General features: G+C 45.9%; 2 protein-coding genes and 2 non-coding genes across 11 annotated transcripts; 2 read left to right on the forward strand and 2 right to left on the reverse strand.

Moving 5' to 3' along the window:
• Positions 1 to 3,291: 3,291 nt before the first annotated feature.
• On the reverse strand, positions 3,292 to 61,940 carry GPD2 (glycerol-3-phosphate dehydrogenase 2). 2 transcript variants are annotated; one of them, XM_054829728.1, is made up of 17 exons: positions 61,601 to 61,940; positions 47,647 to 47,754; positions 39,222 to 39,393; positions 35,702 to 35,826; positions 34,612 to 34,709; positions 33,957 to 34,120; positions 19,473 to 19,637; positions 18,679 to 18,823; positions 14,488 to 14,681; positions 11,976 to 12,110; positions 11,565 to 11,740; positions 10,919 to 11,050; positions 10,306 to 10,464; positions 8,155 to 8,267; positions 7,982 to 8,060; positions 7,764 to 7,862; positions 3,292 to 4,306 (listed from the first exon to the last, which is right to left on the reverse strand). In XM_054829728.1, exons 2-17 carry the CDS (start codon positions 47,746 to 47,748, stop codon positions 4,181 to 4,183), a joined length of 2,184 nt encoding a protein of 727 aa, XP_054685703.1. In that variant the 5' UTR covers positions 47,749 to 47,754; positions 61,601 to 61,940; the 3' UTR covers positions 3,292 to 4,180. The 2 variants fall into 2 exon arrangements, with proteins under 2 accessions (XP_054685703.1, XP_054685704.1); XM_054829729.1 differs by lacking the exon at positions 61,601 to 61,940 and adding an exon at positions 48,289 to 48,307.
• Positions 61,941 to 70,346: 8,406 nt separating this feature from the next.
• TRNAG-GCC (transfer RNA glycine (anticodon GCC)) lies at positions 70,347 to 70,417 on the forward strand. Its single transcript has one exon. It is a non-coding gene; the product is annotated as a tRNA-Gly (tRNA).
• Positions 70,418 to 70,679: 262 nt separating this feature from the next.
• On the reverse strand, positions 70,680 to 70,751 carry TRNAA-CGC (transfer RNA alanine (anticodon CGC)). Its single transcript has one exon. It is a non-coding gene; the product is annotated as a tRNA-Ala (tRNA).
• Positions 70,752 to 89,300: 18,549 nt separating this feature from the next.
• On the forward strand, positions 89,301 to 95,566 carry NR4A2 (nuclear receptor subfamily 4 group A member 2). 7 transcript variants are annotated; one of them, XR_008577714.1, is made up of 8 exons: positions 89,302 to 89,469; positions 90,630 to 91,495; positions 92,027 to 92,156; positions 92,304 to 92,467; positions 92,926 to 93,128; positions 93,543 to 93,721; positions 93,837 to 94,292; positions 95,418 to 95,566. XR_008577714.1 is itself a non-coding variant. In XM_054830552.1 (8 exons), the coding sequence occupies exons 3-8, from the start codon at positions 90,632 to 90,634 to the stop codon at positions 94,091 to 94,093; spliced, it is 1,797 nt and encodes a 598-aa protein (XP_054686527.1). In that variant the 5' UTR covers positions 89,308 to 89,469; positions 90,273 to 90,395; positions 90,630 to 90,631; the 3' UTR covers positions 94,094 to 95,377. The 7 variants fall into 7 exon arrangements, 5 of the variants coding, with proteins under 5 accessions (XP_054686528.1, XP_054686526.1, XP_054686529.1 ...); XR_008577715.1 differs by lacking the exon at positions 95,418 to 95,566 and adding an exon at positions 95,249 to 95,377; XM_054830552.1 differs by lacking the exon at positions 95,418 to 95,566 and adding an exon at positions 90,273 to 90,395 and having other exon boundaries at positions 89,308 to 89,469; positions 93,837 to 95,377.
• Positions 95,567 to 143,880: the final 48,314 nt, after the last annotated feature.

Below are 143,880 nucleotides of genomic sequence, written 5' to 3' on the forward strand. Positions count from 1 at the left end.
GCAGAACACACCTCCAAATGTGAAACCCCCTCTTTTTCAGAGAGGAGAAACAACACTTACTTAGCAGCAGAGTCATCCCCACTGAAGATGGTTTTTTCTTCTCAACAGATGCAATCAGTTCATATCTGACACGGGAAACACCCAGCTCAGGCATCAACGTTTAAATATTAATGTTGCTATGATATTCCGTATCATATTTCTGAAACAGGCTGCAGAGCGCAAGTGAACATAAGTTGCAATAAATCTGAATTTTTGAACATTCAGTGGAGAAATCACGCAAAGCAAGGGAACCCAGCCCCAAAACGCCGTTCTAGAAAAACTCCTATTCATTTCAGTTCTGCGTTGAGCAGCAAATTCAGGATCACGACCCAAGGCAATTTCAGTGCTGCAGAATATTTGGGACGAAGATGATCGTAGCAAATGTTTTCTGACATATTACTTACACACCACAGATTAGATGAAATTCATAATCTCCATAATTACACTCTGGAGGTAGCAGTCCTGTTTATTTCTGGGGGGGACGCGCGGAGGGGAGCTGTTCTGGCTGCACGTACACAACCCCTGTATTCAGCACAGCTGCATCACAGTTGTGGAATACCCCTATTACAAGTGTAAATTAAAACCTATAAAATAATATGGAGATTATAAAAATTGCATTAAAACTGATAACAGCTTTACTGATTTACTGACAATGAAAATATATAGCATTTTTTCTGTCAGAACATTTATCAACACATGGCAACCCTGGACTAACTTGACATGTAAAATGATCAAAATGGATTATGAAATCTCTTCCATTCATTTCTATTGATTTTAGTTATGATAAAATTCATCAGTGTGCAAAGGAACACTCGCGACTGGCATTTCCCCCCCCAAACTGCAGGCCAGTTGCCTGGCTGTAATTTTAGTATGAGATGGCAGCGCAGAACGCCTTACGCCGCGTGTCACCGGCGACCGCACACAGCTCCTACGGCCCAGGAATGCTAAGTGCTGTATTAACTCCTAATTTTCACTTTTAAACTATGAAGCGCTAAATTCTGAGCTAAAATGGGAAAGCATGGACAAAATTACATCATGTTTACTAAGCAGCATCCATCTGAACATTTTTCCTTTCAAAATAAACTTTTTCAAGGCTAATCAAAGTTATTTTTGTAACTGCCATAACAAACTGCCAGTGAAGGGACCATTTTTAATCAGTTTTATTGATTCATGCTTTCAGTTCTTACTCAGTTAAAAACAAGGCACATTAAATACATCCTCTTATTGCTCTATAAATGCATGCGGCTCATTCTGTATATCAAAAGTAATAAATAATGGCAGTAAAACACCAAGACAGTTATAAAAGTGACAACCCAGCCTCAAACACAGTATTTAACAGTTCAGCCTAGAACAGAACCTAACAAAATACTCAAGTGCCACACGTAAACCATGCAGCGTGTACGTGTGGGTACGTACATAGATACGTATTTATACACACACGCGAACACGCTGCACGTACACGTGCACGTCCCTCCCCGAGCGTGCAGTTTATTTAACACACAAAATACACACCACCACCACCACCCCCACCCCCCCAAAATCCAACTCCTACCTCAAAGAAGAAAAAAGAAAAGAAGAAAAATAATCACATTACTGTTTTTCCACCTCGGATCAGAACAAAGCAAGACAGTGACATTTTACAACTCTTTCTACAGTGCATTCACTTGAAAAAAAAAAACCCAAACCAAACAAACCAACAAAGCCAACATTCCTGAAAACAAATGTGAGGCGATAAATAAATACTTCTAGATTTTTTCCATGTATAGATTTAGCTGTTTTAAGTAACACATGCAATCTTCCCTTGTTACACAAGGCAGTCATACAAGATCCTGCTGTGCCACACAGAAGAGCAGAGAAGCATGACAGTAAAGTGCCTAAGATGCAAAGCAAATTCATATCGGAGGACACACACAGCCAAGAAAATCCCAAAGTCACAGTCCGGCTGCAGTACTACTGAACCAAGAGAACAAAGAGTATACTTTGGGTACGAAGCAGAAAATCCTGGCTTTACAGGTAAACTTGTATTATTAATTCTTAACAGTGCCATTTATAGAGGAGTGGAGGAGAATTTTTCTTTAAACCATACAAAAGATGTTAAATATTGTAAATATTTTTCTTTATGTGGCCTGGAAAAGGTCTTATTACTTTTTTTTTTTCTTCTTTTCCCTAAATTATTGTTAATAGTAGAATCTTAAACCCCTTCCCTTCTTACTTTGCTCACTGAACCAAACTAACCTGGGTATTGTACATTCATTTCCCTCCAATTCTGCAGGATCTGTAAAACCTGTTAATGTGTTCTTATTTGAAAAGGGTTGTGGAAATGCAAAGCTCTGTCAAACATTTAAATACTTTATCTGAATATACTGGAACACGTTTCAAAAAGAAAAGTTTGCAGGACCACAGAAACAAGCCCCTTTGTTCATGAAAACACTCTTCCGTTGCCAAACGTGCAAACTCCTCGTTCCCAGAGGCCTGGGAGCGAAAGAGCCGTAACCCCTTCACAACAGCCGCGGTTTGGTACAAGGCAGCGTCAGAACAAAATTTAACATGCAAAAACCATCTGAAAGGCTTTTTACTCGAGACTGACTCCTTCCCTCCAGATTTTACCAGTTGGTTGGACTGACACAAATACAACCGCTTACTGAATTTTAAATGAGGCTTGCCTTTTTTTTTTTTTTTCCCTATCTACTATTTTTAAAACACCAGAATTTTTAATATTTTTTTTAAAGGACACAGCCTCCCCAGCCAAACACAACATCTGTACTTACTGGGCTACATCTTAATGCTCCTCAGCATCTCCATTGTGCGTATGTAATCATTTTCCCTTTTAAAATACGAAAGTAATCTTTGCTGTTCGTTACCGTACTGTTATTTTCCATTAGTGGAAGTGGTGACATCGGTTAAAATATATCAGATTTTACACAAGTAGGAAGTCTGACACCTTGGAACTGAAGCTTGTTTTGAGTTGTAAATTGGTATTTATACTCAAAGAATATAACAGAATGACAAATACATCACTAAAGCGTTCTTATGTTTTTCCCTTCCTTGTTCTGCATTAGGCAGAAATCTTCCATCCGCTCTCGAGCCTAGTGCATCTAACAACCGAAAGGCAAATAGCCACATACGACATTCTTGAAAACAGCTCAAGTGAGTGGTCCGAATTTTTTTTTCTTTTCACTAATCTGCGCAAAAATAGCCCTTTCACTTTTATAGAAAAGTTAGTGGAATGCAAAACAAATTTCATTGTTTCACTTTGTGTTTGAGAATTTTTTAATAAACAATTAAGACTTACGCTATCAAAATTTGCCATATTCTACATGTCATCAGTGTTTGTCCAAAACTGGAAGCAGTATGAAACACCTCACAGCATAAAACAGCACCTGCTCGACAACGCTATTTATTAAAGGAAGCTTGTTTTTATTAATGTGGGAGAAAGGAAAGCTGTCCCCTAGCTTTTAACTGAATTATTAGCTTGGGTGATTAATCAAGATGTCTTGTAGTTTTCCAGCATCATACTGCTGATATTTTTGTCTGGCCAAGTGCTGGTATCACTGAAAGAACGGAGCAAACCCAAGCACCCACGGAAGGCTGATGGCAGTTCGCCGCCGCAATCCCTGCCTCCGGAAGCGTCGGGTTTGTTCCTTTTGCGATACCATCTCCAGTCCAGGACATCGGCTTTCCCTCTCTGGTGAGGGGAACAGAGCAGCAGCTTTCAAACTCTAAATGCGTATTTGCAAAACTCAAAGCAATGCATTTAAAGGCAGGATTCACTTTCTGAGCATTGTTTTCTTTAAAGGTAAAGGTGATATAAAAGTTAAGGAACAAGGCAGTGTGTGCACATGTGCTTGTGCATGCACCCAAATCTTTCCAGACTGTATTCCTGAATCTTGTTAGTAAGCTCCTGTGTCTAAAGAATACCCAATCCAAAAGGCCACATACCGGAGCATTCAGAGCCGTACAGAAAACCATTAACAATGAAAACAAACGCACCGATGTGTTTTTGTAAGGACTACACCGATGGACGGATGCCGGTCATCTTGAACAAGCAAGGACAATCAGCAGCACTGGAATGTTTTTCAGCAGAGAGGCGCAGCTCCGCGTCTCCGTTAGCTGTGGCTGCGAGCAGGCGTTGTGTTTGGACTCACAGCCCGCCACCGCTCCGGTCCACCGGAATCACCACCCTCTGACGCAGGTTCTCCTCGGCAGTCTTCATGAGCACAGCCAGCCGGCTTCCAGACACATGGCCCTTCTGAATGGCACTCATCAGCTGAGGACACAACAGGGACAGCATCCCATTACCTCGTTTGCAAGACAAAGAACGAAGGTGGAGGGTACAGCCCCCCGGGAAAGCCCTCAGCAAGCAGGCAGAGGGACAGCCGGTAACTGTGGTGACAGTCCCTGCGAGACACCACGATGGCCGAGTTAACACTTGCTGCTGGCTCTTGGACAACATAATTAACGAATACACAGAACTGGTTTTTCCATATGTAAAGCAAAACCGCTGCATGGTTTCAAAGACTTCACCTCAAAGCTCATCTACATTTTCCAGAAATATCAGGGAAGGCTTTGGCAAGGCATGGGTGGCAGGAAGAGGAGCACCACCAAATACAATCCGTTTGGCAATAATGGTGCAGGCACCATCCACGCCAGGGGTTTCAGTGACATTTAAGTATGCAGAACTCATCTATTTCACAAGTGCCTTTTTTTTTTTTTAAATATCTGAGAGATGGAACTACTGGAAGAACACCATCCCTGATGTACCGCTGACCCCTGACCACAGCCTTTTTCATTCACGTGCCCTTCTTTGTAGAGAGAGTGTACTTGACTTCCACAATTCTTTCAAATCCAAATTCCTTTATAGACTTTTAAAACTAATTTGCCTTTAAGTCCTTGAAACTGGACTCAGCTCTATCTTAACGAACACACACTAGTGCTAAGATTTTAGTTAATTCTTTTTTATCCCATGGATAAAGTGAGCATTAGACTTGAAATTACATGCAGTCAGCTTGTCAAAGACTACTATGGAAAGCAATCGGCACTTACAAAATGCAATTTCTTACTCTCATGGAGCGCTAAGAATCCTTGCGATTTCTTCCCTTCCATAGGAAAATCTATTAATTACATCTGCAGCTGGACCTATGCAAATGTGGTACCAGGCCCGTCAAAGCTGGAAGGACAGAAGGGAACCCCGTGCTGCACGCAGCTGGAAAATCCTCCCCGCGTTCTGAAGGCATTTTGACAGCCCTGGGGCGAGGCAGATGACGGAGGGGGAAGGTGAGGACCAGCAGCAGTGAGAGCAGTAGCTACGGCCAGCAAGGGAAGCCCACCATCGCTCGGGCTTGTTGCTGTCCCTCCCTGCTCCCTGGGCGATCCCTACGCACAGGCAGGGAGGCCCCAAGAGGAGAGGCATCGCCCGCGCACCCCACCACCGCGCTTGGCCATACTCTCCACCACCGGTCCTGTGTCTGTCTGCACGCTCTTTGGGGAAGCGACCACAAAAAAGACGGCTGATCCTGTGGCACCGCCGCGAGAACGAGAGTTTCTGGTTCGTGGGTCTGTCAGGAGCCCAAAGGAAATCTGCTGTTGGGAAAAAAGCTTCCTCCTGATTTAACACGGGGGTTTTTTTGCCTTTAGATACCAAAGCCAGTTCTCAAGGTCCCCCTCCTTTCTTGAGCGTGACAGCAGCACTAGGCTTCTGCCTTCAGAAGAACGGCCACACTGTAAGACAGCTTCGGTGTGCCGACAGGCTGCCACGGCTCTGCCGCGCTGCAGCGACCTGTTCGCGCTGAGCCCGATCGGCGCGGTGCGCTCCCCGTCGTGGAACACCCGTAAGCACGGGGTCTGCCGGGACCAGCTCTCACAGGCTGTTGTTTGAGCTACTTTGGCAATCTGCAGTTGGCCAAACGAAAGCACTTGGCGTTGCTCTGCTCCCCACCTGGAGAGCTACGCACACCCTGGTACAGCGTGTTCCTATATTCTAATATAAACGTCCACAAATATTTGCACATGGCTTTCCAGAAGCATTCTGCGGTAAAATGCAATTACTTGAAAGTTTTCAGAAAGCAAACACAAAAGTATTGGGAACTGACTTAACAGATCCATTAAAAAAATTAAACAAACATTTAATGTATTTTGTTCCTTCCATGGAAACCTCCTGTTAATTTTATTACCACACTTCCTACTTCGCACTTGGCTACGCAGCAGCTCCCTGTGCTGCTCCCTGCCTCTGCAGAGGGAGGTGCACCGGCACAAGCGATGGCTGCTGCGGTGCCAGTCCCCGGTGTGAAGCGTTTGCATTGCATTCTGAAACCTATACGAGAAGCCAGCAGCCACAGCATTACCCAATTTTACAAGAGTAACTGTGAAACCACACCACAGCAGTGACTTGCCTTTTATATTTCACAGATACTATGGCTTAGGGCAGGCAACCCCTAATGAGGGTATTCAGCACAGGAAGGCAAAAACCCCAGAAAGCCACCAAAAAATCCACAGAAGAGGTAATTACTAGTTGTTTCACCTTCTTAACCACAATGTATCCAAACTAACCAAGTTATAGTTTAACACAGCCCTTACAGTAAATGGTGGGTTCTCCTCCAATTAAAAGTTTTCACATCCAAAGGGATGTAAGAGGGACACCCTCTTCAACAGCCAGAAAAGCAGCGGTGATTTTCTCTTACATTTGAATACATAAGCATAAACTCCCAAAGTCACTGTTTCTTCTTTCCCCTCATGGTTTGTTTGGGGTGTATTTTCCCCTTCCCCCAAGTGCATTTCAGTTACTCGGCTAAATTGCTGCATTCTAGGCAAATAAATAGTCCTTTTTTCTAATGCTGGACACAACCTGTGAAAATTTCCTGCATTTAGATTCAACAATGCTGCTCTTATCTACAGCTCATCTCGAGAGAGACAATTACCATTTCCTTTGCCTTGATCTTGTTTGTTTAACTTGACACAGTGAAGAAAGGGCTGACATTGACCAAAATCCCCAGCATTAATTTATCTCATGTTCGGCATTCATCATTGCCACCATGCAGGAAAGACATGGCAGTCACTTGAAATACCACACCAAGAAAGACTCTACGAAAACAAAGCTGCCTGGCAAACTGCATATGCAAGAGAGGCTGGGCAAACAAACCTTTCAGCAGCAGCCGCCTTTTTATTTTAAAGCCCTGTAAAAAGCAGATGTATGGGCTGTCGATATAACTTCTTTTGTACAAACTGAGACAATGTTAGCCAGTCCAGGAGTTCAAATGGGATTATATGGACTGGATGTGCTTTAACCACAAGCTCATTCTTTAAACTACTCAAAATAGTTTAGAAACTACTAATCACTTAACAGACCCAGATAAATGTCCGTGCGTGTAACCATGCCATATACCTTCCAATGGACAACTGTATCATTTCGAATACATTCAAACAGCATTTCTGTCTTAAAAAAGCCAAATTCAGGTCTGTATTGTGGTATACTTCGTAAATTAGACCTGTTCTTTGGGTCTGTTTCTGCACAAGAAAAAAATCCTCAAATTTCAAAGTTGCTTGAGGATGGCTCTTTGTGCCGCTTATCTTGTGATCTGGCAACAGCATCGACACTGCAGTGTTTACCCAAGTAACGCTCACCTACTATCTGAGCCAGCCCTTCAGCAAAGGAGGGGGGGGGATGAAACACCTATATAGGCCTTTGTTCATTAAAGTTACAGCTTCTCTTGTAACAGAGACACACCTACCTGCAAAAACTCATTCAGCTCAACCTGTCCATTTTTGTTCAGATCCACTTCATTCAGAATTTCGTGAAGTGTATTTTCAGCAATTTGCACACTGATGCTCTAGACAAAAGAGAGCACAGAAGTATGTCAACCGGATTGTTCAGCGCTATTTGTGCCACACTCTGAAATTTAGATAAGAGGCTTAGGAAGGAAACTAGAAGAACACAAGAAAACGTTACCTCCAAGACACGCTGCACATCCAGTATAGTAATAAACCCTTTCTTGTCCTTGTCAAACATGTGGAATCGCTTCTTGTACCTGCAAGATAAGGATTATCAGTGGGGAAAACCGCACTCAGAAGAATGACAGGTATTAATTCCTAGCAGCACAGGAACTCTTTTACTTTACTTACCTTTCAATATCTGAAGGCACTAGACTGATTTCAGAGCTGTCTGTTAATTGATCTGATTTTACTTTGTAGCCCATTTCATAATAGAGAAATTTTTTAGCAGCTTCAAATTCTTCCTACAAGAAAACAAGGGAAAAACCGCATACCTGAGGAACAGCAAGTTCTTATGCAATTATTTCTAATGTAGTATTTATTAACTTCTTCCCCTTTACTAGAATTTACCAAAGGTCCAAAAATTAAGCAGATGGTAGCTGAAAAGTATTTAAAAACACAAGTTAAGCTTAGGCACTTTCTAGTCTTGAAAAGAGACATGAAGTGTGTAAATGCTGTCAGGACTGTAGCACGCCTTCGGTCAGACACACGGTATCTACCTACTCACGAAGAGCGGCGCTGGCAGGTCAGGCCTACGAAATGCCATTTAACTCACAGCTGATATCTTAGCGCAATGTTTCACCTGACTGTCTAAAATCTGCAAAAAAATCAGGAGGCTCGACACCAGGCAGGTTCTTTATGTTTTAAATTTGCTTTCTTGATGGTAGTAAAATTAATTTATTACCTGAAAATTCAGCACAAGGTCTTCCATAGGCCAGTTTTTTCATAAGTGACAAACGCCTGCCATACCTAAAGTACTGCAGAACAGTTCTTTCTACAGCGATGGGTACACCACACACGGTCTGAGAGCGAAACAAGCATCTGCCACACGGGCACCGATACGAAATAGTCTGCGCTGCAAGTTAACGAACAAGAGTAAGCATGCTACGTAACGGCTGCGGCAGCAGCAGCAGATTCCTGGGCACGCACATACAAGCCGCTTCATCTGGCGGAGACTTGTTCGTGAAGGCGTATTAGGAGACCAACTGAACTACACCAGGCTACTCTTGCATACTTCAATATAAGCACACAAGTTCGCCTTAAAGGCCCAAACAAAAAAAGACTTACTTAATGGTCTTACTATGACATCTAAATTAAAGAACGCTCTTCTGGATAGGCGTTGAATTGCCTCGTCCGTCAGGCTGAAACACAGCACACGCAAGGATGCTGTAAAGACATAGCGCTTCAAAACGGCCCAAGCCTGGTTACAGAGGAGATGCTCCATAACTCAGGGGGGTTCAGCCTCGTGTGAAAGGAAAGGAAACTTTTCCAAAGGAGACCCCGGTGATTCAGATGAGCTCCTTCCAGAATTTTAACCAACCTTCTAACTGGCTGAAAGGTTTCGTGAACAGTCCAGGGGAAACTGCCCATCCCCTTTGGAGTGGAGGAGCTAGGTGAGCATTCGCAGGCTCTGGGTGCTTCAGGGCGAAGGAAGTCCCAAACGTGTGTCCCATCAGGGTACAGCACGCCCTGCGCTGCCTTTCCTCCACCGTACTCTGGACAGCATTACGAGCACAGCCTCAGCATTCTGGGCATTTATCTTTTCATGGCAAGAGAACGACGCGATCACTGGTAACCGACAGGATGGGATAGTTCCGAAGGGGCGGGATTCACGTCAGTAAGCAAGCTAGTTATCCAAGGTACTCCCGACAGTTTGTGGAGATCTAAACAGGGCTGTAGGGTGCAATTCGGCGCATGCACAGCAGATGCCTTCATCAGGGTACGTCATCTGACCGCAGTTTGCTTACTACAGAGCGGGCACACAGAGCCCAGCTTGGAGAGAGAAGCCTGATAGCAACACCGCAAGTAAAGCACGGCGGGTCCCGCACTGGATGTCCGAGCACAGACCCACGGGGGGAAAGGAACCCAACAGAACACCAGTTTAGGCCAGAGAATGGTGCAAACCCGGTATCACCACTTTTCAAAAGATACAGTGGACAAAAAGGAGTGTCACAGATTACAAGATCCTCCTTTTCTGAGGCCGATCTGTTGAAAAGTATCAGCAAACAAAACATTTGAACAGGAATAGGATAGTAATGCCATTCATTTTTAAAGTAGGGGAACAACAGGATACAAAACTTCACTTTCCCCTCCACGCCCCGGCCAACGCCAACTCATTTCACAGCTATTTTGATAAAGTCTCTATAATGAAATACGCCAAGTGAATCATTCTCTCAGGAAGCAAGCATCACTTGAAGTTTTCTATTCAACTAGTTTAGATCATTAACATGGAAACTATTTAAGAAAAGCAGAACAGTTTCCGAAGAAAAAGGCCCTTTGTACCTTTTTTTTCTGCTCACTCCAGTTAAGTTCTTTCCCCATTATATCTACGATTCTCGGCAGGGCTTCCTCTGCAGCCTGCACGTTCAGAAAGGCCAAGCGAGTACGTCGGGAAATCATATCCACCGCCGTGCGGGCGTACTCCTTCACACCATAGACAACCTAGAACAGTAAGACCAGAGGAAGAAATGCAGATGAGAAAGTAGACAGGCATCGTTGGAAATTACGTTTAGCACCACAAACCACGCTGCTGGGCTGGCTATACAAAATGAACTTTCTCTAACTAGCTCCCAACCAAGAGAAGGGTCTGAAAAGCTCCCTTTCCCTTGGAATATTTTCTAAAATGCATCTGGGATCAAACGTGTATATATGAAATAAAAAACCAGACATTATATAATTATAAATATTTAATTAAACACAAATTTATTAATATGTTCTATATAAACATAAAATTAAGCATGCTCCGGGGAAAGGGAAAAACAAGAACAGAAAAAGATCTGGACCTCACCAAAGGAAGGGGCTTATGGAGATGTTTTACAGAGCGAGACACACCTGCTCTAGAACCTGCTTATCCCAAGGAGAGAATCAAAGAACATTATGCAGTTTTTCCACATACCTCAGCTTCAATATAAGGAAATTCAGATACAAGACGTTTTCCAACGATAGGCCACCTCTTTCCTGTAACTTGGGCTATTTTGGCCACCTCAAAAGCCTTGTCACCATATGTTGAAGCTAGATGCTGAGCCACCTACGGAGTGGAAAACAAATTGGATAGGCTTCTGAAAGCACATCAAATATACACACATTTTTCTTGTCAATTCTCTTATCACCAATAACAGATAGGCTGAAGAGGGCATTAGATTTTGATTGCGTGGGAGGAAGCTACTTGTGCTGTGAATGGGTTAGACCAGCACTGACACCACCGCGTCCGCATCAGTGTAACTGTGACTAACGACGCTCCGACTCCTCTGCTACACTGTGATCACATCTGAAGTGCATTTTGTTGGGCTCAAAAGAAGACAGACCCCAGCATGTCATAACATTTTAAAGTGGAAAACAGTCGGGATTAGGAGGAAGGGAAAAGGGAAGAAACCAACAATTACTAGAATTTATTTTTGTTAAAACTCTCTTTGCCCTGGCCAGATAACAAGCTCTTATCAGGCTCAACAGACCTCTGTACAAGTTACGCTGGCACTAGATTTAGTGGGAAAACAAAGCCCTCCAACAGAAACGTCAGAGCATCAACAGAAACCATGACTCACCTCACTTTCAAGTCCATAGTCTTGGACCAACCTAATGTAGAGAGTGGGACTCCAGTCCTCAGCCCCCTGCAGCTGCAGGCCAATGGTCTTACTGGAACCTGCCTTCAGATCATGCGCCTGAATAGCTGCGTCAATGGTGTCCTGCGCCATGGCACGGTAGGTTGTCCACTTCCCACCTGTAACCACACGTTTACCTCTTTATGTGGGGAAGGGAAGCGGAACACAAAGTTGGTACGTACTATGTTTTTTATCACACATTATATTATTGCTCCAACAAGCCAGTCATGCTACCACTGACAGATCATTATCTGGTTATAGGAACACGAAGGATTATCCTGTAACAGGAAAAGTTTTTAATAAAATACACTGGGGAAGCCCAACAAAGCTATACTTTAAGAGAACTTCCAGTACCTGCTATCGTGACAAGGCCACTATCGCTAACGGTAACGACGTGATTCCGGGATATCGACTGCGTGTCTTTGGAGTTGGGGTCTGTGACCAGAGGACGAATGCCACTCCACGCTGCCAACACGTCTCCTCTTCTCACTGTGTGGAACCAAAGATCAGCCAGAGTCAGGCAGGAACTGATGGGTACTTACCTCATATCCCTCCCGCGGTCTTTGTGGCACCGCCTCCGAGTAGACACGCGCTGTGAAACAAGGGCTGCACCACACCATGCTTGTTAGCTGAGCAACTCAAAAAGCTGGAGAAGATTCTCCAAAGCAATGGAATAAGGTGGGCTACAGAATTAAAAACAGCACTGCCCTGATCGGTATCAAGAATATTCTCTAGCCCAGAAAATAAAAGTCTGTTTTTCACACTGGTTAAAAATCCAGCAGAACAGAGATATCCTGGGAACTGATCAACCAAGAGAGATTAAGCAGTCATCGAGCTCACTGATCAGCTCAAAAAACTCCAAACCCAAAAAACAAACCCTACCAAAACCAAAACATGCCCCTCCCCAGCACCAAGTCTTCTCCTTGTTTGCTTGTGCTGACAGGACAGCCCTTACACTATGTTTTAGAAACCAAAACAAAGTTTGTTCCACATGAGCGTAACATTTGCTTTTAGGATTTCAAAGCTTTCTCTCTAGCTTGTGGGTTATTTTTCCGAGTCTTCCTCTTGACCAGCGATCTTTATCCTCAGCCTTTCTCAGAAGTGCAGTTACACGTACGCACAAGGAGAAAATTTCTTGCCAATGTTGTGGTCGTGCAGCATGTCCCCAAAGCTTGTGCCCCCGGCCAGCGCCTGTTACTGCACAGCAACCCGAGGGCCACCTTGTCAAAAGCCACCCAGGAGAAGTCCACATCCCTTACACCACCCACCGCCTCTTCCAGCCCTGCCTTCTCCTCTTCCTCACTGCTCCCGAAACGCTGTCCCACTCCACAAGCACCCCGACTAAATGGCCATTTACTTCATCCCCCCCGCTACTCCTCTGGCTCCAGTTACAGGTGTATGCCTAAAGCCAACCCCGACTTCTCCGTAAACTTGGAGGAAGAAAACCTGAAGGCATCAAGTAGTCACAAAAGCCCTTAACAGCTGTAGGAAAATACCCCAGCCTCGACAGTCACTTCTGTAATATATAAAACATGGGGCCAAAAGAGAATTTAATGAAATTAATTTTGTTGCTTATTAAATTTGCAATAGAAAAATTGACTGATTTGCTTTATGCTGAAGTTGTTGGAACATTTTTTTTTTAATACAACTTTCAAATAAATGATAATTGAAAATCAGTAACAGGGTGTAAAAATATCCCCAAAGAACACAAAATAGATTTCAGAAATCAATGGTGCTCTGCCAGCATGTTTAACCTGCCAAAATGAAGTGTTAATCACAGAAATAAGATACCATATTACGTTTATAAACTAATGAAACTAGAAAAAGCAGCATGCGTGACACTATAATTAAACAGTTGGAACACATCCAAGCCTGTGTAAGTTGATAACCCTGGCACTGTCTCTGGCAGCAAAAAGGCAGGTCTGCAGTGAGTTGATATGGCCAGCACAGTTGTTAATTCAATAACAAGCAATCTATAAACACTGCTAATTGCATATGTGAAAAGCAGCGTGCACCTAGGTAGGTTTCATTCAGAAGAATTAAACCCTTCATAATGTACTTCTGTAAAATACCTCGCAAAACCTCTGTCTTATTCACAGGCTTAACTCTACCGGGTACCTGTCTGGCCTTCCGCACTTATTTATATCGACTTCTGCTCAAGCAACTTAAAGGTACGTTTCCCAGAGACTTTTCCTGAGCTTTATACAATACAGGGCTGGTAATTATCCACTTCAGGAAACAAGTCATCTAGCACTTCCAATCTCCGGACAGCAAGTTTTCCTAAATCAAAGGATGTCGCAATGTTCCTGACCGAGTGCTTCTCAGATTTATTTTAATGCTGCTACTATAACAGAAATACAAATGCTTTCACAGAATGATTTAAAACAAAACAAAACAACCCCCAAAAAACAAACCCTCCCTGTGAAGGAGAGAAGCCTGTCTCCTGCAAACCAGCACTGAGTCAACGCAGGCCAGCATCTTACAACAAATGTGTTCTCAGCTCAGCTACTGAAGGGAACAACTGTCACCAGGTAATTTTTATAAATTCCCCTTTTTGCCCATTATACTTTCCTCTCCCACTGAAAACTGACACCATTAGATATTTATCATGTCAAGAAAAGTAAATTCTAAGAATAAAGTGCCTAAAAAAGTGGAGATAAAAACAAAGACACAGGAAAAGTCAGAACAGCTCTTCCTTCAAGAAGAGAAGGTGAATTCTTTGATGTACTTGTGTTGAAGTACAACCGAACCGTCGCAGTTCTGCGAAACCTCGCTTCTGTCACCCAGAGACAGACAGACAGCAGTTACTGAAACACCTCAGAGCCATCAGTACCCTCCCAGGGAAACAGAGCTGACAAGGGGTTACCTTCAACATCCACGCTAAGGTAGTTGCGTACTTCATTCAAAATGAAGTTTATGTCTTCTTCTGTCGGTATCGGATGGGAAGTAACATCAGTCGGGCTGTCCGTGGTCCCTGCGATAGTCATCTTCTCCCACGGCAGGAAGAAAATCACCCTACCGTCGCTGGTGGCTGGGTCAAGCAGACCCATGTTATCAGGGCTGAAATAAAGAGGGGACATGGTTCAAAACTGGTCAGGCTTCACCAGGGATTCTGTTCTTGCACATCTGGTACCCCAGATAAAGTCTTTGAAAATTACCTTAGTTCTTAGGTCAAATAATTAAAAATAAATAAATAATCGGATTCCACACGTGGCCATCACCTGACTTTAAAAGGTAGTCCCAGAAGTTTTGAGCAATAAGGCCCTTGAACGTGATGCTCAGGTATTACTAGAGTTTGATTTCTATGTGAGTTAGCAGACCACAACCTTAAATCGAGCCATCGGGCCTTTTGGCATCTCACATTTCCATCTCACATCTCCGTTCACTCTTGAAAATCTTGCTCATTGGAATTTCATATACAAACATTTGGAAATTTTAAAACAGCAATTACCTGCAACTCATTATGGAATGAACAACTGCTTTTAATCAAAAAATGGACAATAACATATTATGCCACAAAGGAAAGGGAAGGCTGAAACAGAACGCACATTAACATTGACTAAAGAACAGAACCCTAGTTCTGTTTTGATGAATCTAAGTATGTAACAAGAAAACTTAAATACAAAATACTATTGACCCAAGTCAGCAATTATCTGCTAAACAGAGGACAAGAGTAAAGACAGATGAAGTCCCAATGACTTCTACAACCTGCACTCACAGGAGGGGGCGAGGGTTAGTAGCAGAAAGAAAAAGTAGAAAACCCAGAACAGCAACACTGAAACCCCAAGTCCCGTGGGAGCCTTGAGACAGCAAACGCCCGGTGACACTGCACCCGCCACTGAGCGGGAACAAACACCCAAAGGATTCGGACCAAGAAGTATATCCCAAATGCTCCCACTACAGCGGTCCTGACCAGGGAACTGTGTTTTGAGGGAAAACCAGGCAAAAGATAGCACCTCCACAGTGAGTAACAGCCACTAACTGGATGCTAGTATCCAGAGATTTTTTTTTTTATTATTATTATTAATTTATGCCAGTCCTACAGCGTGATATAGTAAAATGAAGAAAACCACTAGTTCTTCGTAAAGGAAATTTTAACTTATGTCTAAATATTTCCTGGTATAATGTGGAAAAAAAAATTTTGAAAAATCCACATGTACAAACCCAGTTATTCTTACTACTTAAATAGCTCTGCTTATATTTCAGAAAACAAAAGGCTTCTACGAACATTTCAAAGTAAACAGCTTTTATATAGGAAAACATTTAAGCCGCCCCTTTTCTCCTTCGTTTTTATTATAAGGAAAGATGCTGACTTTTGTTTCAGGTGCTGGAAGTCCTTGTAAAAGCATCCGCAGTCAGTTTAGCAGTCCTCAGGTTTTGTACCTGGTCCTGAGCTCGGGAGGAGGAGACGGGAAGCCCACGGCGGGGGACAGGCGGGATGCCTTTAGGCGGCGGTAGGGACCACCGGAGGGGACTCGCTCAGGAACTCTAACAACCGCTAACGCAAGCGGCTGGATGTAGACAAAGACCTGCTTGGATGCGAGCTGCCTACTGAAGAGAGCCGCAGCTGAATCACTGAATATTTCATTTTTAGGAAGTCTAAACTGATTACTGAAGGTAAGTTTTCAATATCTGGAAAGGCTAGAAGAGAAGCTGAAAATTTCATATATAGCATGTATATTAGAACATTTTTTAGATGATATTTATAGACAGCTTAAGCATACAGTTGGAGAAGTACAATTTAATAGGGGAAGCCAACACAGGTTTGTGAAAGGTAAATCACGTCAGACAAATGATTACTTTTTAAAATGAAAAAGCTATTGATTTAGAGACAGAGGAAACTAGAGATTTAATATATGGTATCAGAATATCCAGAAAACTTTAGACATTTTCTCAAAAGTATGGATTTTTTAAAAATGTGATTTCATAAAAGCTGTTAAAAATAAGGAAGAGAAACAAGTAAAGACTTAAAACTAAGTTTCACCACAACACCTATGGACTGAAATGTTTTCAATCAGATTGCGCAGCAAATGATGAGAAAGGATGAAACAGTTCGCCATATGCCAATTAATTTACTGAATTAATGACAACCGGCTATCCTGGGAAGCGCACTCTCAATCCCCTATTGCTGTTTGTTCCATCTTTTATGGATAACTGAAGAGCCACCACCACAGGTCTAAAATAAGGCGTTTCCCATCAAAAACAAGTGTCCTCTCTCATTTTAGCAGGTAATATATTTACACAATAGGGAGGAAAGAGACTCACTGCAGCTACTAGAATAGATATGCGTATACTAAAAATAGAACTAATGAGAGGAGGAATAACGGGACTATTAATGAAGAACATAAATGAGTAAGAAACCCATGGGAAATGCATGCGTTGGGTTAACATTCCTTTTACAAAATCTTAACTATGTTTATATCTAAAAACCTCTACTTGTTATAAAATTTTCATTTGTGAGAGTCTGGGCCAAAAATCTATAAAACATCTACCACAAGGCAAGCGGATGCAGTGAAATGACAATCTTTGCTTCCTGAGGATTATTCCTTGGCACTGGGATACAGCTAAGATTAAATACCACGAGTATTTTCCATTTAGCAGCCAGTTCCTTGGTTTAAGCTATCCCACTTCAAGGAAATTCAGTCCTGTTTTATCTAATCAGCTGTACTGTGGAGGCAGCGCGTGGGTCGATACTATTTTACAAGGAAAGTAATGCCCACATGCTGACATACACAGGGGAACACGGAGAACAAGAATTCTCTACGTTTCCAATTAAAATTATTAGGGTTATTACACAATAAATAAATTAGAGCCCTCATACATGTCAAGCCATCTTCTACTTTGAATTTACAAAGTGATTCAAAGGTTTCAAACTTCACATGTCTTTGCTGTAGGGCCATGAAGTCAATCACACACGTGCTTCTCACAGTATACGAGGGACCTAGGATTACAGCCCGTTTCTCCACATTGCTGGTGCTTTAAAGCAGCTATCAGGTCATTTTCCCATTTTTCATGCGGAAAGATGCCAAAAAAAGAACAGAATGCAAGAGTCATTTTACACTTTTCCAAAAATGCCTCAATTTTACAGTCTACGGTCATGTCCTGTTGGGACAGCTCTGGCAAAACCAACATGTTGTGCACTGGAAATCTAAATTTACATTCACAGAGGAGTGCAATGAGGATATGGAAGGCATTAATCTAAGTGCACTGTATCAACAGAATTGGGGCAAGTCTATAAATGTGAATTTCCATTAGGATGCTAATGACTTCAGAAACCAAAAGGTAATATTTGAGCTTCCACTGACAAGGCTTACTCGGTAGAAGGGGATTTGGTTTTGCAGCAGCAAATAAGTGAAGAAGCAGGATTCTGCAGAGCGCGCTGGCAGACTGCACGGGGACCTCTTCTGCAACAGGGTCAGAGGGAGGCACGTCCCTTCCACCACCACCACCACCGGAGGGTGGGCTTGTGTTCGCAGCAGTGTCCGAATTTAATCGTCTTATCTTCAACTACTTTTTACATTGCCTCCACGCTGCGTTCGTGTTTACTAAGAGCGGAGTCGTGACGTGGCAGAGGACAGTGGCAGAGTGTCATTGCGTAGAGAGTTTGAGATTTAACAGGACAAGAGTTTTTGTATGAAGGTGGCAACCTCTCTGGGAGGTTTTATACACATCTTGTTTTCTCAAGGGAGGTGAACGAGCAGTCGGTGCACTCAACTCAAACTCATTATTAAAAAAAGGCGCCTTTCACAAGTTTCTTGTAGATGCTCTGCCTAAACGCGCTTCTGCGTCAGCGGGAGTTCTGCCTTGGTGAGTTTTAACTAAGAGCTACAAGACTTCAGTCTTTTCTCAATATATGAGATTGTTGTTCTAATCGGCACAGTGCCAGAATCCTCTTTAAAAACAAAATAGAACACACACACAAAAAAACCCCCCAAACAAACCCCAAATCGTGCATTCAAAACTACCATAAAACCCACAAATGTGTCTCTGCAAGCTTATTTATCACAGGCACCAGCAGAGATTGTTAACAAATGGTGTAGGCTTTGAGTATCGTTACCTGTAATAACCAGGCATCACAATATGCACGCCTGCACTTGGCTGACAGATGTTTGGTACTTCCTGATCATCCATTTTGCGCACAGAGTCTGTGAAAGGTCCCGTAGCATTGATAACACATTTGGCTTTGACATCAAATTCCTGCCCTGTGAAAGAAAACAGTATCAATCACATACACCATTTGTTTTCCTGCTCACTCACTGACACTCTCTATTATTAATCTATCTATGAACTTAACTCACTGTAAAGAACATCGCGCTTGTCTGAACAGAACAGCTAGAATGGGTTTTAAAAAATTAACAGAAGTTTTCCTGTAACACCAGATCTGAAAGAAAATGTTTTACGGTAAAATTCCACCTTCTGTGCAGGGGCAGAAGAAGGTAGAGCGGGTAGAAGTTCAGCTGAAATCTGCCTCTCAGAGGAGAGATTTCAGTCTCGACCCGCAGACTTGGTAAACGGGATCATTGCTGTACAGCACGTAGCATTTTACAGCGTCATCTTTGCCTGACAGAAGGGTTTGGATGTAAAGCTTAGTCTCCCCTGCCAAAACACTAGGATTTGAGTGCAAAACCTGACAGAAGTTAAAGATGACTGACGGTAATGGTATGCCGCCGCTCCCTGGGAAGATGGCTCCTTTGTCGGTCCATTGATATTTGCAAACAGCAGTGTCCCCGCTCCTCCCTCCTCTCACCATTTCTGCGGTCCTTTAAGGAAGGGCGCACGCTCTCCCGCGGCGCGGTGCTTTCTGTCCGGCTGCGGAAAGCCGTCCCTCGCGCCCGAGCAGGGTGCACACACCTGTTAGGACGTCCCTGCAGCGCACGCCGCACACGCGCTCCTTCCCGCTGGCCGCGTCTGTCGTCTTGAGCAAGCGCAGCACTTCAGCGTAATTGGCCGTGGCAGCGCCGTACCTGGCAGCAGTGAGGGCGATGGCGAGGTTCATCCGTGCGTCGTTGTGCTGTCCTGCAGCGGGGACGGGACCGGAGGAAGGACACCAGTCACCTCCAGCCACGGACTTGTGGTATGGAAGTGTGTCAGAACCGATCTGTCACATCTGTCCCTGTCACATTCGATAGGCGTGATGGTTGCTCGCGTCTAACGAGAATTAAAGATACATCCCCTCTGCTGCGCCGGAGCGGCCGACAGCGGCGTGCAGAGCCGTGCCCCCCACGTGCCTCTAGCAGCCGGGCACACAACGTGCCACGGCCCCTGCACACCACGGAACCCAGAATTACTGCTCGTTCACCTCCAGTTTAGGAGCAGACAAGTCACCTTTTTCTTTACCTTCTCCCGTGCAACTGTATCTAAGTATTCCTCCGACAGTCGGACCGGTGTTAACCGACAATTCCTGTTAGCAAACGTACCCCACGACAGTCAACATCCAAGAAACAACCTTTCAGAGACTCTGCCAAATTATCACCTTTCTATAACTGTTTTTTCTTTTATATGCATTTTAACTTCCCACCATACAACATAAAAGCATCAAAAAAGAGAAATAAGCAGACAAGAATTAATGCAGGATTCTTAACATATATCATTAAAGATTTATTACTGAAATTCCCTCGTTAAAGAAAACCAAGAGAGAGGTGGAGGGACCACGAGGGGAAGATGATTAATTACTTTGAAATACCGCCTTCACCTGAGACTTTTCCTATTTATTATTGCCACTGAAGTTAAAGTCCTGGATGCTGGCTAGAAAGAATTACTATACATTGAAGGGGCCAGGCTCTGTGTGTCCTGAATAATTAATTTACAAGAGGGCTAAACTTCCCGAGGTACGGTTCACTTCCCCGTGTGTTCAGACCACTTCTATCAAAGATAATACTGATAAAGTGATAAATTTGTAATAGATATTGTTGTTGATTTATGTCGCCAGCATTCCCAACGTTTAGTATAAATGGTTTATGCAAAGTTTGGTCCTTCTGATTCTGCCTGTGCCACCTCGAACCACGGCGCAAGTAATCTGTTCCTAGCTAAAAGGGCAAAGTTATAAAGATGGGATCAATGGCCTCGCAGGCGCCGCCCTCCCCCCCAAACTTCTCATTCGAACACAGCCAAGACGATACACTGCAATCAGTCTTCAACCGCAAGAAAAAAAAAAAAAAGTTATGCGAAGCGTACAGAAACAGTAACATGATAAAGCACCGATGAAGAAACAAACAGTAACTCCAATTCAACTAAGCAAACAATGCAGAATAAACTGCAGAAAAGAACAGCAAAACAACTGAGCAAGATGTCAGAAAAAGTTGGGGATGCTCCATCACACAGGATGCATACGACTAAACAACCATCTGTCAGAAGCGGCAGGCAAATCATTAAATAAACGCATCAACACTTCTGCGGCAGCAGTGTCAGGGAACGGATAAAATGACCTTCCCAGGTTTACCTCAAACCTTAACATTTCAACGCAGGGTTGAGAGAATGTACACCTCGTATACAGGGGGAGCGCTAGCCAGACACCAGCCACAGAACAGCGACGAGCTGCGTTACGGTACCTGCTCCTACGTAAAGCAGAGGACAGCACCTCCCCCAAAGTAACGCAGGAGGTGCTCCTGCAGCCCAGCCGAGGGCTCGCGGGCACCAGTGCCCCGGAGACATCCCGCTTCTGCTGGCACCTGACCACACGATACCGCCAGCCTTGGCTCCAAGAAACCCAGCCCAAACCAGAAACGCCACCCCAAACCAGTGCCGCCTACGCACGAACGAGACCCTGCAGGACCCGTTTCTGTGCGGCAGGATTTAGTCTCTCGCTGTAGCAGGACCCCAGGGCCAAGAAGGTTTCCTTAGTTACTTCCATTTTTCCTCGCCACCAGCGCGTAAGGCGGTACCCGATACAAACGGGTTTTCTCTGTCTGACACAGGGCGCGGATCCATCACACGGCGGCAGCACAATTTACGGCGTCAGCCAGCATCAGCTTGGTCTATGGGAAGTCTTCTTACCGGTGAAGTTTTGCAAGGTAGCCTCTTCCCAGTTTTGTGACTTACTTGTCCAGACCAAAAGCAATCTGGAGAAGCCAATCAGCAGAAAATAATGTGGAAACAGGTGTAATTTCTCAAAAGAACAAAGACCTAAGTAACAAGTGTTCGTTAAGCCCAAAACCCAAGAGCTGCTCAGCATTTTGTTGAGGCTCCTAATGCTCGTAACGTTGGAGTGAGCTAGGGATGTGCTTGGACTGCTGCGTTCAAGACAACATTTTCACGCTTTCTCTGAAACTCTCATCCATTTTCCCCTCATCATTATTCTGATGTGAAAAACCCCTTGCTATTACTCAATTCTCAGCTGTCCAAAAGGAACTCCGAGTGCCTATGTAATGTATTTGCAGGAAGAGGACTGGGAAATAACCAGTTCCTGATTAACTACACATCTAGAAAAACCCACTGGCTGCAGATTGATGTGATCTACAGCGTGGAGTCCTAGAGCCTTTCAGAGCATAAACAGCAGAGATCTGTAGAGGTCTAGATTTGAAAGAAATGAAGAGTGACTTACTGGCTCAGAAATTCATCATCTGTGGAGAATAATACTGCAACAGTTTGGTAGAGATGAGGTCACAGTACAGCAGTTTTTATACTAAAGAACAGCTTTTTTTTTTTTTTTTTTTTAAAGCCCTCCAACTCACATATGCACATTTTCCCCCCAGACAATTACATTAAAATCCTGCACTTTATATGCAGTTAACTTTTCTCCCTGGTGTCTGAAGAAGCGGTTGCCGTCCCTCTATGCACACTTCCCATTATAAAGGCACCATAGCCAGATCAGTTCTTACTACAGCAGCATTCAGAGTTGGCAAAGCATATTTTCTGCTGATTAAAGTAAAACTAGCTATTTACACGTGTGCCAGTTTGGAATCGGGAATGATTATTATTTCAAAGAGATTGGTATGTGCCCTGGGACTCTGATGATCCCTGCCACTCTAGAGAGAACTAGAAGGATAGCAGAGCGGAGATTCTGCATCTCAACCTTTCTGACACTCCAGTTAAACACCATTCTCCCCAGGTAAGATTCAGAGATCTTCCAAACCCAAGATAAAAGCTTCTGAGCTTAACGTCCTCCAGAACAGACGTGCAAAGCTTCCTCGACACTAGCACTATTCCCATGTTCAGAAGACACCGGGAAACCCAAGGTACGGTGGTGTGATAAACAGCACGGTGACCAAAGGCTTCTGTGGGAGCTCCTGGATCACCTGCTGGAGACAGCTCTGCATCCACTGATCTTTGCAGCGGCCACTCATGCTCCAAAGCAAAACAGAGACAACAAGTACTCCTCCCCTTGCTAGCAGAAGTAAGCCTGCTATGATACCGTGGCTTTTTTATAAATGTCATAAGCCAAAAAGTTATTTTATAACAACAGAATGGCTGAGCCCAATTAATTTTGCAGCCTTTTCCATGAACGAGTAAGCTCCTGAAGATCCCAGAACTAACCTGTAGCAACACGGTGAAATTCTGACATTCACCAACACCAGATGGTCCCAAACACCCTGCCCGGAGAGGTCGCTGCTGCTCAGGGCTAGTTTTGAGAGCGGTCGATGGCTGCCTGCACGCCAGCTGAGGCATCTCAAGGGTGGTGTGAAAGGCCACCAGACCCCAGCGTCTTTGCAAGAGGCCTCCAAGAGCCAACTGAGGGAACATGCTGGGTTTTCCTTGCAACTCCCTTCCATGATACCGCTCGAAAATAAGAGGGTGTTTAAATCCTTTTTCTAGCAAGAAAAACTGAAAGAAACATCCATCTCATTATTCACTATTGTCATCTGCTTATAATAGAGTAACAAGGGAGCGATAATTTAACTTTTATTAAGGGTAGTCAACCTTGCTTCTAACAAAACACTGGCCTAAGTGCTTTCATTAAATTAACATCAAATCCTCTAAAAAACCCCTTATTCTTAGGGGGCATACTGCTGAGGACGTTCAGTGCGCAAAGACATTTTGTGTAAGCGTGTCCTACATCACATTAAGACCAACAGTGATGCCATTTGGTTTATAACTTCTCTTTTTGTGTAATTTAGGAAAATTCTATTTTCATTCCTTAGTAGCAAATGTTGTATTTCTTCAAAGACGAACAGACAATGCTTCCGTTGGCACCAAAAGAATCCTCCCACAAAGCGCACATAGTGTACATTCAATTTTATTTTTATCAATGCTGAACCACAGCCAATAGTGGTAACAAAGCCCACAGACTGTAGAAATTTGTTTGTGACCAATTCAGTAGAGTTGTGCGAATACCGTGGTGTTAATACGGCACTCTGGTGGTTCTGGTATATTCTGTCCTGTGTCACGCTCTGACACCTCTCGCTTTTACACCAATTCCTGCTCTCTCCTCTGCAACTCTATTCAGCTGAAGATAAACAGCACGCAGCAGCCAGTAACTGCTTTTTTTTAAGAAGCTAGACGCTCTTTTAATCCTAAGAGGATAACTTTTGTTCATGTTAACCTTCTTATGCTAAAAGCTAACACTTCGTTACTGAGTATACCTGTTGCATGACAGCCACGTAACAGCGCACGCAAGCATTGCGGCAATTGCCCCAAATACACCGTGCTCATACTACAACAGCACAGCTGTAATCTGTGGGTTTGCAAACTTCTTGCTTTAAGGCACAGGTTGGTCCTGCAACAGACACGAAAGCCTCCTCACCTTTTCTCAGTTTACAGTCTTTTCTGATTAGGCATATCTAATTACTGCTGTGGAGGTCAAGTTTAATGGAGAGTTGGAAATTAGCCATGCAAGAAACTATACGACAGTCTTAATGAACTTTCTCAAGAGGGTAAATCTTTCCAGAGAACCACCTACCAGGCTTCTTTTGAAAGGAAAAATACATTACAAGAAATGAGAAAACGAGGCCCACAGTATGGTCACAGTTTTACATCCCTATGTAACGCAGCCATACAATTAAGTGGGGTTTTGGGGCTTTTTATTGTTTTGTTTTAAAAAGCTGAGGGGATAAAGGCAAACAAGTACTTGCAAATTAATCTCTTGCTTCTATGTTACTCCTTCACTGATACCAGTGAGCTCCAGTTATTGAACCGCAACGCAGGAGGCAGTCCCCTGGATTGGGAACACGTCCCGAGCCCGATCCCCCAGCATCCAGCCAGGGATATTACTGGATCACCACAACACCAACGCCTGTTGTCCTCCCCAAAAGCATTGGTATCCTAAAAGTTATTTTGAAAGTATATTTCTGTACCTACATGTTAGAATATAACAAGAGCCTTGCACTAGATAATCGCAGGCACATAGTAAAGAAAAGCAATGCATGAAATCAAACAATGTTACGCGCATGAAAGTTTTCTTGTTGTGTATACACAGACCTTACCAAAACCTTACCAAATCTAAGGCTGAGGAGTGACAATTACACATCACTATACATAACTAAGATACCACGACTGCCCGCACCCTCTAATTTTTAAATAAGTGCTTAATTGCATGAACAGTTTTATTACAAGCATTAAAACAGGAACTCAACATCTGTTGTACATACGGAAATCAGTTGTATCCAAGTTTAGGCATTATGAATCAGCTGGAAGAGTGACTCAAAATTGTTCCAGACTTCTCTGAGAAAGAACTCGGTAAGTTCTTTTCCCCAAACATAAGTAGCATAAGTTCAGAGGTCAACATCAAATTTGACTTGTGAGTCACAAGTGATTAGAAATGCCCTCAGACCTGAACTATTTCTTGCTCTCTGAATCACATGAAACTTAAGTCAAAAATCAGCTGAAAACTAACAGACTTTCTAGGATACGTAGCATGGACGCATTTGTTCTTGGACTGCTTCAGAGGGAAGAGCGTTCTGACTCAGTTAAATCAGTTCCATCACACCCACATAGAACAACGGCGCAGCATCACACCAGACTGTTAGTACAGCCCATACAAATCACGTACCGTTTGAATTCTGCTTTCCACCGCGTTATCTGCGCTGCTGGAATGGGGCCCAGCCAGGTGGGAAGAATGATACGCATCTAAATATGCACTTTGCACCGGAAAAAAAACCACACACCACATTATTTTAGTTCCTTAAGATCTACCCTACGACGCAGGTATTTTCAGCCCCCGCTCTGCCGGGGCTTTAATGGAAAGGAAAGCCTTGAGTTTGGCCTTCCCCAGGTAAATTTACTCTAACAGATTCAAACTCAGGTTTGACACATCAAGTTTAAATAATCCGGTAGCAGTCGTTTTAAATAAGGTTCTTCCTTCCTCCATTCAGCACCAGCTTGGACCACGAGAAATAAACTTCTCTATTCCCCCGAGCGACGGAGGTGAAGAGGTAACCATCAGCATCCGACTTCCCAGTTCTGCTCCTCAAGGCTCTGAAAGAGCTAATGCCCATTTACCAGTAACGGCTACATTTATCAAACCTGAACACACAGCTCGAGGAGCGCTGCAGAGACCACCCCGGATGCGACGCAACCGCTATGTTACAAGGCAAGCTTAGGGACCTGCAGAAATTCAAGATTATTTTCATAAGGCAAGATTAAAGGAACAACCTGTGACCAAACAAACTGCATGTATGGATTAAAACAAAGATCCCAATGAACATTAGGAAATGGAAGTACAATACATTCCAACTTACATACAGAGTTATAAACAAGCAAATAACATAAGCAAGAGACAGGAAGCCCATAAAAGCTTTTAAAAAAAAATAATTAAAGAAAGATCACAATAGCCTGAGAATGTCTGTCTTATCAACTCTACTGCCAAGTTAGAGTACAGAAGCTAAAACTCGTCGTGAAACTGAGATACCAGAATACAAACCTAAGCCGCAATATCCAGGCACATCAAGTGAGAGACAAAATTTGGAATTATTGTTCTGTGCTACTGCTTTATAATTATGTTGTTTCCCACTTCTTTTGTATCAGCCTTCAACTTGTCACTACAATCATATTGCAATGTCAGTGTAAGTAAAAGCACAGTGTTAAAATGAAACTAAACATTGTCACTGTCAGTTTATGGAAACCGCGCTAAAATGTCACCGTGAACAACTGTCACGGCAGGTCTGCTGCGGCTGTGCCACCGCGCCAGGAAGAACGTGATGATGTCAACACAGCTTATTGCGTACCCGTGTGGCATGAGGGCTGACTAGCGCTCCCAATGCTCACGCTAACAGCTTCGATTTGGGGCAAACTTAACTTTGAGGCAAATTTTGCGTTGCACACCAGAGTAGCTATTTTTTAAGCCTAAATGAAGCGGGGACCGACCTGCCAGCTATTGCACGTTGCGCTCAGCGGGCGGGACGCCGACCTCCGCTGCACGACAGCGGGGACCAGCCGGGGCCGGAGGGAGCAGCCGGGGAACAAGAAGTGCTGCGGAACTGTGCCGCGCCAGAGCCGGAGAGAGGCAGCGCCGCTCCCAAGGACGGGACGCGGCACGCTGCGAGTCACCGGGACCGGCGGTGGGTGCCAGCTGGCGGGGACGACCGGACCGAGCAGTGCCAGGCAGCGAGCAGGCAGGGCTGCTGCTGAGGGAGGGATCCACCCCATCCGACGGAGAAGTCAAGCAGCAGCATTTTACCTGATAATTCTCCCCGAACCCAGAGAAACCCAGCGCACGAATGGGTATAGACACAGGGCAGGGGCTGCCGAGCGAGGTGAAGTCTGCTGATGGGAGAGGAGGAGCGCAGCGAGGAAGATGAGCAACGTGCACCTCCCAGGAAGATGATGACAACGTGCACACCCCCAGCCCTTCCCGAGGATCGGGGCTGCTCCGGCCCCGTATGCTGGATGGCAGCAAGATGCACAGGCATCCCATAATCCCTTTTCCCTCAACATACATATAACCATACCTACAATATGGAACAGTGTACATATTAACTAATGACCGACTATTAAGTTCACATAAAATGCACACATATAAATTACAGCAGAGTTACATGCTTCGATGGAGTCTTTCCCCTAAAAGCCACGACACACTGGGGAACGCTCAGATGTTTGTGGCACAATGTGCAAATAATGTCGTTTTGCTCAGGAATAATCTTAAATCTTTTAGGTAACATGATCTGAAGAATTATTCCCCGTTCACTTCTTAAGGGACACAAAACCCATCCTTTGCTTATACGAGCATTAAAAAAAGAAAAGAGAGGCGCGCAGAATTCACTAGAATATTCATCATTTCCAACCTTAAACCCACAGCGTACAAACAGACGAATCCAGCAAGTCAGAGAGCAAAGCCAATTTAATCTGTGGCTCCCCTGAGGTAAATGTAGTTCACAGTCCTGCCCCCACCCCAACCTCAGCCATAATCCCTGCTTCCTGGAGGTAAGAAAGCACTGGAGTGAGGAAAATTCTGCAGCAGGATATAATGATCCAAAATGACAGGGACAATAATGACAATGAATTTCATGTCTCCCAGTCATGAGCCGGGGATGCTTGACTGGGCTGACTTACACAATTAAATTGTTACAGGTACAGCAGGAGATGCAGTTATCATCGGCATGCTTTTGGGAAGGACGCCTCCAGCAAAGGGAGGACGAGCGCTGCGGATGCACGGTCCCTTTTGTTAGGAGCAAGCGGCCGCTCCTGCAGGGACGCTTCCACGGCTGCACCCTTTGACAGAGGCAAAACTGGGTTAAAGATGCAAGCCATTTTAGGCTATTGATTTTATCCCTTTTGAAAACGATCACAAAGCTCTGACGGATAAAGCACGGCGTGGCTCGAGCCACCGTGCGCTGAGAAGCCCTACGAGCAAACAGAGACCCAACGGATTTCATCAGGGAACTGGGAAGTGCTGTTTCCAACGGATCGCGGTTCCTCTGTCCTCCCCACTGGTGTCTGTATTAACGCTGGCAAGGAAAAACACCATCGCTCCTCTGGGTTCAGCCGGAGACCGGCATTTCCCTGTAGCGGCGTTCCACTAGAGGCAGCCCGCATTACCTCTACAAGCCCTCTCGTCGCAGGCTGCCGGTTTTCGTCAGGATTTCGCACACGACTCTATTATATAGAACATGGGACAAAATGTATTTGAAAGGAACCGGATACGGAGCACACGCGTAGTATTTTCCAGGTTATACCTGCAGTTAGTGTGCCTGCAAGGCTTCTCTCATTCATCTAGCTTCAATTTTGAAATACCAAGAAATATGGTTAGCCGTGTGTTTCACCTCTGGAAAGTCTTTTTAGTGACAAACTGTCAGCGAGTTTTTATATCCAGGGAAGGAAAAAAAGTCATACAGTTGTCTGCATCTGTAACAGGGTAATACCCCTATTACAGCTCAACATTCTCAAAATATTAATTTGTCAAATATGAATTATAAAGCTATAACATTTCATAATTCAGGACACACTCAAATACTAGGAAAAATAGCTACAAGAGCCTAAATAAAAAAAAAGCATTTATTCCATTTTTGACAGCTTAACGAATGCCCTACTCTTTTGCATTGATTTTTGTGTGTATGCGTGTCTGTGTGTGTGCACGCGTGCCTGGGAAGGATTTCTCATGGGGTTTGCTGTAAACAAGGAAAGCTAAGTCCTCTGCCAAAGCTCCTTTCACTACCTTTATATAACCTCCACATTAAAATGTTTTAGGAGAGAATATATACAAATATACTGGGAATGCAAAAAATAAAGACCAATTACTTACATCCCAGCAAGAATACTGGAAATTTGTAGGACGAGACATTAAACAATCAAATACCCTGATGTGGCAAAACAGTCACAGAAGTAGCGTACTGCTTTCAGAAAATAGCAGTAAATTCAAAGAGCAGGGTCAACAAAGCCCTAAAATCTTAAATTCATGACCCATTCCAGAACACAAATTTTCCTTACACAACCAAAGGCTCATCTTGCAAGGCAAAATATGCTAACAAAGAAGTCTGCAAGCACCTAGAGATAGAAAAATAATGCATCTTAAAGAGAATTGTGCCACTTAGAATTTCTAAACACTTTAAATTGAAATACTCTGGCCAGTTGGATCTCTGCTTTAATGGTGTTCCTAGCTCCTAACAGAATGAAGTCTGTATAATTTAAATGGAGATTAATTCTTCCATTTAAAGTGCTTTAAAATAATTCTGCCTATGATCTTGAGATCTCAGCCCAGCTTCTCCACAGTGCCTCTTCTCCAGTTTTCCTTGAGCTACATAAGCAGAACTGACAGATCACTGCTCAGATAGCAGCCACGTTCTTCCCCCAAAATGTTGCCTTTTTGCTATTCAGGAGTATCCTAATACCAACAAATGCTAAATGAAGTCTGACATGTACCCCTAAGAAACAAACTTGTAAGTTGTGGCTTCAAAGAAAACCTTGAATAAATAGGACACATTGTGTACACCCAGGCTAACATCCAACATATGCTTTAGTTTCCCGATGCTGAGACAGAGCAAGAATAGCCTCTGGTAAAGTCTGTGATTTGCTGTTGCTGGTACTTCCAACATTTATAAATATACCATATTTTTTTTTCTTTTGCCTGTATAAACACTTTAAAAAAATGTAATTAAGATGACCACAGCAACATTTCAGAACACAGCATATTAATGAATAATGGATTATTTGACATGCCACTAGTTTGATCAACAATTAGAAAACAAAGAGCTTTCCTGATTTTTCCTCTGCAAAAGAGCATTGCCACCAAGAAGCCGTAACTGGACAGGGGGGTTATCAAATAAAACGTAACCTGCATAATGAATGTTTTTAATTCTTCCCTTTGGTGGTGGTGATGATCAACATGCCAAACAGCAAGATGCTGCTTGTGGGTGCTATTAACGATGGCAGACACGAAGAACGTGCGATAGAGATGGGAACAGAGAAAAGCAAGAAAACAAGATAAAACTACATTTAACTGCACATATAGAATCAGTTAAGACGCCTTGTTCTTAAAAGGCCAATTTATTTATTCATTATTTAGGGAAGACAGAGAAGGGATGGACCGAGAAGATAAACATATGACTTAAAGACTCAAATATATATATTTTTTCTGTTATTTAATGCTCTAATTTATGACTAATCGTTCTGAAAGAACTAAAAGGAGTTGAATTCAATCTTGTTATCCCCTTCTCTACTGAAACTGCAGTTCCCTTTCCCTTTTGTGCTCCATTCCTCCAGATTTAGGGCATGAAAGTATATCATTACAATTCAAATGTAATAATTTACAAGATCTAAAGTGTGCTTGCTGAAACATTATGACTTAAAACAAGTTTACTGTGGACAGAACACAGGTTAATTGATCAGGATAAAATAATTAATGTGTTACAACACAGCCTGAGCCTACCTTGGGCCGTAGGCTGACCTACAGAGGAGTCACTGCAGACCAACTTCGTTTTGGAAACGGGGCACGTCAAGAATTGATTTAACACTGTAGATTTCTTCTGGATTAGGCGCAGCCTAACGAACTCACAAATGTGATACTTTAGTCCTTCAGAACTACTTCATTCTCTAGGAAATTGAGGTTTGGTGGAGCTTTGAGAACTGCTTCAATTTTTTCACTGCAAAACACTATTTATTTAAATTCTGCATAAAAAATGTGGATAACTAAGCTGTAGTCTTATAAGTAAAGCGAAATAAGGCCAGATACACTAGGACGAACAAGTAGCTTCACTGGCAGCAAAACTTTGAGTCTATTTTTGATGTCTCTCACCAAATGAGTCCCCCAGAGCACTGCTGGCGCTGCAGCTGTTCCTCTGGAGCAGAATGGTACGAGTCTCTGCCAGCTACCTGATCTTAGGAACCTCGTACGAACAACGGAGTGATTACACAAACCTCTCTCTCCACGAAACTGCTCTTCAGCATTTCACATGTTTCCTTTCTTTTTTCCGTTTGACACTTCTTTGTTTCCGACGTGCAGAGCGTGGGGTTGTTTGCTATTGCTCGGGAAGGGAACAAAGCCATCAGAGACACCTCTGTCAGTCGGGGTTCTGCACCGTACTGCTGCAGAGATGTTTTCCACTAAAAACCCACGTGGTATCTTGGTGCTGAGTTCTTGTTTATTGCAACACTGTTTAAAACAATTATTCAGCCTTAAAATTAGTCTTCAAGTTTCTGCGATATCTTGTAAATGTGTATCTTTAGAATACTGGAGTGCTAAATAGCTGTGATACATCCAAACTATGTATTTAATCAGAAAAAAACTTCAATAGATTATAAATAGATTTCAAGTTATAGTGCTCTTATGAGAAGTGTAATTACAGTTAAGAGAACCACTTCGTTCTTCTTGCGTGCTCCTGGGATCCCTTAAAACAGTCTAAGGGATAGCTTATGATAATGAAAACATAAATCTGAATTACTTCTATGTATGCTGTATGTAGCAGCTCTTGTTACAGCATACAAAAAATACCACATAATCCCATCACAAATTTTGCTTATAAATAACCTCTTATTTCCTCTAGACCTTAAAAATAAGATAGAGATGATGCAGTCTCCATCAGAGATAAAGGATGGACTTATTTTTACTTAAATCTCACCCTACTCCTAAATAAGGACCTACACATATATATTCCTGCACAAATATATAAATTTGGTTTTTTAGATTCTGCTGGGCTCTGTATGAGACAACTTGCAATTATCAACATGCGCTTTTGCCAGAAGCCTCATAAACACTACCCGAGTCCGGTGCGTTTCGAGCGTCCCTCCTACTTCTCCCCAGCACAAAAGCCCCTATTGATAACCTGATGAATAGTGTAAATGCAGTTCTAAAAAGGGAAAAGAACTACCTTTATAATCAATTTGGTGTGAAGACCTTTCTGGCTGCCAAAAGGTCAGAAACTACATCTTCAGGTAAAAGCTAACTAGAACTGTACTAGTACTGAAGTAAATTAGTATTTAAGCTATTTATTCTTTGGAGGGCTCCTCCAAGCCTGCAACGAATCTATGGCTTTTTGACCTACCCTGAATGCGTTTGACATTTTGATATTACCTAGCAGGCCCCATTACCAAGAAAGTTTTACCAAAACTTCATGTCTTGAAGGGAAGTGGAAGAGGACTGGAGAAGGAGGAATACCAGTCTCACTAAAAACACATCGTGAAACAGCATAGAAGTGTGATGCAAAGAAAAGATACTCCATCTTCTCGATATGCCAACATAACCAAGCGCATCAGAAAAGCGGTTACAACAGTACATCCTGGTACTCAAACTTCAGCTCTGAACTTCCCAGCATTTCAAATTTATACAAGTTCAGTATTAAATACTGAAGTTCTGACAGTTTGGGGACGTAACCTGCATGACGTTGAAAAGCATTGGGATATAGCAGCTTGGATAAAGCTCAAGACACGTGTGCATCAACACAAACGTTAATATTCCAGACAAGCAAAGTTTCTAGGTAGTCACTTGTCAGGTAAGCCAACTAAGCCTTCCCCATTTTGTTTCAGGTTGCCATGTGTATCTGTAGAGTCTGACGGGACAGAGACAGAGTTAAACTCTTTGCTTACAAGACCCACGGCGGGACCTGTTGCTATACAGCTGTGCTAGGGACTTATTGCTAGACTTATTTCACAAAACAAGGCAAAAAGGCTTATCCACTCTTACACTAGAACAGGAGTGAAGCTCCTTCCAAACACGGGTACGCACGAACACTTCCGACTGCAACACGTTCTATTAAATCATCATTCTATTTTGAATGAACATAGAAAGATTTGCAGAAAGCATCTTTGTTTTCTCCCACTCAGACACCGATTTTGTGTAAGTGTTATACACAAACATGCCTAAAACTAGCTGCTACAACAGATTAAATAACTCAAGCTGGAGGCATTTTTCCTCTCATGAATTTATAACCCTTTATTTAAAGGGGTTTTAACAGAAACCATGTCTTATAGCAATCCCTGGTATTTGATTATCATTACAACAAATGCTGTCTTTGCAGAGCAACCAATTTTATCGGTGATACAAAAAGTAATTGATCCAAGCCTCATCCAAGCCAGAGCAAGAACCACAACCAGCAGCCAGGTCCTCTAGACAGGTTTGAAGTTATTTGCACCCTGAAAGTGCTATAGCAAATCACTTAACATTCCCAGAATGATCACACTTTCTTGACTTATGGTACCCCAGAAGAAGCGTTCAGTCTGAGAAGTGTACAGCAAAATCACGCGCAGCTGGAAAGTTGTAGGGAATCACCCAAACACTAGAATGCTTTCACGTAACACTACACCTACTAGCCAGGAAAGCTACATGTTCTCTCCTACATCCAGTAAATGAAAAAACACAATTTCTCTACCAAACTAATGTTTCAGATGCAAGTTGAATCCTTCAAGTTGTTGTTCTTCCCTTCAGAAAGTCAATGATCTACAACAGATGTACACGACCTACAGTTTCATACTGGTGTTTCTCCCTCCTCAGAACACAGCATGATGTAATAATGAGAGCACAGAAAGGTAACGTACCATCATAGTAGACAATAGCTCCAACAAGCTCGTCTTTGCGTAGCATTGGAAAGAGCTCCAAGGCTCTTGACTTGCTGAGGACATAACTACTTTTCAGACATTGACTTCCGGCCACGATGTCGTATAGTTTTATTCCAAACCAGTAGTATGGCAACTGCCACCATCTGCAGGAAAAAGAATAATTCCCCATGAAATGAAATTAAAAGACCAAACGTAAAAGCATACGCAGAAAGTGCTACTGGGATACAGAACACATTAAGTAACTTGGCAGTGCTAGGTTAATGGTTGGACTTGATCTTAAAGGTCTTTTCCAACCTAAACGATTCTATGATTCTACGTACTGGAAAGAACAACAAGTAACAGCCTGGGAACAAGAGTTCATTCCAGCTGCAAACTCCGCTCCTCCCCGCTCTGGGGTGGCAGAAACACAGGGAACAGCGGAGGTCCAAGACGTGCTCCTAGGCAGCAGTGATAGCTCGTTGGCGCCCCAAGAGAATTTCCTGTTTCTACGGTATGGCAACACCTCACCTCCTGAGGACAATGCTTGTGTCGGGTTTGAAGACATGCTTGGAAAGAGGCACCGGGAAACTTCCCCAGGGAAATAGCTTGCTTGCCAAAAGCAAGGGTAGAGGAGAGATATTATAGCAGAGCTTACTTGTAAACAGGCAGCATTATCGGCAAAGGAGCTGACAGGTGAGGAGCAATCTCAAGCAGATTTGCACGCTCCTCAAGTGCTTCTTTCACCATCTTGTACTGAAAAATAGAAGTGTACATGTGAATCCCATGTTACTCAACTTTGTCTCCATGTGCAACATTTAATAAGAAACTATCAAAGCAAATACCTCACATAATTTTTATTGTTCTTTCAAAAACACACTGAGATTTGCTGAAAGATTCAAAAGTTAAGGAAAATGTTTCCTGAGAAAATTAAGTTTCGCTAGTTTCATTTTGGTGTCTTGACAGATCAGCTGAATAGGTTTTCATTTGAACGTAAAGCGGAATAAGCCATGTTACTCCTAACTACGAGCAGGAGGCACTTAGTGAGGGTTAGAACCCACCCCATGGTATAGCTTCTGTGCGATTCCCACAGTTAAATCCTATACTAACTCTGAATTGCAAGTGCAGAAGTGCTCTTCTCCAAATCAATCAATACGACGTCGTTCTTTGGCAAAAAAGAAGGTTGATTTCTATAGCTGGATAACTGCATGTTTTATACATTTTTTCCCTGAGAAGTCACCATTTGTGTAGCAGTATTATAACCATTAAAATATACTTCAAGTTAGAGAGGTTTCAATGAGAAGACAAATCAATTTCTCAAAACAAGAATATCAGGCTTCCACCAAAACAAGAATACATAAAAACATTTATATATGATCACTCGTTTACGGTATTTTCTTTCCCCATTCCAAAACAAACAGGACAACCACTCACCCCCCAGATTCTGATTGCAGCAGGCAGGAACCTCTCTGTATTCTGAGGTCAGTCCCGTGTCTGCCTTCCTTCCCCAAAAGATACACAGGCTACAACGTATGGCAATCAGATTGCCCATAAATGAATTTAGCAAAAGGCAGCAGCCCTGACTTCCCTAGTCTGGAAAGCTCAACTGGAGGAGACACTTTCTATGTACAGCGGCTGTGGAATACAACAGTCAAGTACTGAAAAAATAAAAAGGAGTCTTGGATATAATTGGGATAGGGGAAGTGTCTACTAGCAATTTTTGCTTAACAACCAGCATAAACAATTACCTGCTCAAAATCCAACTTCATGATGGCCTTCTGAAGATACCTCACTCCACCATGGATCAATTTAGTACTCCTGCTGCTGGTCCCTGATGAGAAATCATCTCTTTCTAGAAGGGCTGTTTTTAGTCCTGTGTTACCAGAAAACCAAATTAACTTCTTAAATTACACAATTTGTATGTAATTCATTAAAGACACTTCTCTAGGGTAGAGACAATCACAAGAAAAATTACTCTGTACATGGATAAATTTGTATTCAAAGTGTAGTGCACTGTCTATATTGTAATGAAAAATTTTAGCCTCCTTCCTAAGGGAAAAGTCAAAACAGAACTTAAACAGAAGCACATTAAAACCTGGATATTTCACAATAGAAAGGCATTACAGTACATTATAGGGGCCATGCTCCCTCAAGCAAATTATAGTTCGTATTCACGGCAGGAACAGAATATTTTCATGAATACTTTTAACTCTTTGCAGCAGAGCTCTAAACCTATCACACTAATGATTTAAACAGCAGACAACTGGCATCTTTGCTTACTTACAGCCTGCGTAAGAGGTGCCCAAAGCCAGAGGAGAGCCAGCCATGGGCATGCTCGCTGCTTGGGGAGAGCCCAGAGAACATGATGCACACAGCCATAGAATTCTGCATATACATTAAACTGTTTGATAATTGAGGCTTAATACAAAATATAGTAGCTTACCTAGGAAGCGTAGCAAAGTGAAAAAGTAAGTTCATCTACAGTTTACTATGCAGACGCTACAGTGCTCATACAGCACAGAGGCATCCTCCTTTTACACTTTTACACATTACACATGCAAAGAGCATGCACACACAAAACATTAGTTCGGAGATAGTACCAAGAATTTCAGATAAACGTTGACTCAAAGACACACATGCATGTTCCCTGACACGGGCGGGCACTGGCCGTTTGACCGGCACAGGGAGGGATAACCACCCGGCTCACGGATGGGCACGCAAATCCAGAACAAAGCACTTTATAATCAAGCGATAGAATGCTTGTTCTAACAAACACTTGGAACGGCCTGGCGCGTTGTTGCACAAGTTGTGTTCCCAGTTTCCCTGAAGGCCAGGAGAAAGCTCTCCATGGGCGGAGGCACACTGCTTCATACGGAAGTCGCTATGAAGCCACAGACCCCAACACTGTCTACACTACATCCCTTGTACAAGGGAAGTGCCGGCATCTTCTTTGTGAAGGAGACTGACACTGGGTTACGTCATGGAAGTGACGTGAAAGGAAGAGTTGCAGGAAACAGATGATTAACAGATGCCTTTTAATGATAAGATACGGGCAACAGCCTGGCCACATCCTTCGGCACATACGTACAAGCCGGCCACCACTGACTTCCAACATCCAGCATTAGTAAACCCAACCAAGATAAGCACCGTAGGACCAGTACATGGCAATCTTTCACTTAAAACATACAGGGAAGGACAAGCTGCATCACAGAAATTAGCGTAACAGACCCCCTCCATCACTGGCAGAATTTTAAAGTTAGGCAGGCAAGGCAAAAAGTCAATTAAATTCAATGACATTGCTACCAAAACCACCAGCAACAACATGGTGATGCATACCCAAGGAGAAGAGCACCACCTGCACTAGAAGTTATCCCCTGGGTCTCTTCGCCCTTTGAGGGGTGCTTTATGTTACTGGGCAGTGAACAGACATTTCAACATCTATTGGTCTCCCAAAACTTTTATGTCCTTAAAAAAATCTAATTATTACTGGTAACTTCCAAAGATCAGAGTAATTTATTTTTGTCAAATGTGACTGAAGATTAATGGATACAATCAGAAATAATTTGGTGAAGATATATCAAACACATGAAAAGCAAAATTTGTTGTTAAGCGAAGCAAACATAATAAAAGAGCAAGTTCCATGAATGAACAGCAACAATACACAATTCATTAACCAAATGCCTAGGAATATTTCACACTTCAGAAATCTACTGATATAATCAGAATATCTAGTAAAAGGATAAACATAGATTACCTATAACTTCTGTATGCTTTACAACTGCATTTTCTACCACAATCTAGCAGAGGCAGAAGTGAAAAGATCCCAAGTTATCTTTAATAATACATGGAAAAAATTAATAACCAGATTTGAGTTTGTATGTATCTACCAACGGTGCAGACCTTACTGCTCTATCTATTTCAAAATTATCACACCTTCTAGACAAGTATTTTCCAAATCAAGCTACAAAACACTCCTGGAGTCAGGTTTTGCCTCTTATTTCTGAGGTACATCTACAGGTTAAAGAATCTGAAGAACTTTATGGCTATCTACTATGTTTTACACTAATTTTTTTTTTCCATTTTAGTTCCAAAACCAGAAACAAGGTCTACAAACGCAGAAACTAAGGAAGGTTGGTTCTCTCTCTCGTTGGCTGATTGTACTGAAAATAACAACTGAGAGAATACATTCCAAGACAAGCTTTTCTCACAAAACTTTTACATAGCTTTTTGGATAAAAATATGATGTTCTGGGGGAATATAGCATTTTGATAGAACAGGAGTTGTTACTACAGCCTCTCCCGCAGAAACAGTACCCATCCATCCCCACCTCTGTGTCTGAAGATCTATTTTCATTAAACTTGTAAAATTACTTACTCTCTTTGAGAGCCGTCAGATGTGATTTAACCTGCTGGCCCTTTTCAAAGTTACTGTGTGAGGTGGGCACTGGGGTCCTGCTTTTTCAGCCCTGAACAGAGCTTCTCGTGCCCGACCGACTACACGAGCTATTGGGCAACACCTGCACATCCGCTGGGCAACACCTGACTGTCACCATACATTCTCATCCTCCTGCAGAGGATTAAACTCATTTTACCTTGAGTTCTCTGTAAGTTAAGGCTATGCATAAAGTTAACATCAATTCTGCTGCTTCGTAAACCAGTGACACAGCTAATCCCCACGGGAGGGCAATTGGAGCACAGATCCCCTATACATACCCTCCACCTGGACGGTGCTTGTACCTTCCATTGACAATCCCAACAGACTTCTCCAAACCTGCGACGTGCCAAGTAGCTACAACGCATTAGCAGCAGTCACAGACATCTCATATTATAAGAAACATGAGCTGGAGAGGCACTGTGCCTCAGCCAAAATCCATGCTTGGCCCTTTCTAAACAGTTGCTAAAAGCAGGGTGCAAGGCTTGTCTTCTCTCTGTTGCAGATACTCTCCTGCACAAAGAAGTGAGAGGTGACTACGGATAACCCACTAGGTCAGGAGCAACAGCGAGTGAGAAGCCCATCCAAGAGGATCCACGAACAGGTTGTTTAGACAGCTGCATACAAGCACCCAGACAATAAAGACTGCTGAAACAACAAAGTGCAGGGACGTCTTTTCTTCCAGTTCATTTTAGCTTCTGAGAACATAAGTTTTATAACCAGGCATTCAGAATACACCTTCTCTATCTTCAAGTACTTTTGAACAGCCAATCTGATAAATTTATTATAGACCATGTAATCCAAGAATAAGAATGCAATTAAATTTTCAAGCCTTACCTCTAGTGACTGCATCTAAAGCACAGCCACATCCCGTTGCTCCTCCACCTATAACGAGGACATCAAATTCACTTGTGGTTTGCAGTGTCAAAATTTGTTCTTCTCTTGTGGGGAAATGGTTCTTTATTGGAACGGTTACAGCCTCCGCAGCTTGAACATGCACAAAGGTACCCTACAAAGATTGAAAACAACACGAGGATCTGTATTTGTGTATACACACACGTATGTGCACACATACACACAACCAAATCACAGCATTTGCTGTAGCCATAAAGGTAAACTCAAATATTCCCCGTCCCTATACCTATATTTAATAATAATATTGTATTAAAACATTATGGAGCAACAAACAGTACTAAAACCATAAAGGGTTAGCACACACTTACTTCACCTTGCCTACTTCTGTATAATGCTGTTTCAAGTGCTACTACCTATAGTAATTATTTCTAGGAATAGTCATCTGCTATGTCAAATGCTACAGAATGCTTGGGAAGTATTTTAATAGTCAGGCTCTCAACTGTCTACCAAAAAAAAATCCACCAAAGCAAAGGACTTAAAGATGAATGTACATTTTTGTATTTTAAAATTGATTACTTGTACAGTGGCATTAATCTAAGCTCAAATTAGATGAGGTTCGTGAGACAATGTGGTTTACTATCAAATACAGTATACTAAACCACCAAAGAACCATGATTTCCATATCCTTTTTGAAAATCTTCTAAGCAAAGCAATTGATATCCTACAGCATGCTACAATACAACTTTTCTTTAAAGTGACAGAACTTAATGACATAGCAGTTTCCAGACAAGTTTAGATTTTACTGGACTGGCTTTGAGAATCCCTCCTGTCCTCTGCCCGACGTTCCACCAGCCACTGCTGCTCTCCATTTAGCGACTGTGGTGAAACAAGGCTGATGTGCTCGCTCAGGCAACTAGTATGGACCATGGTTTACATTTTAAGGTTTTAACCAGTTTCTGAAGGTTCTCTTCTATTAACATTAATTTAAACTGAATTCCGAAAACCTTTACAGTCACAGGAACCCCCAAACCCTATTACTGGCCATATACTTTATGATTTATGTTACGTGCACCATCGCTGTGCGTTCATATTCATCACACTAGTTTTAGATACAACGGGCTGTAGGCAGATATCCTAGTTATTCAGACAGTTAAATAGGGTGCAAGACCACAAAAGTCATGCTTGCTTTCTCTTTGCTTTCAGCTCTAGCTTTGCTTTTTGCTCCAGCTCTTTTCCTCCCAAATTTTCCATTCGCCATTGTGCCTCACTCTGCACAAAACTAGACAGTGAGCTGCTCTCGCCACTATTTTTTAAGACCCAAAGGACCCACAACAGAGTAATCACCTGTACATAAGACAAAGCACCTGCATTTACAATATGAGAAGGGAAGTTGAGGTACTGGCTGCTGAGCCAGAACCCCCACAGCACATCCCACTCGGCAGCAGAATCCCCACGACCTCGAGACCAGCGCTTGAGCCAGCCCTTTCAGAAATAACCAATTCAGGTGCTCTGACTTGTGTTTGATTGAGAGGAGTGCTTTTATTAGTACCTAGCACTGCCAAGGGAACCATTTTAACCACTCCTGACTTGAAATACATACGTGAAAATAAATGCCTACACTACCCAGACCAGGACAGAAGAACTAACGGACCGATTCAGAATGGATCAAAATAAATAAGCAGGAAATCAAGAATTAACATTTTCAGTTTCCTGAAAATTACGAACACTTTCAACACAAGAAAAGTCTGTTTAAACCCTACAGTCTAAGGTCTGAGCGTCATCCAGTATTTACTCCAAACGGCAGACTTAACTGATGTAGAACAGCTTGTATCCAGATCTCCTAGACAGGAAAGAGTAAACTAATAGAAATTGAGTGACAAAATACAAAATACTACTTTTTTACTATTATCTAAAACCATCTGTCTAATCTCTTTCCATCCACCGCTTACAATGTGCAAGGAAGCTCTCTCAAATATTCCTTGAATAAACTGAACTAGGCAAGTTGTTCAGTTATAGAACTAACTTTATCACTTATTGCACTGTTCAAAATTATTTGCTCATTTTTCACCAGTATTATGATTGAAATGCATTATTTCTCAGTGTTCCTATCACTACCATAAAACAAAATAAAATCTAATAACTAGTAGCCACATCTAAAGGAAGTGCATAGTCAAAAGATAATTAATCATCAAGTTCATCCTGTAATCACGGACTATTTTGCCTATACTGCAAGCAGCTCACACAAGTTACTGAGGATGGCAGCAACCACTTCCATTGCACGTGTGTTACAATTCAATCAATAAGGAAAGTTGGACTAGAGAAAGAGTGCGTCACTTGATATAAAGGATGCATATCTTCCTAGAAATGAAGTGAAAATTAAGATTTAAACTAATCAAAATTTGGTGAATTATGTCTCAGGCTATAGCATCACAGACTTTTCCCAGGCACAGTGCTTGTGGTTTCCGCTGGGGTCACCCCCAGCCCAGCCAGCGCTGGGCTCGGGCTCCCGTCCAGGCGCGTGAGCAGCTGCATTAAGCACTCGGCCAACTGTGGCCCAGGCTTACGCACCGACTGCAAATGCACGGTAACGAAAGGTCTCCTAATTAGAGGCTTTTTAAACCCACCACAGCCCTCAAACAGAGACATACACGCCACCAGCCCCAGGAGTTCAAGGAGTTCCAACACACACAGACAGCGGCGAGGCTGAGTCAAAGCGAAGCAGAGAGGTGAATCTCGATGAGCCTCCCAATTCCAGCTTCCCCTCGCTCTCACCTGTTTGCGAACCAACGTGTGGGAGCTGGTGAGGATCACCAGATGAGGTTCAAACTTTCAGCACTTCAAAGAAATTCACCTTCCACATTATTTTTCTGACTAACGAATTCTGTACATTCCCACCTGCTTTTGCCTCTCACCCCAGTCTCTCCCCAGCCTGCTCATCTCTAGCAGCGCTAAAAACTTCTACATCCCCCAAAGCATGGTAGAAACTTTTACATCCCTGAAGTATGGTAGACCGATGCGGTTCCAGAATGTGTTTTTCCAGGGAGTGATGAACACAAGAGGGGAAACCCCAAGAGGATCCAGCCGTTCCTGCCTTTGCTCCTTGCTCCGTGACCGGACACAACCCTGCTGCCCTGCGCAGCTTCGGTGCGAGCCCTCCGACCGTCCCGGCAGCGGCTCTGCGCAGTTCCCCTCCCAGAAGGGACAAGCAAGCAGCGCAGGGAAGCCGTTCCCCTTCAATACCTGAAATCTGCGAGAAGGCTGCAGCTTTCTGGGCTGCGCAGCAAGCGTTACTGGCTGGCTCCCCATACGGCCTCTGGTCTCTCCTCGGGAAGCTCTTGCATTAAGCACGCGGTTTAGTGCCGAATCATTAGGGAGCACAGGCAGACGGCTGATGCCAGCTTCCCGAAATACCACTCTGTGACTTGGAGACAACAGTGACAAGAAGGAAATGGTGAAGAACGAAACCACCCGTGGATTAGTCTTGCATGTGTTTTGGTTGATCAAGTTCAGCTACGCATGCTCATCTTTCTTAAACTTTAAAAAAGTGAAAATCCGCATCTCAAAATTAGTGTTTCCAGACATGCCTTCTCCAGCAAAACAAGTGACTATTTTCAAAGCGTACAACTTAACTTCAGGAAAATAAGAGGATACGAGAAAACCAAAATTCAGAGTTTGAGAAGTACTAGCATCGTTTGGTTCTGACCATATTTTTGTTTTTAAACACGTTATGTACAACAAATGGCTTATAGTAAACACAGACCAGAGTCCCAAGCAGATAGCCACCGCATAGCAAGAGCTGAGAGATTAGCGCTGAAATATAAGGAAAGCGATTAGCGCACGAGGAATTGATATAGATATGATTCATCTTGCTGTCAATTAAATGAGAGAGTGAAGAAAAGCTGCATACAGGGATTCCATCTGCAATAACGTGATTAGTTTGGCAGTGAACAAGTATGTTTACTGAAATAAGCAATTGCTGTTTATATCTACAATTTCTCAGGCAAGAGTTCCTTGAATGGTTTTGATTACGCTCTTAGTGAGAAGAAATTTAGTTTGGCAGTTTGAATTCAATCATGAAGTTATAAAGTGATCTAGTAATCCATAAGCAAGCATTCTTGTTAATTTGCTAATGTAAATCTCCAGGTAGGTTTGCAGAGTCAAATTCATCATCCTTATTCATTAAATAAAAAAAAAAAAGGAAGTAATTAAAAAACCCTGAAGCAGGCCTCAATGCATTATCACATTATCACACTCTATTGGATTCACCTTGATGAGCGATTCCTACTGACCAACAACGTACTTACACACCAAAAGAGAGAGGGATTGCCTGGTGGGCTTAGTTAGGAAAAGACAGCAATCCTTTACAACTCCAGAACAAAGCAGTGCTTTTTCCCTAAATGATTACAGGGCTGGGGGGGTGGGGAGAAGAAAAAAAAAAAAAAAATCACCAGTGGTCTCCAATTCAAACCTGGCACATCAAAGAATACTCACATCGCATCTAGCGCTAGCCCACGTGGCTCGATGCATTAAACTAAAGGTACAGAAAGCAAGAATGCAGCAATGCAGTCAGCATCTCCAGGAAGCAAGAGGAACCGGGACTTCCATTTCTCTATCACCACTAGCGTTACAAACGCCGGCGAAACAGCTAGCAAAGGCTGTATCACCTTTGCCATGCAGGAATCCGAATATTTGAGGCCAAATCAATCAATGATGTACATAGCCTGTGTATTTTATGTCTCAGAGGGGTGCAACCTCATCTCAGATGCAATTTTTCTTCTCAGGAGCTCGTGATTGGTAGTCAATATAGCATACATGGATTTGAGAGTTCCTGTATTGTTCAAGATGAAATTCATTTCCAGTGGTAGCACCGAAAAAAATGAAGAGTCTCTGCACACTTCTGCTTTACTCAAAAACAGTTCAAGAGGGACCAGTTTCTTTAGACCTCTGCACTACTTGCTGTGAGGAGTTCCCCAACTGTCTCCTTTTCTCTGCAGAAGGGTTTTTCTTGTTAATCTAACCAAAAGCCTCCTTGTCAGACAACGCATTTGCCCTCAACAGCCTAAGCCGGGAAGGCTGCACTGAAAGCCTGACCAGCTTCCTGACGGGTAACAGTTACTCAGTATGAAAGAACCAGTCCTGTGCATTTACTGAAAGAGGTTTTGCTTAAATTAGTGTCATTCCTACTTATTCTCTTACACACAGCATTAGGGCAACCCATCTGGCTAACGCAGTAAACATCCCAGTGATCAGGTTACTGCAAAAGACACAGAAGCGCAATTGTCTATCAGCTTGTAAGTGAAATTCAACAACTCTGTTATGTCACCACAGGTCCCCATCCTCCCTTTGCTCAGCAGGAACTCTGTGATGTCGAACCCCCAATTTCCTAAACTGCCTGTATGCCTGCACATGCCTTACCATGATATACAGTCTCAGGTGATAGTGCCTCAATTGCTGTTGCAGAAACGTGCTCCAAAATGTCAGCACACGTGTGTGTGTATAGAAAAATACGTTGAGATAAAAATCTCAGAAACCAGGACAGATCTGAATCAAGGAGTGGTTCATTCCCAAGGTGTAAACACTTCACGGCTGTTTGCACGCAGACAAGGTTAACCGTGCTAACTGTGCCATCCTCCTCACAGCCAGGCTTGGACTCTCAAACCTAGCAAGGGCAATTTAAATTTCAACGTCGGAAATTGCCAATCCACATCACTTTTAATAGACAAGCTGCTCACTAGTATGCTTGACTAACAAATCTAAACTACCTCCCACCCAAGGGCCAGAACTTTACCCCCTTCAGCTTCTCCCCCAGAATTACCTGGGACAGCCAAGTTTCAGAGAAACATGGAACACCAGCTGAGAGAACATGGAAAACAAAGACAGACAGATCAACTAGGCTGCGTGCTCAGGATTATCAGCCAGCCGGGGTCTTTATTCTGTAACCGGGTGCCCCTAATTCCAGGAGGCTAGCCACAGCACGGACTTCCAGTCTCTGAGTGAAGCAATACAAACATGGGTAAAAAACTTGAGCGTTTCATTTCTGTCTTATTATGTGATGGATTCTGTTCTTGAAATAACAACAGATTTCCTACAATGTGTAGCCAATTAGTGCACATCTTGGGGCGATATCCTTCCCTGGCAAAGGAAGACAAGATCTTTGCCCTAGCACATATTTGATTGGCAGGCATTATTAAAAAGAGGACACTTAGGCTGGGGGACATGCCCACAGCTTAGATATGTCAACACGACAAATGGACTGTCCTCCTTCGTGTCAATCCCTCCAGTTATGTTCCACCTGCTGCCCTATATTAGGTGTTTAAGGCAGCAGCTTTAAGGGACATCACGTGGGAAATGTGCAAGTTAGCACAACATGAAAACAACATGCTGTTCACTTGACAGATCCATTTGCTTACACATATGCTGGAAACTTGCAGATCCTTTGTAGGCTCATGCTACACAATAGGTTTAAAAATTAAGGGACACGTGGTTATTTCATTTTGACACCATGATCACCTTCTGTAAAACTCTGGGTTTTAATCTATCTCTGGAAATTCATAGTGGCCATCCAATGACCATCCATTCCCAGAAAAATGGGGATTCCCTGAATTCTGGTATACTGTACATACAACAAGTGAGCTATCCTGATCACTTTTCCCTTCCAACTCCTTCTCTTATTTAACAGTCCTAAATTTTGAAGCTGCCATTTCTGACAGTAATGAAGCCAGATTGTAAAATCCTGTGATAAAGACTCCAGAGAGAGTTAGAAACAGTATCACCAGCTAGGTGCAAGACAGGCAGCCCAATGGGAAGCTCACTTTAAATGCTGGGTTATATTTTCTGCAACATTTTTTTCTGAAGCCATAAGGATCCTATCCACTTTCCAGCTAGGTTCCCCAGAAATGACTCATCTCGTTTGCTTTACCAAGACCTCAGCTGCTACTCCTCCTCCTCATAGAAACAGCCAGAAGATCCAGATTATCATTTATTCAGATGAAATACACACCTTCCTGGAGCTAAGTGAAGACTGTCTCCCATCACCCACTGTTTTACCTTCAACTAGACCATTAAGATCCACTTCTGTTCCTATTTTCAGTTTGCCCAATTTGAATGGCAACTTATAGTAAATGTGTGGTAACTAAAGCAGTTCACGGAGTAACAGCTTGTCTAGATAACGAGCTGACTGACTACATTTCTAAGGTGAGAAGCAGAAAAGACGACGTGAAAGGAGCACCTGCTCACCTAGCTGCTCAGACTGATACCATCTCAAAGGGAGGAGGTGGTGGTTCCTGGGGCATGAGCTGTTTCCAAACTCAGACTGATGCAGGTCAGGCCACAGCTCTGACTACATCTACTTCAACCATTGTATGGAACACTGATTGCAAGTATTTTTGGCCAAATGTGAGGTGCCAGCCTCACAGCCCACAGTTAACACAAGATCAGAAGACATTTTCCCTTGTACACATCTACTAAGCCCAGATGCAGCTATTTTATACAACTCTAAAGCACAGCACAACTGCATTAAAATAATGGGCACTTAGGTGCTTTAAGACAAAGAGCGGTTGTCGATCCATGCCAGCTTTGCCTAAAACCAGTCCATAATTCGTGTTCCTTTTACAGATTTCTCCTTGGCTTCTGCATCGAGAAGCATGTTAAAGAGCACAGCCACTCCGACTCTACTGGGAGGAGCAGATATGCCAATGAGATCCATTTCCTACAACAGCAAGAATCAATCCACAAAGTGACACTGGAATCTACTGCATCTCTTTCTGCTACCACTACTTTATTTTACAGTAAGTCTCCAACATCACCCTTCACTGCTTGGGGAATTTATTCCATCCATGTGCCTTGGTTGCCTGGAAGACAGCACTGAACTGTGCCTCGAGCTTACCGGAGTCTACATCGTGCCCACCTGGATAGAGGCCAATGCCCACCAGAAGCAACGGGAGCCTCACCATTGCCTTCTTTGGCACAGATCCTATCCTCCAACAGTTCTCAGCTTTTTGAGCTGAAGGAGAGCTGCCACCGTGACCGATTTGAAGCTGAGATTTTCAGAGGTAGTGCTACTGGTTTCACTTCAATCTTCTAAGTTTGAAAATATTGTCCAAACTCTGCTTAGTCTTATACTTCAATCAGTACTTTTCCACTCCTGCCACTAAGTAAAATCCCTCGTAGTACACAAAGGTCATTTTTTAAACATGAAAAATTATTTACAAGAATCACACTTCCCCACTGGTTGAAGACCTACAGTAGTGAAACATCGTTTAATGCCATCCTCCAGATTAGCACCTACCAAATCAAGCTGAGAGGCTCTTGGCATTCCTTCCCAAACAAAACTATTCGTATAAGCCTAACATACGCTCAAACAGATTTTAAGTTTCATATTTTATCAGAAATCATAATTAATACTTACGTGTTTGTTTCTATACTGAGAAAATTGAGAGAGGCCAAAAACTGTTGCTATGGCACCTCCTCCAATGAGAGCAGTTCCTTTCACTGCCTTCTGAAATGCCATTTTTTACTGTAAGAAAAGAAGATAAAAATTAATAGGCAGTTTTACCATGTTAGAATCTAGGCTACACAGATTAGACCATTTGTAGAAGCTAATGACAATGGTGTGACACGTTGAAACTTAGGGTAGCAATATATTAATTAGCGATTTTCATTGCAATATTAATAATTTCTAAACAAAGTCTAGACAGAGGCAAGCCAGAGTGCTCTGGTATTTGCTGTGAAAGCCGAACGACAAAAGAGTATTTAGATACACAAGTAGATATGTACGCATTCCCCCCATTTAAACTCTAAGTACTTGTCTATGTGACGAGTGCTCACAATACTGTGGCAAAAGCAGAAGAACACCCTGTCGTCAGCCAGATGGCCACCAAATCCTTATCACAACAGAACAGCTGATCTGCTTGACAAGATCACCTTTAGCTACCCTCCCGTCCCATCAAACTACTTCGACAAGCCCATTTGCCTAACAGCACTCCATCCTGCCTTCCAGCCAGGAATTGCAATCCCTGTATTCACCGTGTACCAGCAAAGCTTGTCCTACCCGGGAATGGCGGAGAAGCGATGCACTGATAGTCAGGAAGCAGGTCCTTCAATGAGAAGCAGCAGCAGAGACAGCCGACAAGATTAAGTGGCTTGAAATAAGCTCAGAACTTTATCATCTAGCTACAGAGGGTTTAAAACTAGCCCTATGTGGGTCAGGCAAATTCTTAAAAGACCCAGTGTTCGGATACTGAATGAAAAATTTGCATAGAACTGACCTGAATCTTAAGCAGGCACAACCTAATCCATCTTCCCAGGACCGCGGCAGCTCGTCGCATTCCAAACAACGTACATCAAGTTTGAAGGACTGCCGTCAGCGCTCCAAGCCCTCCAGTTACGAAGACACCTTTGTCCAAGGCCCAGATTCACCCAGCAGTCTCCACACAAGAGATTTAGCCTTTAGTTAAGGCTTAAAGCAGATGACGTGCACAGCCCCAGGCCAACGCCGGAACTCCAGCAGGCGCAGGAGCAGCCCTAGCCAAGAGCGGCAGCCCCCTCCCCAGGTGCCTCACCACAGCCTGGCTGGGGGGCGGCTCAGCCCTTGCCCTGGCGAGACCCCTGGGCTGTCCCCGCTGCCGTGGCACAGCTCCGGCATGGCACCGGGCCTCACCGTGCGCCTGCCGATGCAGAGGTGGGCAGCTCTCCCTCGTGGCTGCTGCCCATCTTGCGCCAGACACGCCGGGCCGGGTACAAACCATTGCTTTTGGCAGTGCACAGCTTTCTTGTAAAGATTTCCAGCAGACTACTTACAGCCGAAGAGTTATTTCTTTGGCATTATAAATACACTCAAACATGAAACACTGTATGTTACTATACAACTGTACACATTTCATCTTTTATCTCGTATTAGTTCTTCCAGCTACCGTAATTGTTCTTTTTTTCTTAAAAAATACACTAAACCTGTCTAAGACACAAGCCAAACAAGGAAACTTCATTTTTAAGATGATATAGATCTTAACGTCATTCCCTGTGCAGTCTGCTTGCAGCACACCCAGCGTGGGGGGAATTCCACACACAATTACCGTATGCAAACATTTGCTGTACAGATGTTGTACGTACATACTACATGCAAGTGAATATTGTACAGAAGGTCAAGAATTGCAGCTTCCCACAAGTTCTTCTGACGAGCAGCATGCATGCTCTTGAAGATTCCCACCATAACAACCTTGCTTGGTATGTATGTAGAGTATCACATTTTCCATTGACTTCATACTTCAGTCTCAAAAAAGACCAACTTCCTCTTTCCTTTATACCATGACACGGAGGAGTAAAAGGGAAAGGTGACAGACAAATGACCCATAGCAAGGGAAGTTTCTCAAAGGAAAGTTACTGCAGAGGCTTGGCCTCAAAAGCTACAGCACCTCCACGGAAACAGGGAGCCAGCATGGAGTCAGAGGCAAGCAGCCATGCCAGCACCGGTCCAGAGCTACAGAAGCAGTGCACCTCGGCGGGGTGCTAGCTATCCCAGGCTGCCACAGACGTCCCTGCACCCCGCTTACCATCCCCCTTGGCAGCCGGCCACTGGCCAGCAGCACTGCAGGCAGGCTACCCCGGCAAGCAGACAGCGAGCACCAAGCAGAGGAGGGCTGCCCATGGGGCACCCACTGGAGCCACGCGTGGGACAGCCACGCGCGCTGGGACGCAGGCCTGTCACCTGCGGAGTCCCTCTCCCCTCGGTCTGGCACAAGTCTTACACGACAGGATTTGAGCGATCTGAGAAACGCCCTGTCACAGGAGCGGAGGTGCCTCAGGATCAGACCCTACCCTGTAGGCTTATCCCCCCCGCCAAATTAAAAAGTAAAACCTAACCATCAGCTAAACCCTACCACCTCGAATCTGTCCAGACAGCCTTTGGTAGTATCACTTCTACGTACCTGAAAATGCCTACGGATACTCATGAAGTCATAGCACAATATGGAATTCAGTACTGCACAAGAATTAAAATGTGCAGCTGGAAAACTTGCACTGCCATCGCTGCACTCATCATCTCCCGCAAAATAAAAGAACTGAGACAATCAACATCAGTTCCCATACCATCTATAGCCGCACAAAGCATATGGTGATGGCGAATACATACACATCATCCAAGCACTCTGTGTACTACACACTTCTACCATAAGGTTTCGTCAAGTTGCTAGAATAACAACTCGTCTTTCAGATTGCAAACTGGTGGCGGTCCTGAAGTAGTTTCACATACCTTACGCATCAGCAAAGGAGTCACTTCAAATAAGAGGATGAAACCCTTGCAAGTGCCTGTTCTGGGAACACAATATGCTCTAGAATCCAAGGGAGTTTAAAAAGAACAAATTAGCATCTTCCAACAAGCCGGCTTATGCGTCTGCAGAGATACTGGCTTTCAAGAAAACAAACGGAAGCGTATTTGTTCAATGTTTTACCCGGTTCAGTACGAAAAGGTTAACTGCCGAAGCACAAATCTCTACTTATCCTGGTTCCACTAAACTCTTCAAAAGTTCATTAACTATGAGCAAAGCTACTGAGAGCCCAGCTCAGGCTCCAGAGCAGCCCAACAGGCTCCCGGCCAAGTGCCGCACACCCACACCTTCCACCGCACAACCCTCCGGCCGAGGTCAAACCAGGCCTGCGGAGGGGCAGCTGCAGAACCGGGGCAGCCGAAGCACAGCCGGCACCGACCCTCGCTTCCCGGCCCCCTCAGCCTTTGCTGCAACACCGCTTTGAAGTCCAGGTACGTACCTACCAGAGTTAACCCACTACAGTCTCACTGAGGAGGACTGACTGCGAGCAGCGCAAGGTAGACACGCCACTGACTAAAAGCCCCAGTGATCATTGCCTGCACCGGTACTTTAAAAATGCAGTACAGCTTTGCAAGTCATGTATTTTTGTTCTTAAACCAGGAAATCATGATCTTGGGACTGTATGTTCTACTGGGCCTTTTTAACATCCATTTTATCAATACTTCTAAAAAATAAAAAACCCCACAAGTTTTTAAAACTGAAGAAATAATGTAGCTGTTTGACCTTTACATCTTTAGTTATGGGTTAAGAAACCCTTACTGCATCACGCAAAATCTAAAGTTTCCTTGTGAATCACACTAGCAATATCATTGCATAAATTCCCCCAAAGATGCATAGTAGATTTCTAAGTTGTTTGTACGACAATGCTGCACAAACTTCTGAAAGTAATCAGGAAAAGTAAACTCAACACTCGCCACAACTCTGAGTTACATAGATAGCCTATTTTTCAGTAGTTTGAAGTATCTAGTCTTCTGATAACTTTTTTGTTAGAAAAGCCCTCCAACAGAATATGCTCATGTACTGAATAAAAGCTGTACTGGGCCAGTGCTGGGAAATAAGATAATGACTAATATTACCCCTGCTTGTCATGTTCGGAGAGCTGCATCTCCTGCGCTCCCGTCCGTCAACGGGCTCTGCAAACAGCACGCACGGACCCAAGGCCTCCGCTCCCCGTGCCATCTCCCCCAGCGGTACCAGCAGCCTGCCACACTAACACACCTTTCACAACCCCCAGCCCACCGTCCTACTTGCACATGCTGACAGGCAACGTTTCGTTAGGGGTGCCGTAGGTTCTCCTTCATTAACTAGAACACTAGTTCTTCCAGATAAAAGAATTTGTTTAAACAAACAACCAAAACAAAAGCCCCCATGCCCCCACAATGCTTACTTTGATCCCGAAAGCTTTGAAGCATCTGTCACCAGCTCTAACACAGTACTACGGGAGGCAAGCAAACAGCTTTTATTTTACAGTTTCCTATGCAAAATCTCTACTAGGAACCCAACAAACTCCACTGCCAATTGCATGCAATAAATCTTCATCCATACGTATAAATAAAGGACAGTATAAAAGTCAGTCTTCAGAAGTTGTGATTATCAAAATCAAATGAAAGTTCAACTGAAAACTGGTTTCTTGAAAACTGTGGATGAGAGACACTATTCTAAAGATTTTGTATTTGGCATAGTCTTTTTGCATACTAACCTTTTCCACCTTCAAATTTCCACCAGGGAAACTTTTTACCCTACAGAATCCCGTGCAAGCAACACAGCAGACGCGGGAGTCTGCGGAGCTCCACCGGCACCTGCAAGTGCTGACGCCCAACCATGGGCAGCCCGATCTGCCAGAGCTGCTGCCAGCCCTTCCAGCACCTCCCAGAGCTGGCCTCCTCACACAAGCCATGCACAAACCCATGCTGATAACGGGGGGGAAAGATCTGAGCGTACCTATATACAGCACAGAACTGGCTTCCAAATCAGCACAGGCAGTAGGCTCGAAGGAGGACCAGGCTGGACAGCCCAGTGGCACTCCCCTGTTGTCCAGTTTCATACCTTACCATACAAACGTGGTTGCCCGCACACAACTTGATCGGACTGCCCCATAGCTTCCTCCCACAAACGAGCACCGTTTTCTCACCGCACGTATAACAACACACAGAGAGCTGTGACAAGCCTTTCTACTAACACAACCTGCTTACGGCAACTCCGCTGACACCAACAGTGAGCTCAGTGTGCTCCCACAGCGGGCACCAAGGTACAGGCACACAGGGAACAGGGTCAGGATCATTCCTGCAGCAGGACCTTACACCAGTCTCACTGTGGATACAGCTGTCCCAACCGCACTAACGTGACATTAGATATGCCACAGAGAACGATTTTACCACTTTCCTTATGCAAGATAACATATTTAACATAAAGAAGCCGGCAGGCTCAGTGCCCTCTATACAGGAGGGCTTTCCAGCCTCAGCCATCGGCTGTCAGCAAGGGGCTACCCTCTGCTTGCCCGACAGCCGGGTACGTGTGCCATTAGCTCTACTCAGAGCTCAGAGCCAGATTATATGCAATTCTCTGGAGAAAGGAACGCTCCCAGGAGACCAGCTGCTCAAATTGCCACATAAATCTTGCTCGCCATCGGTAAGAGAAGCTTATTCAGGGACAGAAAGGAAAATATGGCTTAACATAAGCCACTCCAACACAAAGCTAGACAGACATTCAAACCCACAGACAGTGCTTTTACACCTAGAACATCTCCATTTTATCCCAGGAACCCGCAAGCCCATATTTGCGAGGTATGAGCAGATGTATTTGGATTAGGCTGAATCGAGCTCGGGGCATTAGCAGGTACCTCAGGCAGGCAGAGCCCCAGCCAGCCAGCCAGCCAGCGCAGACACAAACTATACGTGCCAGGCTGCTGTGTGCCATGCTCTTGCCCAGACTCTTCCGTGGGCTCTGCTAGGGCATACCGCATTTTCTCCCTGCCCAAACGCTCTGGCTTCTTTCTGACAGCAACGGCATTGCGTGTGGGAAATGGCAGGCAACAAGGCCTCCTCTAGGCAGGAGGATGGTGTAAACATTGCCTCAGTGTATACACAACCAAAGAGAAATTAGAGGCTCTCTAAACATACACTTGTGGGGTTTTTCTTCAAGCTCTGTCCCAGAGCAGCTGCTAAAGACGGCTGTCAGCACCAAGCAGGATAAACCAGAGTGCAGAAGATGAAAGGGGAAAGAATGCAGTCCACATAGTTACACAAAGGGTGCTCAGAGTGCTGTGTACATGAAGAGCCTACACTTAAAACCCCCTGATCTTTTGCAAGTAAGTAATAAAACTTGACTCTCTTCCAAGCTGAGATCAATAGCTTGTGATGGAAACTGAATTTTATTTCAATGAAAATTATAATAGCAAACAGCACGAGAAGCGATGCAGCCAGACATACATCATCTTTCCACAACACAAATATTTTGAGTCACCTCTAAAAAATGACTCAAACAGTATACAGTGCTTTAATGCTGTAAGTGCCATCTGACACTGTAAATCCACATGTTAAGCCTTACCCTTAGGTTCGATATTGGTCATAAATGGCACCCTTTGGACCCACGCCCTTGATTCCAGGGTGGGCTGAAGTCCCGACAGGCTCTGAAACAAGGGAGCCCTGGACTGGCATGGGAGCGGCGTGCCACGAGGAGCATTGCGTACAGTGTGACCTGTCCAAAGAGTTAAATAACCCACGAGAACACTTCGCAGTGAACCCGCTGAGTATCAGTAAGGATTCACAGGGACATTAGCTCAAACTTCTAGTTATTAAAGGATTCCCGATAAGAAGAAATAGGCTTTAAACTTGAAAGGAAACACAAAGCAGAGGGGGTGGGGGGGAAGAGCTAGTTACATGACATGGAAACTACACAAAACATTTATCAGGACAAGCTCATGCTTTCAGTTTCCAAAAGTTAAAAAAGATAATACAAACTGTCATCACAGTGGGAACCACCCCCTCCTGCAGTGCATTTCTTAACCAGCGATCCAGAGTCACACTTACTTTGATGCAAAGAAGCGTGCAGCAGGCACCTCCATAGGGAGCTCCAGAGTCCAGGCTGGTGACTGGCAACATCCCCAGGTGAACCTCATGAGCTAACAGACCCGAGACCTCCTGCATCACGGGCTAGGGCTCTGCTTCCTCAATTAATACACTTCATAGAATCCCAGATTCGTTTGGGTTGGAAGGGACCTCACAGCCCACCCAGTGCCACCCCTGCCACGGGCAGGGACACCCTCCACCAGCCCAGCTTGCCCAAAGCCCCATCCAACCTGGCCTTCAACACTGCCAGGGAGCCAGGGGCAGCCACAGCTTCTCTGGACACCCTGTGCCAGGGCCTCAGCACCCTCACAGGGAAGGATTTCTGCCTCACATCCCATCTCCATCTCCCCTCCTGCAGCTTCAGGCCATTCCCCTTGTCCTGTCACTCCCTGCCCTTGTCACCAGCCCCTCTCCAGCTTTCCTGCAGCCCCTTCAGGGACTGGAAGGGGCTCTAAGGTCTCCCTGGAGCCTTCTCGTCTCCAGGCTGAACAACCCCAACTCTCTCAGCCTGTCTCCACAGCAGAGGTGCTCCAGCCCTCAGATCATCTTCGTGGCCCTCCTTCCTCCAGTTCTTAAAGGCAGGATTCTTCTGCTTCCCTTTCACCCCCCCATTTCAAAACCAGAAAGCATACAAAGCACAACTTACATCCTGTCTTTTAAAGAAGTTATTTCAACACCCATCTTCAGTGGATGCTTCTGAATAGCGTGCCCCACGCGACAAACATCTGCAGCTCGCAGTTCTCATTAGCCTGATATGAATCGTAGGAATGACTTGCCTTCCTTATTTCCCGTAATGCCCAGCCCAGGTAGCTGTAAGACTGTTGGCTGGATCTTATTTTGAGTTGTGTAACCCACTCCCACCTGAGGAGGGCAGGTGGCTGGAAATACAGGGCTGCAATAACCAGCACCACTGTACTCAACCACTTTCTAATTGTTAAGATACTGGGCTGGATCTAAGCAGCACACAGCCAAAGTAGGGGGAAAGAATGAGAGGAATGAAGGAAGAGGAAGGGAAGAGGAATGGTGGAAAATTCAGATGCAGAGTTGCGAGTTAGAGATCAAAGAAAGATGACTACTTTAGCAAAAGTGAAGAGACAGATGGATACAAACTGTGGAGCTTAGCAATAGGAGTGTGTAACGCCCTGTATGTGCCATCAGACATGGTGTATGAGACGCAAAACCTGTTAAATTAGGAGAAGAAATCCAATCTGTTATGTTGTATATCTGAGTGCTTTATGAGGCCATTACCATGGAATCTGGGTGCTTTACATTCCATTTTAAACGAACACATCTAATAAAGTGAGTCACTCAATGGAAGACTTAAAAATAGAAAACTTATAATCATCACCACTACAGTTTGCATAACTTGCCATTGGCACAGTAGCATTGTCTAATTCAATCGTTCTCATTCCTTCCAAAAGCTTCTCAGGTAAGTTTTGGATGACGAGAGCCCCAGACCGATATCCCTCCAGACTGAGCTGAGACTCTTGTGCCGTCTCTGGCGAAGTTGCTATCCTCAGCTCCCTCGAATTCAGCTGTTGATTCCTCTCACAGGACTGCTTGAAGGTGGCCACTGATGGCACACAGAACAGCAGTTAAACCGGCCACAGTTTGGATTCCTCCTACAGGTAACTTAAGCATGTAAAGCTGTACTATTCTGAGAGCGCATTACTGGCAGTGTATGCATGTGCCAATGCAGGAAGTAGCCAAATAACAAGAAAAAGGGGATGTAACCAGAAAACAATCCTATTAGCACCCCCTTAACAAGGCCATCTACCAGCTTTCCTAAAGCTTTTCTTGTTTGCTTTTTAAAAAGACTGAAGTGGTTAATACTACATTACAGAGGACATCAGACCATGCTAACCAAAGTAAGCATCTCAGAAGCTTAAACCAACGAAAGCTGAAGCTGCTTCCCCTGCAGCACTCCTAACAGTCCTCAAGCATCTCTCAGCTGATACGGGTCTAATCTCCTGGGCTGCCCTGCACTACTTGCTACCCAACCAGCAATGACAGCAAACAAGAGAACAAAGCAGCACACTTTGAAGGGCAACCCAAGCTTGTTATCTACCTCACCAGCACAAGCCTGGGCTGCTGACTCACGCACTCGTGACTTCCACATGTAATTACTGTAAGCCATATCTATAATGGAGCTACACACCAAGAAAGAGTTCCAGTGGGTAGAAAACATGGCTGAAACACCACGGCTGAGTCCATCCTCCAGATCCCCTCCTAAAGCCTCTGATGGTTACTTTGGGTTCTTAAACACAAGTTACGGCACTTTTAATTAAAAGTTATTATACAAGAACTACCTCACCAACCAAGCACAGAAACATAAACCCACAACACCTAGACAGCTGACAGGGTTACAAGTCCCTTTAAGCCACAGACTACACCACAGATTTGTAAGCTCCTGCACACAGACCTTAAATCCCAAAAACCCCACGGGCCACCCTGCACTAATAAGTGGAAGCAAAGCAGCGGTTTACCATATGGGGAAAATCCTTCCCACACTCCAGTACAGGCAACTAGCTCAGCTATCATGCCCAAAAGTAGTTGCAACACTTGTCACGCACAAAAAAGAAAGGAAAACCAAAGCAAAGAAACAGGCATACTATCCTCACCCCTTCTCTTGGTCCCCACTGCTTCAAACTGCTTCATTTGCTTTTTGTACTCAGGTACCGAGATCTTCCCACTCAGCATTAGGTGATATCCCAATTGCTTTATGCTGTATCCTACAAGGAAAAACTTTTTTGGCTTCTCTTTCCACTATTTTTAACTGAACCACTTTTTTCTTCTGTTTCATTACCCTCCTACCAAAAAATAAAAAGTCTTACAGATAATGAGGGGGAAAGTCTGATTTGTAAATCTTTCCTGGGATTTCAGATAGTAGTAATCTTGCCAGAGAAAGCAGTATGTTTCGGAGAATGAGGCAAGACTTACAAGGATGGCTGTAATCCCAAGCACTGTACCTAAAAACTAATAGGAATGCAAGGAAACACTGAGGTCACCACTATTTTGAGCTTTCTCACTGTACAAACATAATATATTTATTAAGTTTTATCATAAAAGTATTTAAATTCCCTCCTGTCCTACTGAAATATGACTTCAAAATCTGCCAAGGAGCGGGAAACCTAATCTCCAGCCTGATTACTGACTACATCTATGCGGGATGGTTTCCATGCTTTTTTGTTCTTGTGCCAACACTGTCTTTAGCTTAAATAGTTCAAATAGTCATTCTTGCTGTCTGTATTAGTGAGGGTTAGTATCAGCCATAAACCCCACCACACACACAATGCAAACTTGCAAATACTATAAAACAATTACAGTAATTAAAAAGAAATGTTCTTGTTAGATACAAGAAAATGATCTTGTTAGATTTACAGCCGTTCACCCTTTTTTCTGATGTTCTTCATTCCCCTCATATTTGATTAGACAATCTACCAATTCAGCGTGGTCCTAATACTGAATTATATCCACAGTTTTCTTCCCCCTGCCCCTACTCAAACACTAAAGGAGAAAGGATTAGAAAACAACGTGGTTTGCTTATTACAAGACTGGACATAGACCTGCATATACAAACAGGTACCTGCTCAAAAAATAACTACAAACTAGGTGATTACTTAGGTGTGTCAAGGAAGTAGCCTAGTTTTATATACCGGAATAAAGATTGAGACCTGATAGTGCATGCAAATCTAATCCTGGAGGAGGGGCACGCATTCAATATAATTTTGAAATCAAAATCAACACTTGCTTTGAGAAACACTTTGCTTAGCAAAAAAAAAAAAATGCACAGTCCAAGACTTTGTACCCAGCCAGCAGAGAAATGACAACCTGGGCTGCATCCGCCTTGTCAGGACACAACTCAGGGCGAGTTCAGCTGGCATCTGGAAACTCCTTTGAGACAGAGCTACACGTTCGCTTGGGAACCTGGCCCAAAGGAAGTAATCGAGGGATACGAAATGTTTCTAAAAGCAATACCATGACACCGCAAAAGAGTTTTGATTACAAACTGTTTGTTCATTACAGAATAAAAATTGTTTTCTAAAGTAATGATTTTTGGAAGAAATGGGCCACATTTACATTAGCAAGAGCTGTGGCACCGCTGCAGCGGATGTCTAAAGCAAAGTGGCTCCTGCTGAGAGCACCGCCTCCACGGTCTCTGTGCTCCGCATCGTTTGCTCCCAAGTAGCTCCAGTCCGGACCCTCAAGCACCTGTGAAGCAGGTGAGGCACGAGGCCTTCCTTCTTTAAAAGGTGATCTTCCCACCTTGGTCCAATCTGCTTCAGAATTTCTTCTCCATCCTCTAATTTTTATTTCATGTTAGTTTCCCTTTCTACCCTGCTTTTCACTCAGCTTTTCAGAGGTCTCCCGCTCTCCCGCGAGCGCCCAACAAGGACAGGCACGCGCCCAGCCATCCCCACCCTTCTGCGGGTGGAACTCCATGGTCCTGCTCACATCCCTGAGCTCACACCAGCTGCAGCGGCACACCCGCAACGATAAAGCTAACAATCCTTGGAGAAATGCAGGCTCAAACTACAACCGGAAGGCCGAGCAATGTACGGGAGATTAACCAATTCATACAACTAGACTATCAGTCCTCTCGTTTAAATGGAGTGCCGCATAGGCCCATATATGTTAGAAAAGGTAAAATAATTCTTTAAGTCCTACTTGCCGGTAGGTAAACGAGCACTATGATAAAAGTAAGCTGGTGCTTAACAGAGCTGTTTGCAAACACAAACCCTTGTTTTGAGGCCATCGACATATTTACAAGTGACAGTAGAAAGTAGCAATTGCAAACCGACTGTGGAAAAAGTGCATTTCTCTAAAACGTTTGCTCAGAGCTTGCAGACACTTCTGTGGAGACAAAGCAGGTAGCAGGAAGGAACCTGTCTGAGCTTTCATTTGGCAAACTGGTTTGAGCCTTTGAACCTACCACATCCATCCAGCTTCCTAAATTTCTAGCAGTGACAGATTACCAGGTAGAAATGGATCTCTAGAGAAAATATTACATTATGTAATAAGGCCTAGCTCACAAAGTTATTATGACTGTGCTCCTGTGCATGCATACATGCGCACACACATAATTAAGCAAAACAAAGTGTATACACGTACAACCAAAGTAACACTATAAATTAGATATAAGGTGTATCATTTTTCATGTGCGTATGTGCCTACTCAAAACTTTCATCCTAAGTCAGACTAAATAAAATTGGTAAATGTCTAACATTTTAATTAATACTATTCTGCTTACTGCTATTATAGAAGAGCCACATTTTGCCTTGGCTATCAGCCCTTAAAGATCGTGAAATATCAGATTGAGTCTTTACTAGCTGATCGCCAGTCACTGCTCATCACTAAACATTTCTGAGGAACCACATCTACAAATAAGTAAGACAAAGAAAAGGTCTAAAAATACACCACACTCCTAACAGCTGCTTCTCCAAGCTTGCTTCTCATCCATGGCCAGAAGATTATCTTACAAAGGGACTTCAGAGTCTTCAGGCCAACGCCAGTGTAATTACACTTGACCAAACCTCACGCAGGGAAACTTTCTGGGTGGAAGCCCCACTGCAGAATAGCAGCCACGGTTCAAAGAGAGCTCAGTGCAGAAGCAGACTGCAAACACAGACAATGAAAACAAGGCATACAGAGGAGTCTAGCACTGCCTGAGAACCACTGGAAGACAAATGCAGGAGTCTACTGGTAACAGATTCACACGTCCACAGTGCTCCAAGTCTCCAAGAGGAAGCAGTGTAGCTGGGCACTGACTGCCTGGCAAGGCTGGAGGGGTGTTTGCTCCTGCCGCACGCTCAGAGCCTGTGCCCCCGCAGAAAGCTCGGCACAGCTGCACCAGGCCTTGCTCTCAGACACGAAGGCGTCTTACAGCGTGAAGAGATGTTAGGAAGTGTGGCAAGGTGCGGGGCAGACAAAAGTGCAACTACTTCAGTGTGGAGAAGGGAGAGCCCCGGCTTCCCAGCAGCCAGTGGAATGGAGCTCGCTTTCAACGCACCTTCACTACCAGTTTACAGTAAATAGTAGAGTAAGCTCAGCGGGTAGTAAATCTGGTCGGTTTAAACTCAAGGTCTCCACACGCACGCATGTATATCTTTTCCTGTAGTAATGGGCTTACAAATGTTTACTGAACTGGTTGGTTAGAAGAGGTAAGAACTCAAAAAAGTTTCGGACTTACCTGTTGCACTGATAGACTCTCTCCCAGAAATGATCCTATGAAAGTGTTCATGCAAGTGAGAAGTAACTGTTTGCGTTTTCCAAAGTTCAGTGTAACTACAGCTATGCTATTCTTTGCCCAGCGTTCACATTTTTTTAATAATAAGAGGTGCTGTATTCTGCCAGCTCTATCAGAGAAAGAGTCTAGTGAAAGAGTTCTGAAAAGCCCTATCTGTCATATATAGATACGTACACGTGCAAACAGCTACCCCAAAGCAGAGACAGGCACTGGGGCTGCATCTGCATTTGGGGGACATTCACGGGGAGCTCAGCCCCTGAGCGGGGGACGACACACAGACAAACAGGACAGCTGCCAAGGACTTGACGCTACTTCCACAAAACAGCCACACACTCAATTTGGGGCCGCTCTTTCCATCCAAAAGCTTAAATAAGAGAGAGGTGAGGGGGCTGGGAGCCCTTGGTAGAGCCAAGACTTACTGTACTTTGCAAAAGTAAGATCTGGAGAAGAAGAGAGACAGCAGTGATGCGTTTACTACGGATTTACAATAGAGGCGACTTCAGAGCTGACGCCGAGGTGTGCAGCGCCGAGCACACCCCGACACTCTGCCCTGGCCGGAGCAGAGCACGCTGCCCGGTCTCCCAGCAAAGTCACCCCCAAGGCGGGGACCGCTCTCGCTCCGCAGCCGGGCCCAGGTGCGAAGCCCTGGAAGCCTCACCGCTCCCCTCCGTTGTTACCCGCCCCCCCCCCCCCCATCACCACCCGCCATAACCGAAAGCCACTTACTCCAGGAGCCCGGGGCGAGCCCGCGTCCCTCTCCGCGTTGCTCGCCGGCCGGCGGGAGGAGGCGGTAAGCGGGGTTGCAGGGAGGACGGCCGGCTTCCTGCACTCCTCCTCCAGCCGCGGCACGCCTCGCTTCTTCTCCAGCAGCCTGCCCCCCCCCCCCCCCCCCGCTCCGCCTTAACCACCGCCAGCGGCGTCTCCCCGCCCTATCCTCCGCCTCACCCCGCCGGCAGGCCACGGCCGGGCCTAAGGGCAGGCCGGTTCTCCTCAGGAAGGGGAACTGTGCTAGGCCCCGCCGCTGCGGCCTGTGCCCGGCTCCGGCGCTGAGGAGAACGACGCGGCCTCCTCACCCCGGTCTATAGTTGGGGGCGTCGCGGCTCTTCCCGGCCCCTCCTCCGGCTTGGGCTGCGCGGCCGTCTCTGCCGGCCGCGCAGCCCAAGCCGGCCAGCAATGCCGGCCCAGGCTCCTTTGAACGTTAATTGTGGTATCTTGGTGTTGTTTACCCTTGCCCTTGAACCGGGAACTGGTATTCAGTTGAATTTTATCATCTTTGTTTCTGAGGAATTCTGGTGGTGATTCACTGTTGGGTCACAGAGAGGTTTTCTCCTTACAGATAAATGGGAAACAGATCTGTTATATTCTGTTATCTGGCACAGGCCCTTCCCAGCTTGCCTAGTGGGTTAAAGTGCAGAGAAGGTCTTCCCATTGTGCGTCTTGATCTGTAGTACAGCCAATACCCACAACCTGCACAATCCACAGAGGAAATCCTAGACCAGAAAAATACTAAATCTCTGAGGGTCCACCTTTGGAAAAAAAAAAAAAATGCAGTGCATAATGGCTGTATAGAAATTCACATCTTCTCTTCTTCAGTTGTCCCTTCCAGTATGGCACGGTTGAAAAACAACACTGCATCTGCCAGCTCTCTTACTTCAACTGGAACTTCTCATGAAGCCCCGCTGAGCTCACAATTTCTACCAGATTTGGCAGAAGCACCATTTAGTGGTTAATCCCAATCTTCATAGAAGCCAGACTTTGCACCTGCGGGCAGGCTGCACAGGTACCCCTCTGCGGCACAGCTAACGGAGCCCACCACAGCGTGACACTTGCACTGTCACGGAGAGGACACTGGCAGCACAAGTGCTGGCACAAGATGAATCTCACTTGAGTTTTGCAGCACAGGGTATGCAGGCTTGTTTTTCTCTATTGAGGGCTTCCTGAATTGAAAGCTTTCCAATTCTGTACCTCTTCAAAACAACAGATTTCTGATCTTGAACTTCCCTAGGCACTTGCTGTATAAGTCTTAGAGTTGCTGACTGGGTGATACCTTGAGACATTTTGTGTATCCTCATTCTTCTCACTACTTTCTGTTCTGTGATACCAAGTGACAAGACTTGGAAGAGCTGCTGCTAAGAGCCATGGTCTCCAATGCTTCTCTTTGTTTCTCACCCCGGTTCCCACGCTCCAGGCTCCTAGGGACACAGCTGACAAACATGGCTATGTTTTTTGGGGAATCATCTGGAGATTCCTGGCTGTTGCTTCTCTTGCAGTGAGAAAGCCAGACACGCATTAGTAATAAGCCAGGATCTTCCTCCCCCTCCAAAACTCATTGCTGAACTTTTGGCTGTGCTTTTCCCTGCAGATTTACATTTTTAGTGCACTGCAGTCGTGGTTCCACAAGTTTGGGATCTCCTTTTCCATGCTGGACCGAAGCTGATCTTGTGACTGTTTGTACCCATAAACCCATCACGAGTGTCTCTGCCCATACACTGCCTGTATCCGTCACCTGATGCAGTGGGTGTCACACATGCGGGACCCCTACACACACCGTACTGTCCGTGGTTCCCTGCTTTCTGGGCATGCGGGGATCAGCTGTGCCTAACCGTGCTTCTTGGCTGTCTCCCAGAAACTGCTTTTATTGCTGCTCTTCCATGCTCACTGCTTAGTCAACATGCTTTACAGGCAGCATGAGACGTGTTTTCTATCAGGCACAGAAAAACAACCTGCTGCTGCCGTGAAGGATGGGGCACATCTCCCTCCCGCAGTGTCCTCCAGGCACGCTCCAGTCTCCTGTCAGGGAGCTAAATGTCAGCAACAGGTCCCTCTGAGGAGGCCGTAGGAACCTAATCCCTCCCTCTTGGGTCAGATATAACCAGATGAGCTAAATTGGAAGCTGCAATTGTAATGTATGGCTATCAGCTCTCTAGGTGGCATTTAAAGTCAGTAAACAACTGCAAGGGTTGGATTTCAGAAGTTTTGCAAAGTAAGTGATATTCAGGCCACCAATGCTGGAAGCAGTGTTTATCCCAGACACGTTAGGAGACATGGTAGTGCTCTTAAAAGGAAATAAGATCTCGAGTGGCAGCTGGAATTAGTACACTCCAGAGACATTCAGGCTTAGAATCCACAGGAATATGTCAGCTGAACAGAAAGAACAGAAAATGAAAGTAAAAGCCCCAGAAATGGATTCATTGTTTTTTGAGAGTATGGTTTGGGGGGGGGGGTATTTTGGAGAGAGAGTATGAGAAAGGAGGAAGAATAATGGGCTAGAAAAAACAGGATTCAAATGCAATTTGTGGTGAATAATTTCAGCGTGATCCACCACACACAAGTTCTAGATGTGAATACCTACCCTATATATGTGTACTAACGCGGCACTAAATGCTGCTGTTTCATCTGTCTCTAACAAATACTCAAAACATCACCATAAATTTGTTAGAACTGGGAAAAAATCCTATCCTCCCACCCCTCGAGGTTGTTGTCTACCCAGGTGTGGTTGTGTTGTCACTATCAATTCATGTTCATTTTTGATTGATTCAAAACAAGGCAGTGTGTGAGTGGGCAATGTGTCTACGTCCAGGTTCCAGGTGAGCGTACGTCGCACCCCAGCACTTGTGTGTCTCAGGAGCTCTGCCAACCAGGAAAATCTTACAGGGGGTAGAAAATGAGAGTTCTGTACTACTCTTCTCATAAAAGGGAAATCCAAGGATGACTGAAAACTTTTAGAAGGATCACATTTACCTAGCAAAGACCCTTTCCAGAAGAGGTTCTCCACACATTCATGGTGCAGCTCCTGTTGGCTGTTCTTTCCTCCCTGGATTAGCTTTTCAACTACAGCTGTGGTTTTATCTTTGTGACTTTTCAGCTGCAGTTTTATCTTAGTTACTGGTTGGTCTTCACAAGTTTGAATAGTGAAAGATTTTTACAAGGTTAAGCAAAAAAATGAGATGCCTTAAAGTATCAAAAAATTCATCCCTCTTGAGTCTGTTTTTTATTTAATATCTAGATGAAAATACTACCTCCTAAGTCTCTGTGCTTGGTCCCTGGGACACCTGCCAAGACAAGAATTTTAGACGCCCGAAATCATGTGCTCAGCAGGTGTAAATTGTGTTCAGGGAGAGTTCACCTTTTCTCCTTAACCCCAGAGGCAGTTTCTCTTCATTAGCAAGGGAAGATAGAGAAAAAGATTATCATCGTTTCCTGATGGCATGCCAAAGTTATGTATCATAAGAAGAAAATCTGTTCATACGTTCACAAATATGTTTTCTCCTAATCTGTCTTCAGGAAAATGTCTTTGTGAGGAGCAAGGGGTAATAATAATTGCAGAAGAGTTGAAACGAACTGACACAAACAGAAGCAGAATTTCTCTACCGAGATTTTTTTCAAGCAGGATCCATGGTAGGTCCTTCTGTTGGAAAATAAAAGTACTTAGTCATGGCTATGATTAAACATTTAAAAGCGTTCCCATCTCTGGCTGCTGGTATCAGGTATCATGCTGAAATACAACTGTATTGCTTCATAGCAGATACTCTGTTTACCAGCTGAACCAGGCTGTATTGCTAGTGTTCAAACACTGCAACAGCTAGAAACATCCCGTGTTTGTGTGTATGTGTGTCTGAAAGGAGAAAGTGGCTCATTTTTCTGTTAAAACGGAAGTAATGTGTTATCATCGTAATTATGTCTTATTGTTTGCTGTTATATAAAGATAACACATCAGGGTTGAGTCACAGAAACAAAGGCAAAAATTGCAGTTTTAAAAGAATAAGGGCACAGGTCACATTATTTGTTGCAGAACAAACATAATAATTAATATGCCTCTCCCTGCAATGGTAGCACAGGCGGCTTAACTATGGGAGAGCCCAGCAGTGGGAAGAAGCGATGTGGAGTATCCGTATTTTTCTGGGGCAAACAGCTGAGCTTGGTCTAACAGAGAACATGAATTTCATTGGTAGAGAGGGAGAAAAGAAAGACAGTATCTTCTAGAAAGCAAGACTGCTTGGACTGTTAAGTGTATTACTTTTCCTTTGCTTAAAGATTTTTGCTGGCAGGAAATACGAAAAAAATCATTTAATATGTGTGCCAGAGAGACAGAGATTATATGCAGAAAATGGAATGGAAAAGGCTTTTTGGAATTTGTGCGGTATATACAATAACAGACCAAAATCAGCCCCAATGAATATAGGTATCTGCTTTTCATCCAGACATTTTCTCCACTGGCTTGATTAGGGGAAAATCAGAGAAAACCTGTTCAAGGATGTATCCAATCACTTTGAAAGCCCTAGCCTAATACTCCAGGACATAATGAAGCAACACAGGATTTGAGTCTCGTTCTCTTACAGTGCCCATTTCACTAGCATTGCTTGCCTGATGGCTTTCGTTTCTGACCATTACAACAGCATCCGGGACAAACGTTTTGGGGTGTCCACAGGTTTAGAAGGAACTCATGCAGATCACTAGCAACATAATCAATAGTTGTGTTGGGAAAAGTTATTTTAAATAACCACATATATCATTGTCACTATGGGTTTGGTGACCTTTTGTAATCCAGAACTGTTCAGTTGAAAACAAAGGGATGTAGGAAAATCCCTAAATTTGCACTTTGCCGATAGCTGAAACAAATCAACATTATTGGATGTAAATGACTTCTCCTGGTGTCTGAAGGCTGTGGATCACATACCATGCCTTGGCTTCCTCTTAGCGCTATTTTTGACCATGCTAGCCATCCTGTAGCTTCCCCAGAATTTAAGATTATACCTTTTCATCTACAGAAATATTTTTCCCTGCAGATTTAAATAATTAATTGGGACGTGCCTAGTGGGTCTTGAGATAAACTTAAGAGAGGCAGCAGATATGTGTGACCAAGTGACCTTTTGCTGTCCTGCTCGTCCCTGCGCTCTCACTGTGCTCAAAGGGACGCTGTCAAAATTGCTAGGCCTTAAAACTTTAACCTGCACTGACAAGTTGTTCTACATTATAAGTCTTACCTAAAAGATTACCATGACTGTTTTGTTTGTTTTGTTTCAACAATCTTTGCTGAAGGCTGCGCAATACGTATTCATTTGTCTTTTTGGGTAGGTGGATATTTTTAAATGCCCAGCTTTTTCCGTGACCTGTTAAAACCAAGTTGATGTGCGTGTACTCCACTCAGCGGAGAACTCATCAGGGATGGTACAAATTTTCTGCACTCTGGGAGCAGAGACCAGAGCATGCTTTGGAAGCCTTTACTGGAGAGGCTTTTAGAAGCCATTTTTGAAAGGCTGGCAGTTATCCTTCCCTATTGTGGGGAGCAGTTAGAAGTCCGGACTGGGCTTTCCTGCTAATATTAAGTATTAGGTGTGTGTCAGTGAAACATGAGAAACCAGTGACCAGGCTTTTACAAAGAGATATGCTATATTTCAGGTCAGCCTCAATTACTCCTTAGGCATTATTTCTAACAAGAACGCCATTTAATACAGCTCCACATGAAGAGGTGAATCAGAGCACACGGTACCGGTGCATTTGTAGCATCGCACTTTCTCTTTTTTATATACCAGTACAGGGATGCCACACCAGTTCTAAAGCAGGTGGCTGCACAGCCACAATCGGATGGCGTGACACGGGAACATGTGTCCATAGCAGCTGGTGAGGAGGGGAATGCTGATACCTGCTTACACCAGCCCAGGTAGAAAAAACCCTGCAGTTTTAAGCTTGAGTTGAGCCATTTTACCGCTGCCTATCTATCAATCCCTTCCTTGTTCCTACTGCAGCCGCACCAGCTGATGTCTGAGGCTACAGGTGCCCCGAGCTACAGCATCCTCCTCAGAGGTACAGGGCAGCGTTGGCAGCAGCACCTGGAGCTCCTTGGCTCTGCTCTGCAGCAGCAGCGCCCCTTGGGAAGACACTGTGGCAGGCCTTAGCCAGAAGCATCAAGATCAGCATCCCTTTAAAGGTGACCCGGAATGGAAAAAAATATATTTGTCCCCTTCCGGGAGATAAAAAGGCCCAAGAAAATCCTTTCCCTCTTCCCGTAACAGGTATTGCCTGCCTTGTTTCTGCTGAAGGTCTGTGGCATCTCCTTAGCTGCCGGAAAGATTTTTTAACTGAACCAAAGGAGATGATGATGTCCCGAGTCTCTGACAAGATAATCCCTCTTGCCCCTTCATCAGATATTGGATAGAAACATACAAAAATCCATGTTAAGCAATCTCACTGAAGTAGTTCCCTAGATGCTATAACCTTGTTATATGAAGCTGGATTCTTGATGCCATTCAAGCCATCTACTGAACTTCTAAAATTATCTGTTTTACGGATGACAGCTAGAGACATGGTTATTTTTATGAAGTATTTGTACTTAAATTTTGTTTAGGACAGTAATTTCACTGAACGTTCCTGTACTGTTCTGCTAGCCTTACACAGAACACACCTTTCCGCATGGAGGTTTTGCAGGGAGCGTTCTCCCAACCATTGTGATGGTTAAGACACTGAACTCCTAAGGACTCCTTGTGTCACTGGAGCAGGATGCAGATTCCTCATCAGCTGAACCAGTCCTATGAAATTTTCACCAGTTCTGTGACTCTGGACCACCGTTTCCTAATATGACAGGTCTGGATTCTCTCCTTTGTTCACTTTCCTACATACTGTCATTTTTAAGGGGAAGCCAAGTAGGCGCCTGTGTCAGGCAGCTTGAAAAAGGGTTTCGGGAGCATGTTCTAGAGCAACACCTGAGCTCCAGTGGGGCATGTGAGGTGCCAAACTCTGAAGGTGCAGAGTTCTCTGTGGTACGCCAGCCAACACCCACAGATGTTCTGAGCAGATGCAAAACACGGGAAGAAACTGTTCTCTAAATTATTAACTACAAGTGCAAGAATGGGTGTCATTTCTGCTCTGGGAAGGAGAGGGGCTCGCTAACAGTGCAAAGTTTGTTACTGGGGTGACCCTCTGTAAAATGATTCCTTAACGAGCAGTAGTTTCATGGAAACACAGCCGGTTCTGTTAATCACCTGATCTGCCCAGGAGAAGCAGCCCAGGGACTCCTCTCTTACGGAGCTGCTGGCTCCCACGTGGATGGGCACAGCCATTGCCGGATCCGTCCCCCTGCCAGCCATCCCTGCCTCGCTCACCAGCAATGAAAGGGGAGAGAGAATAAAAGGGGGAGGGGGGAAACTAGTTGGTCAACTACTGCTATTTACCTCAGCATGGCTAACTTTCAGAGAGGTTAAAATAGGGAATTTGAGTCTTCTCTATATGAATATTTTTTGCCTAACTGCTTTGGGATTTCTGGTCCTATGCTTGTCTGGGAAAACAGTTTTTCAAGGCTGACTGATGCAATTGTAAGCAATAACCTAAATAATAGTTATTACTGGAGTATTTACTATGTTACTTTCTGCCGTAGAAATTAAGAAGTTGCAGTTAAGCATAGGGGAAGGGAACTGCAATGGCATTGTTATTGGCCTGCATTGCCCTGTGCCCCGGTGACTGGGAAGTACTGTCGGCTGGTATCCAGCTGGCTGGTGGGCAAATCGTGGTTTGATTTTCTTTCTAGATTCACTGAGAACACAGGTTTTGCTCAGCTTCTGCCTTACGCACGCAGAAAAAATTTGCCCTCTTGATGAACTGAAGGTGCAGTTGGGAACAGTTAGGTAATAGCTGCAGGACCCGTGAGCAGAGGATGCTCGATAGGAAGGTTTAGATTTTGATGTTAATTTATGTTCAGACAGGAAATTGGAACACTATCTGTAGTGTCAAATTACTGTTCGTTGAAGAAGAAAACACCTGCTTACTACCGTCCATGAGGTGGTTGGTGGTAGGCGTTAATGCTGTTGGGAGGTATTCTGAGGCACAGCTCTTCTCGTACGTACATCTGGGTGTTCTCTTGATGCAAAACAGTTGATGTTGGTTTTTCTTGAGCCCTTTGGCTCATGGGTGGCCATTCTTGGGAGTGTGTCCAAGACAAACTAAATGTCGAGACTGTACATAATTTATGTTAGAACATGGCATCATTACATCACAGTGCAAGCAATGGCATTCTATTGATACCTCATCACTACACAGTATTGCATTGTGCTGAAATGCCGGGCTCCGTAGCACTACATCACCCGACAGAACAGAGACGTAAGTGCCGATGTTGTGCCGTGATGATTCCTCTATTAGCACATCCTCTGAGCCTCTAAGCTCTTAACTGGCAAAGTCCTTCCAGTATGAAAAGGACCAAAAATACACTTTTTGTGGCTTGGTCTGAAAGCTTTCAAATGTAGAGGATGATGGGTATATCGTACAATTCTCTAGGAGTTTTTTATCCTTTAGAGGAAAAATGTATACAGACATTGCTAAGTTTCTTAAAAGCTTTTTTCCCCTGGAAATAACGGCTCACAAGTATGACTAGGAACACGGAGGTGAAAACCAGAGAAAAAGCAGAGCCCGGTCGTGCTCCGCGGAAACCCGTCCTCCCCCGGGGAGTCACTGGAGGCAGGCGGCGGCAAGAGCTGCTGAGCTCGCATTGGTGGTTCAGTGGTAGAATTCTCGCCTGCCACGCGGGAGGCCCGGGTTCGATTCCCGGCCAATGCAAGGCTTTTTTTTTTTTTTTTTTTCTCCCCGCCGTCGTGGTTTAAGGCCGGAGCTCTTCAGCGCCCTTTGATTTTCCCCGCGGGGCTCCCGACCGGGACGAAGCGGCGCCGCGGCGGCCAAGTCACGTCCTGCGGGCGGGCCGGCACGCTGCTGCCGGCGGCCCGTCCCCGCAGTGCCCGGCGGCCGCGGAGGGACGGGCAAAATTAAAAAAAAAAAAAAAATAAAAAAAAAAAAACCAAAACGCGAAAGCAAAAGTAGCCGCTGGAGATGCCGGGGATTGAACCCGGGACCTCACACATGCGAAGCGCGCGCTCTACCACTGAGCTACATCCCCGGCTGCAAACACCCCGCGCCGGCCGCTATCAGAGGCCAGGCCGGGCCGAGGGGTCCCGCCGGGCAGGTGCTGGTGGCCCCCGCCGCCTTCCGCCGCCCCCCGCCGCCTTCCGCCGCCCCCCGCCGCCTTCCACCGCCCCTCGCCGCCCCCCGCCGCCCCTCGCCGCCTTCCGCCGCCCCTCGCCGCTCCCCGCCGCCCGGCCGCGCTCCCATCCCCCCCCACTCCCCCCCATAACTCCCTCTGGCGTTTACAGCGCGGCCCCGGCGGCCGCGGGGTTCCCGTGGGACGGAGCGTCCTCCGCGTTCGGGAGCGTGGAACAAGGACACGAGCCGCACTTCCACCGGGCGGAGCTGGTCCCGGGAGCTGCACAAACCCCGTGTTCGGTGTGGGGGGGGGGGAGGTCTCAACAGGGGCTGTTTGCAAGGGCAGGGAGTGACAGGACAGGGGGAATGGCCTGAAGCTGCAGGAGGGGAGATGGAGATGGGATGTGAGGCAGAAATCCTTCCCTGTGAGGGTGCTGAGGCCCTGGCACAGGGTGCCCAGAGAAGCTGTGGCTGCCCCTGGCTCCCTGGCAGTGTTCAAGGCCAGGTTGGATGGGGCTTTGGGCAACCTGGGCTAGTGGAGGGGGGTGACACTGGATGGGCTGGGAGGTCCCTGCCCACCCAAACCAGGCTGTCATTCCGTGATTCTATGAAAAAGCCCTTCCCCTCCCCACAGCGTGCTTTTTAAAGTCTGCTTCTCCTTCTCTCTCTCTGCCCATCGGTGCCTAGAACAGTTCCAAGCTCCTCGGTGCTTGAACCCCAACCCGGTTTGGGGGTCCCCAGCCCGTTTCCCGGGAGCTGGGAGCACACACACACACACGGCAGAGCCGGAGGATCTGCCGAAAAAGCCCTCACCGCGCCTGCACCCCCCGGACACCAGCCCGTGCCTCGTGCTGCTGGTGTGTGAGAGAGCCCGGGCAGGGTGCAGGCAGGGTGCGAGCAGGGTGCAGGCAGGGCGGAGTGCCCCACGACCCCTGGGACACGCGTCCCACAGCACTGGGGTTTTGCACAGAAGCCAGAACCCGTGCCCTGAGAGACACGCACCCCATGGGCAGAGCCGCCCTCACCCCCAAAACAGGCCCTGGGTGCCTGGGGGTGCAGACGTTGGGGCAGGAGGGTGTCGGGGCTGGCAGGGGGCTGTGGTGCGAAGGGCAGCAGAGCAAGGCGGAGGGTGGTGGGAGTGTGGGGTGCATGTCCCCCTCTCCTGGGAGGGCTTGGGCCACGCCGCTGCCCCACCTGCCAAATCCTGGCGCTGGGCAACCTGCGGGTGCCCGGGCATTGAGATCCTGTCACTTCACGGCATTTTTCATCAAAGAATTCAAGGCTCACAAATAGAATACTCCATTGTTTCTTTTAGAATGGATTTTAACCAACTCCTTATTCCTACCCATAAAAATATGCAACGATTCCTTGTATTAATGCACACATCTTCTTCAGTATGTCTTCTTTAATCTCAGATTTTCCTAACAAATCTAAGTTGTCAAGAGATTACTTATGGCGACATAAAATGTACCTCTTCCAGGATATTTTTCCTATCTAAATATGGACTTGGCAGGTTTAGAGCCCTGATACTAAAGGAAAAGAATCCAACCAGGTTATTTTGGTGGCACATTCCCAGCAAAACCAGCAGCTTCCATTAGCTTTAGTGGGAAGTACCTAGTCCCTTATTTTCAGAATCTGAGCACCATCTCCACGTTATTTGCCATTCTCCCCTCGGCATGCATCCACACCATAGCACCTAATACTACAGTGCGCTTAATTTACTCTTATAAGAAGCTGCCGCAAGCAGCACTCCGCAAGTGTCACGGAGCCTGAGACGAGGAGAACCCGCCGCCACTGAGCGCAGTTCCTCCAGTGTGCCCCGTTTTGAGGTTCGTAACTCAGCGACTCATGTTTTTCCATCCTGTCAGAAAGCAGCACTTAGCAGCTTGACTTTCTTCAAAACAGATTTTAAGAAGCAGCTTTCTAGGAGTTACTGAATTTGATTTTCCTAATTAACGCAACACACAAACTATTTGATTTGTCTGTTAACGCAAAGCACGGAATAGCAGCGGCTCCGAACAAGGCCGAGCCAAGGGTGCAGAGCAGGTTAATACCAACCACTGCAATAAAAACACAAAGCAATTTAAAACCTTCTCTTCAGGTTTTTCTCCTTTTGTTTACCTTTCTGTAGACTTCAGAATAGTAGAAAATGAATAATACAGATATTACTATGCCTTTATGGATTTCTCAGCTGTGATGGACAGTCAGCCCAATTGTGAAACTTCCTCTTCGAGAGGTGGATCGAGGCAGAGCACATTCCAGCCGCTGAGAAGAGCAGCTACAGACCCAAAGCATATCAGCAAGTACTTAATTACTGTCCCTGCGGAACCAATACAAGAGCTTATGCGCTGCCTATATTGAAGTGAAGCAATGCTTCTATTGCAGCTAGATCGAAATAGCCTCTAGACCATCGCCTACCAAATGCAGAATAAATTGAATTATTCAGGCAAGACTCAACATGTGGATGCTACGGGAGCAGACGAGATGCCTTACACTGAGCTGTAAAGTAAAACAAAATGACCCATAGACGGCTATAAATCTACGCAGTGGTAAGCCCAAGCCTACCAGAACTGCCCGCTCTTAAAACTCGAGGGGGCAGAAATGGAACCCGTTGCCGCGTAGCAGCGACGCGGCTCCCAGCGCTGCACATGCACATCTCATGATCCTTCCGACTGTCGCCCACAGGGCCCGTCTTGCCCAGCTGTCTGGAGGCAGCCCCTGGTTCCAGGAAACACTTTGTCATCTTGTGCCGAGCAGTTTTTAATGCTGCCGGATGCCACGGCACAAGCTCGACATTCAGCTTTCTCAACAGCTCCCTCAGAGGACTACATTCACCTCTTTGTGTTTGGGTTTCTGTGCTGACATCAGGGAAAAACAATGTCACTCTGTTATCTGGCAGCTCCTCCGCATTCCTCGGTGGGATTAACTCATTCCTGGTACCTCGCAAACCTTACGCGCGTTTCCTTGTCCCTGGGGACGGGAGTTTCACTGAATCTGCTCTAGTTTTTGCATTTTTCCTGAGATTCTCCTGAGATACACGCTTAAATTCACTCTGTATTTTCCACCGCAATTTTTCTCCAAGCTGACGGAGTGCTGTAGTGCAGCCTGAAAGGGGTTCAGTTTCAAAGTTACCCGGTGTAGGCACTGCGTAAGAACTGGCGCGACCAAGCTCTGAAGAGACAGATCGGTATTTCTGCATTTCTTTCTGGTACAGCCTCCTATCCCCACACTTGTTCGCAGGATTAAATGTTTGCACTCAAAATTCCTTCTTAAAATAAACACTCTCATTCAATAAAATACAGAAGCAGAGCGTAGCAGTATAAAACAAACACAGAGGAGTATTCATCTCCTGCATCCAGCTCGGCCCGACGCGCTCTTTGCCTTGCGCAATCCCAAACCCGCCTGGCCTGCACCGGGTCTCTGCCCCCCATCTGCCGCCTTCCTCCCGACTTTGTCTCCGCAGCCCTCTGTTGCTGCTCTAGGTCTTGGCCAAGCGCTAGAGCCCGTGGCAATGGCATCAGCCGCTTGCAAATAAAGAGCTAAAGTTATTTTTCATTTACCATATGATCATATCGTCCATTTGTTTGCAAGTATCCAATGAGGCAGTGCAAAATATTCACGAATCTCTTACATTATTTACGCTTTATTTAGCATTCCTCTCCTCCTTCAAAAACCATTCCTGCCGGAGATCAGGAAAACTGTAAAGTGACAAATTTCAGAGAGTATGAACAACACACTAGCTACTTCCTCATGCTACTTACCAGACGATTTTAAATAATAAATGTATTAGAAAAAAAATGAGGACAGAGTTGTGATTTGCAAGTTAAACGACTAAAAGAAATTGCCGACGTTATATTTACCAAATAGTTTTTATTTACTGCCGCTCATCAGGGAATATAGTGCTCAGAATAACCTTTAGGAAGTTCTGCATGTATGTTAGACCGAGTTCAAATGAAGTTACTTCATTGGAGTTAAGTCCTCCAAATACAAATCGCTTTTTCTCCTGTATTTTTACATCTTTGATTTTTATTGAATTAACTCCCTTGTACGTGGTGAAATGGAGGAATACAGCAGGGAAGTCTTTCATTAGTTCCCAGTCATGCAAGGCGTGCTACAAAGTCTAAGTGTTTAGCTGGTTTTTGTTCTTCGCATCATAAGAACATCCCAAAAATACAGGTTACAAATCAGCCCGTGGTAAAGAATTATGAAAGTTTGAGTTAAAAAAGGAGCTAAAAAGGCAGAAAACGGAATTAGAGTACTGAACCGGGAGATTCATTAGGGTTGCAGACAGATAAGTAAATTATAGCCCTGCAGAAATTATTTGACTGGCAAATTAATTACACAATATTACAATGGTTTTCTCAGCCAAATTTAGCCCTCAGGAAGCAGGTAGGAGTCTGCATGACTTAATAAAAGGGGCCTCGACTGGTCTTCAGCTTAATCAGAGATGAAAATTAACATGTCAGGATTTGAGGCAAATCGGAATTCTGTTGCGAAGCTCAGAAAGACAGCGTCTAGCACACTCATACAGCGTTACACAGCTTATAAAGCCGAAGCGCCCAGACGGTGGGATGCTCCTGCTTTCTCTTCAGGCCTTTCATTTACAGACCTACCCGTGAGGCGGATTCGGAAGCCAGCACTGCACTCTCTTCGGGACAGGTCATTCAACGGGACACTTTATATTTGTTTAGAAAATGCTTGATTCGAATACTCTGCTAAATATTTTACCCCAACCCTGCAAATGTACACTGTTATTATTTCTTAGAGCGTTATTCTCTGAACCTTACTCCACGTTTGCAGTTCTCACTCTGACCCCAGCATGCAGGAACATAATATGTAAGAAATAGTATTTTTTTCAGCTTGCTTGCTAAGTGTCATATTTTTAAGGAAGAGATATTACGAGCTCTCTCTTTGAACAAATGTTCTTTGTTGTTCCTGGAAAAGCTTTGGAAATACATATATCCCAATTGAAACACATCACCTTGTAGCGATAAGTATCATACGACACGCTCATTAGGCCAGTCTGAACCACAATATCATTACAATTATTAAGTAAAATCTTTTCTGATTGCCTGAAATTACACAACAAGAAGGCAAGGCTCATACTCATCGTCTTAAATCAGGCATAACTCTTACTTCAAATGACTACAGAGCATTTCAGCTTCCAGTGCTCTGGTTTCTCAAGGGGAATCTCATGCTTCTCCGTTCTTCATGTTCTTCAGGTTACATCTGGAATCCAAACAGAAATGTTTTTTCAGACAAAAGGAAGATGTAAATCTTTTGGAAAGAAATACTTTTGTGACATTACAGGATGAGGTGTGTAGTCCTTTAAGCTTAGGATAAAAAGGTGTACAAACGAACGGACCCAGAGATCCTGGAGATGGGGCCTCGTATTAACAAGTGCTTTTTTGTACTTAATAATGATTGGTCTTTGTTGCTGATTACGGCATCAGTTTCTTCAATGCATAACGCTGACTTCTGGTGTGGCTGAAAGGTTTGATTTCTGCACGGACACAACCAGTTGAACTCGTGAGGGGTTTTGTGTCCCACATCCACTCGGTCTCTGTTCCTCCTGCAAGCTGGAGGTGACGCTGCCCGGGGCGCGTGAGACGCAGGACGCTGCTGTTCGGCCCCGGCCGTTCGGAGCCCTTCCCTTGTGCGGCTCTGGATTTTGTGCCGTGAGCAGTCAGGTGGCCGCGGCTTGCTTTTACCCAAACCGTGCGCCGTGCTGAGTAAGGCAGAGGTGGATTAGGAGCAGCGGAGGGGTGGCCCGTACCCCCCCACCGCTCACCTCTCTGTGCAAGGGGGACCCCGGCTGGGAGATCAGGTCACCCCAAACGTGCAGCCGCCAAATCGTTTGCTGTCCCTGGCTGTTTATACAAACAAGGGAGCGCAACTACCAACCTTCCTCGGCCCCAAAAGTGCCCCCCCACATCACAGCTCCTGGGCTGCCGTGCAGAGAGCGGCTCGGGGGACGCACAGTCTCGTCCAAGGAACGCGGGTCAACCATCTCATCCGAGAAACACGGCGCTTCCATTGGGTTTATCAACACAGGCCATATTATAAAGTTTTTGGGAACCATAAATCCCTTTGCCTCCTCTGTAAACCAGGGCCCTGCTATACTCGGCATGCTCTCCCCTCAGAAATCGTGAATACTTTCCTGTAAACCCATCTTTTTCCACTTTCCGTGTGAGAAAATGGACTTCTGTACACAGGCTTATAGAGAAAGAAAACCAAAATAAGGGCTACTACTAATAGTTCTTAAAAAAATACAACTGGATTTAATTTTTATTAGTAGGCTACTGTTGAGCTGATAGGAAACTGAAAGCTTTACATTTTATCTCATTTCAGTAATATTATAATTACTGAATTATAATAATTAATTCAGTAATTCTTGTATATATTTTCATTATATAGAATCACAGAATGGTTTGGGTGGGAAGGGACCTCACAGCCCATCGGTTCCACCCCCTGCCATGGGCAGGGACACCCTCCACTAAAGCCCCATCCCTTTCCCTGCCTGCTGTTCTGCCCATCCCTGCCTGCTCTCCTCTTGAGAACCAGCTCTGCTCTGCTGGCTGCATTTACCTCCGTGGCATTAACCATGTCGGCGAGGATCTTGTAAGGCAGGGTCAAGAGTTTTGTTGTGTTTGCGTTTTTCAGTATACCAGCACATCCAGCTAATTGCTGCCCTAGTTCCCGCTGAATAAATGTCCCAAACTCACTGTCCAGATGTTAGCCTGCTGCAAGGCATGGAATATGTGACAGTGAAACAAAAATGCAGCTTTACTATAGTAGGTACTTTCTTGGTCACATTTATCAAAGAGGTTTTCACGGGTGTAGATTTTCTGAAGTGCTAGTCTGGCGCGTTGTGAGCCTGCAGCGCCGCAGCATCTCGACACGAGGCTGAGCAGTAATTGGGCACGCAAGACCGCTACAGAGCGTGAAGCAGGGTCTTCATACAGCAGAGAGAATAAGTTCTTACAAAGCCATTAAATGACTATTATTTCAGGTAAATGAGGAAGACTAAAACTTTATATTTCTTTAAACATTCGACTAAACTTTTTGTTTCTTTAAAAAAGTAACAAAACAATGTCAAATTCCCTCGGAACTGGGAATTCAGAGAAACTGATTCTTGCCCCTTCATGTAGAAGTTACCCCTGACTCCAAAGAAACACGTCCAAGCCCCACCGCCCAAAGACCTCAGATCAAAAAACTGTTCCCTTCCTTGCAGGGACTTACACCACCCTCACGGCACCAAGCTGGCGTAAGCGAACCCTTACCACCATGGTTGGTGCATGGGTTGAAAGATCAGACCGAACGTTCAGCTCAACGGACGCGAAGCCAAAGGTTCAGCCACTGCTTTGGCTCGCTGTCCCTGCCCCCAGACCTGGTACCGGCTGCGGTGGCTACCGAGAGCCCGGCAGCACTTGCCCACCCAGCCTGACCGCAGCAGTCTGGGCGAGATCGCTCTCAGCGAGCGCTGGTGGGTTGCTGAATCGCTGTGACCCAGCAAGCCATATATTTACATCTCATTATCAATATGTCAATAGGGGCCAGTTCTGTAGGCTTGCTTGCTGCAAGGTATGGGCTAATTTAATAGGAATTTGACTGATATAAAAATTGACTTGGTTTTCCAATGATATCTTGTACTGGAATGTTGTGATCTGGAAACTAATATATTTCTTCTTGCTTATCACATCAATACGGCCTAATTTTGTTGGCTTTTGTATTGAACAATCTGGTGAATGTACAATCCAGATTTGATTTCTCTCTTTATGATACCTCTTATTATTAAAGCGCTCTCATCCAAAAAATAATATATTTTTATTCACTAGTAACATTAATGGCATTCAATTTTTATCTCAGTTTTAATCTAATTTTTTCATATTGAAGAACCAGATCCCATTTATTTAAAACTGAAAAAAACCTCAGTTTTTCCTCCGTTTTGTGTGCAGGTTGAACTACAGTTTGGGTAGTTTTATTTAACACTACTCTTTTGCAAATCAGTGTCTATTACTCACTGTGTTTCAAAGGCGGCAAAGACGACTATATTATTTGTTGTGCATTATAACTTGCCTGGTTCTCCATAATTATTTCATTGACTGGATATGGTAAGCATATACTTGGTGTACCATCGGGTGTGTAAGTGCGTGCTCCATTTGCACTAAATTCCAGCCGAGCCGTGCTGAAAGCAAAGGAGCGCTGCAGGGAGGGCGAGCGGGGTCGAAGCTCTGGCACCCTCCTTGCTACGTCGTTAAGAGATGAACATACGGGTCCTCCCAACGTGATTTTTGAGGTTTCACTTTCTGTTGTGATCCCCGGGGCAGCTGGTGAGCCGGCGTTGCCAAGACGCGTGGGCAGGCACCTGCAGCTTGGCACTGGTGGAGGGCGGCCGCCGCGCGAGCGGATCCACGGCTGGGCTCTCGTGGGGGCCGTAGCTGGGGAACACCAGCAGGCACCACCGGCGTGCACAGCACACAAGCTGGTGACACGCTCATCGATGTGCACACGAACCCCGAACCGAGTACGAACACGAACAAACTGAAGCCCACGCGTACGAGCTGTAGACGCCGGCACTGCAGATGTTGCCGCACGGCTTGCCTTGCCAAAGGAGCTGTTTACTGCGCAACACGTGCCCCGTTCTGGCCGGTATTTACTCCCCACAAAAATGCTCCTCTTTGTTTCCTCCTGATTCTTGCAAGATGCCTGCAGCCGCTTTGGGAGCAGCGAGGGGCGGCAGTGCTGCGTTCTCCCCGGAGCACCCTTCCGGAGGTGGCGGGGGGCTGCCGAGCACCCGAAGCCCAGAGGGGCAGGCGGGTGCCCCTTTCCCAGCCAGCCTGACCCAGCGCCGCTCCCCACCCCCCTGGGGCTCACGCAGCAGTGACGGAACAGACCCTGGGTGCTGAGCTGCGCCTGCACCTCGGGGCCTGGCCGAGCCCAGCCGGGAGGGCAGGCAGCGAAGAGAGCGCGGCATCGCGCCGAGAAACCACCCCAGGACCCGGAGGGCATGAAGAAAGCCACCGGCATCGGTGCTGCCATGGGCAGGACGGCCAGAGCCCCTGAAAGGCCGAGGTCAGAAATGTTCTCCGGGAGCCGCTGCAAGGCAGAGCCTGCAGCCGTGACCCACCACCACCCACGTGCCCAGAGCACAACTCCGGAGAAGCCCTGAAAAGGAACGGAGCCTACCCGGGAGTGAAGCACGCTTCTTGGTGACAGTAAAAATAAGGTTCAGCTGATGTTCTACGACAGCGTTTTAAAACGGATAATTAAAAAACTGTCTTAACATTTTTGGTAAATCATTTTCAGCTTAGACTTCCCTTTTTGAAGCACTGGAAATAATTAACTTTTTAAAACATAACTCCTTCATATTCTGCATTAAAGTCAGGCATTTTAAAAAGCAAAATGATATTTTAATAACTATTCTCATAATTACAAACTCCATTCTCTACACAAGTCCTGTTTTCAATTAACATCCTGCATTAATGGGTTTATTCTCCCTGCCATTTACCTCTAATGACGGCAGCCGTCACAGACATGAAGAGTTTTGCACATTTGTAATTATCATGAGTTGGTTTATTTCTTAATTTTACCACTATTTTCTGAGGGCTGCAGTACGGTACGAGCCTTTTACCCAGGAGATACCCAGGATTCTCATGAGATTTTGTTTCTGAACTTGTATTGCGGCATTTGCTAACTGCTCGACAGCCGTCGCGGAGCCAGCTCCAGAGGAAGGTCATTGTCACGCAAGTGGCTGGATGCACGATGCCGGTAACTCTGTTCCTGGTGACCGTCATGCAGTCACACCTCGGCGGCTGTCGCACTCCCTCCGTTATCATCAGTGCCTTCAGCAGTGAAAAAAAGCTTTAACAGCCCCCTTGCCCAAAAGAGGCTGCGCTTTGTAACTCGGACCTAGTTCAGAGCAGTGAATGCACCGTACAACTTGGTCACCGCTAGAAATTCAACGTGTGTTTTGCAAGCCAGGCCTTCGCTGGGGCTGTCTGAGGAAACGGAGATGAAAACTGGCCGTCCCTGGGGAAAGCCCCTCGCCTGGGGACACGTCCCGGTGAGGGGGACCTGGCTTCTGATGGGTGCCGTGCGATGTGGGGTGCCCTGGACAGAGCTGCTCACCGGCCCAGAGCGCCCCGGACGGCCTCTGACGGGGCGGGGAGGGTTCTGCTTTTGCCGCAATTTCAACCCAGACTGCGCTGGGACGGAGGAGGAGGCTGGCACCCGGTCGGGCTGGCACGCTCCATCGCAGCTCTGCAAGATCTGCACGCACGACTCTCCCACTCACTAGTCATGAGCATAACAGTTTTCAAAGATATTGTGTAAAATACTCAAAATATCTCTATTGCAGGAGGCCCTGAGGCTTACAGCCTGAATGGAAAATTATTTTTCTTAAGACTTGAGTGAAGGGGAAGGATCGGGCCCCAAAGCAGCGCACGTCAGTCCTCAAGCACCGTGGCAGTGCCGGCGAGGCCATCGGCACCGCTGCCTACCTCCCCTGCAAACGCAGACCACACATCCGCTGCTTTCAAACCACAATGTCTTTATACACAACTGTTTCAGCGAGCGAGGGGTCAGGGCCGTCCTCTGCAGCGATGAATTCACCGGGCCAAACACTTCATGCCTTTGGCAGCGAGTCCATCCCCAGTAAATTGTTTGAGAGGACTTCAACAAACTGTTTCTAGTTGGGGATTACAGAAATAGACTCCTGGTAACTCGGTCAAACCAGACATTCCTCTGGCATTATGTTTCACATCTGCGAGGCTTTATGCAAGCGACCGCAACGCAGGATGGAAGATAACGATGCCGTGATGTCCTGAGAAACACCCTCGCTCGCACAGGCAGTTTTGGCACCCGCGGATGGGGCTCCTGATACCGACTCCTGAGCAACCTCATGCTGTTGTTAGGAGGCTCCAGTAATGAAAAACATCTTGGAGGAAAAATACTTGGGTTTGTGTCAAGCGCCTTTCCTGGCTGCAGCTCTGAGCAGCGCCGGCCCCGGCAGACCCAGAGGCGCTTTTGGGGCTCAGCATTGACCCCCCTGCCCCGTGCACAAGGACCTCTGGACGGCGTTGTCCGTCTGGAGATGTGACCAGCAGCACCTCCCGGCACGGCTGGCTGCTGGAGAGGGCTGCGCTGGAAACCTGCCCCTTTTGCCAGCTGCGGTGATCTTGTGTTTTCCCGCAGTCAAATATGTCAGCGTCTTCCAGGGATATTTCTGAGGAGTGTATGACAGGGAAATAACCCACATACGTCTAGAGAATCCCTCTCAAAACAAGACGGGATTTCACTTAAAACAACAAAAAATTTTCACTTAAAGTAGTGAATTAAACCAGATTTCTGTGTGTTTTGTCAGTTAATTCCCAAAATATGGGGAAAACAATGTGTAATTATGCTATTTTAGAGTGCGTGTGGCATAAATACATCACTCAAGTGTCATTTTTTGGCGGTTTCCAGAGCTGGCAGAACAGCCTGGAACCGATCCCTGAGACAGTTCCCAAACAGCCAGGCAACGGCTAGCGCGGACCCCGGCCACCTCCACCGTCACCGCAGCCAGACGCCGGCCTCCGGGACACTCCGCAGCGCCTTCGCCATCCCGAATTCCCGTGCGGTGCTAATGGGGGCTTCCTGACTAAGGAATCGCGCATGGGCAGAGGGAAAAGGTGCCTCTGGATGCACCGCGCTCCGCTCCCTAACCAGCCGTGGCAAGTGGAGGCAGATGTCTGCCGCTCCGCTTACCGTCCACCCCGAGAGCTTCTGGCGGTGGCCTGGGCAGGAAAACACGAAACGAGGCAGCAAACAGTAAGAGGACTTGAAAATCATGGCTCGGGGTTCTTGTGCTTTTGAATATGGATGGCTTGCTTTTACTCCAGGCTGTCCCTGGGAGCGGTCTGATAGCGCTCCCCGCAAACAGCCAGCCCTCCCTGCCGCGGCGGCGGGTTCGTTCACGGTCTGGGTGTTGCGCTCAGGTACGCCTGTCCGGGTAGGAACCTGCAGCCCCTGGGAGCCGCTTAATTGGGAGATCTGATCCACGTGCAGCTCCATGGCCTGCACACAGAAATTCTGGGGGAAAGAAGTGTGATTGAATTCATATATTCTGCTGGAAGCAGAACGACTTGAGGAGCCGGAATGGTGCAGCTCTGGTTGTCTGCTGTCCCCTCCCCGACCTGCTGCCGAGGCGGTGGAAGGCGGCCGCTGCCTCTTCCCCAGCGCCTTCCCAGCGCCAGCAAAGGGCCTGCGCCGTTCCTGGGGCAGCCTGGGGTTGTGCTGTCATCGGTCCGACCTGGCTGGCATCATCGTCAGGTAATAGAAATTCAGAAGTGAGGAGCGAACGGGAGGCTGTAGCAGTCTCTACAGCATAGTTACTACTTTTGGCATTTTCGAACCTTTCAGGAAAACACTGCCAAGTCACAAATCCAATCTACGTATGTGTTATAGTATGCATGCGTGGGGGGGGTGTTTAAGTATATAGATGTGTGGTTTATGTAAGAAAACTTTACAAGGTACTTAAAATAGTCCCTTCTCTGGAATCAGTGCCATCCAGAGGACGCTCGACTGACATCAAACCACGACGCAGCTCCTCATCGCGGAATGCGGAGCAGCACCCCAGCCCCCCCGGGCGGGGCCGGACCCGTTCGGTCCCAAAACGCGGGTGGGTGCGCCGGTTCTCCTCGGCGGAGGTGTGCCGGGGCCGGGGCCGGGGCCGGGCCGGGGCCGCTGCAGCAGCGCCTGCAGCCGCGATGGAGACAGCCCGAGCTGCAGCCGCACGTCGGGGGAAGCGCGGAAAACCCCCAAAGCACACCGAACCCGCCAGCCCCCCCCCCTCCACGGCCGGGGGGGGAGGCGGGGAGCCCCTCGCAGCGCGCCCGGGGCCGCCCCCGCGCCGGCGTCAGCGCCCCCCCGCCACGGGGCCGGGCTGCTCCCGGCGGCGCTGCCGTCACGGGGCCGCGGCGCTGACGGGCGGCTGACGCGCTTGGCGGCGGCGGCAGCTGCGAGGGGGCGCGGCGGCCCCCGGCTCCGGGCTCCGGGCTCCCGGCCGCGCCGCTCCGCACCGCTCCGCACCGGCGGCGGAGGCAGGTAGCGGCGGGCGGGCGGCGGGGAGCGCGGCGGGGCGGAGCGGGGCGGCGCGGAGCCGGGACCCCCGCAGGGGCAGCGGCGGGGGCGGGGGGGGGAAGGCCCGGGCGGGGCTGGGCGGCCCCGGAGCCGGGGCTGGGGCTGGGGCCGGGGCCGAGCCGGGGCGCGGTTCCGCCGGCGGTTCCCGCACAGCTGGATTGCAGGGGAGGGCAGATGTTGGTAATGGCAGCTTAAGCACGGATGGGCAGAGAGCATATGGAATGCAACACGTGCCATATGGTCCGTTTAGCCTTTCACCTCGAAGGATATCAATCAAATATATCCTGGGAAAAATGTAATGGCTCGGCGTGGGAAGATGAATGGCTCGGTGCGATTTCTGTTCCTTGACCTGTGTAAGAGTGAGACGATGAGCGGATCTCGTCGCTGTGGTACGAAGGACGTGGCCGAACCGAGCCAGACTTCAAACGCTATAAACATCTATTTGCGTTCTGGGGCCTTGACAGCTGTCAAAGCAGGCAGACGTTGACGTGCGACCCGTTGTGCTCGCTTGCCGGTAATAATACAGGGGAAATACAGCATCATAGTCTTTTATAGAATAATCGCGTGTTAATAAGAATATAAGCGGAAATAAACATTACCGTAATAAATACCTTATATCGTCTGATACTACCGGCACGACTGAGTTTCAGGAGCGGACTGAGAGCAGGAAAGAAGGGAGAATGATGCTCCTTTGGAAGTCTTAGGAAAACATGAGGGGGATAACGGAGTGCTCGTGAGCCGCCCCGCTCACAGCCGAGTCTGGCAATGGGCCCTCCTGCGCTCTGAGGGCTCCAGCTTCACACCGGGGCTCTCCGGCTGTCACCGCTGCTCCCTCGCTGCGTGCAGACCTGACGGGTCTCACGGGGACACGTACACGTGCACACTCGTTTACTGCTCCGGGGTTGGAGCTGTCGGCGTGCCCTGGAGGGGAGGTCAGCGTGGGTGCTGTGGCCACCGCAGTGAAGGTGCTGATCTCTAACCGATTTCTGGTGGTGCTGGTGCAAGGCTTGTGCCTAGCGTGCAGCCCGCCTCCTTCTCCGTTTGGGCTTGCGTTTGGGGACTTTGCACCTCGTGTAAAGAAGTGCTGAAGTGAGACTGGACAAAGAGATGCTTTGGTTCTCCTTCCCTCTGGAAGGCATGCGCTGAAGTGATACTACTCATTTTGGATCCCTCGGCGATAACACCAGTATCTATCGGTGTAAACGTCCTTCTGCAGCACATGTGTTCACAAAGCAGGAGTGGATCACGTGTACTCTGGGGCACGGTGCTGCCTCTTTCACAACCTTGTCCCCAGGCAGGGAAACGGGGGCTTGGCCTGTAGCGGGGAGTGCTGACACACGCGGGAGCAGCCGCTGGTGCACATCGTGTCTTCTGATACCCGGTGCCTTTCTGTGAGTCTGAAACTTTTGCTCTGTTGAAGAGGAAACAAAGGTTCCCTCTCCCAAAACACCACCCTGAAGCACTTGCCCAAGTTAGACGGGGTGTGTGTGCGTGACTCGAGTACTGAAAGTGTGCGCCCATAGGGAAGGGCCAGGTGCAGAAGTTGCGCTGCCGCTGCAGCACCCTCTTCGTACGTATGACACAAACGGGGTCCCTGTCAGACGCAGGCGCCAGCCGATGCTCGCTGGCCTGGAGAAGAGGAGCAAACCCGTGGCGCTGCCCTGGGACGCCCGCCTGACCGAGGAAGCGCAGCTGGGGCTGCCCACGTACAGACGGTTGCTTTGCGCATAGTGAGATCCTGCAGTAACGGGACGCCCGAGACTGCCAAACACATACCAGCGATCAGACTTTACGCATTAACGGAACGTCAGAGGTAGGTGTTTCACGGAGTTCCTGGTGCGTTGCAGTCACCGCGGGCGGCAGGCGCAGCGCTAACCGTGTCCGGCCGTGCTGGCTGCAGCATTCACTTGGACCCTGGGTGCAGCCGCGGTGCCGTGTACGGCTGCTGCCCTCGTGGCTGAACCACGAAGACTCAGTCACGGGGACTGTGATCCGGTTACGGTCTTCCTCCTAATAGATGTACAACTCCAGCTGCCGCAGATCACTTCCTGCGCTTCTCAGTCTTAAACAAACACTAACTTTCCCTGGGAGTTTGCTGCGCTCACAGATAGCAATGACGTGAATTTTTGCGCTTTCATTGCAAATGACAGTACCTGAAGCAGTCCTACACACAGATGGCTTCCAAAATAGGGCCTGTGGGGCATCCTCCCGTGGAAGCTGTTCCGATGAGCTGGAAAACCTCGTTAGTGGTGGGTGGAGCCTTCAGGAAGATGGGGTTTGACTTTTTGGAGTATGCTTGGGGACCGTCCTCTTATACGGGCCGTTCAGGGTCAAAAATGCTTGTGATTCACCGTTGCGTCTTTTAACCACCAGTGGGAGGGAGTGGGAACCGTGATGTCACAGCTCTGCGCGCACACGCGTGTGCACGCGTGCGCCCGTGCTTTTCCCTGGGGGAAGGAGACGCCGCGGTCCCCAGGAGGGAAGGCACAGCAGCAGCAAGCGCTGCGGATGAGAAGGGCCCCAGTTGTGCCCCGGCCTCCCTCTCCCGGTGACAGCCGGGGCTGGGCGTTTCACCGGCTGTACGAAGGGCGAGGGTGTCTCGCGTGGCTGCGGGGGCTGTCGCAGCGACCGCCGAAACGCCTCCACGGGGACCTCGCCGTACACGTGGGTGCCACCGCTTCCCTGTGGCTGCTGCGGGGGGAATCTCCTGCCGCCCTACGCTCACCAACATTTTACTTTTCAAGCACTGTTTTCCTGAGGCCGGGCGCTCAGCCTGCCGGCGTGGTGACGGCACAGAGCTCCCACCCCTGCACGGTTTGGGGGTACGGCTCAGGGAGGCTCATGCGGAAACAAGGGGTAAGGGGCCCTTCGTCGTCAGTACTTTGGGGGAAGAGCGACAGTCCTTTTTAATTAAATGTGTTCTTTGTGCTCGTGTATTTAGATACCAAACTACAGCATTTCACCACATGTATAAAATTGTGTTTGCATTTATTTAATTTAGAGTTCTTTTTTAAAAGCATGTAGTCTTGAATGTTTGTTCTCCATTTTTTTTCACATCATTACTCTGATACTGCTTGATTAGCTCCCTCCCCAGTCATGATTGGTAATTAAAATAGGCATTAAAATTAGTCACTTAGCAATTTTGCTGTTCAATTGGCAATTAAATTACTTAATTGCAATTAAAGTCCTAATTTTAATTGGCAAAATGATAGATGTAGATTTAAGATAATATGTATAAATACTTTAATAAGTGTCTATATAAGGATTACTTAATTACTCAACTTCAAGTTTATGCTGTTAACTTTAGAACTTTTAAGTGAGTAATGAAATTTATATTACATCTATTCTAAGGATATGGTAATTAGATGTATTACTTATCCCTATAAGGGCCTTGGCAGTAAGTTTCTTCTGCGACGTTAAAACTATAGCCTGGATAACTATTGTGACACGGCCGATGCTGATCGTTACGTGACGGTTCCGCGGCGGGAGTCCCGGGAGCCGAGGGGATGCGCGGGGCGGCCAACCGAGCTCCTCCAGCGCCCTTCGGGTGAGCCAACGCGAAACCGTGGTTTTATATAGCCCTTGCAGACCAGAGGCACCGTGCAGTGGTATATGATTTCTTTACTAATCTTTATCATCTCATCTCCTGTCGGATAAATCTCCGTAGTAACTCTGTAGGAGCAAGAGAACATAACCGCAAAGTGGAAATGATCTTTCGGGATGCGAGCGAGCCAGACGGTGGGAGGCAGTTTGTCTTGGGTGTTTGGGTTTTTACAGCGTGAGCTTAAAGGGAGAAGCATTTGCAAAGTGAGAATGATGACTTACAGCGAGAGAAACGTATTAGGAAGGAATGAGCACAGTTTCACATAAACCATTCATATTTAAGTGCTTCATAGGGTTTTTATGTAAGGCGAGGATTTTGCGTTGAAAATGTTGGCTTTTTAGGTTAAGGTTGCACCGCGTCGGGTGTGTTGGCTTTTACTCTGCACAGAACTCCACTTAGAGAGCCGGACGTAGAGTATCTTTTCACAGCCTTTACTCCCTCTCGCACGCTCCAGTCAACTGAACTTTGCAGAAGCAGCCCCTGCGAGCAGAGGTGCCGTACCTGGCGTGTAACAGCACCCAGCCGCCTCCGCTTGCCGCAGGAAAGGACGCACAGTTACGTCACTTTTGCCATTCTTTTTGCAGGCTGGACTGCAGCAGAGGGTCCCGCGGGAAGATCTGGGGTCGGTGTCCAGACACGCTTTCTGGGCCCCAGCGCAGAGGAGCCGAGCGTTCCCTTCCCTCCGCAAACGTTTTGGACCGGTGACCCCGCCGAAGCCGCAGGCGATGCCGGGTGGACCTGCGGAATTAAGATTTCCTGATAGTTTTTTAATAAATGCAGCGCGCTTCATTATACCGAACCAGTTCTGCTTTGCATCCTCCCCACCCCGACACTTTCTCAGCCCGCGCTGACCCAAACTGACTGACGACGCAAATCAGAGGGGCCACGCGCGTGGGCGTTGCTGGGGGGGGGGGGGGAAGGAGCGGGGCTTATCAAATACATTAAAACCCGCTCAAATCTCGCGTGGGAAACGGGCGGGTAAGAAACGGAGGCGATAAATAAAAGGCGGCGAGGAGCGGATGGACGGCTTTTGGCTCCGGTTGTGTTCCAAAAAGAAGGGGTTTCCCCCCCCCCCCAAAAAAAAAACAAAACAACGAGACGGAGGGGGCGGCGGGGAGCTCCCGGGCCCTCGGGGGCGCGGATCCGCGCCCCCGAGGGCCCGGGAGCTGCCCGCCGCCCCGGGAGCTCCCGTCGGGGCGCGCGCTATTTTTGGCGCGCCGGGTGGTTGCGTCAATGGTGACGCAGAGTGGTGGTGGTGAATGGGGGGGGGGGGGGGAGGGATGCGTGGGGTGGGGTGGGTGGGAGACACGCGCCGCCCCGCCCCGCTCTCACTTTTTCCCTTTCGCCGGGCGGGTGACGCCACCGCCCTCTATGCAAATGAGGCCACGCCCCACTCGCGCTTAAGGTGCCACGCGTGGACGGGGCGGGAAAGCAGCGTGGGATGATAACGGCAGCGTGGGGCGTCCGTGCCGTCGTGGGGGGTGTGTGTGTGTGGGGGGGGTGGGTGGGTGGGTAGGTGGAATGTGGGTGGGTGCGCGGGGCGTGGGCTCCCACCTTAAGGCGTGTCCCGCGGTGTGATGTCACCGTCGGAAATTTACCAAAGGGAGAGCTCGGCCAACGGGGCGGGGGAAGGCCGGCCCCTCGGCGCGCTGATTGGCCGGGCGGGCGCTGACGCGCGGTGACGCGCGGGGGCTCGAGGTGCACGTTGGCTGTGGAATAGGGAGCCCACATAAACAAAGGCACATTGCGGGGAAGGGACACTCCGGCCGCCTCGCTCGCCCGGCGCGACGCTGCCGCCGCTCTCCCCGCCACAGCCCCGACGTGTCCCGCCGTGCCGTGTCCCTGCCGCGCCGTGCCGTGTCCCGCCGCCGCCCGGCACTTGGATGCATGCACAGGTCTCCGCTCTCCGGTGAGTCCCCACGCGCGCAACCCCACGCGCAGCTCGTCCGTTCCCCACCCCCCCCCCCGCGACGGGTTTCCACGCGCGAGGTGCTGGGGAGGGGGGGGGCGTGGAGGGGGCGACGGCGGCGGCTCCGCGGTCCCGTCCCACCCGCCGTGCTGCTGTCGCGCCCGCCGAGCACGCGTGGGAGCGGGGTTCCGCGGCGCGACCGACGGTTCTCCAGCTCGGAGCAGCCCGGGAGGCGTCGCGGGGGTCCCGCTGCCCGGGATGGGTCGGGACGGGCCGCCCGTGGACGCGTGTCACCCGTGGTGCCGCCGGGCCGAATCGCCGGGCTGCGGCTCCTGCCCGCTCTGGGTCCACCCGGGCTGGCTGTCACCCGTGCCCTGCTCGGGCGGCGGCTCGCGGTCCCGCGGCGTGCCGAGACCCCCGGGTGGGGGCAAACCCGCGCCTCGCCCGGCTCCCCCCGGAGACGCGTCTCTCGCCGAACCGGCGGAGACGGAAAAACGAACCGGCTCCTCCCGGCCGAAGAACCGGGGGGCAAACCCGGCTGGTTGCCCGAGAGCCGAGTGACAGCCCGACCGCGGAAAGTTTTCTTCCCGATTAAATAAAAAACCCACCCACCCCCCCCGTCCAAACCCCGCAGCTCCGCGGGGGCTCTCGGGGTGCCGCCGTGACGCCCGGTGACCGGCCCTGCCCCGGCACCGCGCCCGCAGCTCCGCGGGGTCCGCCGGGGCCGGTGCTGCCCCCGCTGCGGGCCCGGTGCCGGCGGCCCGGGACAGCCTGAAGAGCAGCTCTGTGTGTCTGTGTTTCAGCCAGCGCGCTGGGCAGGCTGGAGTCCTCCTCCGTGCTCTAAAACCGCGGAAACTTTGCTCCCCGCTGACCTCCGACACTGTCCGCCTTCAGCTCCCCCGAAAACGCCTCTAACTCGGCTGAAGGTTTGTGCGCTTCGTTCCTGCGGCTCCGCGGCGCGGCAGCCCCGGCGGCACCGGGGCCGGGGCAGGGAGGGGGTCCGCCGCCCGGGTCCGCCGCCGGGCTCCGCGGCTCGGCCCCGCTCCCCCCCCCCCGCCACGCCGGCCGGGGCAGCGCGGTGCCCGGCGGGAGCGGCGCGGGGCGGGCGGAGGGAGCGCGGTTGTGCGGGCCGAGTCTATATGACCGTGTTTCGTTTCCAGCCATGCCCTGTGTTCAGGCTCAGTATGGGTCCTCGCCTCAAGGAGCCAGCCCGGCCTCCCAGAGCTACAGTTACCACTCTTCGGGAGAATACAGCTCCGATTTCTTAACTCCAGAGTTTGTCAAGTTTAGCATGGACCTCACCAACACTGAAATCACTGCCACCACTTCTCTCCCCAGCTTCAGTACCTTTATGGACAACTACAACACAAGCTACGACGTGAAGCCACCTTGCTTGTACCAAATGCCCCTCTCCGGACAGCAGTCCTCCATTAAGGTGGAAGACATTCAGATGCACGGCTACCAGCAGCACAGCCACCTCCCCCCCCAGTCCGAGGAGATGATGTCCCACTCAGGCTCCGTGTACTACAAGCCCTCGTCGCCCCCGACCCCCTCCACGCCCGGCTTCCAGGTGCAGCACGGCCCCATGTGGGATGACCCCGGCTCCCTGCACAACTTCCACCCCAACTACGTGGCCACCACGCACATGATCGAGCAGCGCAAAACGCCCGTCTCCCGCCTCTCCCTCTTCTCCTTCAAGCAGTCGCCCCCCGGCACCCCCGTCTCCAGCTGCCAGATGCGCTTCGACGGGCCCCTCCACGTCCCCATGAACCCCGAGCCGGCCGGGGCCCACCACGCCGTGGACGGGCAGGCCTTCGCCGTCCCCAACCCCATCCGCAAGCAGCCCTCCATGGCCTTCCCCGGGCTGCAGCTGGGCCACGCTCCGCAGCTGCTGGACAGCCAGGTGCCCTCGCCGCCCTCCCGGGGGTCCCCCTCCAACGAGGGGCTCTGCGCCGTCTGCGGGGACAACGCTGCCTGCCAGCACTACGGCGTGCGCACCTGCGAGGGCTGCAAGGGCTTCTTCAAGGTGAGCGGGCGGCGGGCAGGGCGGCGGGCAGGGCGGCGGGCAGGGGGGGACCCGCCGGGGCCAGGAGCCGCTTTCCCCTTCAGATGGAAATTGGTTAGGACAGAGAACCGTGTCTGAGCTAACCAAGTGGAACAGAATTCCCTGTGGTAAAATTAAGTGATCTCTTTATTTCACCATCCTGATTGAATAATCTTATCATTTTAAATAGAGAAGGTCTCCAAGGAATGTAAATAATATGAATGCCCACGGATTTGTATTTACCGAGCGTCTCCTTCCCTCCTCTTGGCATATAAAACACAGCTAGGAGCTGCGAGGTTAGCTCAAATGTTAACGCTATCAATTTTCTCCTGTTAAATGCCCTGGAAAAAAAAAAAAAAGAAAGAAAAGGAAAAAAAAAAGGGGGGGGGGAAAAGGGAAAATAAAATAAAGAAAGGAGTCGGGGAGGTGGCGGCGGTGGCGGCCGGGGAGCGGGGCCCGCACCCCGCTGCCCGGCAGGACCGGCCGCTGACCCGTCCCGTCCCGTCCCCGCAGCGCACGGTGCAGAAGAACGCCAAGTACGTCTGCCTGGCCAACAAGAACTGCCCGGTGGACAAGCGCCGCCGCAACCGCTGCCAGTACTGCCGCTTCCAGAAGTGCCTCGCCGTCGGCATGGTCAAGGAGGGTGAGTCCGCGGGGCCGGCGCATCCCGCCGCGGGCGCCTAACCGAGCCGCGCCTAGCCGAGCCGCGCCTAGCCGAGCCGCGCCCAGCCCGGAGCGGGCCGGTCTCGGCGCGGCGGAGCGGAGCGGCTGAGCACCGTCTCTCTTGCAGTGGTGCGCACAGACAGCCTAAAAGGCCGGAGGGGTCGCTTGCCATCCAAACCGAAGAGCCCCCAGGAGCCCTCTCCCCCCTCTCCCCCGGTGAGTCTGATCAGTGCGCTGGTGAGAGCCCATGTCGACTCCAACCCGGCTATGACCAGCCTGGACTATTCCAGGGTAAGCTGGACCGAGCTCGCGTAGGGACCTAGCTGCGCCCGCCCGCCCGCCGCCGCCGCCCGGGGAAGGGGGGGCGGCCGGCCGAGCTGCCGGCGGCCGGGGGGAGAGGCGAGCCGGCGGCACGCCGTCCTTCCCGCCCGGACCGCCCCTCCGGGGGCCGCAGCGGGCCGGCACCGAGGCGAGCGGCCGGGACTCTGCCCCGCCGGCGGCCGCCGCGCCGCGCTGGCTGCCCCGGGATCGGGCCGCGCAGAAACCGCCCTCTGCGTGCGGAGAGCGGCGACCTCGTAGCGCCGCTCCTAATTGAATTAATTGCCCCGGAACATCTAATTTCCTCACTGGTCAGAGAGAGGTTTAATTGTTATAAAAACCTGGCTCCCCGACTAGAAACGGGGTTAGCAATTTCACGGGTTATATACTTTAGAGAACCTCATTAAGTGCTTTTTAAAATGAATTTCCAGTTCCAGGCTAACCCCGACTACCAGATGAGCGGAGATGACACTCAGCACATCCAGCAGTTCTATGATCTCTTGACCGGCTCCATGGAGATCATCCGAGGATGGGCAGAAAAAATTCCCGGCTTCACTGATCTTCCCAAAACGGACCAGGACCTGCTCTTTGAATCCGCCTTCCTGGAGCTCTTCGTGCTGCGGCTGGCGTACAGGTAAGCGGCCAGGAGCCGAGGGGGGAACTTCTGGGCGGTTATGGAATCAGATCCTTTCAAGGTCCACTGATCTGCGTTTTTATTAACTCCTCAGTAATTAGGTGCCTCTTAAATCCTTCATTTATTGCTCCTCAAGTAATTAGTTGTTTAGCTTCTCTCCCCCCATCCTCTCTTTTCTTTTTCCTTTTTTTAAATATCTTTCTTTCCCTTTCTCTCTTTTTTCCCTTTCACTCTTTATTTTGCTTTCTTGCTTTCTATCTTTATTTCTTTCTCTCTTTTCCTCCTTTCTCTCCTCTTTCTCTTTTTTAATCTTTTGTCTTTCTTTTTCTCCTTTCTTTTTCTGTTCCAATCTGGTTTTTTCTTTCTTACTCATTCATTCATCTGTTCATTTCGGGGTTGTCACATTCCTTCCAGGTCAAATCCAGTGGAGGGCAAGCTTATCTTCTGCAACGGGGTAGTCCTGCACCGGTTGCAGTGCGTCCGTGGCTTTGGGGAGTGGATCGATTCCATTGTTGAATTTTCCTCCAACTTGCAAAACATGAACATCGATATCTCTGCCTTCTCTTGCATCGCTGCCCTGGCTATGGTCACAGGTCAGTGTCCTCTCCTTCCCGCTCGCCCCCCCACCCCCGGGCAGCTCCTTTTCCCTGCCGCCCACCTTCCCCTCCATGCCAGACCTGTAACGTCCCGCGTCCTTCTCTTTTGCAGAGAGGCACGGGCTTAAAGAACCCAAGAGGGTGGAAGAACTTCAAAACAAGATTGTAAATTGTCTCAAAGACCATGTGACTTTTAATAACGGGGGGCTGAATCGCCCCAACTATTTGTCCAAACTCTTGGGGAAGCTCCCTGAACTTCGCACGCTTTGCACGCAGGGGCTGCAACGCATTTTCTACCTGAAACTGGAAGATTTGGTGCCACCGCCAGCAATAATCGACAAACTTTTTCTGGACACTTTACCTTTTTAAGACTCTGCCCGTGCACTTCCGCTGAACTGAAGAGAAACTTCGCCTGTCTGAAGGGGAATTCGTCTGGGCCCAAAGCAGCACCTCTGGGTGCCAGCTGCCCACCCACAACAGTGTTGCTAACTCCTGCAGGCAGAACGTGAATGGGCATTTTGGCTCTGGGGCATCATGGATGCAGATCATGGACTACACAAATACCATGGTATAAACTTTTTATTATCAGCTTATAAATGAATTTATTATTAAGGACTTCTGATTAAAAAAAGATGAACATATCTGGCAACGCCGGGTGCGCAGCTAAGACTCATACGGTGACAAAGCGTTAAGGTGACCCACAAGTCTCACCCTCCTAAAGACTAAAGTTTTCTGCTGTAAAAGAAAGCTGTAATATATACAAAACCTAAATGTTGCGTGGGTGGCATGTCATTAAAGAAGGCGAAGGCTTGTAAATTTATCAGATGCAGTTTGGCTTTTTAAAAATTATTCTGTGCCTATTTATGAAGAAATATGGAAAACAAGTCTAAAAAAAGAATTAAAAATAAAAGCTAAGCGTGTTTGCAAAAAAAAAAAAAGAAAAAAAAAGAAAAAGAAAAAAGGAGAATAAAGAGAAAGAAAAATAAATCTCTCCGTGCAAGGAAAGCATGATGATTCTAGGGTGACAATGTTATAGGCACTTGCTATTTCAGTAATGTCTATATTCTATAAATAGTATTTCAGACACTATGTAGTCTGTTAGCTTTTATAAAGACTGGTAGTTATCTAAGCTTCAAACATTTTCTCAATTGTAAAATAGGTGGGCACAAGTATTACAAAACCCGAAATCCTCCCCAAAGGGACACATAGTGTTTGTAAACACCGTCCAACATTCCTTGTTTGTAAGTGTTGTATGTACTGTTGATGTTGATTAAAAAAGAAGTTTATATCTTGATTATTTTGTTGTCTAAAGCTAAACAAATCTTGCATGCAGCAGCTTTTGACTGTTTCCAGAGTGCTTATAATATACATAACTCCCTGGAAATTACCGAGCACTTTGAATTTTTGTTTTGTTTTGTTCTGGTTTTTTTATGTCTAAAATTGTCGGTTAATATATTATTTTATGTTCGAGTAATATTTTTAATATTGCCACATTCTGTAGTATTTTTCTTTGTATCTTTCCAGTATGGCACCTGATACAAGTCACTGCCTTTTTTTCTATGGTGTACGACAGTTAGAAACGCTGATTTTTTTTTTTTTCCTCCTGATAACTCTTTCTTTGAGAAAGACAATTTTAATGTTTACAACAATAAAACATGTAAACGAATAGAATTTCGTCTTCTTTCTGTCCAAGCGAGAAGCACCACCGCCAGCACCCATTGCACATAAAGGACAATAGCCTCTGACAATGTAGTAATAAACTGCAGAGGAGACCGGACGGGGCAGGTTCCTTTCGGTAAGGCGTGCGGTGCCGCAGGACTCGCCGGCTCTGCGGGAGGAAGAGGAGGAAAGCCAGAGGCTCCAAGGTTGGTCCTTTCCCAGATTTTTCCCGTGGCCGGTCTCCGCAGCATCCAGAGCCGCTCTCGCGGGTGGCATCCATCCCTCCGCCCGCGCAAGCGTTTGCCGAGCCAAACGCCTTTCCTTAGGGGGGTCTAATTTCTGAACCTTGCCCCGCGGCTCCGGAGGGGGGGGGGGTGGGGGCGTGGGGGGCAGGACCGGGCGGGTGGCAGCCCCCCACGGGCAGCGCTGCGCCCGGCGGCGGAGCAAAGCGCGGTGCCCTGGCACGGGGGTGGGGGGGGATGCCTGCACCGGGGCTGGTTGCTGCCCTCCAAAGACTCCGCGTTCCTGGAAAGCTTTCCAGCAAGGCGGGCGGCTTCCCCTGAGCCCGGCTTTGCCGGGAACAGCCGCCATCGGCTCCGCGCTTAGAAAGGTGCCGGGAGGCGCGGGGAGCGGCGGAGCGGCCGCGCCAGCAGCTGCGGCCCCAGCAGCCCCCCGGGGGTCCCTCCCCGGCGACACAGCGGGCTCTCGGCGTGGCAGGCGGTGGGACGGGGATGCGCTCCGCGGGTGTCCCGGCCCCGCACCCCGCGCGTGGAAAGGCAGGAGGAAACGAAACTCTGATGGCACGCCTGGGAATTTAGAAAACTTCAGCCTCTTGCGTCAAGGAAAAAAAGAAATGCCCGGGGGGGAATGCCACCCCTGAAATCAGTTTTCATCTGCTCTCCGCCATGCATCCCGCGGTCCCCGACCCAGAAAGACCCGCGGAGGCGGGGGCAGCCCCCGGGCCGGAGGAGATGTCGGGGCGAGGGACCGCGCATCCCTCCGCGCCCGCTCCTCACCCGCGGAAACAAGGGAGCCGAGCCGGCCCCGGGGGCAGCCCCTGGCTCCCGCTGCCCCTTCTGGGACCCTCCCTCGGCAGATGGAGGTGCCCCCCCCCATCCCCGTCCGGGGCCGCTTGCCCCTCGCCGCCGGGCTGCGGTCACCCCCGGCTTGCTGCGGGGTGTGCGGGCAAGCCCCGAGGTGTTCGGTGGATGAAACGGACCCTCGGGGTTTGTCGGGGGTAGGGACTTTGTGGCTTGGTTAGGGGAGGAATTCATAAAAAGAGTTGTAAGAAGAAATAAAAACCGGTTCTATGGTAGGCGTACGCCGGGGCAATTAGCGGGTCCGGGAAGCGGAGAGTTAGGCAGCGCCTAGCTGAGCCTGAGCGGGGTCCGGAGCTCGGTATTGCCGCAGGTGCGGGGCTGAAGTCGTTGCGACTTTAACCCTTGCACGAAGCCTCCGCCTGCTCGCATTTCCTCTCGAGCAACAGCCTGCTTCCACCGAACGCTTTCCTAGAGGCTGTTGTAATAACTTTTCTAACATGCTTAATCCCCCCCACCTGGGGCAGAGCAGAAGTTCTCCTTCCCAGTAGCCCTTTTACACCTGGCTTGGCTTTTCGGTCCCACCGTCCCGCAGGTCTCCGCTCCGCACCCCTCCGGCTGGGCTTCTGCCAGGGCTGCGGCTCGGCGCGGCACCCGGCCCGGCTGGGAGGGGGCTGCCGGGGTGGGCTGCTTGGCGGCCCCGGGCCACCGCCCCAGGGTGCGGGGCTCGCTCGTCCCCAGGGGGCTCGCCCTCCGCAGGCAGGGCGGGCCGGGGAGGGGAGGGAAGGGAAGGGCTGCTGAAGTCTGTGCTCCCCCCGAGAGGAGGCTGCCGGCTGCCCTGGTCTGCAGACCCGAAGGAAGGAAGGAAGGAAGGAAGGAATGGTATAGAGACGTTTAGAAAAACGTTTGGAGTGGAAGCTCAATGCAGAATATGGAGCTGAAGGAATATTTTTTAAATGGTAGTATTAATGGCAGGGTTTCCTGAAAGCTTTTACTTCTGTAGGCATACAATATTTCAGATTAGTAACCGTCTTATAATTATTTTAGCTCTGTGCTGATCATGAAATTTGTTACTGCTTTTTCTGCTTGGCTTCTGTGAGAAGGCAGACAAAATCCGTTCTGGTTTGTTCCCTCAGGATTTCTTTTTTTGTAGTTCATCGTCAGGCCGCTGGGCTGATTTGAACCTAACTTTTTTGCTCATACAATTGCACTGTCTTCTACAGAGTTACTCCTTCAATGCACCGATGCATAAGAATGGAGTCTGTTTCCTTTATTTAGCTAAAAGTCACATTTCTGTTTCCAGTGAAGCCCGCGCAGTTACGGTGGGGACTGTCTCATTGTTCCTCTCCCGAGCCAGATGCCTTTCTCTTCCCGATGTGGAAGGATGAAGGAGGTTGCACTAAGGCGTAATTTTCCAAAACATGCTAGGCTTTACAAACTTGCCAAACAAACCGGGTGTGAATTCAGGACAGGTGTTTGCTTATACAGTACATCGTATTCGACTTGTGACATTTAATTTAAGCTTCATTTATCTGAGGGCCTGGCTAACGTAACGTATGCCTTGCATGTGTTATGCTTCGAGTTCCATAAAACTGTGCTTGTCTGCAGTAATTCTGGTATGATTCACAACTGGTGACTTAGGGACAAGAAAGTGTCGCGACGTATTCTGAAACCGCCTTTCCTGAAGGTAGCACTGGGAAGATGAATTACTGCAGGCACGAGACCCGTGTAGGAGCTTTATTAGTTTTGGAATGCAATCAGCAACACTTGCTTTCTTAGTCCTTCACCTAATTATCCTCATTGCGTATGTCACATACATAGAGAGCAGCCAGGAGGAATTTATGTCTAGGGTAGTCAAAGCTAGAAAATTTGTGTTTTATGTGATTTTACCCTTCTGACGTTTCTTTAGTGGTAGAAATCCCTGTACCGGCTGCATGCATAAAAGCACCTTGGATGCACCTGTAGCTGATTTTTTATGTATAAGTAAACCCACTGCTGCATAATCTGCACTTGCTGAAACGTTAGCCCTAAGTAACCTTTACAGCTGGTTATGGAGCAGAGGGAGATGTTGGTATTCATGAATGTTTTGACATATTTGACATTTTCTATATGGTGTGCTCTTTCTCTGTTTCTCTGATTTCCTCCTGTCTTTGCTCCCCCACTTTAGTAGTACATAGTAGCCCGCACCAGGCTGTTGTGGGCTGGGTTGGTTTGGGGGCAGAAGGGTGGATCTGCAAAGAAACTTAAGCTCCGTGGTTTGTTTTCTTAAATTTTATTTTATTGCAAAGTATGTGTCTAGGTAAATAATGGGATTATTGCATTTTAATGTGGTGCAACTATGACCAGAAGAGCTCATTTTGACAAAACAGGTGATTTGTGTGCTCTTTCAAAAGAAGCACGTCTGGCATACAGATTTGTCAAAACCTGAAGGCAAGGGATTTCTGCATAACTAGAACTTAATGTAGATGCAATATAAATGTATTAGGTTTATTACAGTACCAGCAAGGCAGCCCTACTTAATTCAGCAAGGTGATTTGTGATTGCTTGAGTTTCCAGTGCAATGTTTTCTGCAAGATGGAGAATGTGCCGGGCTACTGAATGACTGATGATAAAACTGATTTTGGGTAAATGTAAACAATATATTTAGTTGAATGGGCCTCGTGTCTATTCAGATAATTTCTAATTTTTATCCACATCTCTATATACAGTATTCCGTATGAAACCACATCTCATTAGTAAATTTGGGACCCTCACTACGATGAGAGAACTTCTGTCGGGTGTTTTGGTCACAATGTTTTTCTCCTCAGCTCCATCCTTTGCGACTGAGTGGCTTTCAGAACGTAGGAAGGGTTTAACACAGACGGATGTTCCTGTGTAGGAGAAAGGATACTTGAACAACTTTTGTATGTAGACACGCAGCTTGTTCACGTAACCTGCCTTGGTGGGACCGGAGCCTGGTTCCTCTGGCTCGCAGCCGTGGTGGTTGTTACGGACGTTTCTCGGTAGGCAGTGGTTGTTGCTGCGTTAAGTCCCAGCGCTTCAGGTCTGGTGGCTGAAGTAATGGCTTCGACAGGACAAATCTGCTCTACAGCGCTGGCACAAATAGCTATCAATGCTTGTTGCGTATCTTATTAAAGGCGTAGGGGCTTGCACGTGTTAATAAATACTAAATAACCGTACTTGGCTGATTTTTCTTGACTAACTTGGTTTTCTATAGAGACCTCAATCTGAAATTTTAATTATTCTATCATTTTAATGTTCCTTGCAAAGCACACGGTATACTACAAGAACCCAGTCAGAATTGCAGACGATAGAATGTAGCTGTAATCCTGTTGCAAAATCAATGGCAAAAAGTCTTTTCTGTGTGTTCCCATTCCCCAACAAAACTGGTAAAAATGGATGGGATTTGTAATCGTTAAATCCTGAGCAAGTGCCCACGTTTAGTTACAGAAACAGCCGCTCAGCTGGCGATTCGGTAACTGGTACCAGATCCCAGGGTGAGCTGCCGCTGCCGCACGCTGCGCGGTACAGCGAGGAAAAGGCTAGGCCTGCGCTGAGGGCACGTCTCTTACATCGGTAAGGTATGTACCTTAAAACAAGAAACCCTCCAGCTTCTTCATAAAGAAATAAAGCGAAGCGACAAGCTCTGGAGCAAAACTTGAAAGGCCAACGACGAGGGGCTCTGCTGCGGGAGGAGCGAGCGGATGCCGTCAGCCCCTCTGGAAATGTTCTGACTCCGGGGAGGGAACGTCACCGTGAGCCGGGGATGGGCTCAGGTCATGGCGTGGGGAGTGGAACCACTGCTGAAACAGGATGGGTCTGCCTTTCCGATCAAAAGCGGCATCTTAACTTCCACTTGGCAGCGCTCAGTCCAGGCTCGGAAGGCAGAGAACAGCCACGGCGATCGATGGCCGAGCCGGCGGGCAGGGACGCTGCGTCCCAGCGGGTCCCCGTGCGCGGGGTGAGGAGGGAGCAGCCGCTGGAGCCCGCCCGGGGCTGGCAGGAGGACCATGGCCGCAGCAATGTCCCCTCTGCGTACGGCAGCGGGTACTGCGCAGCTTTACAGCAGCGGTGCCTGTGCCTGTTTGGCCACCCCAGTGCACTCCTGGGAAACCGTGAGCACGAGCATCCTGAAAGAAAAGGCGCACACTGCGAATCCCCTTGCTGCGCAGAGCAGGGGGCCACGCTTCTCTCGGGGGCACGTGCAATCGCTTCTCTGCAGAGCTCTGTCGGAAGGTTCTTCAGATCCCTAACGTACAGGGATCGCTCGTCTTTAACACTGATGCGGCTAATTCTGTAGGATTGCTGCTAAATGTTATTTCTCTTTAAGACTGTCTCCGAGTTTGTAGGGGTTGACATTTTTTTGTCCCAGATATTTCTCCTGGTTTTATCTCTGCTTACTCCTTGTCAGCTGCCGCGACAGCTCCTTACCTCCGGGCGGGAGGGCAGGTGAGCAGCTCTCCCTGGCAGCCACGTCAAGGTTGCTTTGCTTCCCGAGGCTGCGGGGTGGGTGCTCCCTGCTCCGTGCCCTCTCCCCGGAGCGGGATGCAGCCCCAGTGTGAGGTGCCCGGCTTGGGGGCCCGGGGGCTGGGCTGGGGCACCCACCGGCACCCGGCAGTGAGAGGTGCTGCCTCCGCACCCCCCGTCTGTGGGACACGCTCGCCTGGCATCAGGGCGTCGCTTTGTAAAGCTCGGCTTAGCAAGCACCCTTGCAAACTCTGAGGCTTTTTACAGCTCTCTCCGGTTCTGAAAGTCCTTTATGTAAGCAGCCATACCATCGTTGAGTTGTCGGGTAATTTTCTTTCAGAGCCATTTCAGTAGTTTAGGATCCTTAGTTTTGACGATTTTACTCTCCTGTTGTAAGAAATTGCAAACGTAGAAGCGTAAAAGCGGGAGTCTGCTGAGGCCACGCTGCTCCTGCCAACAGTGCTTTTTGGGTGGCTTGGTACCTGAGCTTCAGGACTGTCATACTATTTTCCAGCCCAACGTTTCCCTCCAGCTGCAGTGAAGCATTTTGAGAAGCTAAGTGACTAGATGCTATAGTATGCTTTTTCAGTTTGACTGTAAAATCGGGTATTTCCCTGGATGATGTTTCCAACCAGCATGGATGTGATGCTTGAGTAGTGACGTGACTTCCAGTATCTGGCTGTGAATTTTGCTTTATGACAGGAGTCTGATTGTACAAACCTTAGGCACATGAGTATACTGGCACTGATACGCTTCTGAAGGACGTGTTAGCATAGCATCATACCTTTATTTATATATATTTAAAAAATGTAAATGATAGAGGGTCCCAAAGAATGGAAACCCCAAACCATGTATTTATGATATTTACAGCAAGAATAATCTACTGTGTAACTGAGAGCATAAGTAAGAACAATAAAACACAGTTGCATCTATTACAAATTAATTTCAAGTCGTATACTGATGTCTTTTTCTCCTGAAAAACCGCTATAAAAACAAGTCTTTGAGCTAATTCCTAAAGATGGAGCTTATAGAAATTAAAGAACTGTAAAATTTTTACTTCATTTAATTCCCTAAGAAAACTAGATAAATTTTATGTGTTTGCATTACTTCTGCAATCATTGGTAAGCGAGCAATATGGCTATGACAGAGAAATACGTGTTTTCTACATTACATTTGTTTCAGACTTGTATTTTGAGCAGATTTACAAAACGAATATGAAATAATGGCATAAAGTTATTTGGAAAAAAAATATCGATACTAGCAAAAATAGAGTGAGATGGTTAGCTAAAATTAACTCAAGTATATGTTATCTCTGCCTTTTTGTTAAAATCTTAGGAAAGAAAGTTGCAGATTTGGTAAACGAGGAGCTAGATAGAAACCAATACTTTTTAATCCTAGAAATACCCGTGCGATGGGAACTTTGACCAGGATTGTTTTCTGTGGTGATCGGAGGCTGTACAAGCCCTGAGAACACTTACAGATGTTTCTGCACCGGAGTGCAATGTCAGAAAGAATTTCTGTGTTGTTTTCATCCGCACATCCACAATTCCCTTACAAGTCAAGCAAATATTTAATTGGGATTAATACTGCGGTGTTCTTTATCCAGACAAACATGGAAATAAAATAGGAGCGGTTAGGTTTTTTAATGCAGAAGAACCCATGCCATCACATCCATAGTTTCCGACTGAATTAGGAATCGGCGCATGGGCATGCAGACGGTATTTGAACGTGGACTGCAGTGCCCCACCAAACCTACCCGGAAGGTTAACGAAGGGCCAGGCTGTCGGCCCCGGGCCCGGCTGGGAGCCAGGACCAGGACCAGGAGCAGAGCGCTGGGGCAGCGCCGGGGCTGGGCCAGGCTTCCAGGGCAGCTCCCGCAGCCGCTGCGCTAGGCTCAGCCTGTTTGAGCATCTGCACCGGTGATTTGGAAGATCAACAGCAAGTGTGTCATAGTTTTAAATGAAATTAATGTGTGATATTTTTTTTTTCTTTCCCCAAACAATCAGGGTAGTTAGAGATTACCAATATACGTAGGGCCCTACAGAATCTGGGAAGCGAATGCAATCTGCTCTGACTCCCCGAGGCAAGCCGGGTCTAGGAATTTGGGCCAGGATGACTTTATTTTCTGGATTAACTCTTACTTTGCTGTCTAGTGCAGAAATAATGCAGACCACAGATATTGGTGAGAAGGAAGTAACTTTAAAGAAAAGATGTTAAGTCGGAGCTGGAAGGAAACATAACAGGGTTTAATGAGCTTGTCATGCGACATGCGGACAAAATTAAAAGTGGAAATGTGATTTGAGGTGAAAAGGTGAGACGGAGCAGCCCAGTCCTTCCGAACGCAGGAGTCCGGCAGCACGAAATGCTGAGCAGCCTGTTTAAATGCAGTTGTTGTATTTGTGATAGAGTCAATATTAACATTTCTATTAAAGTCATACTGTCGCTCCCGCTAGTGCGGGATTGTTTCCTGTACTGCTGGTGGCTGTTTGCCGAAGCCAGGGGCTATAGAGTACAGCGGGTGATGAAAGCGAGCATGTCATAAGCGTAAACTGGTAAAACTTTCCTGTTTAACCCAAGCAGGTTTGGCCTGTATGCTTTTTCACGGCTTCTGTTCGGTCAACCGGCTCTTTGCACGGGTATTCCTCAGGATCCGATTTTAATGAGAAAATTAATTCAGGTGTGGCTGCTATTAGCTCATGGAGAGTATTTACTGCCAACTCATAAACCCCTTGGAAAACTGATTTTTAAATGAAAGTGTTAATATAGCTCGAAGCATGTTGTTGCAGAAATGTATAATTTTACTGCCTGCCATTTGAAAAGACCTGTTTTCAAATCCTGCTCGAGTCACAAACAGAAGTGATCTTGAGAGTCCTCCTAATCCCTACTGGATATCCCTCTGTTTCATAAATAATAATAAAACCTCTCTGCCACACGGTTTGGCACAGCGAGGCACAATTGGCAGCTTCTCCGCAGCAGAGGGCTGGGACTGGGCGAGCAGATGTGTTGCAAGTCTGCTCCATGGTGCAGCGGCACAGCTGTGCGAGGAGGCTCCTACAACAAATGGATGCACGGGCTTGGCTCCAGTTTGCGGCTCCTACAGCTAGGCATCTTGGAAGCAGTAGAATCTCTAAAGGTAAGATATTAGCCAGTGCTTTTTCTTTGCAGTATTTGCAAATAACAGCATAAACAGATGATACTGTAGAACTGTCTTTAATGAATGTGTTTTGCATAAACAGTTGTGTTGGAAGGTAAGGGGAAAAAAAAGGAACAGTTGGTCATGTAAAAGGTACCTAGTAATTACGCTTGAGAAATTTTAGGGAAAACTGAAAGCTGTGCTTTTTGTCAGAAGTGGCGATTCGCTTCCAGTGTCGGCGGTGCTTTGCTAATACCAAATGCCGACGTGCTCCTCCACCCCTTTCTCTGAGCGGTGATGTCCCTGCAGGGATGGACTGCGCGAGCGTGGCACCGAGGAGACGCGACCTCCCGGTGTGTTCGTTCCCTTACCTGTGGCGTTAAATCTCTGCACGCCCGGAGACGTGCGCGCCTGCCGACAGCGTAGCGAGGCCTTGGTGCAGGAACTCAGGCGCGTGGTTCCCTCCGTGCTCAGTGAGCAGCTCTGGGATTAACTCAGCCATTCGCGCGCCCGAGGTGGATCCTGGGTCTTTGGTCAGCTGTACCCGGATGCGACGGTCCTGGATCCCCACGCGGGAGGGCTGTGCTGGCAGGGGTCGAGGTGCAGTGCCCGGGATCGGAGGGGCGGATGCTCGGGAGAGGTAACGCGCCCGCGCCGGCAGCCCTTCCCTCCCGCGTGGGTTCCGGCAGCTCCTGCGACATCAAGGGAGAGCAGGACCTGGCCTCCGCTAATGCAGCGAGCAGCGGAAATTCAGAAATCTAAAGGAGCCCTTGCAGAAGGGAGCTCAAATCTGAACATTTTGCTGATTCTCTCTGCAGGTGTCGTCACTGCCGGGCTCTTGTGAAGTTTTCATTCCCTGTAAATATATTAAAATGTGTGGCTTCATTTGTTAACTCATCTTTTTCTCCAAGGTGTTTGCAAAGCTGATGACCTTCCTTGCAGGAACGTGTGATAGACAGAGCTGTTAGAGGTTGGCTGCGTTTTCCAACTCTTTCACAAACGGTGACCCTTGGCTGTATCTTTTGTGCCTTTTTTTTGTTTGTTTGTTTGCCTTTTTTTTTTTTTCTTCTTCCCCAGGTAAAGCTCGTTGAAAGCCAAGACGTGTGACTTTCCTCAGCAGGACCAAGGCAGTCTGCCAGCGCTGGTCCGGGCTGTAGGGCGAGTGCGGTTGGGTAGACGCAGCGGTTAAGGAAAATATCCCACATAACCTCCAGTCCCCGTCCCTCCTTCAGTGGCAAAACAACATTTGCTGTGCTGTCAAAACAAAGTGGTTTTACCTAACAAGATGGGGAGAAAAAGTGCCTTTTCTGTGACTTACTGAGGGTTTTTTCATGATTCTAATCAAGCTAGTTAACACTCGGATAAAGGGAAAGCTTTACTTTCAATTGTCTGTCCATGTTTTAATTTTAGGGTTTTTTCTGTACCATGGCAGTAGTTAGTCTCATGTGTCAAAGGCTGTTTCCACAATTATGGTTTGCCTAATGGTCCTTTTGTTATAATTCATAGGCTAATAGAAGTCAGAGATGGAAAAGACCTATTAGATTATTGAGTCAATGCCCTGCAAATGCAGGATATAATCTCCTAGATAGAGGATGTATCAGATATTATTAAACAGATTTTACACTTGATCTTAGCTAAATTATGGTTAGTAGTCATTCGATTCCTTGAACGGTGTAATAACAATAGCTTAATTTCAGGTTTTGGGAGAGTATATCTGTATTCAAGTTTATCATTTGGCATTTCTCTGTATTGCCTGTAGATGTGCACACTTTCTGAAGGAAAGATTACATATTCCTAACAGGCAGCACTGTGTGTGTGTGGGGAAAAAAAAATCCATCAAATATCTCTAAAAAAGCCTTTAAATTTTCCTGGGATAAAGCAGTGCAAAATATCAACTTTGTAGGGAAAAGAAAGCTGAAGAAGGGAAAAATCCCCATCAACATAAGCATCAGCAGTAAATCTTTATGGAACCCAGCTGGTTTTGCTTTGTTTTGCAGCTGAACTCTGAATGCCTCTGGATTTGGGCACAAGCGAACTCAAAATATTAACGGAGACTTGGTTTTAAAAAAAAATGAAAATCCTCAGAGAACAAACCTACCTTGTTGATTTCGTCTAGAGAAGTTCAGTTCGACGCAAGAGCAACCACCTTGCCCAAGTCCAGGCAGCAGGCTGGGGACGCGCCAGGCTGTGGTGCGTTGGGATCTTGCAGGCAGCAGCTGCAGGCAGGCAGGCAGGCAGGACAGGGGAGCCGTTCTGCCTCGGGGGGTTTGTCCGCTGGACCGCTGCTCCGCTCTGCACCGCACCAGCTAGATCCCTCTTCTGCCCAGGTGGCTGTCTACAGCGAGGCTGCCCATAACGACGCTGTCGATGCTAACGAAGCAAATACGCATCGGCAACGGCCAAGAGACCTGAAGTTCGGTTTGTTTAGTTACCCTGTGTTCTAAATATTTGGAACCTCAGAAACTGGGGTGTTTCAGCCGTGAGTGCCTCTGTAAGGCGTTGCTGAAGTTGGACACCTGGGGAAGATCACCTGCCGTTTGTCCTGTGTCTGCTAAACCAGAGGTCGTCGACGTAAGAACCGCTGAGGCCTGGGCTTGGGCGGAAACCTTGCCTGGTGAGTGGTAATACTGCGCTCGTCACCTTCTCGGGTATTGCTGTGTAATTACATATTCCCTATTTCCATTTCCTACTTTTAATTTTTTAATTTTCCTGTGACTATCAGTCAATGTAATTAACATGCAGGACGCAACGGGTCTGCCTTCAGCTCCTCCTCCATCTAACAATCTTCTCTCTCTGTTTCTTTCTGTCGGCGGTGAGGTATTTGAACATTGCCACGTGCGTGCTCAGAGCGTGATGAACGTCCGACTGCATATGTGCCTCAACCTGTCAGCTCCACGCAACTGCCAGCAAGGTCTGGGTCCCTCCTCGCTGTTTGAGAAGGTCTGAAGACGTGGTCCTTGTTTGAGTGGGGTAAATGAAATGTCTTTCCTTCTGTCACTTGTATGAACTGATGTAATACACGGCGTAGGGGGCTGGTCTGCTTCCGTCGGAAGAACTCGGGAGCGGGACTGGTGCTGTTTTAAGCAATGTCTCCCTGTTTTGGGATAAAGGAGCGTGTAAGAGCCATGACGAGGGAATCATCCCACAGTTTGGGAAGCATTTGGAAAAATAAGAGCTGGAGTGGGAAGGGCATGTTGACTTAAAAGGCTGTAATTAAAAGACGGATAGGCTTTGTTGACTGGGAAAGCTGTAATTAAAAGACGGATAGGTTTCCTCTGGGGCAACGACAAGGTGCAATTCTTCAGGTTTGAAAACCTGCCTGTTCTACTTGAAGTTCTTCATCGGTGGGCTCTTGATCAAAACCCATTATACAGTCAAAGACAGCCACCCGCATTGCTCCTCTTTGTCTGCCTATTAGATTATGCCCAGTCCTAGCCGCTTTCTCCAGACAGTCTTCTGAAGGCCTCTAGTACTAAATTGGTGGGGTTTACAGTAAATCTGCTGTCAGTTGTTCTCAGATCTTCCTTGCAACAGATTTCCCCAATGACAGAGCTGCAGGGCGTGCAAGGGGACCTTGGTAGCTATGACACAGTGTGAGAACGTGGCAGTGTCCTTGCTGAGAGTCAGAGGCACCGGTGTAAGTGACGGGGGCTCAGCTGAAAGCTGGGGCGTGTGCGCCCGTGCCTTGGAGCCTGAAGTCGCGTGCCCAGCCACCGGACGCTGAAGGAATAGCTGTGGCTGTCTTCCTCTTGTTAGGTCTTTTTTTTCTTTTATTTTTTTCCTTCATACTTCAACATACTGAGTTTGGTTATGTAAAGTTAATATATGGCATAAATTTGACCTCCAAGTTATTTTCAGTACTGTTTTCATCTGCTTTTCCTATAATAAATTTCTTGTGTAATACCTCAGTAAAAGAGTCTGGCCCTTTTGCTGTTAAAAAAACCAGTTGTCATCGAATATGCTTGAAGAATTGGAACATAAACATGAGCATTGCAAAGATTGAACAGAAAGTTTTGAGATTTTTAGGTAGAATTGTAGTTAGAAATTATTACAGCAATAGGTTTATGTACTTCCTAATCTCATGTATCTAAAAAGAGAAGTCCATAACGTACTCTTTTACAGCATTTTTCTTCCTGTGACTATTACTCCAGGGACCCTTCTGAGCCTAACAAATATTGTCTTGAAGAGAATAACATGGTATTGTTTCTTGAGAGTTAAGTACAAAAACCATTACATATATAAAAATGCAACTTTTAAAACAAGTTGACCTGGAACAATTTTTTTCAAAAGTCAGTACAGACTCTGGGTACCTGCATCTAGACATGTGAGATGTGACTGGATTCCAGGAGGAGATGGATAAGAAGTCCTCTGCCATTAAGATATTCTGAAGTTACATGCATAAAAATGCTCACCGTTCATGAAAATGTAAGCTTTTCATCTTGGCTGCACTGATGAACAAGCAGAAGGACTTTTTAAAATGTCCATATTCCTAGGCTTTCCTGTAGTTGAAGTACATTGATTTTTACACAAAAAGATTTGGTTTAAGCGCATTATTTCAAATATGAAGAGGATACCCGCGATGCTGGTTTGTCCCTCTTCCTTGGTTTGCAGTTTCTGCAGCTCATCTGCACAGCACCAAGGTGACGGTGAGGAAGAAAGCACAAAGAGAGTAAGGTGGTGCTTATAGTTCACCTCAGTACAAGGATGATTTTCCTGATCAGTAGTAGGGAGTGCTTGGAAAAACGTGTGCGGGAGACATCTTTCTGCATGGCATAGAAAGGGTTTTCTACATCGTGAGCACATTCCCCCTGTAGCAGGTACGCTTACGGAGTCTTCACAATGCCCTTTACCTGTCAAACTGTATTTGATCTGAGTTTTACTCCTCAGGGTCTATAATAAGCTTTAAAAACAATATATGAAATATGCCTTGAGGACCCCAAAACATTGGAAGCCAGGGTTCCTGAAGCATTAATAGGGGAAAAAGTGATGCATCTCCTGGAGCTGTTTGTGTTTACCTGCTGTTGCAATGTGTCTGAGAAGCGCATAGTACAGCACGCCTGTGAGTAATGGAAGTCTATTTTGTGTTGGAGTCAGAAAAAAATGGATTTTTCTTTTCTTTTCTTTTCCTGATTGCCTTACCTGGACAGTAACTAGACAAACATTTGCAACTCAAATGATGTAATGCAATTAAGACTCTCTCGTAACAATCTGATTTGCCTATCTCATTATGGAGAGTGACACCATTAGAAGACATGTGTTGAAGCTTTCAAAATTATTATGGTATGTGAAGATACAAAGGACATGGATGATCAAATTTGTTGGATCTTAGATGCCTGCTGTAGAAGTGTTGTGCACAGATTCTCGTGAACAGCTTGGTCCTGTAGCTGTCTTTGGAGAAAAATAAGAGATTATGAAGGACTAAGAGCTAGAATTAATAATCTAGCTTGAAGTTTAATTGCATTTATTAATAGGAATAGGGGCTACTTTTTTTCTCTTAAAACCTGAAGCCAAAAATTTGGGAAAAAACCTTCTAAAATAATTTTGCTCCTGTTTTCCTCGTGCATGGCTATGTATCAGGAGTCAGAGGCAGGATGAGTGCACAGTGTAGGCTGTTTCAAACCTTTGTGTTCCCCGCATCTGGAGAGCCGTCAGGGCTGATCAGCTCTTGGTGTAAGCTCAGACAGTTGTGAGGTTGCTTTAATGTCTCTTTTGCTCCCTACGGTCTCGGGGAGGTTGAGATTGGTGTGACTTTCAGGGCAAGACTTCCCCATCACTAACAGACAGGAGCTTGCAGCGGCTGGAATCGTAGAGTTGTTTGGGTTGAAAAAGACCTCTAAGATCATCGGGTCCAACCATTGAAGTTGGGACACTGCAGGGGTGGGCGGTGGTGGCACTGGGGAGCGCGGTGGGGACACCTCTGGCATCCGTGGCAGCAGAGACCTCCGACAACCCGAGGTTTCTTGCAGCTGGGGAGCGCTGGGAGTTACTGGAGGTAAGCGTGGGTAGCGTTGCGCCCGTTTCCCGATCTGGTTTCGCACCGGTTTTGTGACCCTTCATGCCGACGTGCCGGGGGTGAAGTTTCCCTGGGAGCTGCGTCAGGTGGGTGAAACCCCATTTCGTGCCGCTCCATCCCACGGACGCTCCTGCGTAAATCAAAACCGTGCTCTTGCTGCAGGTGCGCTGATCTACTATAGCCCTGCGCGTTCTCCAGCCCAGTACTCATCATAACAATCTTTCTTTTTTGATGCTGTAAGTGACATCGACGTCTTTTTTCAGTACTCGTAAATAATATTACAGTAACAACTGCAGTTCCATGCAGAAGGAGAAAAATCTAACTAATGAGAGATTTCTAATTCCAGGTTTCTAAAGGGCAGTTGCTGTAAACATCTATGAGTCAAAAATAGCTAAAGACAAATTAAAAGAAAAATACTTCTGAGTGCTTTAATTTTTGGGCTGAGAAGCCAGGAAACACTCTCTGCACAGATCTGGCGTATGATTTTATAGACAAGAATCTTGTACAAATTTTCAGTGTTAGAGCTATTGAAGCAGTAAGTTGAAGTGCTCTTGCACTAGTAGGGCAGGCAAATTTATGGCTTGCCCACCTCCTTTATCTCAGTAGAAAAACATATAAATTACAAAATGAGGCTATTTGTTATTTTTGTGTTTTTTAATTTCAGGTCCCTGCCTGATCTGTTTACAAAATTGCAGTAGAAGTTAAGGTCTAGAAATGATATGCTGGCTGCTATATTTCTCACTGTATCGAGTTTGACCTTGTTTTGTTAGATCTGATTTTAATACCAGTGGTAGCACTTGCCTTGTGATAAAAATGATGCTTTATCCTGACAACTGGGGCTAGTTCTTCTGGGAAAGCAGCGAGTGATTCTGCTGACTTAATAGGAGAGTCTGCTGAATGTGCCGTTCGGATGCTAAAGGGCACGCGTGGCTCCTCAGCCCCGCAGGTACGTGTGTACACAGGCTGCTCAACCCTCATCCAGGAGCGCAGAAGCTATCAATCTTAAGGGGAAATAGTTTAGCTTCGTGTTAATAAAGCTAAAGGCCAAGAGTGGACAGAGCTAAATGAGAGTCTGCGGGAGGCAGGAGCTGGTGCAGGCAGGGCAGGGGAGGGCAGCCCCTCTGCCTGCAGCCCCGCTGCCCGCAGGAACGATGGAATTCCGCAGTTCATGCGGAGCATCCAGAAATCGACGGCAAACTTCTCGGAGGCGGTCGCTTGCCTGCCCGCCCTGCGATCGGCATTTGTGCTGCCTTGTACTATCTGCTCTACAAGCACATCAGCTTGTTTTCTGTTCCGTGCGTTGTCACGGCTAACGCCAGCCAGTACACATGTACGGTGTATGTTGTAGCTGTGGGCTCAGAAACCAGACGCGCGGCTGTTTCATCTTCAAAAATATTTAATGGAAATGTTCGTCTCGGCAAATGATATGCAAAAAGCTTTCAGTTGCTTAATGAATGACTAGGGTTATTGTGTCTCTAGCTTGCTTGCAAATATTTTTCTTAGGTGAGGTAAACTCCTGTTTTTTTCTGAAATGTATTAGGTTCAAAGCTATGGGCCAGCCCTCCTCCTGAAATGAGTAATAAAATACTGCTCAGAATCAACAGGAGCAAAGCTGGAATGCAGCTAGTAATGTGAAAGTTATGGTTTATTTTTTCCCATGAGATTATTTTACTCTACTCACTTACATTTGGAAGTACAGGGTTACCTTTGGAAGTATGTGCTTAATCCTTGTGCAGGCAGTCTTTAGCTTCAGACAGAGCTTGCACCAGTAGTGAATAAATTAAAATGGAAGTTTTGGAGTCGGGCTCTTCTCTATTCCAAGAGATTAATAATTTATTCAATAATTTTAATTAATTTATTAATCCTCAAGACTAATAAATACAGTTTAAGCATACAAATTATGAGCGTAGTTTAAGCACACAAAGACTAAGATTAAGCTGTAAATGCCAGTTCTCTGTTGCAGATCTCGAAATGTGAAAGTTTCACAGGGGAGTCAACCGTCCGTCTCGTAGTACTCCTAAACTGTCACAGGCCCGTGTCACCGCTGAGCTCTCCCGTAAGGACTTACCGAAGCTGGTCCTCCCAGCCCCCTTCGCAGGGGATCGCTGCACCCTCTGGAACAAGCCCTGATCGCGAGGTGAGGGGATGCTCCTCACCGTGGCCTGGATTCTCCTTCTTTTCCTCCATCAACAGCAGATGGATTTATTTTTAACTGCTCGTTCCTGTGGTCATCTCTCTCTTGGATAATCCTGTTTGCAAATAGAAATGTGCTCACTGAAATGTCATATATTTAGAAATTGCCTCCCCCAAGACAGATGTATGAAATGTGGAAGAGTAGCTTTAAAATATGCAGCTGGATAGAAGGAAAGCAAAAAGGCCGACTAACCCCTGGTCTTGCACCCTTTGGTCAAGACTTTATCATGCCTTGACGCAAGCTCTTGAAAAGGTACTTGTGGTGTTGCAGTTTCATAACCTGCCTTAATTCCCTGGCTCCAAGCTCAAATTTGGCGCACGCTGTTTGCGTGCAATGTATGAGCCCTCCCCAGACGGCTGTTCCGGGGCTGTTCCGGGGGAAATCAGCACCCTGTGCCCCCGGAGGGGGGGGTGGATGCCCGGGTGGGTGCCCCCGGCTCGGGTGGGCCAGGAGCCCTGCAGCTCCGTGCAGAGCTCTGACTGTTTCAGGGCGGCTAATTGTACAAAAGTCCTTCTTGGAAACCAGACCAGCTCCTGCCTACAAATGTTTCGCAAACATTCAGGGAATAAATGCACGAGCGTTGTGTAATCACGCTGAAGTTGTGACTCGGCTGGCGGGTATCACCTGCTGTGTCTGAAGACTGGGTGAATGTGTCGATAGCCGTTATTCCTGATGGGTACCTGGCTGTTGTTTGGAAGAATGTGACGAGCTACTTCCACTGACTAATTAGGCTAGGAATACGAGTACGCTCACTCTTTGGCCTTTCAGAATAGATTATCTGCAGCGACTAGAAGAACTAAATATTAATCTGTGTATAGCTTTATAATGCAAATTTGATTTTTAGTTTTACATGGTGCTCTGCCACGGTTTAAAAAAACCCACACAACCCAAAACACAGTAGATCTGCTCACCCCCTTGATATTTAAATAATTCATAATGTCGATAATACAGACCCTTTCTTGTTTTCTAGTAATTAGTTTTGAGCAGAAGTCTGATGTAAGCTAACTCTGCTATAATGCAGATTACATCTGTGACTCTTTCGACAGCGCTGTCCTAGTGAACACGCAGGTAATTCTCAGGTTTGCTGGTGAATATTGAATTCGTGTTCCTAGAACCTCCGGTGTGTTAGTCTCCCGTAATGCTGCTCTGAAGCACAACCAGGAACGTTTCAAAACCTGCAAACCCAGCTTGCTTGGTGGCAGAGCACCTCGATAAACCACCGCTTCCTGGTTGCCAGAACGCATTTAATACTTCTGCTCCATAAAAGATCATTTCTTTCTAGGGAGAATTAAAGCAAACGGAATGAGAACGGTCCATATGTATAAACCAAGTACGGTTATTCTTACAATTACAAGTAAGATAGTGATAATTACCATGGCAATTTGTTTCTTTATGGATGAGATTTCTTCAAATAGATGCAGAAATATCTCTTCTCTGTCTCTGTATCCTTATGTTTAGCTTTTCTCTGAGATAAAGGTTTCGCAGCAAACATTTTAAGGAAATTGATGGTGCTTACAGGAAAGCCTCGTTTTTAAAAATGTTATAACATTTTTCACTAGTCATATAACTATCTAAATAAAAAATTGTCCTTAAGAGTTCCCATATCATATTTAATAACCAAGGGGGATCTTGTTAGCTAACCAAACCCGGGAAAAATATACAAGTGCGTCATCACCCATATTGCGGTTTGAATGAGGATGGGTTACCAGCAGCTGACAGCTAACAGGGTTATTCTGTGGCCCTGCCGATTTGCTGAGCTTGGCTTGAACCCTCTCCCGCAGAGGAAGGTGCTGCCTCGGTCACCCGCTGATTCACCAGCGCCGGGCGCTCCGTATCGCCTTCCCTCGGTTTACCTGCTAACCCACCCCGCCGCCTTGTCTACTGGCTCTGAAAAATACGATTAGTGCCAAGAGAAGAATCCGTATTGCCCACACAGAAGTCAACGGGATGTAGAAGTGGTTAGTTACCAGAAGAATTGATTCATCAAGTAAATTATTCAGTAAAGAGGACAAAATTAATTGAATAACATGTTTTAACAAATGGAATCTGACTGGTTTTATTGTGCATGTTCACGAGACCAGCAGTGGTTCTGCCTTTTGATTTAGGTTCTCCTGCTCAGTTGCTTGGCAATATAAATTTGAATTTCTGCATCCGCTTCTGGAATTTTATTCTTTGCTCTTAATTTCATAGACATCAGCATTACGTTCTTTAGTTAACAGCGATTCTAAAATTGAGATTACTTAGCAACAGGTAAACTTGACTTAGGTTATGATTAAAACATTTTTTGGGAAGAATCATTTACATGTTTTTTATATTGAGGGAGGACCTTAATAAAATTAATTGATTACTATACAAAGTCAGAGCCATGTCTTTTTGCATAAACCTGGAAAAGTGCCTCTTGAAATACATTCATAATACAAGCTGGAAGTCCATCCCCTTTGTTCCTCTGGATGAGAAAGGAGTCCTTTTCCCAAGCCTACCAAGCACATTTTTTACATCAGACGTACGTATTCAGCGTGCCCCGCAGTGTTGAGGTAAGTGCCGGAGGGTTTTCCAAGCGCAGCCTCAGAAGCTTTGCTGTCCTCTGCCTTTAGGTGTCCCAACTCCGGTCCTTGTCTGAAGTGCACGAGCAACGCAGGCAGTGAAAAGGAACTGGCTTCTTCCCCCAGTGCCCCGGATGCTCCGGGTTCGCAGCCGCCCTTTTCCGACGGGCCGTTCTGGAAACCTGACGGAGGATACTGAAGGTTCAGTCATGCGAACTCCCTAAGTGCTGTGTTGGGACACTTAATTCTGCTGTTCCTCAGCCTCGGGTCCGTGGATCACGGTGCAACCTCCTGCAGGCAACGTCGTGACCTTCTCTCCCGCCAGCCTCCGTCTTGGCTCTGCTGGCTTGAGCCACATCCAAGTCTTGCAGAGCACGCGTCCCTCGGAAGTCACGAAGAGGAGAGCTACCGGTTTCCTGATGGTGCTTTTCATTGCCGTATTTATAATTGGTAGGAATTGCTTTCTCTAGGCTTGTTATATATTTAAAAAGTGATTTTTCCCTTTGTCATTAGAATCCGGTTCTGATTTCCTTACAGTAAAGATTTTTGGTAGACTGTATCGCCAGAAAGACAAATCTGTTAGGTCAACTTTGATTACATTGGGGAGACGCGTTCCATTACATAATTCACTGGGATCTGTACTATTCTTAAAGCAAAACATAAAGCCACCTCAAATGTCAGAGTTTGATAGATTCAAAATGCGTCCCCTCCAAACTCCATTAGGCCTTTTAATCTTTAAAACTCTTCTTGTCCCTCCCACCCGTGCCTTCCAGAGTTTTATTCCATTCAGAGGCACTTCTCCCAGTGAACGCCCTGGACAACCTAATCTTGCTTCCATGATCTGGCTGGGATGAATGTCATGTTCTGCATAAGGGAGGGAAACACAGCAAATATTTAAGTGGCTTCTTTCTTTCATTTAAATGTAATCAAATGTTTTGAGGGCGTAACGCAAAGCACAAAAATGCAAAGTTGTGCGTGCAGAATAATACAAAACCAAGAGCAAACGTGACTGATATGGCAGGTGCTGACTGAAATGGGGTCTGCATAAAGATGTATTCTAACAGGAGATGCTTGGCAAAATAGATCAAATGGAATCGTAGGAACATTGCGAATAATTACAAAATTGTAAGGTATTTCTGTGGGGATGTCAGTGGTCTGGATAGTAAAACCAGTGGAAAACGTGCACAAAAAGAGCATTTTAAATCAAGAGGAGGGAAATTCTGCAAAACAATTTCATGTGTAGCTTTAACAAAATTTAACCGGATCCTATTTCATAACCGCCCCAAAACTACGTGCTATTTGTACGCAGAAATGACAGCTCATAGTGGCACTTACGTGTTGAAGAAGTTTATGCCCAGCATATGTTTTTCTGTGCTGTTATTGGCTTAACTGTTTTACGGATTTCAGGTTTTTGTTGTAAGCGTGAGTAGGTGGTATGCCTGACTGTGTGGGTTAGGGCGTGTAGCCTCCCAAAAGCTGAGTGAGTCAGTTGTCTTCTAAATAATTAGAAGAAACTGTGTAACCAGCACCAAAAGGCATATTGAAAGGAAGCTGTGGTTCAGGGTTTTTTTCCAAAATGGAGGAAAAAAATTATTTTTTGATACCTTTGCTCTGGTTCTGATTTAACAGGAGACTAACAAGAGGTAAGTTGAACTTTAATTGCAGTGTGATTTTTCCCTGTTTATTCCATATAGAATTTAAATTGGCCTTTTTTACAGCTTTGTTAGATACAATGGAAAAGTTTTGCATAGTTTGTCATGGCTATATTTTGGTTTTGGTTTTTTGTTTTGTTTTGTTTTCTAGCCTGAGGAATAGACGCTATTGAAAACCATACCATAATACTGCAAGTAGAGCACTTCTGAATAACTGAAGTTCTGACTGGTTGAACTTTTGTGAATAGTGGCGTTTTGTCAGCAGCTAAATCTGTTCTCCATGCTAACTGCCTACTTTTCCTGTTGTATAATTACCGAGTTCAAAATGGAACTCAAAAGCTGAAAGTTAAAGAACAGCTTGATACCCTGTTCGTCTACAGACAACTTGTATTTTAGCTCAGTCGTGTCCCAGGCATGGTTTTATGACAATTTTTCATACAGCTACGTAAGAGATTATTTCCCCATTGATATGTGCATTTCTTGCCTGTTGGGCATTGTCTAATTCTGCATGTAAAACCCAATGACATCCACAGGGACTCAGACCGCAGATTCTTCGTCGTTACTATTACTACATCTTAGGAAAGGTTAGCAAGGGACTAAAAGGCTCTGCAGGAGCATCCACGACGCTGTGGCTCAGTCATTGGTTATATTCTGTAACCGATCAAGGGACCATAAAAGTGTGTTACAGAATAAATGCCCCTTGCATTGCCAGCAAATGTCTTGATTTTTTGGGGTGTTTTTTCCTGATGGAAGTGTGTTGTAAATTAGTAGTGTCCTAGTGTATTAACTATATCTTTGCAACTTTCTGGGGTCTAGATCATTGCAATAATTGCACAACGTATAGCATTTTAAATGTTTGTAAGATTGAGATGTGGGGCTTTACAGAGTTTGGTAATCTTTTTATTATTTAATGTAATCTTAGAATTACACATTTGCTTGTATTAACTATTTACGTGGAATATGAACTATCTATGTTTCAAGATAAACCTCATCACTTCCGATTACAGAAAAAAGGCAATTTCTGTCCTTTAAGGAAAAAGGAAAATGATTGAGGCAGGATCTTACGCTGGGTAGTGCTGAAAGGAAGGGTTTGTTTCAGGAACCCTGGTTTGAAGCCCTGACCAAATGATAGGAGCAGCAGACGTCTCAGGCTTGTCTCCTTTGCCAAATGAGATACAGGCTCAGCAAGGAAAAGACTGGAAAGCCCCAGTTCTATCACTAACCACTTCTATGAAACTGAGTTCAAGCAGAGTGTGTTGTAGGAACGAAGCCGTAACACCCACAGGCTGCATCACGCTGCGTACAGCACCGTCTGGAGAAGCCCAGGGATTGTCTCACGCTGTACCAGACATTAACTGCTTCTAGGAAGCCGCCTTTCCAGACCTTCTCTGCTATGGCAGGCGAGGTGATTTTGCAGAAGCTTATTGGATTAATACAGCAGAAGACTAATGTGAATAAATTCGTGACAGCTGCAGAGAGTATAGCAAAACTTTTTCTCTCCATGAATTCTATAGCTCCGAGACTCCTGTATTTTTGATGAGAAACTCAAAACTTGGTCAGTGGGAGCTTCTTGCTGTGTCTGTGGAGTATCTGTTGAGATCTGTGTGAACCGTGTGTTGAAAATTGCCCTTTGTCTCTGCAGTTTTTGTCCTCCTGGTATTTCACTTGAGGCATTTTCTTTGATGTGATAAACATGCGACAGTGCATGCTTGGGGATGTTTCAGACTTTTTTTGGCTTGAACTACTGGTGAATCTCTCTCTATATTTCTAAGTTTCTTCATGCCTGAATATACTAACCATAAAGGGATGTGGTAACTCTTATGTGTAAGATCAGTGGTTGTTCTTTGAAGTTAATACTAGCTTCTGTTATGAAAGTGCTTAGTACTTGGTCGCTGCTTAAAAGGCATTCCTTGTCTATTCTGACAGCGCCCTGCGTATCAGGTACCACCTTCATTGCCTATGGGTGGAATATCAGCAAGACTTGATAAATACCAGCATGTTTTAGTTAGTGCCGACTGCTCCAAAGTGGTGTTAAATAAGAAACATACTTTCAGGTATACTTAGGGTTCAGAACTCACTTGTACTCTACAAATGTTAGTAATGACTTTTTCAAGCTTTCTGGTAGTCATGTGTGAGAGGGGTTCATTATAAAACCAACTTTCTGTCTCGGATCTTCTCTGATTTAGAAGATATGGAAGTATTAGTTTCAGTATTAGCTTCAGGATTTCCAAAACAACAGGGTGCTGAGAGAACAGACTTCTCTTACTCTTTTTGGTTGTCAGCTTCTTGAGAGGTACCTGACCCTTGCTACTTGTTTGTTTTACCTCTTTCTAACTCTCCTTCTCCATCCCATAACCTCCCCACGCAACCAAAAAGGAAAAAAAAGGAAGAAGCAGTTTCATGACGTACATGTTGGAAAAACGTTTTTCCCCCCCAGCTGTGAAATTTGTCATAATACAAAGAGGTTGTGCAAAGGTGCCCGCCTATGTAAACTCCATGCTGAAGGCTTGAGGTGGACCAAAGAACCTTGTTTGTGCTCTGTGCCCAAGAGTGAATTTCATCCTAGATGTTATTAAAAGCTCCTGTGCATAACTGTGGCATGGCTAACTGCAAATGACCACTTAAATCTCCAAAGTAGTAAAGACAGATAAATTACAGTAATGTGAAAATCTGTGCTTCTGCAAAAAAAACCCCCACCCTAGTGTTAGTTGGATAGCATCTGACCCACAAATGCTTGGATACCCAGCTTTCAAAACTGAACTGAAACTTAGTGTGAATGTAACCGTTCCAGGGAATTCAAGTTGTGAATCATGGTGCTTGAATAAAACCACACCAAAATATCATAAACAGTAAAAACATGTGACATTTGTTCAGTCTGAAACAGCTTCACTTTCTGAGCTGGAAGTTGGAAATGCTTGTTATCACCCTTTCCAAGAGTTATGTACCACTGGGGTACATGACTGAGAGGCATCCACTTATAAGCAGGGTATAAAAGGTTGATAAATCACAAAAAAGACATACTTTTAGGTGGAAAAAATGCATTCAGCATTTTTTCCTGAGTAAAGTATGCAGAAAACCTGCTCAAATGGGGCATATAATTTTTAATGAATCAGACCCTTTCTCCTAGGAAATGAAGCAAGTATGATAAATATGATGGAAACTAGTGAATATCTAGGGTCTAGTAATCATATCATATTTGAAATCCACCTGAGGGTTTATATGAAAGGTAGTAGCTCAAAAGGATTAGTCTTTAGACTAGCAGACTTTGAGGAATGTGGGATAAATGGAAGAAATTTGATTGTAATCAATTAACAACAACAACAAAGTGCTACTGAAAATAGGGAGGTACTAGAAGAACAATTAGGAAGACATGAGGCACATTAATTTCAGTCAATCAAGAGCCCAGTTGCTTAAAAATTTATTTTTAAGGAATCCAGGCATTACTTTCTTGGGAATGCGTACCCTGCAGTAAAACTGCCCTTATCTGATTTCCTTCACCTGACCAAAATGTTTGTGTTTGCTGAACAGGAGCAGCCCAAGTTTTAAAAATCCTCCTAAGAGGAATTTCTTCCATTCCAGACCTAGAACCCAGCCTCTGCGGGGAGTTGCCGGTTCTGCAGGTGTTCATCCTCGTTCAGAGACACTGGGCAGAGCTGCGGATGTCGTTCCCAGCGGTGATGGAAGAGGAAAGCCAAGTGGTCAAAGGAGATGACGGAAAAAATTTAAGAGACGTAGCTGTGGAAAGAAAAAAAAAGTCCATTGTTTTTACTGCAGCTCTGCTACAACTGTAAGGAAAAACACCCCAATTTTTTCCTGTCAGAACAGTAAATACATTATGCCAAAAAACTTTTCAGCCAGCCAGTTAGATCTCAGGGTGTTGTAATGACATATTAGAATGTCATATATCATAATGAGTATATCAAACCTTGCGGATTGCATTGTGTGTGTGAACAGGCAGTAGAGAGCTAGTAGGAAAAGCGGGCTGAGAAGGTTGTGATTCTGGTAGTGCTGACTACAGAACAGAACAGTGGAAGCAGCACTGCTCTTCTATGAACTTGTGAGGAAAATGAAATGGAAGAGAAGGTAGCTGTTGGAGGGATTTGAAGGCAGATCTAAAATTAATGAGGAATAAATCTAGAGACAGACTCTGAGCTCCAAACTTGGAGGCTGGTTTTGAATTTGCCACGTTTGTAGAATGCGCTGGCTGGGAGCTGTGTGTGTCACAGGAAACAGGTAAATGTAAGAATGTACCTTATCTTGACCTGCACAAGCAACTGCAAACTGAACAGCACATTGCAATAATCAAGCGCCCCAAAACTCCTAAACACTTGCATTCCTGTTGCTGTCCGTTGAGTATGAAGAAGATGCTTTTCTTCATTTTGTTCCTAGTCACGCATGTAGAGTTTTCTCAAGAGCAATATATATAAACAAAAATCATGCTTCCTTGAGAGAACGTCTGAAAGATATTGGAAACTTATAGGGACATTAACATATAGAAACATTTTTATCCAACTAGCTTATGTTCTTTCTTTTCTTTTCGGTATACAACAAAATTGTGAGATTATTTTGTTAAAGTGTTTTCTCTTTCGAGATGGCATCAGATGTTTGATAGGTGTGTGTGTTGGGTTTGCATGGCAAGGTTTTGGTAGCGGGGGGGGCTACAGGGGTGGCTTCTGTGAGAAGCTGCTAGAAGCTTCCCCTGTGTCTGACAGAGCCAATGCCAGCCGGCTCCAAGATGGGCCCGCCGCTGGCCAAGGCCAAGCCCATCAGCGCCTCTGTGATAACATAGTTAAGAAGAAGAAAAAAACAGAGAGGGAGATTTTGCAGCCGGAGAGAGGAGTGAGAAGATGTAAGAAACTCTGCAGACACCAAGGTCAGTGCAGAAGGAGGGGGAGGAGGTGCTCCAGGCACCGGAGCAGAGATCCCCCTGCAGCCCGTGGTGAAGGCCATGGTGAAGCAGGCTGTCCCCCTGCAGCCCATGGAGGAAGGATGAGGGGGTGTAGAGATTCCCCCTGCAGCCCATGGAGGAAGGATGAGGGGGTGTAGAGATTCCACCTGCAGCCTGTGGAGGACCCCACGCCGGAGCAGGTGGAGGCACCTGAAGGAGGCTGCGGCCTGTGGGAAGCCCACGCTGGAGCAAGTTCCAGGCCGGACCGGTGGACCCATGAAGAGGGGAGCCCACGCCAGGGCAGGTTTGCTGGCAGGACTTGTGACCCCGTGGGGGGGACCCCACGCTGGAGCAGTTTGCTCCTGAAGGTCTGCACCCCGTGAGAGGGACTCCATGCTGGAGCAGGGGAACGATGAGAGGAGTCCTCCCCCTGAGGATGAAGAAGCGGCAGAAACACCATGAGATGAACTGACCGTAACCCCCACTCCCCGTCCCCCTGTGCCGCTGAGGGGGGGGAGGTTGAAGCCGGGAGTGAAGTTGAGCCCCGGAAGATGGGAGGGGTGGGGGGAGGTGTTTTAAGAGTTGATTTCATTTCTCATTCCTCTACGCTGTTTTGCCTAGTAATAAATTAGATGAATTCCCTCTCTAAGTTCGGTCTGTTTTGCTCGTGACAACAATTAGTGAGTGATCTCTCCCTGTCCTTATCTCGACCCACAAGCGTTTCGTTATGCCTTCTCTCCCCTGTTTAGTGAATGAGGGGAGTGAGAGAGCGGCTCTGGTGGGCACCTGGCCTCCAGCCAGGCTCAACCCACCACAGTGGGGTAGCTTAAAGTATCAGCAGATGGATCTGTTCATGCATTTCTGGAAATTCACATAAAGTTGTTGATACTACGTTCCCTGTACGGAACTCATGTCCCAGACTGGATGTACATTTTCTGCAAGACGTGCTGATTGGCAAAGATTAAGTCAAGGCAGCATACAGCATTCGCGTGCCTCTTTTTGAGATAATGAGGCCAATAAAATAATTAATTACTTTTAAGAATACACTATAAACAGCAACTATAAAGAAATACAGGACTTCTGGCAAAACAAAATACTCAGTTTACAGAAACCAGAAGGTAAATTAAATAGTGGCCATCAGCATTGATTAGTCAGGGTTGCATTTTTGTTTGATCAGGTCGACAATTAGCCATAGATGTTAGAAAGTGTTTGTCTGGGATGCTGGAATCCCTGTAACTTTTTAAGTAGATGGGGAAAAACCACCCAACTAAGCAACCCCCGCCCCTGAAAAATCGACCTCATGGCAATCCAACACTGTAAGTCCTTTTTAGTGTACTTATTTGTTTTAGAATACATTAGAGTTCAAAAAGTAATTAAAAAAAATTGCACCCTGGGAAGCTAAACCACAAGCCCAAAGGGTGTACATACAATTTCTAATGGCTGGAGGGTTGTACTATATCACCCTTATATTCTCTCCACTTTTTTGGTTCATGAGGATGGCAGTCGCCAAGAAGGACTGGGCAAATGTATCTCAAAGTAGATGAGCATTATGGCAATGTTAAAATTATCTCTTGAGTTTACCCGTCTTATATGGGCATATCGTCAGCTGCAATCCATGGCAATTACGGGAAATCTGGTTTTTGTTGGTCCTGCCTTTATTTTATAAAGGAGCACAGAAAGCCAGGCGAAAGACCCTTCCTTCAGAGCTGCTGATCTTCAGTGGGCAAACTTAAACTGGAAGCTATAGGGGAAAATATGCTCACAAAGTCTCTGCAAGTGCTTAGCAAGGAGATAGCTGTGTATGGCGCTGTCTGCTTTACCTTCCCGTGCCTGAGAAAAGGAATCAAAACCCACCAGAGCTGACCCCAATGGGATAGCAGTGGGGTTTATTGCTCGTTATGCCATAATTGACAGGACTACAGTGCTTAAAGGATTTGTGATAAGAGGATATTCTTTCTGGGTGAATTAAACCACTTACTTGAGAAGAAAGGTAGCAAAAGAAATTCAATGGGAACCATAAGGTTGTTTAACGTATTGCTTGTAAAGGCTGAAGGTTTTGAGATTCCCAATGCAGATATCCAGCCTGAGGGCTAAGGAAGCTAGAGTCCTTATCACGATCTCTTCAGCATGTTGGGAAAACTGTATAATACTGCACTTTGGATTTGGGGGGCATTTTAACTGCCACGTAGAAACTCTCTTGATGACTAAAGCTGTCATTATCATTAGAATTGTCAAGTAGAAGGATTTGACAGGTTGGTTTGGAAAGATCCTACTGCCAGATATTCATATGGGATAGATCTGCCTTTCTCTACTGAAGTAAACGGGGCTACCTGAATTTTACCAGTGGAAAACCTGGCTCTTGGGTTAGGTTACCAGTTCTTTTCTAAAAGATGACCTACACCTTCCGGAACTAGGACATGAATTGTGAATCAGCCATAAGGCTTTTGTCCTTGTAAAAATGTCCGGTTAAGCTTCTTCCAGGCAAAATCAAATCCAAAGAGCAGCGCCACTTTGAGACATCCCATTGCTACTTTCTGCAAGGTGTGAAGTGGGAAAAATATTGGCAACGCAACTGTTCGGAAATGTTGTGCAAAGTACATCTATTACTGTATTTTCAGTTTCTTTATAGGGTGTGAGGAATGGCCCTCACATTTAAGTATATAACAGACAAGAGTTAATTGTTGTCATTCTTAGTGTCTGTTTAGTCAAACTTTCAAATTGGGAATTGTGCCTCTTGAAGTACCATTTTCAGTTATGACCTGGAATGACTTACGGCTGCTCTCTGATTATATGGAGATAAAGGAACAAGGACTTTTTCTGGGCCACAAAAAATACCATGCTAACAATCTACAAATATTTTTATTTTCTTTCCATACACTAACAAGGCACCTGAGGTCACCGGTTCAGTTTCTACAACTCTAACCAAGAAAACTGCCTGTAATAAATTAGGAGACCAAAGGTATCAATGACAAAGTAGGAATTGGAAATAGGATGGATGGAAGGAATTAATATCTAGCATCTATTATGCAATTTTTTTTTACACCCAGATGCTGGGATCAACTCGAATACTTGAAAAACCAAATGTCCTGTTAATACTTAGTATATCTGCAAAACAGTCAGTGACCCTCTGTTCTCTGTGCTGCCCACAGCATAAGTCCTTGTGATTTACTATTGCCTTGTCTGGTGATTTGGATGCAGGGGATCACTGTTGATCTTGGTAATTCCAAAATAAAAATAACTTGCATTTCAAAAGAATATTTTATGTCTCATTTGTAATTCTCCCCTGCAAATTATAACAATTCGACAGTTCTCCTTTGGTATGTGTATTGCATCAAAAGTACACGAGATGCATTCATACACTATTTATTGTAATTGACTGCTTTTCATTGGCAGCATGATTGCATTTTCTCTACTTACTTATAAGGAGTATTTTATAATACTGGCCTCACACTTTAATCATTTGCCACTTACAACTTTATCTTAGCATATATTTATTGCGTTTCTCTTTGACATTTTTAAAAATCCTACACTCTACAGAAACTTTTTGGATTTTATGGCTTCTCACTTTATGATTATTTCTTTTTCTAAGATTAAATACTTTAATGGGAGTTTTAAAATGGTAAGATACTTTTACCTGTCTTGCTGAAATTCTGGCATCTTTGGGGGCAGAACAGCAGGGAAAAGAGAACATGTAATTCTGAATTTTAACTCGTCTCCCGTGGTTCTTCAATGAAGGGTTTCACTGTGAAAAGGATATCAAAGAACTGAATTTTAGAAGGGCGTTCATGAGGCCTGGCCATATCTGAATCAGATGTGGCTCAAGGGTTAGGGGATTTACGTTAGATTTGGGGTGTATGAGTGTGACAGATTTTTTTTTTTAATTGTGCTCATCTCTTTTTCTCACAGTCTGCATCTATTTCAAACTTTACTTTAAGATCCTTGTGATGTTATTAATCAAGTGTTCTTGAAGTGGCAAACAATGTGCTTACATCTTATGAGACGGACTGCCTTGAGACTAACTCCCTACGCTCATTCAGAAGAAATTTAGAGGTGGTGCAGGCATTAAGTCTTAAGCCTGAACTGTTCCAAATTTCATGGGTTTACGTGAACTTGGACCTGATTTACTAATTTAAAAGACAATGGTTGGCATTGAATGCAGGATGGAAAAGGAGTGGCATTAGAACGCAGTGAAGTTATGCAGGCAAGCTATTTCAGGTGAATACACAGGACAGCAGTAAGTGTCAAGGGCTTTAACATTTTAAGATTAAGCAATGGTGAAAGTGCTGAAAAGTGGAAAAAAGTAACGCAGATCTGATATTTTATGATGAAGATTTAATGAGGATTTTGCCTTGGCTACTGCACTAAATCAGATTCTGTATGGTGGAGTTTTCATCCTTCTGGGGAATTCTGACAATCTTTTGATTATAGAAGAAAAGCAGAAAGTTTGTTTTGTGGACTTAGTTTCCTGATTTGAAGAATGAATACGAAAGAGCAGCTAGAATATTAAGTGAAAGCTGGAGTGTTTTTTCTCTCATGTAAGTTTAGGATAATCGACACTTGAACGCCATTCTTTCTTACGGTGACCAGCTCCCCGCCTTACTCCTAGCCGTGCATTTTCTTGGTTTGGTATCTGTAACTTCAGAATTGTCGTAGGGAGTGCCACACTTTTTGGGTGGCTCAGAACTGTCATCCACTGTTCTTTTCTCGTGGGCAATTCTACCGAGATCCGTGCATTCGAGGGGATGGCTGCTGTCCTCCTTCGCACATCACCAGGTTCCTTCCGCCGCTTCCTGCCGGGCTGTCCCCTCCCCGAGGCCCAGGCAAAGCGAGGGCAGTGGCAGAAGGGCCGATGCCTCCATCGTGCCGCTCTTGTAACTCGTGCTGGCCACGTTTGCTGCTCTGTGTCAGATGTTTTCTCCATGGTGCTCTCAGCGGGCGCCCGCTCCTCCTCCGAGCAGCTCTGCAACGTGCGGCCGTGTGCGCGTGCTTCGAGTGACGCGTTCCAAGATGTGCCTGTGTCCGGGATGATGTCATTAACTGTGAAGGTATGTGGGTATTGAGCAAGAAATGCTGGACAATGATAGCACTAATGAGTTCTGAGAGCTTTCTTGGGGAAAACGGTGCTGGTCTGAGAGCGAGGAAGGAGGCCCCCAGATATGATGGCACTTGCAAAGGAAAAGTCTTCTCATTTTTTTTTTTAAATAAAAGCCTATTTTCCTGTTTACAGACCGGCTCTCCTTTAAGACACACCTACCCCTCCCCAGGTTGTTCAAGTTAAATATTTTTGCATTTATGCCGCCGCCCAAACCCACGTTGTCCCAGACGCTAAGGCAGCCCCGAGTCACGGCGGGCTGGGCCGCCCCGCCCCGCCCCACACCGCCCCACACCGCACAGCGGGGCCGCGGCCCCCGGGCAGGCCCAGGCCCAGGCCCAGGCCCAGGGCCGGGCAGGGCCACGCCGGGCAGGGCCCGTGCTGCCCTCTGCCGGCAGCGGGGCCGGGCAGGGCCGGGCAGGGGCACCCGGGGAAGGTAGGCGGTGCCTGCGGCTGGTGCCCCCGTCCCGGTTGGTCCCTACAGGAGCCTCCTGCGTGCGGCCCCCATGGCGTGGCTGGGATGGAGTAGAGCTGAGCTGGCAACTGCTGCCTTTGCTTTGGGAGAAACCTGCTTTTTTTAAGTGTAATGGCAATGAATTTTTTTTTTTTTTTAAAAAAGCTTTCTACCTACAGTTTTTGAACATAATTTCTGTGAAGAGGCAGCTGTGCTGAACCCCAGCGTGTGCAAGGTTTCATGCCCTTGGTTGCAGATTGGCAGTCTGTAAGCACGTGAGTTTTTTCGGGTTTACCCCAGCCGGTACCCGCTGGGTCTGCGGGTGCTGTGCCGGCGGCGAGCCATCGCCCGGGGAGCGGGAAGGAGGATGCTCCCCATCCTGCCCCCCGCACCGCGGGGCAGCTGGGGCGCAGAGCGAGGGGTGGGCGCTCTGCAGCGGGAACATGCACTGCGAGGAGCGTGCGACCTTGTCCGTGCCGGTCCCAGCGATGAGCGTGCCTCTGCTTTTCGTGCGTGCGTCTGTGCTCATGGATCCTGCGTGTAAAATGTGGGTGGCCCAGGCTTACAAAATGAGGTGCTGTGGGCACAAGTTTCGTTTCGTTTTTTCAGTTTGAAGCTAAGGGTGTGTCTAAGAATGCAGGAAAATGTTGATGTGCTATTTTATTCAGAAATATGATATGACGTGGTGATTACGCTCTATTACAATGTATATGCTGTGTTGCCCTTGCCTTTGTACTCTGATCCGGGATCACGTGTGATGCCTGATTTTATGTACTAGTAATATACAGGCCATTTTTATAAACAACTGGGATGCAGCCAAGCGAGTCCTATTAGATTGTTTGTTTTGATCTCAGGAGTTTCAGGAATACAGCGGTGGAGCTGCAGAACAATTGTACGTTGTCCACACTCAGCAGAGATCTGTATCCATGTGCAGAGGCAAGGTTATTTATTAGAAGGTTTTAAAAATACATTTAACCAGAACAGATAATGGCTTTATATAGGATACTTTGGGCTACTTAAGTATGTATATTTTTAAAGCGTAATGTAAAACACCTGCACAATAACAACAAACACAAAAAACTAATGAACTTAGTATTAGGGTGAGAAATGACGTAAAAATGACCTTCAGTTTTCTAGAACTGGTTTGCCCAAAGATTGAGCAAACAGTTTTTCTGTGACTGGGTGGACTGTGGCGTTACCTGATGCCTGTTATTTCCTCATTCAGGCAAAATCCGTCACTGCTCAAGCCTAACGTATATACGCTACATGAACCTGAAGACTTGGGTTATTCATGGTACAACTATGCTGCTGTAGTTTGGGTCACTGTGCACCACCGAGGCAGAGGCAGTAAATTGGGATTTTGCCTGGTAAAGGTCTTCCAGAGGGGAGGTGAGAAAGTCTAACCCTTAATAACCATACAGAAACGGGGCCTTTGGTTTGAAGGTTTTGTCCAAAAGTTTCCCAATATAGTAAACTGCATGGAAATTAATTTACTTTCAAAACAAGAAATGAGGGATATGTCTCTGGAATTTAATTTTCCGTTTGGGGAAATCTGCATTGTTTAAACCCAATACTTTGAGCTCCTTTAGCTGCTTAAGGTGGATGCAGTAAAAAAACCGCTAAATAGATTTTCACCACCAATTGCCAGTGGTGGCAAAATGGTGAAAAGTTTGGGACGTTGGTCAAAAGATGATTAACTGTTCCCTTCTGTAACTCAGTCTGGCTGGCAATGATTAGAAGTAGCTGAACAAAGCAGATGTTTATAAACATTTCTCAGTCTTCTGTTCTTTTGAAGGTATTTTCCATTTCCAAGAACTGTCATACTAACTTGCTCACAAGAAAGGTGTGTTGAAAGCATGTGATTTCCGTGTGTGTTAGTAGTGGAAGTGCTGCACATCCCTGTGAAACCTCTGTGGGCTGGGAATCATTTCACGCTGGTGCAGATACCACCGTGGCTCTACCTGGGACCTGCTGACAGTCTTGGTCGCACACTGGTGCAATGGTAGAGGCTGCTTCTGGCCACGTCCCAGGCCTGTGGAGCAATTGCCAAAGAGGTCTCTGATGCTTTATCCTCTGCGTTTCTTTTGAAGTCCCTTCACAGCTGATTTTTCACTCTGAACATCTTCTACATTACAAAGCTCATGGTTCGGGGCTGATGCTAAATTGTTCATAACAGAGAAAAGGATGTGTGTAATTTTTTATGTGTGTAGCTAATTCATCCAGATTCACATTTCGCTGTAATTAAATACGTTTTATATATCAGGTATAATTAATATTCTAGGACATCCAAAAGACGGTGCTTAAATACCTAAATTTTGTTAATGGATTCAGTATATGAGGCTGTTTTGTAAGCACAGGACTACATTATTGTTCAGGGATTACCCTAGATCTCTCATTAGTGATCTAACGTACCACCCAGGCTAAACCACCTATTTATTTGGACAGCAATTGATTATAAACACAAATTTAACTAACAAATCAATCATAACAGCTGAGATTCCACTGAAAGAGGATTGGCAGTATATTTTTAGCAATTAGTACCTAAAACGTCACTTATTAATATCTTCTATACCTTTGGTGACTTTTGATAAAATTCAGGTAGGAGACTATGATGTTTTAAAAAATAGTAGAAATGCCATATTTTTGGGCTATCTTGCAATTCTAAGAATTATTTATTAATCTGATTTACCAACATTCCTTTGTTTTAAAAACAAATACATAAATTAAGATTATGGGCCTGTTTTGTAACCACAGATAAAATTGTAATGAGCTTGTGGTTTAGATCTTGACTCAACACTTTGTGCTCCTGTAGGACATAATCCAAAATCCATTCTCAGGAGGGAAAAAAGTCTCCATTGACTCCATTGGGCTTGGGATCATCACAATCGGTGTTACTGTCCATGCAAGGAAAAAGGCAGAAGTTGGGACAGAGCTTTTCAAGAATTCTCATTCTCTCTGAATGTCTAGGAAATGTTTGCGTTCAAGAGTGAAACTCAGTGTTTCATATGGAAGTGTTCAAGGCCAGGTTGGATGGGCCTTTGGGCAACCTGGGCTAGTGGAGGGTGTCCCTGCCCGTGGCAGGGGTGGCACTGGGTGGGCTGGGAGGTCCCTGCCCACCCAGACCAGGCTGGGGTTCTATGATTATTCTATGATTTTCCCAGAGGTATGTGCTAAAGGAATTAGGCAAGCCTTGCCTATAAGAATTCAGTAAAGTAAATAAAGGTAAGAATTACAGGGCCGTGTTCTCCTGCTTTCACTTGCTCTTGGCATTATTGTCATTTAGAAATCTCCTATAAAATCAGTAGAACATCTTGTGGGGTGAGGGGAGCGTAATAACGAATATAAGGAATCAGAGTCTCTCTCGGAGCGCATCCAGTTGGATGCACGCAGTATCACCTGGTAGTGGTTGAGGGTGTCTGCTCTAGAAATACCTCTGAATGTTCAAAATCTTAATGTTTATGGCCTCCATATCATGCCAGAGAAACCTTTTTTTTTTTTTTTCTTCCCCTTGGGCTGCAGCCTTGTAACTATGAGCAACAGGGCATGTCCACCCATATGAAATCCTTGATGAGAGTCTTGCTGATGTCCCTGCTGCTCCCTGAGCGCAAATGGAGGGACCGGGAGGAAGATCCATGCGGGCAGGTGGTGGCCCAGGGGGTGGCGAGCAGCAGCCTGTTGGCACGGGTGCTTTGAGGAATGGGAAGAGTGATTTCAATTCGCAGGCACTGATACATCCTTTGATTCCTGTTTTCATGCGATGACGTGCACGCCGCATTGTGCAACAGTTAAATCTCATACTAGCCCTCAAGCGCATTATAATGCTTCTTCCCTGTAGGTGACAATCTATAGCATTTTTTAAACAAAGTGATTTCATACATGTTAGATGCAGCACAACTCTGTCAGTGCACTCCGCATCATGTTATTGAACATCTGTCTGTGTTCAGCATTACCTGGGTAAGCAAGTGCCCCGTGGCGAATTCATACTACTCTTAACGGGTTACGTTTTTCTTCCAGCAGCCTCTGGGTGGCTTTGTAGATCACCCTGCCCCACAGCATTACTGACAGAGTGGGAGATAGGACCAGAATTACATTGCAGTAAAAATACAGGGCTACCGTTGCGAAGCAAAATAGCGGAAAAGTGTACATCACCTTGGTGTCAAAAAGCTGTCTGATGCTTTTTGGGATAAAAGAATTGCTCCAGACTCTTAAGCATACCTTTAAAATAGACCACGTTGCTCCAAGGCTTTCCAGCTTGTTGGGTGAATGTGACTGGCTTGCAGTGGGGTTTTCCTGACGCAGAGCTGCGATGCGCTTCCCGTCGGTGAGTGGATGGCATTGAGGAAATGGAACTGGGCAGGTCTCATCTTCAATTCTCTTCTCTGTCCAGCCCAAAATTTAAAGTCTTCTACTCTTTGGGACCACAGATATCTCGTACTGTATTAGGCTCGGAGGTCAGGCTGGGCTTTGCATGTGACTGCTCTTTGTGATATTAGTGCTCTGGAAGCAACTGGCAAGCAGTAGAATTGTTAAAATTCTTGAAAAATGCTAATTAATGTTTAACCTTTCTAATATACACCCTTTGCTGACCGGTTGGGTGGTTCTTCCATTGAATCTACTCAGGGATTTGCCTTAGTGTGAGCAATAGACTGTGTTATTTGGATGTGTGTAGGAAAAGAGCACAGAAATGGAAAACAAGTCTTGGGCTGAAAATAGAAAGTAGATTCTTAAAGGACTGCGTGTGTTTTCTCTTTTGTCCTTTTTTCTATTCACTTAACTAGTGCTCACCCAATGGGCATTTTGGATAAACCTCTTTTTTAATATGTACATTCAGCAGGTTAGGGGATTGCTGGGACGTGGAAAAAGTTTTATCCGCTGTTCTTGTTCTGTGTTGCATTCAGCAATCTGATGTCTGTCACCTCCCACTTTCTCAAACTAAGCAGATATCAATGCAGTAGTTGTGAGGTGAGTTTAATAAACTGATATTCTTTGTACTACCATTGTTCTCCACTTTCTGCTTGGTCAGCTGTACCCTCTATTGTCAATATTTCAGGAACAAAATATGTTCTTATAAAGGTGAAATTAAGAGTTTTGAATCTTTCCTTTTATTTTAATCTCTTTTTTTCTTGTTTACCCTTCAGTATCACAAGTGGGTGAGTATTAAAGGCTTTACCTGAGATTTTTGTTTTATGGAGGCTAAATGAGCATGGGAGGATGCTATTTCATGAGAATAAGGTCTCTAAATATTTCAGAGGCAAGTTTCTTTTTCACGAATACTTGTCTGTAACTTCTGGAGGTAAATTCATAACCTAGGCTGGATGATTCATGACTTGGGGATGTGTGTGCACCTTGAGATAATGTTAGTTAGATAGTTTTTATGGATATGTTGAGATGATTATGATCATCCTAGTAGCACATTTGATAAATGAACGTAATTACAAATACAATAGCAATTGATGTGATCACAGTGTTTACAAAGTGTGGTTCATTTTTTGTATTGATTGGAACTTTCAGAGAAGATGTGGAAGCATTCACTGAGATCTCATAAAACAAAAAGCCATGGCTGCGGAGAAAGAGCCCGGTCAGATGCACCGATCCCTTTGCAGAGAAGACGCTGCAGTTAGTCTCTGCTCAGCATCTTTTCCAGCAGAGTGAACATGTGTGTCATGGAACCTCTCCTATCCAATCTCCTTTTTGAGCTTTTTTACATACATTTAGTTTACCTTTTTTCTTCCTGGAAATCAAATAACACCATGGGCAGAGTCTACCTTGCTGAATATACCAGTCTTACTCCTTCTCAACTTGAGAGTGAGAAGGGCCATTTTTTTTTAATTAGATGAAAAATTTATTTTTAAAATAAGAATTAAAAAACCCCCACAAACCAACTGAAACCCAGCTGTTATGCTATGTTTTAGTTGATGGTTGTTAATTATTACATACAGTAGTATGTTTTGGAAAGCCCATATTTTTTTAGCTCAGGCTAGTTAACATAATTTAGGAGGTCTGCAATTATGGGATACATTCAGATATATACCAGCGAGGACTGGTAAGCATTTTCCTGTTGGGGTACATGCTCCTCATATAAACTGACACACGAAAAGAAAAGCTGTAGAGAAAAGAGATCAAAGTTAGAATTGCTCAAAAAGGAGACGATAGTGCATCAGTCACAAAGGAAATATTGAACTAGCTCAGAGATCAGCTGTGAAATTGCACCTCGTGAGACTTACCCAGAGGAATCTACATGAGCGCTTGAGTAGTCCTAAATGAAGGAGACAAACGGAGTTTAAGAGTATTTCAGTGATGGGTAAGCCTGTCCTTCTAGCTCTATGCATCCTTCTGGAATTAGAAGGGATTCTTCATGATAAAATACCAAGTTTTATGACTTTTAAAAAAACCCTGTTATGCCTGCATATATTCAGTGGCATCCAGTTTGTGATGTATTTGGTCTCCTTTCCAGTGTTCATGTAGCTGCTGGTGTATTTTTAAGTTCCAGTTTTTGCAGTCATCTGATGACGTCTTTCCTTTACACCTCCTTCTTTAGTGTCCAGTGATCTGTAAACCAACAGACACGGCTTTGCATCATGGTGGTATTTTTTTGGCATACGTCTTGGTCTCGTTGCTTCTGCTGCTCCTCCTCCCTGCCCTCCTTTTTTCTGTGAAACGTCCTTTGTTCTTGCACGTCTCTGTCGATCGGGAGTGAATCCAGTGACGTCAACAGGATGGTAAGGGCTTATAAACAGTGAAAATAAGGAGATCTTCAATGTTTGCATCTGTAGGAAATCATACCTTATGCTGCCTACGATGCTCTGTTGTTTTCACGTCCGGAAAGGGAAAAACAAGTTAAAAAACCACGCAAGCACCGGTTTGTCATGCAGTCGAGTTAAATGGGGGGTAGTGGGGAAAAGGATCTTCTCACACAGCCAGGTCCTTCTGTTTGGAGTTAGATGATAAACAGAAACATAGGTTTGTGATAGGTTTTTGTTGTTTAGAGCAGCCAGTAATTACTGGGACCAGTATTTCAGAATGGTTGTTCAGTCTAACATATGGAGACAGTATATTAGTGGCTATTTATATTTCCTGCTCTGAGGCATGAAAGACACCACTTATTTTTCCACAGAAAGCTAACGGTACGACATTTTTTTGGTCATAATTCTTTTTAACATTTTCCAGTGGTGGAATTCTGGTGCAGGTCAGTTTTCTTCCCTTGCTATTAAGTACTTTGGTTGTACTACTCAGGAAGGAGGAGGCATGGTATGGAGAGGTGTTATCTCAAGATTAAAAATTTAGAACTCTTGAATTTCTAAATTATTTAAAGTATCTGTGGTCCCTTTCCTTCCAAATCACTGAAAACCACACACTGATATATACATCATGCACATAAAATCATTTTACTTGCTTATTACGTATCCATGAGTAAGATGGGAATGGGACATATCGTTAGTAGCACATTCAACATCACAGTGCTCCGAAAGCTCTAATGGTACGACACGATAGAGGAAGAGGAGGATTGTATGTTCAGTTGAAATCAAGGGTGAGATCAGCCCACAGCTGTCTACAACCAGAGCACTGAATTTTCTTCCGTGTGTTTTGGGGTCGCAGTGGCTGCACTGCCACCTTCTGCAGGTGCTGTTGATAGAGGAAGCCTTCCGTTCTTCTGCTTCCCTCTGACTTCTTATCTTGAAGAACACTTGGAAGAACATTTCAAGGTCTCAGCTGAGAATTCCCATCCTTTGTCAAATCCGAAAAGGTTCATCTTGCAAATGGTTGATCATCCTGAGCTTGTCTGGACTGAAATGTGATTTAAGAGTACTTAGTACCTTGCATTAATTGGCTCTAAATGTGCAAAAGGCATTAAAATGAAATTCTTTTAATTAAGTGGCATTAAACATTAGTATTCCAACACTCAGTTGTAAATTGTTTTGGAAGTCATTGCACGAGAAGTCGGTCTGTGCATGTGTTCTGGCCATGGACAAGGTTGCTGATGCCATGGCTGGAGCTGCTGTCGTGGGAGAGGCTGGCAGTTGCAGTTGAGGTGTATCTTACTCAGCCCAAGGCAGAAAAACTGGATGAGGAGGTTCTCGGTTTGCTTGTTTTCTCCCTTGCTCTGTTTGCAGAATTCTTGGCTTTGGCAGCTTCGTGAGCTGGACAAACAGGGAAGTGGCTGTGCTAAATTCAGCTTTTCTTAATATTTCTCTTGATTTTCTGATTGTCCTGGATATTTTTTCTCTTTAGAGAGGGAATAGCATTTGGAAAACTTCAGCAGGTCATAAAGGAAACATATTTGAGCGAAATGGTTTGCTGTTGCGTGTTCAGTACCGAAGCAGTCGCTGCCAGCAGTGGCAAGGTGACGCTGAGGAGCAGGCTCACAGCAGCAATCTTAAAATATTTTAAGCAGCACATGATTGTCCAGTAGCTGTTTGCAGCCTTCAGCAGAAAGCGTCTCTCCCCATCAGAGAGGCGTGTGTCTCGCTTTCAGACCGTCGTTTGATTGCCCGTTACAAATACGGTGCGATCACCAAGTTTCTGCTCATTTACCTGTTGTACCGTTGTGTTTCTCCTGCCAAGTTTCCCCTGCTCTGTTTAAGTAAGATTTATCACTCTGATAAAGTAGTTGTACAAGTGCTTTTGCAGGAAGGAGAAAATCTTACTTGCCGTAGCCTTGACTTTCCCTTTTTATCCCACTTTGATGCAATCAGCCCCTCGTAAAGCGCTCCCCTCAGCGAATGGAAATTTCATTAAAGCCCTCTTGGTTCCTTGCCCACTTCTCCACCATGAATCCGATCGCTGTTATTATTTCTGCCTGTGTCACTTTTATTTTCTCTTACCTTTTCCCCCTCGGTTTTATGTAAATAATGTTTGGATAATGGAGTGAAATGGTTTCCATGGTGCTGAACAAATACAGGTCACAGTGTGTGGGACTCCTCTGCACCTGAACGTAAAGGTGAACATGTATATAATTTTTAATTATTCTGTTTCTTACAACTAAGAAATAAGTTCTGTGTGTCTTGTAGCATCATTTTGCTGATGAGAAAAATTAGTTCATTATGAATTTTGCAAAAATAGTTTTGCCTTTCAAATGGTAATTTTTCACTGTATTCATACTTTTTTTTTTTTTAAATGACACTATCATGCATTACACCATCTGATTAAAAAATCTGCCGGAATAATATTTGCACTGAACATCTGTCATTGGCAGCTGTAAATATGTTCTGTATTTATCTACAAGAAATCAAGTTAAGAGCCCCTTGCAGTCAGCAGAACTTTACTGAAGGGTAAGAGTGTCTGAATGCCTGGTTCCCATGCATTTTATTTAGATTTAGATGTCCTGAAATAGGTTAAACATATGGATCATTAATTTTGAAACCAAACTGAAGTTATGAGGACTATTTTTAAAATGCTCCATAACAGTTGCTGTCATGGAGAAAAGTTGCAAATGCAACTTCTGCAGGAGCATTAAGGTTTGATTGGAGGGTGCAGTACTCTCCTCGTGGCAAGGCTGGGGAGCACCGGGGGCTCGGGGAGAGCCACAGCACCGCGCCTTCGCTGCCGTTGCCGCGGGGCAAAAGCGAGCGCTGGAACTCCCTTGGGGTTTCTGTCACGCTTGTGTTTTTCTGTGCTGGATCTGAACAATAGCCTGGACCAAGTCACCAGGATAGATGGTGTGAAGGGAGAAATACGTATTCACATCCTTCCGTCCCGTTTGGTGTGCACCTCTGTCCATAGGTTTCATATGGCTTTCTTACTCTCTGCAAACAAGGAGAGAGGATGATGAAATGGATTTTATGATCTTTATTTTATTGTCCGAGTTGCCATCTAAATAGAATTTACATTGTCTAACCTTATGTAGATCCTGCCTTTCGCTGTGAACTGAAAGCGGAGTTAGATGGGTTCGGAGCTGCTTTCTCAACAGCCAGGTCCCTGTGGCGGTGACTTACAACCTGCTGGAAGCGAAGTGTGCAGGCAGCAGGCATGATACCCTTTCTGAACTTAAATCGCTGTCTTCATCCTATAACAGTAATCAGCATCGTGTTGAACAAGTGGCAACGATGAATCCTAGAAGGAAAGTTTAAGAACTTGTCTTTTAAGATTCAGTAGCAGTTGTTTTGCTGTTCACAAACCTTGCCCTTCTTAGGAAAATTTAGGTTGAGTCTTGGAGCAAAGGAGGGAGTGACCTTAAATAATGAAATCTGCTGCAAATGAATACCTTGACTAGCAGATGAAAGTACATTCTCAACTCTACATTATGTGAAAACTTGCAGAAATGAAGTCCTGCTGCACTCTCTGAAACTCAACCTGGGCTGTATTGTCAGGGAAAAAATCTAGACTGAAGGTTCTTTAATTGAAAATTCCCTGCCAAAAGTTTGAAGGCTTTTGCATCGCAGCTGAGGGAGCTCAGTCCAGATGTAAGCCTTTTTGGATTTGTAGGGTAGCTATCAATGAGTAGAAGCAACATCGTGTGACTTAAATGATTAATCAGACAGAAAAATAAATGCTTAAGCCAACAGGCTCGAGAACAGTCCATGGGCAATCTTTAGTTATCCTTGTTCTTCCAAATGAGTCATTGAATAAGTCAGAATAACTTATAAATTAATGTAATGAATGAGTATCAACACAAGTTTGTATAGGGATAAGTCATAAGCAGAAAAGGGTGGTACGTTTGTCAAAAAAATGTTCACCACAAATAATTCATCTGCCTGCCTGGACGCCTGTTGTTTGAAGCGGAGCAGTAAGCGCAGTACGTCGGGGATGCTTTCACCCTGCTGTCCGCTGGTCCCTCGGCAAGCCCCTTTTTGCCCCAGAAAAAGCAGCAGAATGAGGTTTTAGAGGGGACCTGTCGCAAAGGCATGAAGTAGGGATGGAAGTGAAAGTTCTGCTGCTGACCCTGACTTACCCGTGGTACTCCCAAAGCTATTTAAGCTGTGAAGTTATTTGTAACATTAATTAAGTTTTCCCTTTGCCATCCTGAAGGACGGTGCCTGTGGTTGCTCCTGTGCTGTTGCAAAACTCTAGAGCGTGGTCAGCACACAGGTAAATGCAGACGAACCCCGTTCACTTAATGCTGCTTCGCAGAGCAGCAGAGTTCTCCAAGGATAGCGTTGCTTTGTTTCGTGGACGTCCAACTTTCCTACCTTCCAGACGGCCCTTCCTCTGCCGGTGTTTTCCCTTCTTCGCTTTATTCGCTTCGTTCTGGGCAAGGGCACCAAAGCAAGCCCCTGGCTTCAGTGGCCTCCCAGGCTGGACAGTTCTTCTCTCTCACAGTATTCTGGTCAAAAAGTGCTCTGCGTGGTGCTCTGAAGAGGAAAGCGGAGGAAGCTGGTGGGTGTGCAACCAATTACATCGTGCGCCTCTTCAGCGGTTCAAAGCGATAGCTGGCAAGAATTACTGTGGTGGGGAGCGGGCTTTCTTCATCGGTACCCCCTGGTTATGGGACAGGAGTTAAGAAGAAGAAAGCATTTCTTAGAGGCATAATACAAAGTTGTCCCAAAGCTGACTTTCATTTATCTCCTACAGATTCTGTATGTCTCTACAGGTAGTTCCTCAATAACAAAGCCAGTTGCGTGCAATTAGAAGTCCCTTTTGCTACCACATTGAGGGTATCAGTGTAAGGAAAATACTCTGTCTATATGCCTAGTCTCTGGTGTCTCTTTGGGGTATTTTAAAGGGACAAGGTACTGTATCATTTTTCTATTTTAGTGCTATGTTTAGAATAATGCTGTAGTTCAGTTTCAAAAACCCTGAGGAAACCTGGAATTCACATAGGTTGGTAAGTCTGACCTACCATCATCATCTTTATTATTTGAAGGAACATCTGTGTAGATTCTTCTTCCATTGTAGCAAGCAACCATTGTCTTTTAGAAATCATATTTAAATTATAAAATTAAGATAGCTGTCTTTTTTTCTGCCGTGTCATGTTACACGTTAAGGATGCCAGACTGATACCAACAGGCTTTAATAGACAGTAATAAATATAATTTTTCATGAAGTTTTGACATCAGAAAGTTTGCAAGGAGAATTATGGCACTTATTATCAGCAATATGTTACGATCTAAATTTAGTTACTGATGTTGTAGGAAACTATGGAAGTAGTTTTGGTTTAGACTGAGGCTGAATCAAAGAAACCCACCCTTCTCAGAAATTAATGGATGCTTTCATTCTTCCTGGCAGAGCTACTTTATCATTCATATGACTAAACAGACAATCAATTTAACAGCAACGTATGGGAATGGAGGGAATGAACAAATAAGCTATGAATGATGAGAATAGAAAAATCAAGCCCCCCTCCCTTATTCTCTTTTAATGGCTAATACCAACAGGGACAAGACCAGTAAAAAGAGGTTAATGAATTGCAAAGATCCTTTAGAAAGTGATTGACTGGTATTGAAGCTCAATCAAATCAGTCATAAATATTTACTTTTATTAGCAACAGTGGGTTGCCTGTTATTTTCAATTGATTTTTAAAGCTGTCAAAAATCTACCACTGTGACTATTATCAAGTGTTTTATTTCATCAATATTTTCAAGCTACAAAGAGCTGGACGAAACACTGTCCTGAAACTATTTCCTTATCTGTTTGGTAAGCATTGCTCACAAACGATTAAAAGGAGGAAGTTAAAATAAGATTCACTGCACCATGCAGGCTAATCGCCCCCATCGCTTCCCCGCAACATTTAGTCCCTCGTACGCGATGTCGCGTCCACTCGCGGTTTGTTGTGCGGCGATCGTCGCCGTCGGAGCAGCCGGGATTCCTAAACCTGTAGTTGTGCTGTTTATTTTACATTTTGGAAGGAGCCCTGGTAGGTGCCTGCTGGACACTTTATTTCTCACCGGCTCCAGGAGTGAAACCGGCGGCGTGCTGGCCGTGGTGAGCACCGCGCTCGGGGTGAGGTCACCCACGCCGAATATTCCTCTCTGCCGTGAAAACCCGGGGGCAGAGCAGCTTCCTAAAGTTGCCGTCTAGACAGGCTGCGAAATCAAAATATTTTCAAGGTGGTGTTTGCTACATTAAAGCCTAATAATATAATTCAAAGGAAAATAACAAAAGGAATTTCCTAGAGATAACAACAAAGAGTTAACATTTCCCAGGGCAGACAAGTTTCCAATTCAATTAGTTTTAATGAACCTTCTGCTCACTGGTTACTGAACTAGAAAGAACAGCAATAAATGCCCAGAGGAAAGAGAGAGAGGATATTAAAGGAGGGTTAGTGTATAGTATATAAATTTCCAAGTTGACTAAAAGAGTAGCCTTGATATAGTTTTAGAAACCAAAACTGCAATATCATATATGCTCTCCCTTTTCAGCAAGCAGTTGTCACACATACTGGCTAAACCATCATCTCTCTGGATTCTGCCCAAATATTGACCCTCTATTGTCTCTGGAAATGCTGCAAAAAAATTTGCAAATTGTATTTTCAGTTATTTTTTTTAATCAACTGAACATTTTTTTGTTTGTTTTTGTAAAAAGAAAAATCAGTTGCAGGATTAGTATTTCATAAGTCAAGCATAGAGAAAACATGAATTAATAAGAAAATGAAAAAGCAAATATAAATTCTATAGTGAGAACTCTGTATCGAATGTCTTTTTAATATAAAATGCACAGTAATTTTTTTTTTTTAAAGCTTTGAGGGTATTATTCAGCCTATTATTAACAGCATTTCCATGCGTGTTTGCTTTAAGTTTAAATATTAATTTTATATGAATTTTGGTCACTGAAATTATGCTATAGAATTTCCCTCTTGTATTTCCAGAGTCCAACAGTATGTGTCAGATTTTGGTTAACATCAAACCACACAGTTGCATATGTTTACACATCCATGCTGACAAAATATTTGGCAGAAATAATAGTTTTTAATATGTGCTGCATATTGTATTATTGTTTCAGATAGCATTTTCTGTTTTATGAGGCTTTTTTTCTCCCATTCACTGAATTCCCATGGAATTAGCTATATGAACTTAAAATATTTCATAGCCTGCTTTCTTCTATTAGCAATGTTAAATACTTGAAAAAATTTAGGGGCGTTCTAAGCATGTAGTTTGTCATTCATTTGTAACCTAACATGAATTTATAAAGAATAAAAATCTGTTTTTTCCTTTTGCCCGTCGGTGTAAGTTAACAGCAAAATTCTGCTTGCTGTATTTTAATAACGATATTTATTTATTTAGTCACAATGCTGTTCAAGCAAGCAGATTTTCAGTTATAGACAGTCCTACTTATCTGTACGTTTCCATTGACTGTTCTTCGTTCAAGCTCAGCTGGTATCCTTCAGGCTCCTGCATCTTCAGTACAGCCCGTGTTCCAGCACAGGTATATGACGTGAATGAAAACCATTTTTACAGCTACCTGTAAATACTAAAAATACTTATTTTAAAATGAAGCTTTGTCGTTATCTAGGCTTAGGAAAAGAGGTCTCTCCTCCTTTTTTTACTGTTTAGATAGCAATATCAGTGTCAAAAGAACAAGAGCTTTTAGGCTGTATTTCTAGTTAAATTTTCTTATGTATACAGTAGCTTGACCAAGTTTTTAGAAAAAATAAAATCCAGTAACTAACTGCAAACAGAGAAGTTCTTTGTTTGTTAAAGTACTAAAATAATTAGAATTTTATTTTCCATACCATCATTTTAGCACTGTGAAAGCAGACACAGAGTAGCTACATAGTGAAGCACAGCAGACAAGAGCCTCTGCCACTGCTTACAAACTGGATTATTTTTATTTTTTTTTTTGTAGTACAAGGCACTCACCTTGTCTTTTAATTTTTTTTTATTCTCCGGTGTTTGTAACATCATAGAAAATTGCGACAGTAATTTTACAGGCCGTTTGCAAACGAACAAATGAACAGGCGAGGCAAAGTTCTTCAGGAGCAGAACTGGTGATGGTTATGGAAGCTTTTGGGACAGGACCAGGCGCTGAGGAGCGGAGCGGCTCCAGCCACCCCCTCCGCTGGCCTTCACCCCGCTTCGTGGTGCCGGAGATCCGGGGGCGGCGTGTTGGCACCGCTCCGCTTCTACGGATGGAAACGTGGAATATGAGATACCTGAAATTGGCTGGTGGGTCTTTAATTGATGCCCTATAGATTTTCTTGTGATTCACCAAATTTCGTCCCTGTTTGCTCTGGGAATATTTGTTCTTCAAGGTTACATATTCAGTGGTGAGTCATATATTCATTTTTAATAGCAGAGACCACACCGCTGGTATACCATGACTTCCAGAGCTAATATTTAGCGTGAAGCAGGCTGACAACTTCCTCTTCAGTTTGCTTAAATTCCAATAAATCACAGTAGAGAATTATGGGAAAGTGAACAAGAACAATGGAGAAGATAAAACAACTCTGCCTTCCAGTTTCTTAAATAGCAACTAAAACTCTAGAACTTGCCTCTAAGATATTACAAGAACTTTGTCAAGTAGCACATGAGAAAATAGAGCCCACAGCCATATAGTAAGCAAAAAAATTCTGTTTGAGTATTGACATGACAGTTTTTGAAAGTTCAAGCAGAAAACCAATTATAATGAGCACTGAAAAGCCCGAAGCCCTGCTGTTCAATAAATAAAAAAGTACAACAAACTATTTTCCAAAAAGGTTCTAGAGAGTTTCTTCTTGTCCCACTACTTACAATATGATTACATAAATAGTCTCTATTTGCTGTTGAATTGCCAGGCAGCTGTATTAAAGTACAAATCAAATCAAGTCAGGATTAGAAAGTAAAAGAGCATGGTTTAAAGTAATCTATCCCCCAGGAACTGTGCTCAGATTCATCAAACAGAGCTTAAAGTACAGTATATCTTATACCCTTGTGTTTCCATGCTGCACTGCTGCAAAACCAGTTATTATTTTTGATATCCAGAGAATGTTGCTCGTAGCTTTAGGAGGCTCACTTGCTTATTTAAAGTACTATAAACCTCCTCTGTCACTTATTATTATTTCTCTTGGTTAAGATTCATGAGAAGGACGTAAGTGTGGAAGACAAGAAGCTCCTTTATTGATCAGATCATATTTGCCTCCCCTGAATTACTCTAAATATGCGCTATGGATAAAGGAATGACAGGTTTTCTTCCAGGTTTCTGGTGATCTGCGGGTGCAGTATTTTTAAAAGCTTAAGCACTTGCGTTGTTCTGCCTCATCAGCAGCGACGCGTGTTTCCCTCGTAGTCGATGTATGGAGGACCTCAGCTCTAGGAACCAGGTCAGTGGTCTTTATGGGAGCAGAAGCACTAACTCCTGTTTACCCGAGAAAGCCTATTTCTCTCAGTTTAGAAGCACAATGGGCCCTCAAAAATGAGTGTAAATCATACGATAAGCATGCCTTTATAAAGCTTTTTCGTATTCCTATTTTGAGGCCCTAGGAGCGTAAACCACCCTTTGTAGCACAGAGGATCACGCACGGGCTGGTTTGCCCGAGGAAGGGCAGGGACTTGGCCCGGTTTCGCGTCATTAGTCGTTAACACTGGGACTCGGACAGAGCAGATCCAAACTCTCACTGCTCCTTACTGCAGAAAGGTGACACACAAAAATAAAAATTCATTAGCATGAATTTGAATTAAAAAATAGTGTGCTTTGGTACTTAGCAGCTGGTTAGTAATAGATACTTTCTGTATTCCTTTTCTAAGGACACAGCGGGCATCCGTAAGCGTCAGTTGTGGTTTTAGTAAGAGCTAATTCAGCTTCTAAGGTAGATGACAAGGCAGGGCTGGCTCTTCACGGGGGGCTGTGGGCGCAGTGCGTTGCCATGCTCGGGTACTTCGGGGCTTGGCTTGTTGATCAACACAGGCTGCCGGACCGAGCAAAGAGGAGGCGTTTGGAAACTGGAGATCTGATGCTACCTGACAATGATTTCCTGCATGACCTGCCTTATCAGAGCGACTGTCTTCGTGACTGCCTCCCTCGCTGCGGCACGGGGACGCTCACCCTTGCCCACCGCCCAGGACGGGATTGCACAGGGCATGGCTGCTCGGCGCTCGGAAAGGTGCAAGGGGTTAGTAGCGCGGTGAGTGCGTGCTCTTTCTTTTTTGAACGCGCTGAATTCGAAGTGAAATGAA

Source organism: Grus americana, chromosome 6 (genome assembly GCF_028858705.1).
Source record: "Grus americana isolate bGruAme1 chromosome 6, bGruAme1.mat, whole genome shotgun sequence".
NCBI classification, from domain to species: Eukaryota; Metazoa; Chordata; class Aves; order Gruiformes; family Gruidae; genus Grus; species Grus americana.

Coding starts and splice junctions, on each gene's coding strand:
- GPD2 (XM_054829728.1), bottom strand. CDS start 47,748: ATGGCATTTCAGAAGGCAGTGAAAGGAACTGCTCTCATTGGAGGAGGT. Junction 11,741..11,975: donor TGGCCTTGTCACGATAGCAG/GTACTGGAAGTT, acceptor GTGTGGTTACAG/GTGGGAAGTGGACAACCTAC. Junction 8,268..10,305: donor GGAGTGAGCAGAAAAAAAAG/GTACAAAGGGCC, acceptor GTTTTCTTGTAG/GAAGAATTTGAAGCTGCTAA.
- NR4A2 (XM_054830551.1), top strand. CDS start 89,448: ATGCACAGGTCTCCGCTCTCCG. Junction 89,470..90,629: donor GCACAGGTCTCCGCTCTCCG/GTGAGTCCCCAC, acceptor TTTCGTTTCCAG/CCATGCCCTGTGTTCAGGCT. Junction 92,468..92,925: donor CCAGCCTGGACTATTCCAGG/GTAAGCTGGACC, acceptor ATGAATTTCCAG/TTCCAGGCTAACCCCGACTA.